At 42.3% G+C, this 121,896-nt stretch overlaps 1 protein-coding gene across 1 annotated transcript; it reads right to left on the reverse strand.

Annotated features, from left to right (window-relative positions):
- Positions 1–67,162: 67,162 nt before the first annotated feature.
- Positions 67,163–112,856, reverse strand: DEPDC1B (DEP domain containing 1B). The gene is made up of 11 exons (XM_034774823.1): positions 112,743–112,856; positions 110,630–110,895; positions 95,590–95,725; positions 90,335–90,462; positions 88,806–88,936; positions 87,576–87,623; positions 80,926–81,066; positions 77,231–77,397; positions 75,146–75,322; positions 68,890–69,075; positions 67,163–68,216 (listed from the first exon to the last, which is right to left on the reverse strand). The coding sequence occupies exons 1-11, from the start codon at positions 112,788–112,790 to the stop codon at positions 68,055–68,057; spliced, it is 1,590 nt and encodes a 529-aa protein (XP_034630714.1). The 5' UTR covers positions 112,791–112,856; the 3' UTR covers positions 67,163–68,054.
- Positions 112,857–121,896: the final 9,040 nt, after the last annotated feature.

Consider the following 121,896-nt stretch of genomic DNA (forward strand, 5'->3'; position numbering starts at 1 on the left):
AAATAAATAAATAAAAAGCAAATGCAATTTTAGGTTGCACTAACAGAGACATAAGCATGCACCTCACAGGAGGTGATAGTACCCCAGTCTACGTGGCTCTGATTAGGCCTCAGCTGGAGTACCATGTCCAATTTTGGTCACCAATGTATAGAAAGGATGTAGAGAAACTGGAAAGGATCCAGAGGCAAGCAACAAATATGATCAAAGGGATGGAATGAAAGTCATAGGAGCAAAGGCTGAAGGAACTGGAAAAGAGGAGATTAAGGGGGGATATGATAGTGGTCTTCAAATACTTGAAAGGTTGCCATAAAAAAAGGTGGAGAAAAGTTGTTCTCTCTTGCGACAAAGGGCAGGACAGGGGCAATGGTTCAAATTACATCATAGCATGTTTAGATTAAACCTCAGGAAAAACATCCTAAGTGTAAGAACAGTAGCACAATGGAACAGACTGCCTAGGGAGGTTGTGGAAGTTCCTTCACTGGAGGTTTTCAAAAGGAGGCAGGAGAGCCATCTGTCTTGGCTGGTTTTTAGACACAACAAATCCTGCATCTTGGCAAAGGGTTAGACTAGATGACCCTTGTGGTCCCTTCTAAACCTATGATTCTATGGCATTTTAAATAAATTTTTAGAAAACCTATTGCCTATTGTTTGAATGATTCAGCAAAATCTAATCAGTGGGCTTGTACCCCTGAAGTTCTGGGTTCCTGTCAACCTGAAAAACCAGGTTTCCACTTTTCCTAGCCCTGTTACACTCCACACAATTCAGCCACCTTCCAGGTCCCAAGACTTGTTCTATCCAAATACCTTCCCACAGCAGGCCATAGAACTGCCTCCTTCCCCACTCCAAATATCCAACTTACCTTCAGGTGGCCCCTAAACACACAGCACACACAAACAGAACCCCCACAGGGCTGCGGTGCCACTCAGGTTCGGCACAGGTATTGAGCAATGGTGTGATCCTGTGCGCCAGGTTGCAACACCACTCTCACTCAAACTAGTCCCTGCTGCTCCACCCCCAGCGTGCTGGAGGGGGAACCAGGCCAAAACTGAGTGGCACTGCAACCCCATGCACCAGGACCCAATACCTGGGGCAGAGAGCCAGGCCCAGCTCTAGGGACGGAATTGCCGTTGTGAGGCAAGTTATTGGGCAACCTGCTCTCCAATGCACATATATATATCATCTTAGGCATTTTGAAAAGTACTTTTGCATCTGTATTCTGTAACCCCTATTATCCTGCGATGAGACAAATTCAACTTCTCCCCCTCCACAGTCTTTTCTTGACTTATGTATTCTATGAATACTATACCTGAAGGAACAGACATACTCAATTTACTGCAGATTCCAAACATTTAGGGCACTCACAGATGAAACTTAGTAGCTTGTGCAAGACCCTTTAATGACAGTCACATGAAGAGTCAATGACTTACAGTATCAAGATGTGTGTGTATGTACATAGTCTGTCATATTTTTCCCTTAAGTCAATATTGCAGTTTTAATTTAAGAAGCTTATAGCTAAGCCAAAACACCTCCCATTTAAAAAAAAAAAAAAAAAAGAATAAGCGAAAGGATTTCTGACTGACCTGGACTTGTTTATCCAGTTCTCAAGCCCTGGGACATACGTTATACTGTTGGTGGATAATTTTGATGTGTAAATAGAGAACAAATTACAAGCAAGAAGAAAAACAAAGGAAGTACAGCACATTTAAGACTTAATGAAATTCCACTTTTCCTTTTGAACTTTAGAGTACCCATTATCAGCTATTAAAAGAATGTTTATATATTGCAATCTTTCATATATATAAGATGACGTAATGGGTTGGTCATATTGGTAGGTACTTCTGTCTCACCAGAGCATGTTTACACAGTATGATAAATGATGCTGTACCAGAGGATGTTTATTCATGCATCAGGGATTGTATATTATTTTACAGTCCCTTACTATCAACATTCAAATAATATTCCATGGCAACAGCAACAGAAGATGCTGTCAAATCCTCTACTCGCTATGCCCTGTATTTAATTCCCAGAGCTGATATGAATTGCTAGCAGAAGCAAAGACATGTAATAAATGCATTACTAAGCAGATAGTGTGTGCCTTTCCCTCAGCTGTTTGCCCGAAGGACCTTCCAAAAGGTACATATGTAAGGAAGCTGTGTGCAGTGAATGAGGTGGGTGTACTTCACAAAAGACAAACAAACCTGATTTCCTGACTTCTATATTTGTGGGGTGAACAGCAAAATTGGCATACGCTCATGCACACACCTCCCACACACACCAGAGGTATTTCTACTGGCTGCACAAATCTTACTGTAGCTGCCCATGAGAAGATTGTAACGGATAAAAGTAGGACACAGCTGTAGCCCATATTCTAGAGTATTGTAACATAAAATAGAGCTTTCTGTGATTAAAAATATTTACTTAAACTCTCCAAAACATGTTTCATAGTTTTGATATAAATTTTCTCAGTAGAACTGACAGTCCAGCTCACACAGGTAATTACTAGCATAGTGTCAGCCCCTAAAGTTTCACTCAAGGGAGAGCAATTTGGGTCCATTTTTTCAAATGTAAATAAATGCCTAAAGCTCTACGCACAAGTCAATACTGTATTTAAAAGATTTACTTATTTATACAACTTATTTATATCAAGACCAACTGTGGCATTATGCCCCATATTCTTCATAGTAACATTATAAGATATAATTATGGCATAACTATGATGTATTTTATGTAAGAGATCATTGAAAAAAAGTTATCATTCACTGAATATGATTATCCTATTTGTATGCATGTATTATTTTGGTATCCTGAAGTTAGGAATATTGTCTATGCATCTATTACTAATGTGTTTACACCTGGGGAATGCCCACTAGGCAAAATGCAATCGGACTAGATGGCTGGCTGGGAAGGGCCATTAGGGAGAACAATAGGTCTTGGAAGAAGCTAATCTCCCACCGGGGAGCCTTCCTGAGGATGCTACAAACAGCTGAGTTACAGCTGCTGTGATCCTACAGGGACATGTGACCAAATGACCTGGTACTGGACTCCATCTTGGAATATCAGTGTTTTTCCACTGAAAGGTGTGGGCACTAAGCCTGGAGACAAAGGGTTCCCGTCATATACAAAAGCTATTAAAGCAGGGGAGTGACATCAGGGTTCTTCACAGACTCCCCGCCCAAAGAGACTCCTGAGGAAGGAGGGCTGGACTGGGGGAGGAGAGCTTAACCCAGGCTAGAGGGATTTCTAGCTTATGAAAGGAATACCTGGGATTTTAAGCTGCAAGCAAGTGCAGCTTGCCCTCAAGAATCTCTGCAAAGTGCCTAAATCAACAATTAGAATGAGAATTTGCTACTCATATCCAATCTCTTTAGTATATTAAGCTTAGATTGCATTTTTGTTTATTTGCTAGGTAAGCTGCTTTGATCTGTTTGCTATCCTTTATAATCACTTAAAATCCATCTTTTGTATTTAATAAACTTGTTTTTGTTTTGTCTAAAACCAGTGTGGGGAAATCATAACGTGGGGCAGAAGGCTGTTGCATATCTCTCTCCACATTGAGGGAGAGGGCGAATTTTATGAGCTTACGCTGTACAGTTCTCTGTGCAATGCAAGATGGTATAATTTTGGGTTTGCCCTCCAGAAGGGGGGTTTGCCTGAGAAGCTGGTAAACGCCCGAGTTGTATAGCCTTCCCATGCAGGGGCTAGTCAGAAAGCCTGTCTGCATGTTACTACAGCTGGGTGTGTCCCTATCTGTGTGTATGCTGATTGAAAGAGCAAGCTTGGAGAGCTTAGCAACTTGTCACAGCAGCACAGTGTGAGAGGGAGCCCAGGCTGGTGGTTCAGGGGGGCTCAGTGGTACCCCACCAACACAAATGCATAAAATATCAAGTTAGCTAATAAGATTTGAAACTTCAGCAAGCCATCCCAGTCCTCTCAGCACTGCCTACCAAATCTTACCAAGAGCCTGGGAAAAATAGATAAATCTTTTGGAATGGCCTGAAGATAAATGAGTTCTTGGACTGTGAACTTTCTGGGGCAAGAACTGTTTTTGTGCTGGTTGCTTAGCTGCTGGAACTAGGGGTGCTGCTGTGCCCCCCGGCTTGAAGTGGTTTCCATTATATACACATTATATATTATTTACAGTTTGGTTCAATGTATATCAGCACCCGCACTATAAAAATTGTTTCAACAACTCTGGCTGGTTGTACAGTGCATAGCGCAAAGGAGACTGGATCCCTAATGGGCCCCTAGGTGCTGTTGCCAAAAAAAAAAAAAAAATAATAAATTTGGTCTTTAGTGGGTCAAAGAGATGAGTTCCAGGATAGGTCTTCACACAGATTTATCTCAAGTTGGTTGGAATGAGAGCGGCTACACTGTGAAGTAACACTTGAGCTGCTCTGTCCACACTAGCACTGCACTCGCTCATCTGTGCCACATCCCATTGTTCTTTGCACTTCAATAAGCTGAGCCACTTGACGAATTCTGTCCAAGTGAATTGTGGGAGAACTTGTCTGTCCTTTCTGGACATGTCGGGGGAATTTTGGGAACGCACTGGAGGACTAGCAATTAGTATTAGCATTAGAGGACTGAGTAATAACTGGCTAGGTAGCAGTACTGCTGAAAAGGATCTGGGGGTTATAGCAGATCACAAACAGAATATCAGTCAACAAAGTTGCAAAAAGGCAAATGTAATCCTGTGATGTAATAACAGTCATATGCAAGACACGAGAAGCAATTGTTCTGCTCTACTGAGCCTCAGCTGAAGTATTGTGTCCAGTTCTGGGTGCCACACTTTAGGAAAGATGTGGACAAATTGGAGAGAATCCAGAGGAGAGCAACAAAATTGATACAAGGTTTAGAAAACCTGACCTATGAGGAAAGGTTAAAAGAACTGTGCATGGTTAGTTTTGAGAAGAGAAGAGGGGGGACCTAGTAACAGTCTTCAAATATGTAAAAGATTATAAAGAGAACTGTGATCAATTGCTCTCCATATCAACTGAGGGTAGGACAGGAAGTAATTGGCTTAGTTTGCAGCAAGGGAGATTTAGGCTGGATATTAGGAAAAGCTTTCTAATGATCAAGGATAGTTAAGCACTGGAATGGGCTACCTAGGGAAATTGTAGAATCCTCATCCTTGGAAGTTTTAAGAACAAGTTAGAAAAACACCTGTCAGGGACGGTCTAGGTATACTAAATCCTGCTTCAGAGCAGGGGGGAATGGACAAAATGGACTCTCAAGGTCCTTCCAGCCCTACTTTTCTAGGATTCTAGATGCATTCAAGTGGAGCTAGCCTGTATCCACATTTCAAAGTGGTCATGTTAGTCTCTGATGAGATGAGCTAACTCAAACTTTAGCCTAAACCCCCCCAGGCCAGGGAACTCAAATTGAGGTTGTGTGAGTAGACAGGACATGAGTTAAGGGCATCACACAAGTTATAACGCCAGTTAACTCTATTGCTAAGATAAGCCTTCAGAACCTTGGATCCTTTACAAAAAATCCCCTGCCACCAACCCCATTATTTTTAAATTAAATTACAACTAGGGTGCTAGTTTAAGTACCTACACTGCTCACAGTATTTTAAATACTGGTTTTGTTTTTAAAGAGTTCTGCAAGGTCCAGCACAGGCTTTCTGAATGATTATTCCAGTATCTTACACTTAAGTATTGAAACATATTACTAGTCAGAAAAGTTTCCACAGAGGGAAGGTAGCATGATCTAAAAGATAGAAATTCCACTCCTAGCTGGGTTGCTGACCTGCTGTGACTTGCCCAAGGTTGCACGTCACTTTCTATGATATTCTGTTTTCCCTCCCAACCTTTGTCTATATTTGTTTATATATTATACTACATTTTCCCTGCAAGGCCTAAATGTGAATAATCCCAGACAAATTAATTATTTATACACACAGTTTACACATTGAACAACTGTAATACAATGCCTATTGGTAAGTCTGCTTACTATAAATGACCACTTAAGATGGAGCAGTTGCAAGTGGTTCATTCAAAGTTTACCTTGACTAAATAAAAGCCTTTTATGTCTGGTATCATGAAACTTCTAGTAGTATTAAGTTTGTTTACTAACAGTGATATGATGACCGATGTGTAACAGAAATACACTTCACAATATCACAGCAGTATTAAATTGCATTTTATAGTGCTCACTTGCACTTTATGTTTGCTTACAATGTGTCGCACATTGTACAATGTGTTACAGCAACAATATGGACACTTTATACCAGAATGTAGTACAGTATATGTTGAATTAGCTATTTGAGGAAATGCAGGAATACTTTCTGTATGTATTATAAAACATATCCAGTAAATATAAGGCCACTAGCATAAAAGAAACATTTCACCTCTTACTTCTATACTGAGCACGTAATAGAGCTAAAAATGCATTTTAAAAAGGAAGAGATTTAACCATAAAATTTTTTGGCAGAGCAAATTTTTCCTGTGACATATATAGCAACACATTTTAACTGTAGTCCTATTTTTATGTCATAAGTGAAGGCTACTTTAAAAAAAGATACAGAACATTAATCATGAGACTTATTTCCTAACAGAAATAATTAACAGAACTTTGACATCAAGACAAAACTTAATAGGTATTCAGACAACTATGTTCAGCACAGCCTAAAAAGCTTTACACCTTTCAAATGTACAGTACAAGTCAGCTGTCTGAAGAAAATATGCTATTGAAAAATTATTGCTTACTTACATTCATCTGTCAGAGAAGGTACAGCTGCAGAAAGAAAGTTAACAAGAAACAGCAAAGGCTTAAAATGGGTTAACAGAAATACTGTAATGCACATACTAACACAAGCAATTTACCCACAAATGCTAACTTTATTACACACTATAAAATGATGTTTCCAAAAAGCAAGCACTGAGGAAAGTTTACTTAGTGAACTCCTTTCATGAACTGATGGATTTGTAGCAATACATGTGACCACTCTGCATTTGCTATAGAGTTGTTGAACACCAGTTTGGTGGTTTTCTAGTCTCATTCTGCTGCTGTATTGTTTTAAACCTCAGCTGCAACAGAAGTAACACTCAACAATCTCAGGAAACCAATCAGGGAGTCACTGTGATAACTTCATCTGATTAAACTGCAAATCCCAAACAGCATTTCCCACTGGGTTTTTAATTCAGTGTTGAGTAGATTTGTTTTCTTTTTAATACCTAAACTCTAATTTAGCTTGCTATAAACATGACAATCGTAGATTATTCAAGTAAAACAGATTTTAAAAATAATTTGGAGTTCCTTGAACTTTACAGTATTTTAAAAAACTGTATGTGAGAACAGCATCTAAATTCTCTTTTTCTAAAAACAAAAAACAAAAACAAAAAAACCCAAAACTATATGCTGGCATGTGTGTGCATTCCTCCTAATAATTCATCATCCACAGCTAGCATACTATGTCCAACCCACATGAAGAGGTTTTTCTAATGAAAATATATCATATGCCTTTGATTTGACACTAATTAGGTGCAATGTCAGCATGAATAACCCACAAATACAGCATCCTCTTATTCTTATAGTAAAACACACAGAATACGGAGGGTCAAAGCATGGCACATTTCTGAAAAGAATTCATTCAAAATATAGCTGACAGGAATTTATAGCATGATGCTGTGTTAACCCTGTCAGGTTGATAGCCCCAAGGTTAATTGTATTCGATCTCATACAGTACAGTATCTCAAATGTTAATCAGCAGCTAATACAATACTTCCTAATTACAAGCATTCTTGTTTATAGTATGTAATTAACTTGAAAAGTCAAAATTACTCACAGACTCCTGAAGATGCAATAGCAAACTATTTAAGACAGGAAATTCCAAGCCAATGTTATAATACATATAGGAGCAAACATGCGTAAAGTCAGGAACTGACAGGCCTCTGGATTACTGCAACTGTAGCAATCATGCTCATATACGCTGGACTATAATTTATGAAACTGAGCTCAAGAACCAGCCAATCGGTTAGCTCCTCATAACAAGTCTAACTGGCTCTGAAGAGCTGAAAGTGCTGCAACAGAACAATAAAGATGAACTATCCCACACATTAATCTGCTTATCTGGGATTGCTTTCTGTCAGATAGGGAGAAAAATAAAAAGAGAAAAATCACAGCTTCATTGTTTAAACCGAAGAACAGGTGACTTGTATCAACCTAACAAGATACCTGGAGACAGATCTCTTACTATTTTTAGATCACACGGGATATATTCAAGTATGCCTGGGCTGTAAGAATCATAACATCTGTGACGTTGCAGTCTATATGATTTTATAAAAACATATAAATGAGTGAATACAATGTAACTGGAATATGCTTCATGCAAAAGGTCTCTTGTAAGGTATCATTACAAATCTTATAATCTACTGAGTGTGATCATCCTATTTGTATAAATGTACCACTCTTGTATCTGAAACTAGAAATATGTAATTATGCAAAGTATGGACCATTAATGGTGGTTTGGAATCTTGATGACTCCCATTACCCAGGACAATTGACTGCAGATGGCTGTGTTTTACCTGTAAGTCTTCCTGTATACCTGTGTGCTGGCAAGTGGGCAATGAACTCTTGCAGTGACATGTGATCATGTCACCTGAACTGGAATCCATCTTTAACCTGGTCTCTTTCCATTGAGAGGGAGGAGGCGGGAACCTAGAGAGGGACAAAGGATTCCCGCTTTATGCAAAAGATATATAAATGGGTGGGACAGAACAAGGAGGGAGGAGCCATCATGAAGAATCCCCTAGCTATCACCTGAGCTGGAACAAGAGCTGTACCAGGGGAAAGAATTGTGCCCAGGCCTGGAAGGTGTCCAGTCTGAGGAAAAAACTTGCTGAAGCATCTCTGAGGTTGAGATTATCTGTATTCAGTTTCATTAGACATAGATTTGCGTGTTTTACTTTATTTTGCTTGGTGACTTACTTTGTTCTGTCTGTTACTACTTGGAACCACTTAAATCCTACTTTCTGTATTTAATGAAATCACTTTTTACTTATTTATTGACCCAGAGTATATATTAATACCTGGGGGAGCAAACAGCTGTGCATATCTCTCTATCAGTGTTATAGAGGGTGAACAATGTATGAGTTTACCCTGCATAAGCATTATACAGAGTAAAACGGATTTATTTCGGTTTAGACCCCATTGGGAGTTGGGCATCTGAGTGTTAGAGACAAGCTAATTTCTGTTAGCTGCTTTCAGGTAAACCTGCAGCTTTGGGGCAAGTAATTCAGACTCTGGGTCTGTGTTGGAGAAGACGGGAGTGTCTGGCTCAGCAAGACAGGGTGCTGGGGTCCCGAGCTGGCAGGGAAAGCAGGGGCAGAGGTAGTGTTGGCACATCAGGTGGCAGCTCCCAAGGGGGGTTCTGTGATCCAACCCGTCACAACATCCATTTCCATTGGAATATTGTAAGAGCAAACAGAACCATCCTTCCCAGTAATAATCAATTATTGCTTCATTGCTCTCTTGCTGGTAACTTAAAATATAGTGTTCCTTATTAATGTGGTTTGAGCTTTCGCTAATCTATTTAGAGCAAGTTCTTGTTTACGCTGTAGGTGGCCATTCAGATTATCAAAATGCAGTGAAGAGCAAGCAGGAGTCTTACAGTCCTAATGTAAAGAAATATAGGATTTAAGATTTAAAAGGTCATGCTTTTCCATGGGAAAAAGAGGAGGATCCGGAGTGAGTTTTATCATTTTTAGGCACCCAGATTATAACTAACCCCACCGACCCCCCCGCAAAAACAAAACAAAACAAAAAAACAAAACAAAACACACCTCAGAACAGTTAAGGACAGATAAAGGTTAGAGACTGTATCTGTGTGGGAACTGGAATTTCCTTTTAATGGAAAATGTATTATTTCACCTTTTGTTTTCATTCCAATTTAGAAAGAATTTTGCAATTTCCTGAAAAATTATTGTTAATTCATTTTGAATCAACTGAAACATTGTTTTGATTTTGAATTTTTTTAATTGTATCAAATCAATTAAATTAAAAACAAACAAACAAAATCAAGAATTTCCAATAAGGGTTGAAACAGAACTTTAACCCTACTGTTTTGATTTTAACAAATATCAGCATTTTGATGGAAAATAATTGTGTTCACAAATTTTCAACCATTTTCAACTATTAGCTACATTTTGCATATAGTTAGAATGAAAAGAAATGGCTCGCTAAATGGCCCTTAAAGTGAGCAGTCACCCAATTTATGCATACAATCCTGGTAATTTTTCATAAAAACATAGATATGTAATTTCACACACTTTTTTGGGGTGTGCACTTAGGCCTCTATTTTTGCTTCAAAATATTGATTGGGTTTTTCTTAATACTATTCCTTCCTTCTGCCAATTCTTCTGTTGTCACTCATGTTTTAATCACTGCAGAAATCTCTCTGATGTGGTATATGCTATTTATCCCCCTCCACCTTTTGCAATCATGATACCCATACACACCAGTTTAGCTACATATTTTTCAGCTTTGGGTTGGTCTATAGCTGCATATGGACCATCTTGTCCTGCTGGACACCATTATTTGGTTTACAGAAATGTGAGGTTTCAGTCTTTGCAAACAAAAACTTATCATATAAAACTTACAAAATCCCTTTTTAGGTTCCCTGCCTTCCAGCCTCACTACTCCCATAGTCTGGCATATGTTATTTCTGCACTGCATCTTTTAAAATTTCTGTAACTTTTTATTAGATGCTGATGCCAAAAAGACAATGCACATTATCAAATAAAGTACCAATAATGCACTGAAAAGGTACAAAGTAATAATCTACATTGGATAGTCAAGATTTCCGGGTGTCCGATTTCAGTCTACTAGAAAATAAATAATGCTTTATATCCTATGGTAACTGACGTATTTCGTTTTCTCTAAACTAGAGCCAAACTAGAAGCCATTCATCTTCAAAGACTGCAGCATCCCACAGTCTGTACTAATAATAAACAGTCTTTAATTGAATCCACTCTTCTTGAGTTAGAAAATGCATCAGAATCCAATATTTGAATATTAGGATTGCAATTTTATTAGTCAAGCCAGCTGACAGAGATGAAGCTTGGAGTTCAAAGGGATAAGAACCCAAATACATTATTCTGTTCTCCACAGATATTTCGACCAAAATTGTGGGTCTGGGGACATTACTTTATAGAGTTGTAAAAGAGAGTGGTTGGCTACGTTTCTTACTAGTCCTGGAAAATATTTTCTACTCATTATTATAAACGTTTGGGGAAATAAGAGACCTATAATCTGTAGACATCTGTGCCCCTCTCAAGTCCCTGACTACCATAGAGTTATAACAAACTTTTAATGCACAGAACTCTCTTTCCTATGATATTACTGTTCCTCTATATATATATATAAATAAAATATGGCTTGAGATCTAATGAAAAATCAAAGCCCCAAACATTTCACCCCTATATTTAATGACAATTTCACTAATGACTGTATAGCTGTTGTCCTTTTGCCTGTATCATTCATTTTAGGAGTAAATTTTGCTCTACATGTAATGGAAGATGTGGTTATTCAGAATAGATTGCGTGTTTCAGTAAAGAAAAGGGTACTGGTTTTAACTAGGGTAGGTCTTTTCAATTATATATTCCTTTCTTGAACCACAAGTAAATTAACAGGCATTTTTCTAATAGAAAAGACAAATAACATGACAGGATTTTATGCCGTCTCTTAAGCCTACTCAACAGAAGATACAGCTGTACATAAATGAGGGCAATACCACTCTGAAAGGGGATCTAATACATTTTAACATATAGTAAGTTATCTGAGTGTCCCTACCATATTGCTTTTTCTGTGATAACATGCTGCAATGTATGCCCTACAGTTCATTCTACCACATATTCAACCTGCAAGGCCCAGAAGTATGCCCTGAGGTTAAGAAGATAAAAGACTTCACTTAAAGGTATGCATCCATAGTATCTTAAGGGGAACTTGGGACATGTTTGTAGGAGGTTGGGGTATATTTACAGATAGAGTATAAATGTGGAAGTATAATCAGTTTTATTAGGACAATTTTTTTTTTTTAAAAGTTGCTTGAATAAATCACCACCCACCCCAGGAGTTTGGGGGTCACCACCTCTCCAGCTTGATCCCAAGCGAAAAAATAAATATGTTCCATTTTCATTTTCCTCAGGCCAGGGTAGCAGGAAGCTAAAGCAATCGCCAGTTGGCTTCCTTCCACCTAACCCAAGGAAAAACCACCACCCAGGGCTATTTCCGTTTACCAAAGGTCCCAATGGAAACAAACACAAACAACACAACGCAAGTTCCTTCAGCCTAGGTCAAGTGAGATCCCAAGAAAACAGTCCTTACTATAGATGTAGTCTTTGGGAACAAACAGTTCTCCTGTGTCAGTCAAGAATTTAATTTTACCCTATTGCCAGTCCTGAGCTTGATTCAGCAGGTTCCTAGATTAGAAAAGAAGAAAAAAAAAAAAAAAAAAGCACCACTCAACACACCTCTGAAAGCCTCTGCTTCTTTTTATGGTTCCCCAATTAGCAGGTATGCTGCCAACTCCCTCTTCTAACACCCAAATGAGCCACTATTGTCAGCTCCTCCTTCCAAGACTGGCAGTCTTTGACAGTTCATTTTAATTTTCAGGCCAGTGAAGATGGTTAACCCCTTCTCAGTTTAACTAGGCATGGGGCACATACGTGAGCTTTGATCAAATGAGGATGCTTTGATTCCCAGACAAAATCCACCCCGGTACCATCTTAAATTGGGATCAGTCCATCCTCCCTGCATAACTCTGACATAGAAAAGGACTTCCAGTTTACTAAGGTTAAATTTAGGGCAGTAGTAGTAGTAGTAGTAATAGTTCTAGTAGGCATCCTTCAGTCTTGAGAGACCATGGATACACACCCCTGAGAGGTAAAGAAGTCACTCAGGGCGAAGTTGGAGGACTTCGCCAGGGCGCAAACCTGTACAGATGATATGGAGGCCGAGTTGCACATGCATCAGCCCCGCCCCCGGCATCATCAGTAAAATCCAGAGGAGAAAAAGAACCAATACTTCTGGTACCTGATCTGCTGCAGGAGTTGCCGGAAAGATACTAAAATGTTAGTACCTGACTGCCTTAGGGGCTAAACTCCAGATTTCTGTCTGAGTTTACTCTCCTAGCCTTACATTCTCCCAAATTCACCCACAAGGCAGTGGGGCTTTCTGTCAGGGGTTGCTCCCTTAGCCTTATGCCCTCCCGGCTACCCACAAGGCAGTGGGTTTGATGAGCTGCAGATAGTACCATCTACTCTCATTATGGTAGCAGGCATAGCCTGGCCTGACTACAAGGTTAAGTTTATAGCCAGATAATTTACCACAATCCTCAGTTAACACTAAGCATACAATCCTCAATTAAGAGAGCCTGAGTTGAGTTATTAGGACATGTACAGAAAACAAGGGTTTGGGACCCACAATACTGCCTCATGGTTGCTACCCAAATCAAATAATGGTCTATTCTTATGCATGTATTTTTGTCAAGTTATTCACCTCCATAACTTCACCCCAAAATGTGTGTGTGTGTGTGTGTGTGTGTGTAACTGAATATTCTTATCCCCAGGCTGCCTTTTGAAATTTTTTGATCATCAAGTTTTTGGTTTCACAGAATGGTGCTCCCTTAGTCAGCTAGTCTTATCAGTGATGCTAACAATACCTGTGATTCCTCTACCACACTTACATCTTTCTTTTAATAGCTTGAAAGAGAACAATGATTTGTGGGTAATGTTTTAAAGTACCTCTGCTGGATTAAGCTCTTTAACACACCAACAGCCATAGAACTTGCACAGGAAGACACACCAAGTACCAGCATCACCAACAATTTCAGCCTAGAAATTAGCCACAATTTTCATATGTGAAAACCTCTTCCCTCTTAAAGTAGAAGATTTCATTCTTTAGGTCAATTGATAGCACACTCTCCTGCAACGCAAGAGATGCCGGTTCTAGTCATATTAGTGACCTCTTTCTTCCCCTCCGCCTGGCCCCCACACCTAACAATTATGTTTTCAAGTGGGAAATATGCCTGTTCATTCAAAAGAATAGCACGTGAAATTAGGCTGTATTTCTGAAGCAGACCAGACCAGGCTGAAAAGCTTTTTGTGTAACAAGAGCACTATGTATTGTTTATTGCTTTTCTTCCATATTCTTTTTTTTTTTTTTAAAAGGTTGATATACCTGTGATTCCAAGTCAATGCCTTAGAGTTATTGTAACTCACACACCTCTTTGGGGTGGTGTTCTGTCCCATCTAGTGGCACTGAGACCACTTAAGATTAATGAATCTGCTCTACAGCCTTAGCTAAGGACCACGTGGCTTTTAGCTCATGCAGTAGAAGCTCATGCATTTAGCTCCCGAGGTCCCACGTTTGATCCCACCCGACGACGACCAGGGTCTGTCAGTGTTACATTATCATCAGACAAATATGAACTGAAAAATGCGCAAGGTTTAGGCCCTGATTTTGCAAAGACTTATTCACGTGCTTAGCTTTACGCATTGCAAGTAGTTGCAGTAAAGTCAATGGGACTAATCATAGTGCATGATGTTAAGCACATGAATAAGCCTTTGCAGAATCAGGCCCTTAATGAGTAATTTATGTGCATATGACTTCAATCTTTCTGTAGGTGTTAGTTTGTACACTGTTCAAAGACTCCCTTCACAAAAGCAGAAATATTGAAAATATGTATGATCTGTGAACACTTTAGTTGTGTCAAAAACAGAATCTTGACCAATATGCAAGATAAAAGCAACCTTCCAAAACAATAGCTAGCAGAAATTGAAACTGCAGCTTACAGTAAATATGGACAACCTCTAGATAAGGTCAAACTGTGCATGACTATGAAAGCCCACAGAAGGAAGACAAGGCATGTAGGGTAAAAAGTTTTCAAAACACCCAACTGCCTACATTTATTTAGGTACTTTAGAAAAATTTTACCCACTGTCTAGTTATCCTCCCTCCTATATTTAAGACAGTCATCACTATGAAACCTCTTATTACTTACTTTTTTTTTTTTTTTGGTGGATCATTAACTTAAACCAGCTACATACAACAGTGTGTATGCAACTAATTTCTACTCCTCCTCTGCATCAGCTAAATATTAATTACAACTGTTTATAACCTACCCTGCCCTCCCATTCTGCTTCCATGTTCCTGTAAACGCTTGACCCTTCTTCTAAAACAAACCAACCTTTATTAAGTTGAATACTTTATTCAAAAACAGAACAAAAGTTTATTTTCTATTATGTACGTAGCTCATGGAAGGACTCAAGTAAAATATTGCTTCAAAAAGTGACCCAATTGATTATTGTTTATTTGTATTTCAGTAAAGCACAGACACCCCAAACAAGATCAGGGCACTATTATATTAGAGCCATAGAGTTTAAGGCCAGAAAGGACATCAGATCATCTAGTCTGACTTCTTGTATATCACAGGCCACTAACATCACCCAACACTCACACACTAAACCAACAACTGAAATTAGACTAAAATACTACAGCCTTCAGGAGACTAGACTATGTGTGCCACAGGCAGAGAATAGCAAGAACCAAAGTGCACCAATGCCTGAGGCACATGCAACATCAGGGAAATTATTAAGTAAGATACACTCACATAATCCTGGCAGGTGTCCACACCCTCATGCTGCAGAGGAAGGCAAAAACATCCCCAAGGTCATGACCAATCTGAGCTGGGGGAAAATTCCTTCCCAATCCCATTTATGCCCATCAGTTAGACCCTGAGCACGTGACCAAGAGCCATCCAGCCAAGCACTTGAGAGAGAGAATGCTCAGTGCCACCTCAGAGCCCCGGCCCACCCCACCCAATGTCCCATCTCCAGCCTTGGCCATCCCAGATTCTTCAGAGGAAGGAAATTTTTAAAAATACCCAGGGGACAGGACCAGGGAATCCCTTTCTGACCCCAGCTGGTGACTGGGTGAAATCCTGAAGCATGTCTTATGTTCCTAAAAGCTGAAACTGAAAGTGAGCCCCAGGACTGTGTGCCCTGCTCCAAACATCACAAGCAACCCCATCATACAACTACATTCATAAATTTGTCCAGCTATCTTTTGCAACTAGTTAAGTTGTTTGCCCCCCACAACTCCTATTGGGAGGCTATTCTAGAACTTCAACCCTCTGAGAGTTAGAAACCTTCTTGTAATTTCTAGCCTGGATTTGTTTATAATCAGTTTATATCCATTTGTTCTTGGGAGCTCTTCACCCTCCCTGATATTTACCCCGACGTATTTAGAGAGTAATCATATCCTCTCTCAGCCTTATTTTAGCTAGACTAACCAAGCTAAACTCCTCCAGTCTCCTCTCATAAGACAGGCCCTCCATTCATCTGATCATCCTAGTAGCTCTTCTTTGCACCTGTTCCAGCTTAAATTCATCTGTCTTGAACATGGGTGACAGTATTGTACACAGTATGCCAAATGAGTTCTTACTGGTGCCTTGTACAATGACTCATTGTACAAGGATATTAATACTTTTCTCTTGCTACTGGAAATGTCTTGCCTGATGCTATCCTAGGATTACATTTGCCTTTTTCACAACCATGTCATATTAGTGATTTATAGGCATCTTGTGATGTCTCTCTCCCCTCCTCTGTCACTTCCAACTAATATGTCACACTCCTACTTTTTGTGCCAACCTTATTAATAAAAATATTGGAATAAGATTGATCCCAAGATCAATCCTAGAGGAATTTTTCTAATTACCAGTCCGATCATTTACCTTTCAGCAGAACCTGTTGCCTTCTCCCCTTTAGCTTGTTCTTTACCCACCTTATAATTCTTATGCTGATTCCCATCATCTCTAAATTGACTAATAGTTTCATATGCGGTACCAAGTCAAATGCTTTATTGAAGACCACGTATATTAGAACTACTGCACTTCCTTTACCTAAAAAAAAAAAAATCACTTACTTTCTCAAAAAAGAAAATCAGGTTAGTCTAGCATTACCTACCTTTTGTAAAACACATGTTGCCTTACATCCCCTTTATCATTTATCTCCATGAATTTAATTATTCTTTCCTTCACAATGTGTTCTAAAATCTTGCATACTACTGAGGGCAGACTAACAAGTCTGTAATTCCCTGCATCATCACTTTTCCCCTTTCTTAAATCTAGGTATGAAGTTAGCTATTCTCCAGTCATATTTACTACCCCCAAAGAGAGAGAGTGATTAAAAGTCTTTTCTATTGGACTAGCAGTTCTCTCAACATTCTGAGATGGAAATTATCCGGTCCTCCCACTTTGAATGCATTATACTCTACGTTTTTCTTTCCACTCAGATGTGATCATTTCCAATTCTAGACACTCATTTCCATGAGCCATATGGCCTTCATGCACATGTTCCTATCATCATCCTTAGTGAAAAATGAGGCAAAGTATTCATTTAGTTTTTGGTCCATACCTAGAATATCTTTAGTCTTCTTCCCATCCACATTGCATAGCAGCCTAACCTCATCCTTCCTTATTCTCTTTATTTATAACTAAAAACCTCTTATTATTTTCATTTTCTTGGCAAGAGCTAATTCAGCTTGACTTTTAGCAGTTCTAACTTTATTCCTACATTTTCTAACACCCATTATGTAGCTTTGTTTGTTGATCAACACCTTAGTCCATTCCCTATAGTCGCTCTGCTTTCTTCTATAATAAACTTTAAGAGGTTATTCATCTAGCTGGGTCTGGAGCCTTTCCCTACAATTGTTTTCCTTGCCTCGAATGCAAATTTCAGATAGGTTTTTTTTTTTTAATATAGCTGCATTTGAAGAAATTCCAAGCCTCCTCCACTTTTAACTCCCTAAGTCCTTCAGTACAGCTGATTTCCCTTCATTTCCGCCCTTTTGAAATCAAAAGCCATAGCTGATTACCTCATTCTGATTGTCCTTTCATTTAATGTAACTGAATCAATGCATGATTATTAGATAGAAAGTTATTTCTGACAACTAGTCCTTTTAGAATGTCCCTCACAACTTACTAAAAGCAAGTCTAAAACTGCATCACCTCTTGTGGTCCAGTGACAATTATTTGATGAAGAAAACTCATCTATCACATCCAGAAATAACTTGCCCTGGAGTATTAGTAATGTTAATTCTCATATCTATATCTGGAAGTTAAAGTCTCCCATTATGACAATTTCCAATAATATTTCTCTCTCTAACAATATTAGAGAGTTCTCTATCCATATCTGAGTCTGACCCTATGGGTCTATAGCAGACCCCTAACACTATCCTAACAGAACCTTGTGATGGGATGTCCACCCCACATGAGCCCTGAGAAGATTAATGTGGGTCAGAAGGGGCCAATTAACCTTACATGGTGCACCTGGAGGGGACCCAGGAATTCATATGGCCTAAATGCAGATAAAGCCCAGCTGAGTGAGGAGCTGGCATAGGAGTATAAAAGCCAGGAAGAAAGAGCAGGAAAAGGCAGCAATGAGGAGGTCTGCAGCCACTCCCTAGACAGAAAGGGAGTTGGCCAGAGACAAGGAGAAAATCCAGGGGGAGAGTAAGCTCTGGGTTCCTGTCCTGGACTAGAGAGTCTGTCAAGAAACTGAGAAGGGTGAAGTAGCCGTGGGGAGCAGAGAAAACCTCAGCAGTAAGCCAGAGATAGGCAAGAAGATAGGGAGATTTGGTACAAGGGAGCCTAGGGAAACAACAACAGGGTCTGAGGCTGAGCAGACCTAGATTGTTAGTCCCTGGGGTGGAACACAGAGTAGCAGGTGGGCCTGGGTTCACCTACCAGCCCCTGGGAAGTGGCACAGGACCCGGCAACATGGACCGGAAGACCGTCTGAGACAGTATCTGGAAAGCTTGTCCAATGGGATTTTGTTACCCTGGAAGTGTGGGGAAAGGAGGGTGGGGAAACATAGCAACCCACTGAAGGGCTGAGTCACAAAGAAGACATGGAGACATGGAGAGGGAGAGAAAAATAGGGACTACAATGCCAGCAACCAATGGAAGGGGTTGCCAGATAGACAAGAGCTAATTCCCAGATCTAGCAACAAGGAGGCACACTTTTGGTGTGTGGACCCATCACAAACCTCTTTTACAATCTTTCCCCAAAGTGATTTTGACCCAAACAGATTCTGTTTTGTTGATATTATCACATCTTATTTCTTTACACTTTACTGCTTCATTGATGTACAGAGCTACCCATCACCTTTATCTGTTGGTGCCAGGCACTATGCAAACACAGTAAGAGAAAGTCCCTGCCCCAGAGAGTTTATAATCTAAATAGACAAGTATATTATTCTCTCTGTTTTACAGATGGGGAACCGAAAAATTTAGTGATTTGCTCAAGCTCACAGAGGAAATCTGGAGCTGGAGTGTCAGAGCGGGAAATTGAATCCAGTGCTCCCAATTCTCACTACAGTACTTTAATATCAAGATCGTTCTTCCTCCCCGAATACATCATCCTTTCCATTTATGTACATTGCAAGGTCAGAAGGGACTGCTGTGATCATCTAGTCTGACCTCCTGTATAACACAGGCCATAGAACTTCCACCAAAATAATTCCTAGAGCATAGCTTTTAGAAAAACATCCAATCTTGATTTTAAAATTGCCAGTGATTGAAAATCCAGCATGATCCTTGGTAAATTGTTCCAATAAGTGCATACCGAAATGGAAAAAAAATAAATCCTACATTAAAATAACTTATTTAAGTTAGCATTTGAAAGTTCAGAAATGCCTGAGTTCCAATTGCCCAGACAAACTTAATTCTGCCCCCTTGTGCATCCAGCTGGTATACTGACTAAGGTATAAGTCCTGTGGAAAAAACAGTATGTGATCAGGTAATAAAGGACCATCAGAATGTCTGTGCACAAAGACAGAAGTAAGGCTGTATGGGCAACCATAAATCTGGCACTTCCTAACTTGAGCACTTGAATTTGCAACTTAAATACTTTTTTTCCTTTTACTGTTGTTTTGCTAAGTAAAATAAACCTAGGAAAATAAAGAAAAAAGTTAAACCAAATTCCATTACACGTAGCTGTAGCAGCCTACCTGTCCATCATGCATCAGGGTCTGTACACTGGATCTTCAGCGCTGCAGCACAGTTTGCGATCAGTTGAGCAATATTCACTGGCAGCAGCAGGTTACGATCCACGAGGGAAGATGGACCACAGGATCCAGGTGCTGTCTTTGAAGGGTGGTTGATGGGGAAAACCTAGTCCAGATCTCTTCCCTCACATCCTGCCTTGCTTGAGACCCATGTAGTGTCCCAAAGGGTATAGACCAGGGTCGGCAACCTTTGAAAAGTGGTATGTCAAGTCTTCATTAATTTAAGGTTGCGCATGCCAGTAATACATTTTAAATTTACAGAGGCCGTTCAGGTGGACAGAACCCCAGACCGGCAGCGTGAGCGGCAGATGGAACCCCAGACTGGCAGCAGGCGGAGCCATTCAGTCCGCTGCCGGTCTGGGGTTCCATCCGGCCCCTGCCAGGTGGGGTCCCAGCCACCAGCCCCGCTCAGCCCTCTGCCAGCCTGGGGTTCTGTTCATCCAGGCAGGCAGCAGGCTGGTGGCCAGGACCCCGGCTGGCAGCAGAGTGCCACTAAATATCAGCTCATGTTCCGCCTTTGGCACGCGTGCCGCTGGTTGCCGACCCCTAGTATAGACTATATGCTGGTTCAGGTGGCTGACTGGGAAAACCTAGCCATTCTCTCTCTCGCTCCCCTCCTCCCACCAGCTACATGGAGTGCCTTGGGGGAAATGGGCCCCAAGACCAGGTACTGGGTCTGGGAGAAAAGTCCTCCCCCACCTGGTTCCTGCTTTATATGGTGTCCCCAGAAAAGGGCAAGGACCACGTGTCAGATCCTTCCTCATGCTCTTCCTTTCCATCACCCAGCTGCTCTGATGTTCTTAATGCAGTGGGTGCTGTACTTTGGAGCATTCACATGTTGACTTAACTTGGGCATGTTATTAGAATTTCCCTGAGGAACACAAACAAGAGAAAGGAAATGGCAATTTTTAATGGTTTGTGTCTCAGCTAAATCCGAATGAAATTTTATGGGATAGAGAAAAGACATTTCCCTGGCTCACAGATGCTCCTGCTGCTAAATATCAAAGGCCTGCTGTAAACTAAAAAGGCATGAGAGCGTCAAGAAAAATAGGTCACCAGAATCCTTTATAATGGAAAGCGTTAGACAACCTTACTATAGGGGTGACTATGAGATTATGGCACAAGCTCTTGTTACTGCACAGTATAACCAATAAGAGACCTGTGAATCGGGGGGGAAGGGGCCAAACACATGGTCTTAAGATGTAGAAGGACTATATTAATTCCAGCAGAAGGTCACCTTGAATTACACTATTTGTTTCCTTGTTTAGATTATAGTTATTTGGTATACAGTCTCTTTAAATGTTACATCATTTGTTAATGTTTTGGCTGAGTATGATCTTGAAATGGGGTTATTAACCATTTTTTGTTGTGCAGCAATCGGGATTGTTTACTTTGGCAGGCTGGAAGAATTGTGTGTTCTTTTTAACAGTAGCCCATATTATACTATCCATTTTCCAGCAGAACTACCCACTGATTTGGTACAATACAGTCTAAGGTTATCATCAGAGTTCCAAAACAATGAGTTATTTATTTTCAGAGAAAGAGACCTTGCTAAAATGTGATGAACAGAAAGTGTTCTAGTCTTCTCTGAGCCACACTTAGATCACACTTGGAATTTAGAATTTATGAATCCCATTTATTTTTAGGGAGTAATAACTATTTTTTGTTTTATTAACATACACGCGGGTCTTCACCTTTGCATTCAACATGTCAAGTGAGGGAGATTATTCTTCCAGACATCTAAGCAATTAAGGCCCTAACAAAAATTCAAATTTTAACAGTAAGACAGTACATTGCCTGACTCTGGTGCTAGTTACCTAATGCATTTAGACATGAAATGAGGTTGGGAGGTATTTGGCAGAATAGGCAGCACCTAATATGACCTTTTGTGGGGCAGAATGAATTGTGAAATAACTAGATCCGACTCCATTGCTGGAATTTTAAGAAGAAATCATTTCTAGAAAGAGTGAATATGAATATCAATTCTGATTCATCTAAATTTGGTGTGAGGCCTTCAGTTCAATAAATCAGGGTTGGAATGAGGGGGGGGGGGAAGGTTTGGGCGTGGAGGGAGAAAAGAGAACCAAGTTTAACATCAGATATTTTTGGGCTGTACACGGTCATCCTAAGCAGTTTTTCTATTTTGACACAGTACAGGAGAGCCACACAGAACTCCATATCTGGTACTGTAACATCAGTGTTAGGCAAAGATTATCCAATTAAGGATATTGAAGGTTTCCCGTACACAACCTAATACATGCTGCCTGAGGTTGAGCTATAGCAGTCATACTGGCTACTTCTAGATCAAGAATCTAAATTCCCTTTGTTCAAGTGGAAGGGGAGTGGGATGTGGAATATCTCCATTCCCATATACTGTGTGTGAAAGCTGAAGACTTGGGACGCATATTGAATGGGTGGATTTGTTACTAGAGATTGGCCCACTGCTACTAAAAAAACATTCAACACCAATACATTTGAAAATGTTTCTTCTCATTTTCCATGGCCTGATTTCAGGCCAGTAGAAGCTCAGGGAAATGGTGGCTCCTCCAATTGTTTGAATACCTCAGAACCAGAGAAAGCTTTCAGCCTCCTATCAATGCCATGAAAGGCAGCCCTGACTAGAAGAGGAAAGTAACATAGGAATGTAGGAATTCCACCAGGCCTTAAGAATGTCTCAGATACTGGGAAAGCTTGTCTTGTAAAATTAGGCTACAGACAGTCACAAACAAATGATTAAAGAGAAATAAATAAAGTATATACGCACATATATTTTGCAACAGGAGATTGGCATTGCTTGCCAACACCAAGACTATGTCTACACTGGCAACTGAATGACAAAACTTTTGTCTTTCAGATGTGTTAAAAAACCACACACACCCCTCCCCCCGAAAGACAAAAGTTTTGCCAGTGACAAGCGCCAGTGTGAATAGCGCTTTGTCGACAGAAGGGCGCTCCTGCCAACAAATCTAACCCCACCCATTGTGGGTGGAAGTTTTTTGTTGTCAGGAGAGCCGACAAACAGCAGCTACATTGCACACCTTTTAGTGGCACAGCTGTAGCGACACAGCCATGTTGCTAAAAGCTGTGTAGTGTAGCCATAACCACTGAGACTGGCATCTTAGGCTAATCTGACACATGCTTTTATTACTGGAGCTTTCAAGTAACATTCTGAATTGCTGGACTGGATGCTGTAAGGATATGAGAATAGTCATACAGGCTGAGCCATAACAAAAAGCTTGTGTAGGGAATACGAGGTTTCTTGTTCTTTTTTTGCTGCTGCCGTTTTGTTTTTGTTTTTTTATTGCCATACACCTTCTGCTCTTTCCACCTATAAAATGTAATTTGATATGTTTAATCATGGAGAATAGACTGGAACGTAACTTTAAATTATACTTTTAATAAAAATATTTATTATGTCCCCTTGAATTAAAGCCATATATTATGGGTTTTCACATGCCTATGTTTACTAGGAGCATTCATACTGTTGCAAATGGAGAAAGTGAAGAAATCTTAATTGTCCTATCTTACTCTACCAGGGATTGGCAACCTTTGGCACGTGGCCCATCAGGGAAAGCTGCTGGCGGGCTGGGACGGTTTGTTTACCTGCAGCGTCCGCAGGTTCGGCGGATCGCAGCTCCCACTGGCCACGATTTGCCATTCCAGGGAAGTGACGGGGGCCAAGGGATGTGCTGGCCACTGCTTCCCACAGCCCCCATTGGACTGGAACAGCGAACCATGGCCAGTGGGAGCTGCAATTGGCCGAACCTGCAGAGGCTGCAGGTAAACAAACCATCCCGGCCCACCTGCGGATTTACCTGACAGGGCGCGTGCCAAAGGTTGCCGATCCCTGATCTAACCTAACACCAACTAATAATTTTTATCCTCTTGAAGTGGTACGTTGGTCTCTGCCCACACACTATATCCTGGGCAAGACAGCATCAATTAATATTTTATTGATAATACAACTGGCCAGGACACTATGTTGAAACTTCAGACCCAAACCAAATACTCAACGTCCAATGTGGTACCACAATGCTTTTCAGCAATCATATGTAGATATTAAGGTAAGCAATGTGAGAAATCCAACTGGTGATTGATCTAACATTTCAGCTATTTTTGATCTTCCAGCCTACACAAGAGGGCCTTCAGGCACTTGGGAGTTGTCTCAGGCAATGTTCCATCAAGTTATCTGCACACCAAGCAAAGCAGACTGATGATTTTGTTGTTGTTCTTATCCTGATCTGCCTTTTCCCTAACCCCTATGTCAACCATCATCCTTACTCATTGTGTTATGCCCAAATAGAGACTATTAAATTCTTGAGCACACCGTTTTTATTTGTCTGTAAGACAGCGTGCACACTCTGGCACTATATGAATATTAATAAGTAGTACTGTTAATTACAGCGCAATCTAAATAAAATTTCAGCTATGAAAAGATTAACGGAAAAGAGTTTGAGAGAGTACAATGGCAAAAGAAAACAAAAGAGTTTACATGCTCCCCTACAGAAGACTTCAATAAGTTGTATGCATCACTAAGACATGAATTAGCAGGCCATTTAAAGCTACTGAATCATATAAGTTACTACAAACCCTTCAGCCATACCAAATTAAATATTACCAATCTTGGATAGCTAAAATATATAAGTATGGCCCTAAAAAACAAATTTTTCTGCCAATTCACGCTGATCATTAGAACATACCTCATTGTTTATACAGGTGTACCTTTTAAGCCAATTTCTTTAACAATACAAGCTACTGAAAATCTGAATTGATATGTGCAATAAGAAACCCAACAAAAAAAATTGTTTTTAATTGAGGCCTTCACAATATTTTCTGATTAAAAGTCGAACATTAAATTTCAGAGCGTTACCTCAAATTCTGAGAAATTTCTCTTCACCTTGTATTTTCTGCTCAATACTCCAATACTTTTCCATTAAGATATACACATTTAAGGTATTATTTTAGTCCTGTTACTGTACAGGAGTACAAGCTTTCAAATGCTAGCACGTAAACACTGATGCAGAAATAACCAGGCTAAACACTAGCATAAATGAAAGTAGGTTTGACTCACCAAATTCTATGTTCCATTGAATACAAGCTTTAGAAATCGAAACAATTTAGAAACCAAAGTTGCACAGATCCTCTCATTTCTGAAAACCTCCAGTTTCACTGCATACATTTTACCAGCTTCACTTAGGCTCCATCAGAGAAACCCAGGCTACAAAGAAAGTAATTAGCAAACGACAGAATTCTTGGCTTCAATCAGACAGGCGTGCACACATATATGCTTTAAAAGACAAAAAACCCACCATAACTCAGAAGCCCAGCTGGGAGGTATTCAGTAATAGTAGTTTTCAAATGTGCTTTGGCTTCTTTTTTCTTTGCCTGAGCAGTTTTTTTCTTTTAGTCTTTTGTCACTTCAGTTAGGTCAGTAGCGACCAGCTGCTGGATCATCGGTGGGGGAGTTGGGGGAGTTGCTGTGAAAAAATGACATATTAAAATCAGATTATAAAACTGATCAATATCTGACATTTATAGGCTAGCCCAGCCAAAAAAAGATTCATATTTAGCATCAGTTTGTTTGAATACTTGACAAACAACAGCTCAGACAGTTCTGATAGAACAGTTTCCACTACATGATCTAACAGGAATAAAGCCTCAATCTGCTTTTGAAAAAAATCAATGGAGAATTTTTAGTGGTTTTTTTGTTTTGTTTTTTTAAGATTATAAAGTTCATGAAATGAAAACTGATTTAATATATTGGTGTTACTTAAGAAGCAAAGTCACCAGAGCTCCAAACTAGTGTAGTTATTTTGGAGAGACTGCAAGTTGGATTTTAGGGTTTTCTCATAGCTGGAATTCTTTTACAACTAATAGCCAATGGATTATTCATGAGTTTTAGAAATCTGCCCTTCCTCTAGACCAAGGATTTAGGTCTAGAGGAAGGGCACCTGCAATTCACTGTGATTATCCCGGCAGTCTGACTTAAGTACAGAACCTTAGGGACAATGACCCCTAAACCTGCCTTTAAGTACCCCACCCATTGGAACACTAACACTAGGACATGGAGTCCTACCCATAAAAATCCTAATCCTAGCTCAGGGACCCCAAACCATAGGAACCTCAAGCCAAGTGCAGAGAGCCCTATTCACAGAAACCCCAATCCCAGCTGCACCTACCCTACCCATAGGAACCACACCCCTAGCTCCAAGTTCCCTACCCATACAAAACCTGACCCTAGCCCCAAGAACCCTACCCATAGGAATCCTAATCATAGCTCCAAATATGCAACCCATGGGAACCCTAACCCTAGCTGCAAGTACTGCACTCACAGGAACCCTAACCAACAGCAGGGAGCCCTACCCATAGGAACCCTAACCCTATGGCGGGGAGCCCTACCCATAGGATACATAAATCTAGCTCCAACTATATATCCATATGAACCCTGACCCTACCTCCAAGTTCCCAATCTATAGGAATACTAACACTAGGGTGGAGAGCCCTACCCATAGGAACCCTAAACCTAGTTCCAACTATAGAAACCCTAACCCTAACTCCATGTCCTCTACTCATGGGAACCTTAACCCTAGGGTGGAAAGCCCCGCCCATAGGAATCCTAACCCGAGCTCCAAATACCCTGCCCATAGGAACCCTAATCCTATGGCGTGGAACCCTAACCACTGCAACCCTAACCCAAGGGCAGGGAGACTACCCATAGGATCCCTGACCCTATGGCTCACCACCTTTCCCTAGTCCCAAGTATCCACAGAAACCCTAAACCTTGGGTGGGGCCTCCCACTGATAGGAACCCTAACCCTCGCTCCACACCCCATCCCTATTGGAACTATAACCCTATGGCAGGGAGTCCTACCCAGAGGAACCCTAACTCTAGAGCAGGGAGCCCGACCCACAGGAACCCTAACCCTACCTCCAAATACGCTACCCATAGGAACCAACCCTACCTCTATGTACCCTACCCACAGGAACCCTCACCTTAGCACAGAGAGCCCCCGCCCCTAGAAACCTAACCCTACCTCCAAGTGCCCAGAAGAGCCCTAACCTAGGGCAGGGAGCCCAACCCAGAGGAGTCTTAACTCTCCCTTCAACTACTCTATCCATAGAAACTCTAACCCTAGGAAAGGAAACCTGACCCACAGGAGCTCCAACCCACGCTTGGGGATCCCAACTCAAAGCAGCCCCACCCCTAGCTCCAAGTACCCCACCCATAGGAACCCTCACCCTAGTTTCCTGCTCCACTATTTCCTAAAACTTCTTCCTCTGATAGCTGCCTCTAGTCAAGCTGTGGCCCTGGCCCTTTCACAACTAGTTTTCTGCCAACCCTTGAACAAACTTTGTGTTTTCCAGAAATTCACTGTAGCTCCTAGCTTGGCTCTGGTTGCCTCTTCACTCAGTGGTCCACTAACAGTTTCTTCTTTTCTCCAGCTGTCCCTTCACACTGAGCACAGGGAGCTGCAATATCATCCATCCACAACAGATTTTTTTACCTCTCAAACAGGTGCTCCTTCAAGGGTCACAAATGACCTAGATGTCTGGCTTTGACTGGGCTGAGATTGTCTAACAGAAGTACTAACCAGTCTGTACAGGCTAATATATCCTCTTACAATGTGATAAAATCTATTGCACACCTGAGCAAATAACACATGGCTATAGCCTCCACCTATACACAATATGTTATAACTGGCCCCACAGCATGGTGTTGCAGTAAGCATTGAGGTACACCAGTGTCCAGGTGTTTTGTGCATACCAAGTGGCGTAGGTTCTCCAGTCTTTAGTCCTCCACGCACATTTGAGATTCTGCACAGTTGTACAGACAACCGTCTTTGTCAATTATGGCTTTTAAAGAAGAGATAAAATGAGGTAGACCACCACTCAAAGTAACACAAATATTAGATATTATTTAGAGAGACATACAAACAGGTCAATGCTGGATGGAAGGGGCCAGAGACACACACTTCAATTCAGCCTCAAGAAATGTATGGGATCAAGAAGCTGAGAATTTACATCAGAATTTGGGACTGCAAAATTCAATTAGCCAAGTCTGAGGTGGTGGACATAGTAGTGCTGATGATAGCAATAACATGGCAATAGATACAGCCAATCTGTCTTCCACCATGACCCCACTGTGTAAAAATCAATCAATCAATCACTGATTCTATTGGCCTGAACACTGTGAATGCCAGGGCCAGAAAAATAAATGTGTGACCCCCTTACCTCACCTTGACCAAACCTCATAAAAATTTTGCAACTGGGGATATTCAAAAGGTTCACAATTTGGATACTTGTCCAAGACGTCGGAACTTCTGGAAGATCCCACCAGGCCACGTGGCCTCTAGCTCCTCAATACCACTTAAATCCTACTGGCTATTTGTTTTGTTGCATCCCACTTAGCGTCATTTTTCCTTAAAATCCTGGGTAGTTTGTGCTCATACATGTGTGTTTAGAAGGAAGGGAGATAAAGAACCCTCTCTTCCCTCAAATCAGTGAAGCTCTAGAGAAAAGCCAAAATGGTTTCTGCTAACCAGCCTAACCATGATGTTGTTTCTGGTTTCCTGATTGGTTGCACCTACAACATGTTATTTTGATCACTCAACCACTCATCTTAAAAATTAGAATTGGGATATCATCAAAATGGCTATAAGTGGTCCAAACCATATAGGGTTAGACTTTCTCCACACCATTCATATCCCCCATGATCATCTTTTTTCCAGGCTGAATAGTCCCCAGCCTTTTTCATCTCTCCTCATATGGGAGTTGTTCCATTCTCTTAATAATTTTTGTTGCCCTTCTCTGTATCTTTTCCATTTCTAATATATTCTTTTTGAGATAGGGCAACCAGAATTGTACACAGTATTCAAGGTATGGGCTTACCATGGATTTGTGTAGTGGCATTGATATTTACTGTTTTATCTGTCCCTTTCCTAATGCTGCCGAACATTCTCTTAGCTTTTTTGACTGAAACTGCTCACTGAGCAGATGTTTTCAGAGAACTCTCCACAATAACTCCAAGGTCTCTTTCCTGAGTGGTAACAGCAAACTTAGACCGGATCATTTTCTAAGTATAGTTGGCATTGTGTTTTCCAATGTGTGTTACACAACATTTCTGAACATTGAATTTCATCTTGTTGCCCCGTCCTTCAGTTTTGAGAGGTGTCCTTGTAACTCTTCACAATCAGCTTTGGACTTAACTACCTTGAGTAATTTTGTGTCTTCTGCAAACTTTGCCACCTCACTGTTCACCCATTTTTCCAATGTAATGAATACATTTCCTCAATGTGAATGAGTGGTCAAATATTAGAGAGAGTATTAGGTTCCATTAAGAAAAGAGAATAACAATGAAAATATTATAGCACCAGTATATAAATTGATGATGGACTCTCTCTTGTTCAGATCTGAGCACCCTATCTCAAGGAGGATAAAGCAGAAAAATAGTTCCAGAGAAGGGCTACAATCTGCCTGAGAACAGCTTACTTCTCTCTAAATAAAACTGTTTTGTTAATGATATTAAAGTTATATAGCGTAACAATGAGAATAGAGAAGGCTGATAGAGACTTCTATTTGCTTTTTCCTCTAACCCAAGAAAAATGGGACACCCAATGAAATTTAAAAAGGCAACATTTTAAGTTGACAAAAAGGAAAAACAGTTTTTAAAAGTTACAGCACAATTAACCTTTGAAACTCACTGCTATCAAGTATTTACAGAAGGAGAACTCAATGTCAAAGAATTAGACATTTATATTGGGAATATTATCCACTTATACTACCCTGTAGCTAGAAGAAAGATGTACATAGGATTTCAGCTTTCATATTTTGGACAGTATGCTACCTTGTATATGTATATGTATATGTATATTATTGTATAATGTTCACCTTGGGAATTCCTCTATGTAACGATGCTGCCTTTGGTGGGGCACTTCTGAAAGTACCAGTTCAGGACAAATTGCTTAGAGCAGGGCAGTTACAGCTCAAGGCTGGGGTTTCTTTGCACACCAAGGCAAACCAAACCAGCCAAACAGAGAAGACTCTGGTTTTACCCCACTGGCTAACCATTCAAGCAATTCCCTTAGGCACTCCAGTTTCCCACCAGTGCCACTCGTTATGGGGATGAATGGTTATGAAAAACAATACCCCAGTAAAAGAAAAAAGGTTCTCCCGATCCCAAAGGGCCAAGCCCCAGACCCAGGTCAATATACAAATTAGATCTTACCCACAAATCACGCTGTTGCCAATCCTTTAGAATCTAAAATCTAAAGGTTTATTCACAAAAAGAAAAAGATACAGATGAGAGCTAACATTGGTTAAATGGAATCAATTACATACAGTAATGGCAAAGTTTTTGGTTCATGCTTGTAGCAGTGATAGAATAAACTGCAGGTTCAAATCAAGTCTCTGGAGTACATCCACAGCTGGGATGGGTCATTCAGTCCTTTGTTCAGAGTTTCAGTTTGTAGCAAGGTTTCTCCAGAAGTAAGAAGCAGGATTGAAGATAAAATGGAGATAAGGCAGCTGCCTTTTATAGTCTCTTCCAGGTGGAAGGACCCGTCTTTGTTCTTACTGTGGAAAATTACAGCAGCAAGATGGAGCTTGGAGTCACATGGGCAAGTCACATGTCCATGCATGACTCAATTTGTAGGCCGACGCCATTATTTACATGTTAGTTTGAATGTTCTCAGGAAAGCTCAGATGTGGATTGGCATCTCCCGAAGTCCATTGTCAGTTAAGTGTTTCTTGATTGGGCACTTACTGAGAATAGCTTCTTCTCAAGAAGCTGACTAAATGCTTCACCAAGGCTACTTAGAATCAAATCACATTGATATACAAGTACATAGCCAATATTCATAACTTCAGCTACAAAAATCACACATACAGATTGCATAATCATAACCAACAAATCATAACCTTTCCATAGACACCTTACACGACAACCTTTGTACAATATTTGCTGCAAATATATAACAGTGGTTGCAACAATGATCTATATGGTCACAGTTTATGTCAATAATGTCACACTCTAAAACATCCTTTACTGTCCATGGATGCTGAAACAATACCAGACAAAATACACCAGTCAGATGTGGGACGGTATTCCCTATACTCCTTTAAAATAGAAAAAAAAGTCTCTAATAGTTCATTTATTTTCCATGCTTCTGGCTATTTTAGGAGCTAGATACTGGACTCTTTTTATGTGTTGCAATAGAATGGTATTTGTTCTTTTCATTTAAACACAATTGTTCAGTTAAGTTTCTTGACAATGGTGACATTATACTGCATGTATTTTAGTCAGATGACCTTTAAAATGTATTTTGTTTGACTCTACTAAGCACTTTTTAATAAGCATAAATCTGGCACTAGATAAACTCTTGCGTCATTTTTGTTTTCATAATATACACGCCTGAGCTCAATGAGTGACTATTTAAAAAAAAAAAAATCAAAAAGAGTGGCTTTATTGTCAACAGAACTATTATTCAGTTTCCCTTCTCCAACACTAACTCAAACAAAACACAGGTAACAAAGGAAGTCCTCACCTTCCCAGGGTAGTAAGTAGAGTGCTCAGAGAGGTGGGAATGAGTCCCAATTTCTTTAACCTACTACATACTCCAGGATGCCTTTTTCCTGGATAATTTATTCCTATGTTATAGATGGCTAAATATTACATCTGCATTACCCTTTGAAATGTTGTCACTACTTGGGATCTGTCCTTCTATTTGGGCACTTTGACCTACTTTCAGGAGGCAATCTCATTTTCCTATGTATCACAAAACACCTTCTTACAACATGGAGGCAGCTCTTGGATAATGTGTGTTCCCATACATTTAAGACATATTTCTTACTTTATACTGAAAGTATACGAATACGAATGTTTAGCATATCTGGCACGTAAGTACCTTGCAATGCCACACAAAAGTGCCATGCGAACGTCTGTTCTCACTTTCAGGTGACATTGTAAATAAGAAGCAGGCAGCATTATCTCCCGTAAATGTAAAGAAACTTGTTTGTCTTAGTGATTGGCTGAACAAGAAATCAGACTGAGTAGACCTATAGGCTCTGAAGTTTTACATTGTTTTGTTTTTGAGTGCAATGATGTAACAAAATAAAATCTACATTTGTAACTTGCGCTTTCACGATAAAGAGATTGCATTACGGTATTGTATGAGGTGAATTGAAAAATACTATTTCTTTTATCATTTTTACAGTGCAAATATTTGTAATAAAAATAATATAGTGAGTACTGTACACTTTGTATTCTGTGTTATATTTGAAAATACAGAAAAACATCCAAAATATTTAATACATTTCAATTGGTACTCTATCGTTTAACAGTGCAATTAATACTGTGATTAATTTTTTGAGTTAATCACGTGAATTAACTACAATTAATTGACAGCCCTACTTCTTATAAATATCTTTCAGAAATAAACACTGCGAATACCCTTTGCACAGTTATCCTTACACAGTTAAACTTAAGATAGTAAAGTTAACAGTATCTGAATGACCCTTTCACTCAATCCTATGTCCTCCTGCTTCAACAACAGGGTCTCCAGTACTCAAGCCCTCCAGCCCCACTGTTCAAGTCCTCCTATTTACCACTCTGGCCCTCCAGCTCTTAGGCACCTGCTATCCATCCTTTCCTCCACAGCCAGCTCCCAAGCTGCTACCTTTGGCCTACTACTCCTGCTCCCGTGCAGCCTCTCTCTGCCCCCTAAGACAGGCATCAGGCAATATTACCCTTGCCTGTGCTGGCTGGATGTTGGATGCAGAGGTTAACACAGCAAGATTCATTACAATATATGCAGTCACTATTGACAACTCTCGCTACTTTATGGTCAGCCTTCTGATATTTGGTGGTTTCTTCATTTTCTTATAGCCCCAGCTCTTGAATCATGTACATAAAAACCTCAGCTTTCATAAAAAAACAGTTTCTTGCCCTTGTTTACCTCCACAGTTGTGGAGAAAAGCTTGAAAGTGTAACCTAAGTTCGTCCTAAAAGCTCAGAAATGGGAAGGTAAAGAAGATTGTTGGGTTTTTTAAATCCATGCCTTTTTCATGATTTTGGGGGTCCTGTCTCACGATTCTTGAATGCTTAGGGTTCGCAATATTGCTGAATTAGAAACTAGTACTCACCATTTTGCAGTCCTCAAAATTTGTTTTTCTGCATAATATAAAATTTTCACAGATCAGTTTACAAAAATGCTTGTTTGAAGTTTCACAACTTTATACTGATCATTGCATTATTATAGTCACTCTGGCTTCCATACATTTTCAGTATTTGACTAAATATTTTGGTGTCCACCTACAGAGTCTATGGGCTTAGCTACATAGGAGAGGCTTTTGTTTATTAACTTTAGTGAGTTCAGAATAAACTGCCTTTATCCCCACGTAAGTTTTTTTTTCCAAATAATCTGGTGTGTCATTCTGCTTTAGTTAATTCACATTGGAAGTGGAGTAGCTCTAAATTGCAATGAATTATCCCTCTGAAGCCTCGCAAACACTGAGCAAGATGGGTCACTGTGGAGCTTTGAAGAACTCTGAGACAGACACACTGCATAACACATGAGCAGTCACCCATACAAAGCACTGGGATCACAGAAGAAAGAAAGGAGCCATTGAAAAGTGACTGCAGCCATTTCCACCAGGTCCACAGACAAGTGAAAACCTCATGGTTAAAAGATATTAGAGCAGGGGTCTCAAACTCAATTTACCGTAGGGCCAGTGCCAGTCATCAAATCCTCCCAGAGGGCCAATAATGTCACTGAAGATGGTGTTCAGAAAATAAAATAAAATATACAATATAAACATTTCAAATTTCTTAGAAATAATAAAACTGTCATACAACTTTATACAATTCTTTGCCTGCCTGAGAGTTTTTAGTGTTTGCCAGATACCTGGCAACGCTTCAGTTCTGTCAGTTTGTTGATGTTTGGCCTCAGGGACTGAGCAGTTGAAACCTCAGGATTGCAGCAAGGTGTGCATCAGATAGTTGTGTTTGATATTTTGACTTGTTTATATTCATTGTGGAAAGAAGTGACACTGCCTCCATGGCTGACTCTGCCTGGCAACTAATGCTGCTGCCTCCATGGCTGACTCTGCATGGCGACTGATGATGGTATCTCTGTCCCTTTCCCCCAGCCAATGAGAGCTGCGGGGCTGGGGGGCAGCGCCTGCAGCAGACGGAGCTGGCAACGTGGCTGCATGTGTCTCTCCTCAGCGGGCCGCAGTGGGAAGGTTCTCAGGCCGCGGATGGCCTGTGGGCCGGGACTTTGAGACCCCTGTATTACAGGCTAATGACAGATCTAGAATAGTTGGACACTTGTTCTTTGTCTTTCACTAGATCATCATCCTACAAGACCAGTGTTGTCTTTGCTCTACATCCAGACAAATCAGGAGGTGAAATTAGAAAAGGAACTCAGGACTCCCAATCTCACCACAGCTGCTCAGCCACAAACCCTTTCCAAAAGAGAGGGGTCAGGATAGGAGATCCCTGGATAGACGGTCATCCTCAGAAGATTGTTTCTTGAGACAATGCCCAATAGTTGCTAATGTAAAGGAAGCTCTCTCATTACCCTCCTGTACGAAGTTAACTCTTCAACAATGAATCCAATTCTCTGTGTATTCAGAAAGCTGAGCAACTTTGTTTTCACAGGCTGGGGGAAGGGAAGAGGGGGAGGGGCTTTATGTATCCTGCTAAATGTGTCAGATAACACACAATGTTTTAAAATCACACTATTAAACTGCTAAAATCTATAAATAGCAAATACAACTCCTATCAGACAATCAATGCACTGTCGCAGACCAATGCTAAGAATATTCTTACTATAGATTATGACAAGTACAGTCATCTACCAAAGAGAACCTTAGGCTGAGAAAAAGGCAAATGTCCTAAGTTCTCATTATGCTCACACTCTGCAGAAAATTTATTTTTAGTAGAAAAAGCAAAAACTTTATCCTATTCCCAAAAGCCGAACTCTCTGTTCTAGGCTGGACCGTTGGGAAGATATACACCACATGCACAGTGAACAAGGGGAATGCAGCACAAGTGAAACATTCAGACCACAGAACAACTGCATCATTTAACACATTCTTTTGGGGATGAAAGCACTATGGTACCTACCAGAACATTGTGACTAAAAATTATCTCCCCATGTAAATAAGATATTTATGAAAAGCCGCCATGTATCAGAGCTGGAAAGAATTACATTACACAGTCTAGATCCCTAGCTGTTACAAAGCATTGTGCTTGAAGATTTTTCCTAAAATGTGGCAATTAGAATCTGGGCTGACATATTTTGTATAACATTACGCCCCAATACCTATTAAGACAGTAGGTCCGAAAATCTAAAGATTTCAAACAAACACACACAATGCCCTAATTTGTGTAGTTCATGGATCTTCGGCTACCCCTTGATACGAGGATGATGTCTGAGTTTTTAAGTGCCTGAGGAGCCCAATTCTTGCCCTGCAGATTTTCCCACAGAAGTGACAGGTGTAATCTTGGAAGAGATATAGTTCTTGGCTAGAGTGTTGTGCCCTTTCTTTCCTCCTTTGTCACTTCAAGTACATAAAAAGTTGTTATAAGAAAGAGGGAGAAAAATTGTTCTTCTTAACCTCTGAGGATAGGACAAGAAGCAATGGGCTTAAATTGCAGCAAGGGCGGTTTAGGTTGGACATTAGGAAAAAATTCCTAACTGTCAGAGTGGTTAAGCACTGGAATAAATTGCCTTGTGGAATCTCCATCATTGGGGATTTTTAAGAGAAGGTTGGACAATCACCTGTCAGGGATGGTCTAGATAATACTTAGTCCTGCCTTGAGTGCAGGGGACTGGCCTAGATAACCTCTGGAGGTTCCTTCCAGTTCTCTGATTCGCTGTCTCATGAGCATTTCTGTTCTCCGCAAAATGAGCTGTGGCTTGGTGTATGGTGTGGTGCCACTGTGTTCTGTTCCGCACCAAGTCCTCCCACTTTTGTTGGGTTGATGCCTCCCTTTTTAAGATGTACTTTCAGGATGTTTTTGTAACGCTTCCGCTGCCCTCCGCAAGCCCTTCTTCTCTGACTTAACTCAGAAATGAATACTTGCTTCGGGAGTCGAGTGTCAGGCATACATACACAGTGGCCAGCCCAGCGGAGATGGTATTTCTTGACCTGCGCTTCTATACTGCTGATGTTGGCTGCAGAGAGAATGCTAATGTTAGTGCGTCAGTCTTCCGCGCTGATCCTGAGAATCCTCCTGAAGCAGCGCTGCTGGAACCACTCCAGCTGCTTGAGATGACATCTGTAGGTTACCCAGGTCTCATACCCATAGAGGAGAGTAGAGATGACAACTGCCTTGTAAACCAGGGATCTACAAACAGGTACCAAGATCTTATCATTGAAGACTCGTTTGAGTAGTTTTCCAAAAGGTGTGCTGGCACAGCAGATCCCTGTATTCAATTTCTGTGTCAATGCTGGCTTTTGGAAGAGATGGCTGCCAAGGTATGGCAAATGGTCCACATTTTCCAGGGATTCTCTGCTGATGGTGAGTTGTAGAGTACGAAGAGTAGTTTGTGCAGGTGAGGGCTGGTAGAGAACCTTGGTTTTCCCAATGTTGAGAGAGACACCCAGGCTGTGATAGGCATCTGCAAAAAGATTTAGGGTGCTTTGCAGGTCGCCTCTGTGTGTGCAAGAATGACAGTCGTCTGCATACTGAAGGTCAGTGATGCCAATTCTCGTGATCTTAGATTTTGTTTGGAGATGTCAAAGATTGAGGAATTGGCCATCCATACGATACTCAATCCCAATTCTGTCAGGAAGGCGGTCGCGAATGAGAATCAGGATCACAGCAAGGTTAATGGAGAAGAGTGTTGGAGCAATGGCACAGCCCTGCTTGACACCGGTGCGAATGGTGAATGGTTCAGTCTCTGAGCTGTAGCACAAAATGGTGGCAGTTATCCCATCATGGAGTAGTCTGATGATGGAAATGAATTTCTGTGGTCAGCCAAATCTACACAGCACCTTCCATAGGACATTACGATTGTTAGAGTCAAAGGCCTTGGTTAGGTCAATGAATGCCATAAACAGTTCTAGGTGGTGTTCTTTGCAGTTTTCCTGAATCTATTGTGCCACGAAGATCATGTCAGTTGTGCCTCAGGATGCCCTGAAGCCAAACTGTGATTCGGGGAGTAGTTCCTTGGCAAAGGGTGGAGGCAGCATGACAGAGCTCCTTCTCTGCCTCGCTGGGTTCTGTGCTTCAATTTAGCAGTGGGCCGGGGTATTCCTCTTTACCTCAGAATTTCCCCATGCTCCTGGGCTTGCTGTCCATACCTTGTCTGAGCAGGGTTCCTCCTGGCTTCCCTGATTGGGGAGGGAAGTCTTTTAGTCTCTGGTAGCCCCTCCAGGCATGGTGGCAACAAACCAGGCACCCTGTTCAGCCTCTCCCCTCCGGCAAGGTGTCTTCCCTCAGACCTCTGGGGCCCAGAAGGACTGTTCACCCTGTTGGGTAAGTTTTCCCTTCTGGTGCTTGTCAAAGTCTGCACTGCCCAGCTCTTTAGTAGTACGCTTTCCTCCCACTACCCCTATTGCGCGCCCCTATCTGGCTGGAGGGGAGTCTTTTAGCAGGTTCTGACAGTCTCTTGATTAGTCCCAGGTGTCCTAATTAACCTAAAGTAACCTCTGTTCCGTTACCAAGGGAAAAGGGACCTGCTTATCCTGAGGCTAAATATACCTGCCTGCCAGCACTCTCCTGTAGCCATCTGGCCTAACCCTGTCACAGCAGTTTAGTAGGATCCAGGCAAGAATCTTCCCTGCGATGGAAAGGATAGCAATACCTCTGTAGTTCCCACACAAAAGATTTCTCCCCTTTCTTGAATATTGTAACAATGTTGGCGTTCTTAAAGTCAGGTGGAATTTCTTCGCAGGTCCAGTTTTTGTTGAGGAGTTGGCAAAGTTTGTGCTGGAGCATTGTTCCACCAGCTTTTAAAACCTCAGCTAGGATTCTGTCTGGGTCTGGTGACTTGTGATTTTTTTGTCTGAGTGATGGCACGCCAGACTTCCTCAAAAGATGGGGAACCAGCAAGGTATTCCATTGCTGAGCATTGTGGAATAAACTTGATGGTGTCTTCAGATACCATGGATTTGTGGTTTAGGAGGCTCTCAAAGTGCTCCTTCCAGTGTTGTTTAATGGCTGCATTGTCCCTGAAGAGGGTGGAGCCATCCTGGGAAGGGGGGGTTGGGCCTTTGGAGCTTGGCCCATATATAGCTTTTGTTGCTTGAAAGAAGCTTCTCATGTCATCCTGGTCTACCAAACCCTGATCTCAGAGGCCTTCTCTTGCCACCATTTGTTTTTGATGTCACGTAGCCTCCTTTGGACTTTGGCTTTAAGCAGGTGATAGGCGTCATGTTTTCATTTGTTAGAGGAATCATTTTGCCAGTTACAAAATGCATTTTTTTTCTGTTGAATTAATGCTAGGATTTCCTCATTTTCATCAAACCAGTCTTGGTGCCAATGAATGGAATATCCTATGTTTCAGCACATGAATTGTGAATGGTGTTTTTAAGTTGATCTCAGTGCTCTTGAATGTCAGTGATGTTGTCAAGCAGGTTAGAGTGTTTCTCAGATAGATGTTGTTCAAACATCTCACAGCTGGCTTGGTCTTGAAATGCTTTGATGGTGTAGCGCTTTCGCTTAGTCTTTGGGTGTTTGCGGTATGGTGAAGAGAGCTGCAGGTGCATGACTGATCTTACTAATTGATGGCCATAAAAAATAAGATCACCAGTGAGCTTTTGGAGCTTCCCATGGGGATCAGTGAGCGTCGCATGACTATTCGGCTCAAGCTTAGCAACAACCAATATGCCACGGTCATCAGCGCATATACCCCAACACTTGATGATGAGGAAAACAATAATGAGCCGTTTTATAGAACTCTTGATGCAGTCCGCACAGCCACATCTAAGGCAGACAAACTCATCCTCCTGGGAGATTTCAATGCCGGAGTTGGACAGGACTCCCAACTCTGGAAAGGTACAACAGGCAAAGAAGGGGTGGGAAATGTAAACCCCAATGGTATTCTCCTCCTCAGCAAAATGTGTGCAACATGACCTGTTCATCACAAATACCATCTTTAAGCAGAGTAAAATTTAAAACCACCTGGAAACATCCTCGGTCCAAACACTGGCACCTCCTTGACAATGTTATAGTCAGAACCTGAGACTATACCGACATCTATATAACATGAGCTATGAGAGATACCGATCACTATTGGACAGTTCATGAATATGTGTTGCTGCATTTACATAACAGAATATTTACCATCCTCCCTTTTTTCAGTACAAATACTAATGAGCGAGTAAAACAAAACAAAACTGATCATGAATAGATTCTCATAAAGCTCAAAGGACTTCCAGCCTAGCACCATGGTTCTCTCTATATCATTCAGCAAATAGTGACTCTAAATCTAATCTGAACATGCTTCAGTCTGAAACACTGACGTCTAAACCAACACTACTTCAACATGGAATTAGGGCTTACACTTGTTACATTGAGCAGCCTAGGGAAGAGCCAGCTTGTGTCTCCTTAGAGTGTCTTGCTCACCACAGATATCCCATAAGAGCTCAGCACACCTCCAGGCATTCGGAAGGAGGTGGGGTGAGAGAGAGAGAGAGATGCTCGCCAAAGGGACAATGTAAAGCATCAAAGTGGGTGTGGTAATATTTTTTATTGGACCAACTATTTGCATATGAATCAGCAGGGGGATGGGAAGTCCATGGGAAGGGAAGAATAGCAGGAAGACTTCCTAGCTCTTGAAACAAAGCAAGTGAATTTTGAGGTGATATGAGGCAAGCAAAAAGACATTTGAATGATCTATCACTTGGGGGAATTCAAAGGGCCGGAGCTCCTGAAATCACAGAACATTGGGTCCGTCAACCAAGGGGGTTGACATCTCTGGGAACTAATTTTAGGTAAGAAACTTACTTAGGCAAAAATTGTAACTTGTTGAAAATTAAGTTTTAGACTTAGACGTGTATTTTCACTTTTGTTTGTTTGTAACCCTTTCTGTCTTTATTCCTTACAGTTGGTATCTCTTAACCTATGACTTCTTGTTAATCAACTTGGTTTTACTGTTACACTATATACATCAGTGCTGTGATTGAAATAAAAGTGTTTGTCAAACATCAGTTAAATTAATGAACTGTCACTTACTTACTCTTTAACGGAGAAACTAACTTAACTTCTGTGAATATTCCAGGAGGAGGCTGAGCACTCTAGAGGCAGATAGACAAATTTGGGTAATTTGGGATCGGGTGTTGGGGTGACTGTCCAAAAAAGTAACAGGGCAGTAGAAGCCAGGGTGTGACCTGCATGCTTGAAAAGGTGGCTGTTGGTGTCAGAGCTGTGAGCCACAGCAGCATAGCTTTGAAGGCACCCACAGTTGTAAGGCAGTTGGTTTCACAAGCCCTCACTGGTCTGGGTTGAGCTCCAAAGTGTCAAACCACATTCTGCATTATTTTCACTGCTGCAGTTTCCTTGGTTTAAGTATAAAGCAGCATGTGGCAATATTAATTAAATTCTATAATAATACCAGAGAGATTAAACATGGCTGTATAATTGTTACTGGCACCAACTAATGTAGGCTAATGTAGTGCCCATCTTTAAAAAAGGGAAGAAGGAGGATCCGGGGAACTACAGGCCAGTCAGCCTCACCTCAGTCCCTGGAAAAATCATGGAGCAGGTCCTCAAGGAATCAATTATGAAACACTTAGAGGAGAGGAAAGTGATCAGGAACAGTCAGCATGGATTCACCAAGGGGAAGTCGTGCCTGACTAACCTAATTGCCTTCTATGATGAGATAACTGGCTCTGTGGATGAGGGGAAAGCAGTGGATGTGATATATCTTGACTTTAGCAAAGCTTTTGATACGGTCTCCCGCAGTATTCTTGCCGCCAAGTTAAAGAAGTACGGGCTAGATGAATGGACTGTACGGTGGATAGAAAGCTGGCTAGATCGTCGGGCTCAACGGGTAGTAATCAATGGCTCCATGTCTAGTTGGCAGCCGGTTTCAAGCGGAGTGCCCCAAGGGTCGGTCCTGGGGCCGGTTTTGTTTAATATCTTTATTAATGATCTGGAGGATGGTGTGGACTGCACTCTCAGCAAGTTTGCAGATGACACTAAAACTAGGAGGTGTGGTAGATACACTAGAGGATAGGGATCGGATACAGAGGGACCTAAACAAATTAGAGGATTGGGCCAAAAAAAAAAAAAAAACCTGATAAGGTTCAACAAGGACAAGTGCAGAGTCCTGCACTTAGGATGGAAGAATCCCATGCACTGCTACAGACTAGGGACCGAATGGTTAGGTAGCATTTCTGCAGAAAAGGACCTAGGGGTCACAGTGAACGAGAAGCTGGATATGAGTCAACAGTGTGCTCTTGTTGCCAAGAAGGCTAATGGCATTTTGGGCTGTATAAGTAGGGGCATTGCCAGCAGATCGAGGAACGTGATCGTTCCCCTTTATTCGACATTGGTGAGGCCTCATCTAGAATACTGTGTCCAGTTTTGGGCCCCACACTACAAGAAGGATGTGGAAAAATTGGAAAGAGTCCAGCGGAGGGCAACAAAAATGATTAGGGGTCTGAAGCACATGACTTATGAGGAGAGGCTGAGGGAACTGGGATTGTTTAGTCTCCAGAAGAGAAGAATGAGGGGGGATTTGATAGCAGCCTTCAACTACCTGAACGGGGGTTCCAAAGAGGATGGAGCTCGGCTGTTCTCAGTGGTGGCAGATGACAGAACAAGGAGCAATGGTCTCAAGTTGCAGTGGGGGAGGTCCAGGTTGGATATTAGGAAACACTATTTCACTAGGAGGGTGGTGAAGCACTGGAATGCGTTACCTAGGGAGGTGGTGGAGTCTCCTTCCTTGGAGATTTTTAAGGCCTGGCTTGACAAAGCCCTGGCTGGGATGATTTAGTTGGGAATTGGTCCTGCTTTGAGCAGGGGGTTGGACTAGATGACCTCTTGAGGTCCCTTCCAACCCTGATATTCTATGATTCAACTAAAAGTGTTTTTTTGTTTCTCTGATATCAACACTATGAAGATTTTGTTTAACCTGTTATATCTCCTGGCTTATGCTCTGCAGCATACTCTGCTACATTCAGATCACTTACACCTTCATTACTTTTGGCAAAATTATAGTACAGTTTTGTAAGAGATGTTTTCAATTTTTTTGCCTCAATCATTTCCACTGTATTTGTTGTCTTGCACTATTATCAACTGACTTTTTGGTCAAATTTAAACTGGATCTTCCTATAGGCAATGTATGTGCCAACTAAAACAAGACGGGTCACAGCTTCACTTGCATGGTAGTTTAAAGAATCAAGTGAAATCTCACACAGAGTGTCAACAGAAGACTATAGTCATGCAGGTCATCACTAGAATACACACACAAACAGCAACTCTGAATAGGCATTCAATACTTTGACACTTATTATAAAGAAAATGTAAGGTCTCATTAATTTGAAAAGGAAATAATACAATACCATAGGCTTCAGGCTATTTTGATCACCCCATAGATAGTGAATGTCTTCACTGCCACATGATTTATTTTTTTAAAGGAAAACACCTAGAAACTGTTATTGGAAACTTCGTTTAAAAATAAACTCATAACATGTTTCAGCAGCTGACTTTAAGAAAAATAAATATTGTAATAAGCAAAAAAAATCACAACATTTTGGCATTATTACAGCTTGTGCCAACTTGGTACAATTACAACTAATGATAGTATGGAGGACACCCTGGTGTGCCCTCTTTCAGTCAAGCATGTGTTGCAGGTGAGCTCTGCCTCACCTCATTTGGGTTACAATGAAGTCCAGACAGATCCTTTTATGAAAGATCATCTAGTCTGGCCTCCTGTAACATGGGTATAACCCTAAGACCCCTTTATGTCAACTGGCAAAGGCACACCCAACATACTGTTGCCAGAATATGTAGCCAAACAATGTCTTGTAAGGTATCATATAAAAACTGGTGACACACTGGTCGTTAATATTATTGCATGATGTGTGTAGTTAGCAGGTATAAAATTGTGTGTGGGCTGGAAATGTTACTAAACTATGTTAGACCAAGCAATCTGAGTTGAGTGATTAAACAAGTTTGTTGTTGACAAAGGGAAGTTGTTCTGCCTTTTTCTCCAATATAAATTGAGCAAGGTGAGACCAGAGATAATGGAAGTACATTTACATCTAACAAACAAAATTATTAAGGCAATAGAGAAAGCAAATTGACCAGAGGATGAAGAAGATAGCATGGTGTCTACGACCCAACAGGAGAAAGGAACTTTGTCTGGGTTTACTGGACTATAAAAAACAAGCAGCAAGAATGCCTTAACTACCCATCACTTAGGGGATTGTCTAGGAAATTCTCAGGATTCTCACTAGCATCTCAACTGGCCCCTCCAATGCAACAATCTTTTCTTCTAGCACAGCCACCAACTTGCCGTTCATGCACATCAAATCCCTTCTGTCTTCAGGCTGGAAAAGAACGTGGCACATCCATTGCAGGTCACCACCACCGTTCTATTGCTCGCTGTCTTGTGTTGTGGGTTAGCCAACTGCAGGGCCTTTACCAGCTTCTCCCTGAGCTGGGTCCTTTTCCTTAGTCAGTCATCAGGCTTCAGAGTGCTCAGCAAGCCAACCCTTCCCTGCTGATACCTCCTGGTGTCCGCCCTGCTATGCAGGTGGAGGCAACCTTTATGCTGGCTCCCTTCTCCAGTTGGCTGGGGGAGAGAGTCTTGCCCCACCCTCTCTACAAGGTTTCTGGCCCTAAGCCCTTAAACAATAACAGGATCTCCTCCCAAACACTTCTTATTCTCAGGATTACTTCCTCCCTCCCAATATCTTCCAGGTCCGTGTATATATAATTGGACTCTTCAAACTTTTAAAGGACCCTGCCACATGATGGGGGTGGGCTGACCATTAGGCCCCACTATCCTTAAGGGGCAGACTACCCCCATCATGTACCGCAAGCTGTTACTTTGTACCAACAACTTCCATTAAAAGGTATGTCTACACAGCCCACAGGAGCAAGCCTCCCAGCCCAGGTCAACAGATTCAGGCTAGTGGAGCTCGCACTAACTTTCGAACATAGTTGTATTGAAAAAGCTCTGAAATTGCAGCCCAGGCTGGAGCTTGGGCTCTGACCGCTCCGGCCCTCCCTAGGCTTCAGAGTCGGAGCTCCATCCCAAGCCACACCTTCAAAGAGCCGTCTACACAGCTATTTCTAGAGCGTTAGCATGAACCTGAGTCTATCAGGCTACACATTGACCTACATGGGTGAACCTCTGTGTCTACACCAAGACCCACGGATTTCACAGATCAGCTTGCAAAATTAGACTTTAATCCCATGTGTCTGACGAAGTGGGTATTCGCCCATGAAAGCTTATGCTCCAATACATCTGTTAGTCTTAAAGATGCCACAGGACTCTCTGTTGCTTTTTACAGATCCAGACTAACACGGCTACCCCTCTGATGCTATAATCTTTATTTGTCCATTCCACGACTTACTCCATTTCATGCTAACAGAATGTTTAGATCCCTCTATTATGAATAAAACAGTATTTTGTAACTACGCGAAGGTTACCACCTCCTCCCCAGTACCCCAAACAGAGGGGAAAGGAGAATAGGTTTTAGGACTGTATATGCTCAATGATTTTTATATTTAGTGTAATAGAGGAATTATTTTGTGCTTATAGCTATTTATAATGCCCAGGCTATATAGGCAGACCACTGTGCAGCTTGCTAACCAGATTCTTTGCAGATTCTATACAAGTAGTGTAATACCCTGCACCTTAAAGAAAATCATACAGGTGACTTCTAGGAACTGTCATTGAACCTGATTGACAACAAGTAGGGTTCCTGGCAGGGCAGCACTCCATCTGCACACCTCTTAGTGCAGTGGCAGAATCTTAGTGAGAGAGAAAACCTGGCTCTGTCCCAGAATTTGTCTGTCTGCAGTCCAGAGGTGGCAGTGTTCTGCCAAATGTACCCAGAATGCCAATGAATTACCCCAACATGCGCCAACAGTGAAAGTAAATGACACAAGCTAATGTACTGAGCTTTTGTATTCCATCTACTAACCAATGGTATCGAAATTTTAAGATGGAATAATTTATGTACCAGAGATGCAAGTTGTGAATTTTACAAGTGAATACAAGAATTAAAAACCCTTCTTGGCATCTTAAGCATTCAAGTCAGATCATATACCCAATACCAAATGATTTATGTAATTAATCCACATGAATTACAAACAGTGAATATAAACAAACAGTCTGTGAGCCAGATGCAGACAAAGAATTATTAGCTAAAGAAATTCATGAATAAAGAAGAGTGTCACCATCAGCTCATGCAACATTCCCTGCAGCTGTTGAATAAATGTATTCACTCAGCCCATTCTTTCCAGATACGTCATACTGTCACTTTTCTAAAAAAAGGGTTGTTCTGATGGAAATAAAACTCAGAGTCACTATGGTGTGGAGAGAGAATGGGGAGTTTTTCCGAAAGACTTATTTTCAAATGGGTTTGTCCTATATGGAGGGGACTGGTTCCCTGGGGCCCAAAGTAAAGTTTTCCTACCTCTCTTATGAGATATATCCGGGAGGCATAGCTGACCCCCCCAAAACAGAGGTCAAATAGATTTGCCCCTCACTCCGCAAATGCTTCTTCCTACAAAGGAGTCAGACTCTATTGGTGAAGCCTCCACAAGGAACTTTGGGTAAAAATTTTGTGGGCCCCTTTCCCACTCTCCATCAATGGATCCTAGCTGAATCTAATCCTTGGAAAGCTCTATACAAGTAGTGTAATTTTGAGCTATAATTTGTGAGAGACTGGTGCTTTATCAGTTCCTCATGAATTTAATTCCCTTGCCCTGCCAGGACGACAAAGCTTTTTTATCATTTCACTGTCTTCCCAGGACAATTTAGCCCAGTCTTGGGAATTTGACCTCCAGTTTCTCTCATGAGTAATACGCCAAAGCATTCATTCAGTCCTAAGAGTATCAAACTGACCTGTCACTAAACTTTTAGCCCTGCTTAATTGCCCTACTGCTTCCTTGATTACCTGGATGCTTGTTACTCAAATATTTAAAGCATTTCTCATTGCGTTCACCTTTATTAATATTTGCACTGGTAGTTCTTGCCAAAGTAAAACCTACCAAATTGATCCTCAGGCCCAGTGCAAGTTATTTTCCCTTAATTATTTTCAAAATTTCTTCGTCCACATACATGATAATAGGCATCACAGAAATTTGATGGAACAATGATAATCAATGAAACACAGTAATACCAGGGTACAAAATATACAGGAAAGACAGAATAGATCATGGTGGTGGGAGAGTGGCAGTATAGAGTCAAATATATTAAAAATCTTAAATGAATCAAAATGTCACAGAATCTCTATAGACAGAAATTCCATGCTTGGATAATAAGAGTAACACAGTAGAAATATAGCACCAGTCACCTGACCAGGATAGCAATGGCGACTGTGAAATGCTCAGGGAGATTAGAGAGCCTACAAAAACAAAACCCAACGTTGACTGGCCACCTGAGGATGGGATGCAGAGATAATGTTTCTCGACTCCATTAATGAATGTTTCTTGGAGCAGCTAGTCCTGGAAACCATAACAGGAGAGGCAATTCTTGATTTAATCCCAAGTGCAGCAGAGGATCTAGTCTAAGAGGTGAATATAGCTGAACCGCTCGGTAATAGTGACCATAATGTAAATAAATTCAACATCCTTTATGGGGTGGGAGGAGAAATACCAAAGAAACCTACTACAGTAGCATTTAACTTCATAAAGAGGAACTATACAAAAAAAGTGTACAAGCTAGTTAAATGGAAATTAGAAGGAAAAGTCAGAAGAAGTGATATGCCAGCAAGCTGCATGGAAACATAAAAGGCTCAAACTAAATATATACTCCAAATTAAAAAATAGTAAGATGACGAAAAATATGTCACCATGGCTAAACAGCAGAGTTACAGAGTCAGTTAGAAGCAAAACATCATCCTTTAAAAATTGGAAGTCAAATTTTACTGAGAAAAATAGAAGAGAACAAACTCTGGCAAGCAAATATAAAAATATAATTAGGCAGGCCAAAAAAGATTTTGAAGATCAACTAGCAAAAGATAAAAACTAAACAGCAAAAAAGTTTTTTAAATATGTTAGAAGCAGGAAGCCTGCCAAATAATCAGTGAGGCTAAGATACTGAAGGAACACTCAGGGAAGACAGGACCATCGCAAAAAATTCATTTAGCTTCTCTGCATTTGTCTTCAGTGCACAGGGTGAAAGAGAGAGATATCCTCAGATCGGCCGCCTTAAAAGAATGTTCAGGTATGGGGAACTGTTCCAGTCTGAGGTTTCAGTTAAGGAGGTTCTGGAACAAACTGATAAATTAAACAGTAAGAAGTCACCAGGACTAGATGGTATTCACCCACGAGTTCTGAAGGAATTCAAATATGAAATTGCACAACTATTAACTGTGGTATGTAACCAATCGCTTAAATCAGCCTGTATGCCAAGTGACTGGTGGATAGCTAATGTAATTTTTTTTTTAAAAGGCTCCAGTGGTGATCCTGATGAGTCTAACTCCAGTAACAGGCAAAGCGGCTGAAATGATAGTCACGAATGTAATATTAAACACATAGATGAACACAATATATTGGAGAAGTATTGGGAATTCATGCTTTGATGTATTAAAATTCTTTGAGGGGGTCAACAAGCATGTGGACATGCATGATCCAGTGGATATAGTGTACTTGGGACTTTCAGAAAGCCTTTGACAAGCTCCCACAGCAAAGGCTCTTAAGCAAAATAAGCTGTCATGGGATAAGAGGGAAGGTCCTCACACAGATCAATAGCTGGTTAAAGGAAAGGACATAAAAGGTAGGAATAAATTATCAGTTTTCACATTGAAGAGAGAGGTAAATAGCAGGGTCACCCAAGGATCTGTACTGGGACTTGGGCTTTTCAATTCATGGATTATGTCTAAAGGAAATAAACAGTGATGATACAAAATTACTCAAAACAGTTAAGTCTGAAGTTGACTGGGAAGAGTTACAAACGGATCTCACAAAACTGGATGACTGGACAACAAAATGGCAGATGAAATTCAATGTTAATAAGTGCAAAGTAATGCACATTGGAAAACATAATCCCAACTCTACATACAAAACAGTGAGGTCTTGTGATGAGGGCCACTCAACTCCGGAGTGCCTCCTGCTGCTGTGAGCAGTTCTGCAGTACTTTTCACACTCCTGGCACCCCCTGTAGGTTGTCAATCTCACTTGGCGGGTCTTCAGTGGCACAGCCCACCAGTTCGGTCACACAACCAAAATGATAGCCTTCCAGGGAATCAGAAAGTCCAACAGAAACTGTTTATCTGCCCTCTCCAGGGTCTTCAGCCACAGCTCTGGGCCTTTTAAAATTCAGCCCTTTGCTTGCACTTCCAAACAAGCCTCGTCTCTGCTTCCACACCTTGGGGTTTACACGACTTCACCAGTGGTGAATAACACTTCCTTATTTACTTTCTCCATACCATTTTATAGACCTCAATCATATCCCCCCCTTAGTCGTCTCTTTTCCAAGATGAAAAGTCCCAGTCTTATTAATCTATCCTCATACGGAAGCTGTTCCATACCCCTAATCATGTTTGTTGCCCTTTTCTGAACCTTTTCCAGTTCCAATATATCTTTTTTGAGATGGGGTGACCACATCTGCACTCAGTATTCAAGAATTGGGTGTACCATGGATTCAGATAGAGACAATATGATATTTTCTGTCTTATTATCTATCCATTTCTTAATGATTCCCAACATTCTGTTTGCTCTTTTGATTGCCGCTGCACATTGAGTGGATGATTTCAAAGAACTATCCACAATGACTCCGAGATTTTGTTCTTGAGTGGTAACAGCTAATTTAGACTCAATTATTTTATATGTATAGTTGGGATTATGTTTTCCAATGTGCATTACTTTGCATTTACCAACATTGAATTTCATCTGCCATTTTGTTGCCCAGTCACCCAGTTTTGAGAGATCCTTTAGCAGCTCTTCGCGGTCTGCCTGGGTGTAGCGGGGCGGCCTGGCTTCCAGGCGCCCCAGGAAGCGATGAGCCAGAAAAGCCGCCAGAGTGGGTGGAGCCACCGCGGCCTGTCCCCGCCCCCCGGAAGTCAAGGAGCGGGACAGGAAGTATAAAGGCCAGGCCCCAGCGCTCAGTAGCTGGCCGGCAGCGGGAGAGGACAGACGCTGGNGCCACTGACTGACTACTGGTGTGCAGCCCCGCCCTGACCCAGGGCCGAAGCTGTTAATTGTGTGCTCAGCCCCTGCACAAGGGGCCTGAGCTCAGAACTGTTAATTGTGTGCTCAGCCCCTGCACAAGGGGCCTGAGCTCAGAACTATCAATTGTGTGCTTAGCCCCTACCCAAAGGTCTGGGCTTAACTGTTATTAGCTTTGTAGCGGGGCGGCCTGGCTTTCAGGCGCCCCAGGAAGGGACGAGCCCCACCCCGGAACTACTACACTGGGATTTAACTATCTTGAGTAGTTTTGTTTCATCTGCAAATTTTGCCACCTCACTATTTACCCCTTTTTCCAGATCATTTATGAATATGTTAAATAGGACTGGTCCCAGTAGAGACCCCTGGGGAACACCACTATTTACCTCTCTCCATTCTGAGAGCTGTCCATTTATTCCTACCGTTTGTTTCCTATCTTTTAACCAGTTACCAGTCCATGAGAGGACCTTCTCACTTATCCCATGACTACTTACTTTGCCTAAGAGCCTTTGGTGAGGGACCTTGTCAAAAGCTTTCTGAAAATCTAAGTATACTATATCCACTTGATCCCCCTTATCCACATGCTTGTTGACCACCTCAAAGAATTCTAGTAGATTGGTGATTCTGTTGCTGCTGTAACACTTGTCCTCCAACCCATGGTTCATTGTCATTCCTGTCTGTGTTATGTGCTATTTAGCCCATGGTCCTGCCTTATTTAGGCCAGGAGGATTCCTCTGCCTGTATACTGTCAGGACTGAGGGATTGAGGCTCTAGTCTAAAAAGCTTCAAGGCATTTTGTTTTGGGTACAAAATGTCAGGCAAAGCCATGGTGCTATACACAAAGCTATATTATTGTATTATATTAAAAACCAAAATAAATACAATGTTATGGTTGGACAGTAAAGCACTCAAAAGTTAGCAAATGCCCAAAATAAGTTTCCCTGAGAAACCTTAATTTGGCCCCCTTATGTATATGCATTATGACACAGTCTTTAATTATATGACAATACTACTTTTTCCTACATGACCTCCGCCTCATTCAGAGCACAAGATGGATGGTGGTCAGGGAGAGAATCAGAAGTGTGCAGCTGTTGTCTGGAGGACCCCCTGCTTCATTTTTTGCAGAAGCTGGAAAGTATGTGCCTATTGTGGGTACCAGGAGATGGTGGGCCCAGGCCTGCCTGTAGCTAAAGGCCCTCCCCTTTAGCCAGGCAGGAGGGGCTAGTGGACCTAGCTACCCTTCACAGCTAAATTACACTCAGGGCTGCTTTGGCCCTGGATATAGGCAGCTAAGGTGACTTGATTCTCCTCAGCTGTGAGTTCTGTGTTGCAGCTCTGCAAAGCACAGCACAATATCTGGCCAATTATCTTTATAATTATATGGAAGAATGTGTAATATGTCTAATCTGCATTTAAGAAGCTAAATGCTGGGGTTAAGTTGCTAGATATTAAAAATGTCTCCAAGTAGTCTCTGTTTCAATCATTTTCCTGAGAGATACAGAGACATTCTCCAGTAATGAATGGGGGAAAGATTTTTCTAAATTAAATCCAGACCCCATATCTTACCATCTTATACAATTTTAAAAGCATATAGGAAAGATTATGGAGGATCCCTTTTATAGTGAACTCATCTTCCCTCAAACAGTTTCTATCTAATTGACTGCTGGGTGGGGAGGGGGCAAGATGTGACTCTCAGACCTTTTTCAGTGCTATGGTATTTCAGATATCATTCACACGAGTAAAATTAGGACACTGTCTTAAAACAAAGCTCCTAGAACATGCAATTTATTAAGGGCCCAGTTGAGAAACAATCTTAACCACATGCTTAAGTCTATACCTATGCAGGACAGCACTTAAGAATGGGTTTGCCTCCTCTTAAGTGCTGGATGCTTCTCCTTATATTCCATCTCCTTTCTTTGTGGGAAAGAGTCAGTATGGAAAGGTTACTCACCTTGTGCAGTAACGGGAGTTCGAGATGTGTGTGCCTGTGGATGCTCCACTTTAGGTGGCGATGTGTCCCGGCGCCAATCAGAGATTTATGGTAGCAGTGTCCACATAGATCATGCGTGCACCAGTAGGCATCTAATGGTGCCATTGGTACCGCATGTAGCATGCACACAAAATGAGCCCTCCAGTACCTTCTCTAGCGCACATCCTCACTGTGAACTCTGAAGTAAAGGGGAGGAGGGCGGGTAGTGGAGCACCCACAGGGGGACATATCTCAAAGAACTCCAGTTACTGCACAAGGTGAGTAACCTTTTCTTCTTCTTCAAGTAGTGTCCCTGGGGGTGCTCCACTTTAGGTGACTGTAGAGCAGTGCTCCTCTGAGGGATGGGGAGGCTTTGGGTTAGTTTGAGACACTGAGGTAAGTACTGTGAGGCCCACTATGGTATCAGCCCTGTGGTTCTGTGTGACTGCATAGTGCTTTGCAAATGTGCAGACGGAGGCCCAAGTGGCCACCTTACAGATCTCTAGTATTGGAATGTTATTGAGGAACGCTACTGAGTTTGAAATGGACCTAGTAGAATGTGCTCTAACATGCTCTGGTGGTTCTGTATTCCAGATATGGTAGCACGTTTGAATGCATGTGGAAATCCATTTGGATAATCTCTCCGTGGATATAGCCTCTCCTTTCAGTAGTAGAGATAAAAAATCCAGGGAATTTCCTGAAAGGTTTGGTTCTTTCAAGGTAGAACGCTAGTGCCCTTCTAACATCTAGGGTGTGTACAGTAGCTTCTGATGGAGTACCATGAAGCTTAGGGTAGAATGTTGATAGGTGAATAGATTGGTTCATGTGAAGTGCTGTGGTTACTTTCGGTAAAAGTTTAGGGTGTGGACATAGCATGACTTTGTCCTTGAAGAATGTTGTGTATGGAGGATCTGCCATGAGCACCCCTATCTCGCTCACCCTTCTGGCTGAGGTAATGGCGACCAAGAAGGCTACTTTCATTGATAAGTGGAGTAATGAGCGGGTGGCTAATGGTTCGAAAGGTGGTCTGGTGAGGCATTTCAGTACCAGGTTGAGATCCCATATTAGTGTAGGTTTTCACATGTCTGGGTAAACATTTATGAGACCCGTCAGGAAGTGTTTTGTAGTTGGATGTGCGAATGTCGAAGTTCCATCAATCTCTTGTGGAATGCTGAAATGGCCACAAGATGGACTCTGATCGAGCTCATCATTAAGCCAGTGCTTTTAAACTCCAATAGGTATTCTAATATTAATAGTAATGGTGCTGAATCACTCGTCAAGTGTCTTCCTTAACACCAGGGAGAGAACCTCTTCCATTTTTGAAGGTAGGTATTTCTCAGTCAGTTTCCTGCTGTTTAATAACATGTTTAACTTGTTCCTAGTAGGTTATTTCAACATGGTGGAACCATTCAGGAGCCATGCCTGTACATAGAGTAACTCCAGGTTCAGGTAGAAAGTGTGACCGTTGTGTTGAGACAGCAGATCTGGTCAGCAAGGGAGAGCTTGCGGGGCACATATCGCCATGTGTAGCAGGCAAGGATATTATGCCGTGTCATAAGTATAGAGGGAAGGGTAGCAACCTTTATGTATGTAGTAGCATAAAATCCCTCCTTGGCAACTGTACTGAATTGCCTTACCTGTAAGAGGTTAAACAGTTCAAATAACCTAGTTGGCACTGGACCAGAAGGACCAATGAGGAAAGAAGATCCTTTCCCCCCAGATTTGAAAGTATTTGTTTGTTGTTCTCTTTTGTTGTCCCCTCTCCGGATGGAAGGAGAAGCCAAGCAGGTACATCATCTCCTGAAAATATACCTGGAATAATCCATCTAAAAACCACAGAAATTGAAGGTAGGGCAAGAAAATGTGTTAGGTTATCTTTTGTTTTGGCTTGTGTGAATTTTCCTATGCTACAGAGGTAGTTTTATTCCTGTTTTCATAACTGTGAAGCTGAGCCCAGAGGGGAATCCTCAGTGTTTTAAATCTTTTTATTACCCTGTAAAGTTACCTTCCATCCTGATTTTGCAGGTGTGATTCTTTTACTTTTTTCTTTATAATAAAGTGCTTCTTTTAAGAAGGAGATTGATTTCAGTGTCTGAAGACAAAAGGGTCTGGTCTGTGCCCTCATTGCTATGGCAATTGGTTGGTATATTATTCTCAAGCCTCCCCAGGAAAAGGGGTGAAGGGGTTTGGTGGGGTTAGGGATTCCAAGTGACCCTTCCGTGAATATTTTGTGTAAATTACTTAGTGGTGGCAGCAATACCGTCCAAGGACAAGGAAAGAAATCTGTGCCTTGGGGAAGTTTTAACCTAAGCTGGTAGAAAATAAGCTTAGGGGGTCTTTCATGCCGGTCCCCACATCTGTACCCCAGAGTTCAGAGTCGGGGGGGAGGGAACCCTGACAGCCTGTCTGGGCCATGCTGGGACTAGAAGGATAACGTTGGCCCCGTCTGCTCGTATCTTGTGTATCACACATGATATCGTTGGTGGTGGTGGAAACGCATACATGAGTTGTGCCTTCCATTTGATGAGGAAGGCATTCCCTCATGACAGTAGTCCCAGTCCTTCTCCTGAGCAGATCATGCATTTATGATTCATTGGGGATGCGAACAGGTCGATGGTGGGAGTGCCCCCCCATTTGAAGATTGAACTCAGGACCTCTCCGTTCATCTCCCATTTGTGATCCTGAGAGAAATACCAGCTGAGCATGTCTGCTGTCGCATGCTGACAGCCTGGCAAGTAACACACTGAGATGGAAGTGATGCCCAACCACTATGAAATGCAGGAACTATCTGCATCCCGGGAATATAGAGACATGGAAGTTAGCATCCTTTAAGTCCCAGATCCAGGGAGGGGATAATGGAAACCAGGGAGACTATGCGGAACTTCAATTTCTTGAGAGACTTGTTGAGGCCAGGTAGGTCCAGGATGGGTCTGAAGCCCCCCATTGGTCTTCGGGATTAGGAAGTAACAGGAGTAGAATCCTCTGCCTTCCATGTCCCGTGGAATTGCATCCACGGCCCCCAACTGCAGGAGCTTGTCGACGTCCTGAACCAGGACTTGCTCGTGAGAGGGGTCCCTGAAGAGGGAAGCAGGGGGGCAGGAAGCGGGGATATCCACAAACTGCAGGGTATAGCCCCGAGCTACTATGTCCAGGACCCAGCGGTCTGAGGTAACCAATGACCAGGCCACGTGGTAAGGAGAAAGGTGGTTGAGGAAGAGATGGGCAGGATCCGGCAGGCTGACTGGGGTGTTGCTCTCAAACACATCCGCAAAATGATCACTCCTGGCCCCCTGGGTGCTCAGCGGGTCCAGGCTGAGCTGGCGAGCAAGAGGAGGAAGGGCAGCAATGGCTAAACTCAGTGTCCCTTTGCCTCGTAGATCCCTGCTGGGCTCGCCAAGGCCTCGATGGCAGTGGAGGCTGGAATGGCTTTCTGGAAGACTGTGGGGTATGCATGCCCAATGAGCGAAGGGTAGCTTTCGTGTCCTTCAACCCATGTAGCCTGGCATCCATTTGATTGGAGAAGAGTCCAACTCCATCAAAGGGGAGGTCCTGAACTGAGGCCTGCATCTCCTGGGAAAGGCCCACTGTTTGGAGCAAGGAGCTGCGTCACATAACCACTGCCAATGCGACCACCCTGGCTGCTGAGTCCGCTGCGTTCCATGCCATTTGCAGGGAGCATCTGGCTGCTGCGGTCCCTTCCTCTACCAGAGTACCGAGCTCCTGAGCTTGACCCTGAGGAAGGGAGTCCCGGAACTCCTGGAGGCTGTCCCAGAGGTTAAAATTGTATCCACTCAGCAGGGCCTGATGGTTCACCACCCAGAATTGTAGGCTGGCAGTTGAATAAATTTTTCTGCTAAATAAGTCATGTTTCTTATCCTCTTTGCTCTTTGGAGCAGAGGCTGTGGGGACCTGCTTGTCCTTCTCATTGGAGACTGACACCACCAGCGAGCGTGGGAGCGGGAGGGTATACAAGTACTCAAAACCTTTGGCTGGCACAAAGTACTTTTTCTTGGCCCATTTTGAGGTGTGTGGGATGGGAACTGCCACGGAGTCTTAGCAATCTTGAGGACCCCCATCATGTATGGTTAGGGCAATCCGGGCGGGCGTGGAGGCTGAGAGGACATTGAAAAGGGTGTCCTCCTACTTTGCCATCTCCTGCACTTTCAGCCCCAAGTTCTTGGCCACCCACCTGAGAAGGCCTTGGTGTTCTTTAAAGTCATCTGGGGGGCTGGCTGGCCGGCCGTGGAAGGTCGCACAACCACCTCATCTGGGTAAGAGGTGGTGGCCCTGGCCACTGGTGGAGGCGCTGAGGGCTCGGCAGCTACTGGAGACGAAGGTTTGGCAGTGGGCACTGGATCCTCCACCCCGACCTCAAAGGCAAATGTCTCTCTCCTTCTGGGCGCGAGGCTGAAAGTTCTTGAAGATCTAGCAATGCTCCTCAACGTTTGATTCCCCCAAGCACTTAAAGCAGCTGTCATGGGGATCACTTACAGGCATAGACCTGCCACAGACCAAGCAGGGCTTAAACCAGGAGCTCGGGGCATGCCCTGCTTGGGGCGAAGTCCTTGTTGGGACCTTAACTATCAACTAACCATGCACTTAACACTAACTACAATAGAACAAAGGCCCAAAGTCTAATGGAAGAAAACCGCTAGCTCTTGAAAAGCAAGAGAGGCGCTCTGACTGACCACCACAGGCGGTAAGAAGGAACTGAGAGGACGTTGGCCAGAAGCGCCTGATATACCGCAGCGTGAGCGCGGCACTCGAGAGGGCGCTACAGCCAGCCCTAAGGGTACTGCTAAGGCAAAAATCTCCGACGGCCGTGCACATGGGCGTGCGCACACCTAAAATGGAATCAACATGAGCAAGCACACAAAGTAGATGAATTATGTACAGGAGATGGGTCATGGTCTGTGCCCGTCTGTGGGTCCTCTCCCACTTCCTGTGTCTCCAATAGCTATGGTGTGGGAGACACTGAGTTAGAGCGCAGTTCACGTCTATGCACTGTGGACGGTCTAGAATGCTGACCCCATATGAGCTCGATGGTTCCCAATGCGCCTATTGCTTTGGGAAAGCCATAGGAGGTTACATCCATGCGGTCCACACCATGGTTGGTTCATCTGGTGACTTGGACCCATGTGGTTCCATGTTGGTTGATGGGCCTTAGGTGAGGAGTGACGTGGAAATAATGGGTATTGTCCCTGCATCTTCTCCTCATCATCATCAGTGGAGAACCGTGCCATCTCTTGTGGGCTGTGATCTCCTCTGGAGCCTTTGGGGGAGCCCTCAGCACTGAGTATCGGTGAATGTGGTGCCAATGAGATTTCTAAATCTCTGGTGCAGCAAAGACTGTGTCGGTGCCAATTTCTGAGTTGTTGGTGCTGTGGGTGCCTTCCTTTTCATTGGAGTCAGTGCCAACCACTCTTTTTGTTTGGCCAGTGTCGATTTTGTGTTGTCTGCCAGTGCCGACTGAGTTGTCGGTGTTGGGGGGTGGAAGCATGGTGCCCGAGACACTCAGTGCCGAGTCCAGTACCAGTGACCTCGGTGCTGTAGAGGAGGCATGTTTTTGTCACAGCCTCAACTCCGATTCTTTTGCTCAGACCTCAGCGGTGCCAGAGGTGCCTGGAGCATCATAGTTGCTCACCCAACAGTAAGTTGGCATCGGGGGTAGCGAACTTTGTAATGAAGCGGTTCTGGCGGGACCCAACTGAGAGTGCCAATTCAGGACAAATTGCTAAAACAGGGCAGTTACAGCCCAAGGCTGAGGTTTTTCCACCTCTAAGGCAAACCAAACCAGCCAGACAGGGAAGACTTTGGTCTCACCCCACTGGCTAACCACAAGTCACACAAGCAATTCCCTTAGACACCACCAGTGCCACTGGTTATAGGGACAAATAGTTATGAAAACCAATACCCCAATAAAAGAAAAAAGATTCTCTCGATCCCAAAGGGCCAAACCCCAGATCAATATACAAATCAGATCTTACCCACAAATCACACTGTTGCCAATCCTTTAGAATCTAAAATCTAAAGGTTTATTCATAAAAGGACAAAGATATGGATGAGAGCTAGAACTGGTTAAATGGAATTGATTACATACTGTAATGGCAAAGTTCTTGGTTCAAGCTTGTAGTAGTGATGAGATAAACTACAGGTTCAAAATCAAGTCTCTGGAATACATCCCCAGCTGGGATGGGTCATCAGTCCTTTGTTCAAAGCTTCAGTTTGTAGCAAAGTTCCTCCAGAGGTATGAAGCAGGATTGAAGACAAGATGGAGGAGAGGCATTAGCCTTTTATAGTCCTTTCCAGGTGTAAGAACACCTCTTTGTCCTTACTGTGGAAAATTACAGCAAAATGGAGTCTGGAGTCACACGGGCCAGTTCCTGCATACTTTGCTGAGTTGCAAGGTGTATCTGCCTTCTCTCCATGGGTCAATTGTATAGCTGATGGTCCTTAATGGGCCATCAAGCAGGCTAGGCAGAGCTAACACCAACTTGTCTGGGATGTCTCTCAGAAGCATAGCATAAGTTTGAAATACAGATAGTTTAGAGCCAATATTTATAACTTCAACTACAAAACTGATACACACATATAGACAGCATAATTATAACCAGTAAACCATAACTGTGTCTTAGACACCTCATTTGACCCCCTTTATACAAGATTTGGTGCCACTACAGGGCTTTGGTTGCAACCATGTTCTATATGGTCCCAGATTATATCAATAATGTCACAACCTTGCAGGAGACTGCCTCTATTTTCGCAGACCTCTCTGCAGAGACGTTTGAGCCCTCTTTTTAGGTTTTAGTGCCCGGAGAGGCTGTTTGCTTGTCTGCCTCAGGCTGGATCATTTTAAGTTGAAGATCCCTGTCCCATCGGGCTCTGGCTTTCAGATTGCTGCAGTGGGGGGCATTTGTGGGGAATGTGCCCCTCACCCAGGCAGTGTACACATAAAGAGTGTCCGTCTGAAATGGGCATGGCATTGCGGCAGGTGCTGCATCATTTGAAGCCTAGAGACCCCGGCATTTTAACTAGTAACCATCCCTTAAGGGAGAGTTGTCTAACAAACTAACAAGAAAAAAAAGTATTTGGGGTTTTTTTTTTTCCCTTTAAAAAACAAAAAGGAAACACTGACACTAAATATTTATCTAAAAGCTATTTCTTAACGGGTTTAGAGAGATGTGCTAACACAGCCCCTTTCCTCCATCTTCAGCCGAGGACAGTTGAGAAGGATCTGGAGGGTTTGGGTTGCGTGCACACTATACGCGGCACCAACGGCACCGCGAGACACCTACTGTGCATGTATGACCCGCACGGACACTGCTATCCTAAATCTCCGATTGACAGCACCAGGACGTACCACCACCTAAAGTGGATCACCCACAGGGACACTACTCAAAGAAGAAGGGAAAGCTTCAGTGGGCCATGTTATTTGTTCTGAGTACAGTCAGACACCGGATAAAATTGAATTCTTACATTTTGCAAGAAGTTCACTGCCAGGGTCCTGCCAATCAAAGTCCCATTAGTGACCTTGTACATTGACTAGAATCAAATTTTCAAACGTGTGTACCTAAAGTTAGGCACCTCTATCCATATTTAGGCACCTATATAAAAGTAGGGTGACCAGGAAGACAGGCCCGATATCTGGGGCTTTTTCTTATATAGGCTCCTATTACCCACCCCACCCCCGTCTGGATTTTTCACACTTGCTGTCTGGTCGTCCTACATAAAAGGAACCTGATTTCCAGAAGTGCTGAGCACCCACAGGCACAGACTTCATTACGGTCCTTAAATGAAGAGCATGTCTGCAAGGTGAAGTTTACTGGCATAGCTATAACAGACTACACTATTCTGCTATAGCTATGCAGTTAACTTCCCCTTGTAGATAAGCCCTAAGAGGAAAGGGCAGTTTCCTTAATAGCAGCAGATGGAACAGTATCCATCTGTTGCAATCCAAAATATGCGAGGAGCCTAGATTTAGTTTTAGGATTTAGTACCACACTGAGTCTCTGTGGTCAGATGCCCTCACTCACTGATGAAGTTATAATATTGAGAATTTCCTTGAAGTGTCTCCCTCTCACATCACCATCTGAAACAGCCCGTTTCTGATTCCCAGTCCCATACTCTAGCCACTAGACCACAACCACTTTCCCTGAAGTAGACTCCACTAGCTGGGATTATGGCTAGGTCTTCCTGCAGAGTTAAATCAAATTGTCTACATTTGAATTAACTCCTCCTGAGTTTGCAAAAATCACACTATGAAATAACACTCAAGCTGAGCAGAGTGATATTAGCATCTGATCAGTTGTACAAATCAAGCTATAGTTGATACCTATCTGATGGGTCAGCCAGCTGGAATTAAAAGCACCACCAAACAGTTGAGTTAAGGGGTTGTTGGTGTGGTATAGGATAACTTATAGTTTACAATACAATAAAAAGTATACAATAGTATAACTTGAGTTATAACTTAACACTGCAGTGATGACAAGCAAATCACTAGTAATTATGTATTACTGATACAGGCCTATCAATGACAATGTTTATGGGACACTGCACTGTCAGTGTTTTACATTCTTGTATAACTTCTTGTGCTACTGAGCTGCTGTGTGGGGGAGTGGGGGAATTCTACCATCATCACAAACAAAACCCCATGTTTTTGCAGAAAGTCTAATAAAAGTGTCATGATTATGTTGTGTCTCTGAAAGTGACTCTACAATTAACACTCAATATTCCCAAAGTTTTATTGAACTTATTAGTGATGCTAGGGCACAAACCAGGAAAATAAAACAAATACGTTAATTAAATGTGTCATTATAAACATGGGAGTGCAGCACTATGTTTTGATAAGGTAGAAATGTTTTAAGAAGGTATTTCAAAGAACCAAAAAACCCTACTTAAACAAACAGCTTATTTTTTAGTATTCACTCTTGATTTTGTTTTTAAATTTAGCTTCACAGCCAATTCTGTAACACTGGCAATACAGTCCTGTTCTGTTCAACCAAATCAGCAGCTGAAAGAACTATTACAAGCTCCTTTGGACAAGGATAAATGAAACAACAGAAACCACCGTGCCACGGTACTGGCCACCATGGCAAAGCATGAGCTATGTGGGTGAGGTGTTTCTGTGGGGACTGATTTCAAGTGCGGGGGCTGTGGCATTGATTGGTTGCAACTGTGTGTATGTCAGAAGAAGAAAATCCACAGACAGCAAGAGGCGTGAATAGTGTTTATTATGCTGATAGGCAGGACATTGAGAGATACAGTTTATGTTTTTGTTTAAACAAGCAATAGGCATTTCTGTGCTATGTAATGAGAGTTTATTTGGGGGGGGAGGGGGAGAGAGTTGAAGATATACTGTAACCTTAAAGCAGTAGTATCAGACCAATTATGATATGGCAAAGAATGTGGAATTTCAGTTTCATTTTTATAAAGTAAGATCTATACAGAGTGCACTACAAGTAACTACCCAACTCTGTTTCCATTCTTTTCCTTCAGTTATAGAGGTAGAATAATGTCACAAGGCTGACCTCTACTGGAAAGATTTTGACCTCTAGCTGAATCATGAATTATTGAACAACAGAACTCTTAAAACAGTGGCCAAACAAAAACATACACACACACCCCTCTTGTGTATTGCCAGGGTGTGGGGGGGGGGAGGAATGGGGGGAAAGGATCCTTTCAAATCCCAGATATTTAATGTAGGTTCCATCACCAAGGCTGTTTACTATCCCTTTGGCAATAGGAAAGCTGACACTACAAACACATATTCATCAGAGAATGAACTATCTAGCAACTCACTCTCCCTCCACAATTTAAACGTAAAGATAGAACATAAGATGCTTTTAATAATGTTTGCTCTAAGCATGAGCATAATATTTAAACATTAAAATTGCATAATAAATCTTGATAACAGGAGGCAAAGGCCAGGTAGAACACACACACAGTTGCTTTTTTAATTAATCTTTCCAGCCTCCTAATGCAGGGGCTAAACAGTCCCCTGCCAAAAATTAAAGAGTGTCAGGAAGTGCAACTGAATTACAGGAAGCTTCTCTCAGTATAAACTAATCCTAAAATTCTAGAGAGTCATGTGATAGATCTAAGTATCATTATCATACAGGAAAAAAAACATAGCAATGAGAAAGGAAGCATAGGAGGCCCAAGGCTCATACTGGTACAAGAGACAATTCATCATATCACTTTTGATGTCTAAGTGAAACTGATGGCTGGAATAGAAAATTTACTCAGAGCAGTTACACATAACCCCAGATAAACACTAAATAAGTTCTTAGCCCCTGAACCACACTTTCCAAGTGTCAATCAAGTTCATAACCAATGCAAAACAAAGAAAACATTAATAAGCATACTTAGCATTTAGGAGCCAGTCAGCAGAATATACTTCAATGTCTCTATCCTTCCTTTGCCATCTCAGTATAGACCCCTTGCATTAGAACAAACAGACTTAGCTGCTAGCCTGACTACAGTCCTGGGAAGAACACAGCTGCCTTCCATTACCGCACAATTAGAGTAGGTAGGGAAGCCCCTGTGCCTTGTTAACTGTAGCTGATGGCCTGTCTTTTCCTATACCTGCATGGGTGTTATTGTTTTAATCTGTAGAACATAAGCTAGGTACTTCTGGCCTATGAGGATTTCCCTGCTCAGTCCCAAAGGATCTGTGAGCTTTGTTACAGGACAGGAGAGCAAGCCAAACTTTTAATGACGTATTTTGTTAGACTTAAATTCCTGTAAGTGAAACTAATTAGTTAGAACAGAGTTATGTTCCTCATGTGAGGAGATTCATGGTTTAAGGCCAGAGGGACCATTAGATCATTTTTTTAGTCTGACTTCTTATATATCACAATCCATTAAATTTCACCCATTTTTGTGGCTCTTTCCTGCACTCTCCAATTTTTCAACGTCCTTTTAAAAATGTTGACACCATTTATGCAGTATTCCAGTATGAGTCTCATCAGTACCCTATACAGAGGTAAAATCACCATCCTCCCCCTACTCACTACTTCTGTTTATACATACGATTGTATTAGACCTTTTTGCAACAGCATCATACTGGGAACTCATGCTGAGTTGCTGGTCCACTATGACCCCTAAATCCTTTCCAGCATCACAGCTTTCCAGAATACAGCCCCACATTCTGTAGTTATGGCCTGGATTCCTTGTCCCTAGCTGTATAACTTTGTACTTGGCTGTATTAAAATGCATTGTATTTGAACAGACCCAGGTTAACCAGCAATCTCAATCGCTCTGTATGCCTGCCCTGTCCTCATCATTTACAGATTCACCAATCTTTATGTCATTCACAAATTTTATCAGCAGATATATAATATTTCTTTCCTGATCATGGATGAAAATGTTGAATAGTATCCAGCCAAGTACAGATCGCTGCAAAACTCTAGAAACACTTACTGTGTTTTCCCACTGATGACTTTTTGAGAGTTAGCCACTTCTTAATCAATGTGTGTGTACTTTATTGATATTGTATTGTGCTAATTTTTAATCAATGTCATGCAGTAGTAAGTCAAAAGCTTTACAAAAGTCCTAGTAGATTACATCTCTACAGTCACCTTTATCAGTTTTATGGTTTTGCATAAAGCCATCTTGACTGGCATTAATTATATTCTTATCCTTTAATTCATTCCCATATCAGGTTTTTCATTATTTTGCCCAGGATTGATGTCAGGGATCTGGTTCATCCCCCTTTGCCCATTTTGAATATTGGCATAACGTTAGAGCTCTTCTAGTCTTCTGGACTTCCTCTAAAATTCCAAAATGTATTAAAAGTTAACATTAGCAAGCCAGAGGACTCCAGTCAGCTCCTTTAAGACTCTTGGGTGCAAGTTATCCAGGCCTGCTCTTTTTAAACGTTTGTTTATCCCTAGTAGACATTTAACATGGAATGGAAAATACTTCATCATCCTCGGGTGATACAAGCACATGATCCTGCTCCTTTCCCATGACCGGGGGGGGGGGGGGGGGGCTTGTCTGTGTTATTTAATTTTCACAACAAAGCTTTATTTTGAATAGAAACTCACTTCTTTTGTCAGAATCAAAAAAGCAGCAAGAGTTCATTTTAAAAATTCATGTGAATTAAGTGAATGGCAAGTACTTGTGCATGAGGTTCAGAAGCAGGTTCCCCAGGATTCTCATCCCATCTCCACCACTTTGCATTGTGGAAATTGCACACTTCTGCTTCACCATCCCCATATCCAAATTGACAGATACTAACATACTGGTATATTGCAAGGACTTTAAAGCACGTTAGCTGTTCAGTGCAAAATATATTAATTTGGCAAATGCATGTGCATTCACACTCCTGGAGGGGTTGCCTGTGGGGATTAAAGTAACCATCTAAAAGCATAATCTATACTTGAGTTGAAGGACCAGCTCCATAAACTTGGAGGCAGTAGCAGATAAATCTCTGATCTACTCACTAGTAGGGAGAATGAGCCCAGTGTGTTAGCAGGGATTACAGAAAGGAAAAAAAGAAGACCTGTAATAAAAAGGAGTTTATACTTTATGGTAAAATTGATCTTTAGAAGAAAGATCAAGACCACTGCCGATCTATCTCAGCAACAATTTCATTTTTAAAAAATGGCCAGTTAGGCAGTTGACACACCCTTCCTTAAGATGGAAAAAGAGAGAAGCCAGTAAAACCTGGGAAAGGGGTGAGAAGTAGTGCTTTGCCCAAGCCTTGTTCTTAAAACTATTGAGAGATTAAAAAGCAAAATTACTTGGGAAAATTGTTTCTGAAACAAGTTTCTGAAAACAAAGTCCTAAGTGTCTCAGTAATTGAACCTCTGACTGATTTGTGGTTTCCTTGGGGGTCCTCACATCTCAGACCTTGAGTGGTCACCCTCCTTGGGATGGGATCATACAATCCACTCCTACCTGACCAGGGATTTAGGGTATGGATACACTTGCAGATGTAAAGCGCTTTGAGTTAAACCAGCCTTCGTAGAGCATAGTAGGGAAAGCGCTGCAATCTGTCCACACTGACAGCTGCAAGCACACTGGTGTGGCCACATTAGCAGCTCTTGCAACGGCCACAGAGAGCAGTGCATTGTGGTAGCTATCCCAGCATGCAAGTGGCTGCAACATGCTTTTAAAATGAGGGGGGTGGGGTGGAGTGTGTTGTGTGTATGTGGGGGGAGAGATAGTGCGCTTTGGGGGACCCGAGAGCATGTCAGCATGCGGTCTTCTAAGTTCAGACAGCAACAGACCTCTCTCTCTCTCTCTCTCACACACACACGATTCGACAGTAATGGTTGCTTTGTCTCAGAGCAGATAAGTATGCTGGCTGTCAGAAATGGAGCTTTCAAAGGGCATATGGACCTGCAGTGATTCCAAAACAATGACAAGCGTGGCCACTTGATTTAAGGGGATTATGGGACGTTTCTGGAGGCTGATCAGAGCGCAGTAATGCAACACCTCATTCACACTGACACCTGAGTGTTTCAGCCAATGTGCACTAAGTGTTAATCTTCTCACCGAGGTGGAGTGCCAGGAGTCCTCTAGCCCTGGAGTTAGAACGCTCTACGTGCCTTGCCAGTGTGGATGGGTAGTGAGCTACGGGGAATGGGGTTACTTTAATGTGCTCTAACTCGCAAGTGTAGCCAAACCCTTAGGCTGCAGGCTCCTACAATTCAGAGGGAACACCTTCAGTTTTGATTATAGTTCACCAGCTACAGCTCTGCTCTCTCAGGGGCAATGACAAGATTAGCCAGTGACCAGCCAGCCTTCGTAAGGCAAAGTACTATTTATTCAAAACAAAAGCATTACAGAGAAAATATTTCTTGAAACCAGCTTATATGCAGGTCTTACTTAAGAGGCAGTCATCATCTTTCACAGGGATAGAGAGGCAGGCTTAAAAGTATTTCAGGTTGTCTTGCAGGTTAAGTCCCTCTGGATCACAGTCTCATGTCAGTTCATGAATTAGGTGAGAGTAACCTCCCTTCCTCTGGCAGGCTGGTCATGTCATACAATTCTTAGTTCTTTGATTGCTATGCTTTTTTAAAACACATCATACCTCTCTGTGCAATTTTCCCCAAGGGGAGAGGCTTCTCCAGGCTTGCTACCAGCCTACAGATTTGCATTAATTGCCTCCAGTGATTTTAGTTCCTGCAGGAAACCCATACAGCTTTCCTGTGAAACCATAACACAATCCCTTAGCCCATAAAGATGCATATAACATTTACAAAGTAGATGAAATTGTCTTTGAATATTCTCTGTGTCCATCATACCTCTCAAATAGTAGCACTCTGCATTCAGGATAAATGAAAGAACTATTACAAGCTCCTTTGGACAAGGATAAATGAAACAGAAACCACCATGCCATGGTACTGGCCACCATTGCAAAGCATGAGCTGAAGTTTGAGCTATGTGGGTGAGGTGTTTCTGTGCGGGGGCTGTGGCTGATTTCAAGTGCGGGGGCTGTGGCATTGATTGGTTGCAACTGGGTATGTCAGAAGAAGAAAATCCACAAACAGCAAGAGGAGTGAATAGTATGGACCTGAGAGGGAGAGGAGACAGAGTTCCTTGGGACACAGGACTGGCTGGAGATTCAGGCTTGGAATTACGAGCCAGGAACCTGCTTGGTGGTGTTGGTTTTTACTGTATTTAGGGAAAAAGGACTTAATGTACATTCTTTTCAATTGAAAAGACTGCGCCAATCACATTCTTCTCTTATCCTGGCCTGTAGCCTCATTTTCTCTTTCTAATGGAAACAACCTGACAGGCCCTGAGTATTGGCTGACTGCTCATGCCAAGGGGAAAATCAGGAGCAATACACAGCTCTATAAGAAAACCCATAGGACAATGGCACAGAGCTATCCCTGCTGCCAAGGGAATACGGTCTCTACATTAGCAGAGCAGAAATCACTCTGAATGTAAAGTTACCCTCAAACCCTTCGAATGTGTTTCTACTATCCCTGAAAAGTATTCTGTCCAACCCGATAAGTGGAATAATCACCTGGGCTTGGGGCCTTATACTTAGTAGATTACTCAGTATTTGAAGAGGGAAGAATAGACCAATGGAAATTTTATAAAAGACTGTAGTCATATCTGCCAAGTTCATCATGTGCATGTAAGCTTTAGGGACTATGGCAAATTAAAAATGTTACATGTTAATCTGTCCAAGTTTATGGGGAAGGAGAAAAAATGAATCCAAGATGCTTGAATAGTAAAACGAGATTAACTACAGCTAAAACTGATACATTTTTGCTTGGGACAGGGAAAGTCCACTCTCTAAGTCACCGTGATTGATCGGGCCTTCAGCCCTCATATAGATTGTGCCAATCATAACAGGTCTTCCATTCTTCTCTTATCCTGGCCTTTCTCCTCCATGTGTGACCATGCCTTTTCATGATAAAAATCTTCCTATCTCTTTGGAGGTTGGCCGAGGGGTTCTTTCAGTTCCTGTCCAAGAATGATTAATGCAAGAGACAAAGGAGAAGGGAAAGAGCAAGTTTGTGGGATCACCTACTGTTGAAGCAAAAAAACAAAGCCAGAAAAAAAAATATTTGACTCTGTTAAACCAATAACCTTTCAATGCAGATCCTGGTATGAATTTGATTAATTAGCGCATTTGCAAAGCAAGAGTGTTGTGAAGGTTAGGTTACAGCCAACCACTTTATATTCCTTGCAACTTCAAAGTGGGAAGATGATCAAGGTTTTTAAACCACCCTCAAACCTGCAATAGAGTCCACTGTGGAGACTCAGACGCAACTCTTTCACTCTGAAATGTTTCAGAACTGTGGCTCATTACAGATATGAAGACTATGATGAAACCCACTGCCTCCAGAGAATTACCTTAAAAACTTTTGTTTTAATAACTGAAAAAAATTAGAAGTGCTGCAGTTCAAGTACAACCAAAATGTATACAGAAGAACAATAGAATTCATTATGGAGAACAAATGCATCCTCATTAAAAATAAAATCCATAGTTATTTAATTTTTGACCTTGCCATGAATACCTCCCTTTTCACAGAAAATATAAGGCATTTGATTTTCATATAAAAATGTGCAACTTCCATCCAGTTAGTAACTAATTTTGTACAGCAATACTTAGCAAGATCATGTGAGTTTTCAAAGGCCTGGCCATGCACCAATGAAGTCAATGAAACTTCAATCGGAGCTGGATCAGGCCCCAATGCAGCATATGAATGAGGAAACAAAGGGCACTGCTGAAATCAGCATTATAAAATATATCAAGGCTATTACCTGAGGCACAGTCAGCAGTGCAGTACAAGATCCAGTGTTTCAAGTTCACTCAAGTATGTACAATGTTTTAATCCCTCAGGCGTGCCAGCTATAAACAAATATAATACAGTCTTCTTTTCAGGAAAAATGCTGTTGACCAGTGACAAACAAGACAGTGAAATATACACATAAAATACATCTAAGACTCAAAATGACAACTAGAAGTATAAAAGCAAAGAATTTTTTTTCCATATCATTCATAATGATTACCCATCTTGTACTTAAAAATAACAAATCATTAAAAATAGCCAGTGACAAAAATACTGATAATGGTTCAATATAACATCCCCTCCAAATCGTTTTGCCATTACAACCTTTTCCCACTGTTTCAGTAGTTAAAGTTTTTCCAGTAATTAAATGCTGTTTAGGTTCCATTTGCACAAAATCTATCCTATCACTAATATACTGAGATACAGTTCACTAATGACCCTGAAAACGTTACATTCGAAAGCTTCTGGTTCTTTGAAATGGTTGAAAAGGCTTTTTCAATGCCCACATCAGCAGTTGTGGTTTCTGTTTATTCTTTTCTGGAAACAGCACTGCCTCACTTTCAGGAGTAGGAAATCGTTCTTTATAAACTTCAGGGTAGGATTTCTGAAACTAAAAAAGTAGTACAGTTTAAACAAAGCTTCACAGCAAAAGCTGGACATTACTAATTCAACTACTTAAAAAAGAAACAAACAAAGCAAATCTCAGCTACACCGGTCAGTAAAAATGCGCTTTCCTGTGCCACGCAGTCTAGAACTACGCATTTAAAACGTGGTAGTCTTCTCCAATAGGATTTGTTTTACTGCAAAGCCCCTACTGTGAGAAATTAAAGTAAAAATAAATTACAGTTATTCAATCTACAAGAGAGTGTCTACAGTTTAAGTCTGAATGCCAGACACCTTTTCCTTTTGAGAACCGGAAGCTTACAATTTGATCCAGACTTTTTTATGAAAACGCCTCAAAATCTCCAAGTACACAGAAAAACACTTCCATCTTTTAACTTCATTAATCTAAAGCCATGTCTACACAGGGACACTCAGGAAAGTAAGAGGAAATCAACCGAAAGTGCAAAGTCAATTTGCATACATAAAAGTATGTTGACACCCTTTCCTCCCCTCCTCCCCCCCCCCCCCACGTTCACTGTGACTTAATCCTCAAGGATTAAACAACTATGAAACTGGTCTTTATACAGATGTAAAAGATGAGAAGCAAATCTATCAAATCCTTCACATACACACAGGTTGAAAAGAAAACACAAGAAATGATTTTTGAGAATTTTCTTTACCTGCTTCAGCTTCTTCTTTTTCTCTTTGACAGATATTTCTTTATTCATTGTAATTTCTTCCAACAGAGCTGCCAGTGGTTCTTGAGAGCCATTTGCTCTTTGGTATTCAAATTCATCTGTACTGATTTGGCGACAAAACGACGGAGCAGGAAGAGTTGTATCAGTATCAGCGTCTGCATATTTTATCTGAAGGAGAAGGGGGGGGGGAAGGATTGTAATTTCAAGAATAAATTTGGAAAAATTGGCTTGATTAAAGAGAGGTCCTGTGTGATTCACTGACCACTGTGTGACCTTGATCAAATCAAGAAACATGTTGATGCTTCAGTTCACCCAGGCCATTTCTTGTAGAAATACAGAATCACTAAAGCACTTCATCATAAGTTAAGGAGAGGAGGAGGAGGAGAGAAAACCCTGGCACCTGTGGAAAGAAGATAAATAAACAGAGGTATTAGGAAACAGACAGTGTGGAGGAGAGGCAGGGAGAGTGCAGTGATAGGGTCTGGGTAAGTGAGGATAGCACCAAGAAGCAGCTAGCTAGCAGAAGGAGAGTGACCAGCTATTATGTGGCTTCTCCCCTCCCCCCTGTCCCCCGCATACTGCCCCAGAGATACAAGATCACCCTCCAAGGAGAAATTGCAGAGTCTGCCAAAAGGGCAGTCTGTGTGTGCATGCACAGAGGGATTTGGCAGTCTCAGAAATCCACAACCCTTTGATTGGTCCTCTACTGTTTCCACCACCACTTTATTGGCAGGGAGGGGTGGATTATATTTCCCCAAATCCCTGTAAAGCAAAGATTAGAAAGTTGACTGAGATCCTTGGTTGAAAGATGTCAGAGAGGGACAGAGTACTATTATGACCACCAAAAAAAACCTTGAAACCATGCAAAACATGTCCCAGAATCTTAACATGGATGGTTTCATATCTAGGTCACCCTGCAATCTTAACTCAGTTGCAGAACACCACAATAGAATTTGCTGTGCAGATTTAGATAAATAAGCATTTACTCCAAATTAATGAATTTAATCTTACACTTTTTCCTTGTTACTCAGTTCTACATTATTACATAGTAATTGGGAGCAAGATGACAACCTTCACGTGGTGCTTCTGTTAAGTGCTAGTGTTTTTTGTGCTCTGTTTTGTGCAAATCCACCAACTCACCAATGTCATCAATTGGCCACTGGACATTGTTTTACCGACCTCCCAGTGAACGTAGCAATGATTATACTTCACCAAATCACCCTTTCCAGGACCAATAAAGAACAGTTGGGCCAGTCCTCCGAATATACCAATTTAATGTAGAAGGGATGTCCAGGGGAAACGTGGATTACCTCTAGAGGACTGTCAAAGACCATCACATTGAAATTGTGGCCCTCCAAGAAAAACACATGTGAAAGATGATGATAAAGCTGCCAGACATAAAATCTATGGCTACACCAAAATTGCTACCATCAACCATCCAAAACATGGGCTAGCAGTGTATATGTGAAATGGATTAGAGAATGTGGAAGTTTGGAAGAATTATTAACCAGTGAAAGAGAGATCAATATGGTTAGAATCAGGGACTTTGTTATAGTAAACATATACAAGCCACCCGACATCATGTGGCCTGATTCCATCTTACCTTACCTTCCTCATCCGGCCATTTACATAGGTAACTTTAACAGCCAACACGAAGACTGGGGATACTGCTCAAATGACACAGCCGGGGAGCAGATCACAGAATGGGCCACCCTTGAAGACCTCCACCTGCTCTATGATCCGAAGCAACCTGGATCTTTTTGGTCTGTGAGGTGGACAACGGATCACAACCCACAGGTCACAACAAGAACCATCCTGAGTCACTTCCTGCATAGCCAACATTGCCCAATCATCCTCCAGATTGGCCTGGAAGTGCCTCTTCTGCAGTCTGTGCCAAAGCAGCGTTGGAATTTCCGCAAGGGTGACTGGCCCACCTACACTTTAGAAATAGAATCTGGGATCCCACGGCTTGAACCAATACCTAGAAACTTCGGTCATTTTATAAACATCCTAAAATCGGCCCCCAAGAAGTACATCCCGTGTGGTCACTGCAAGGCTTTCACCCCCTGCTGGACAAAAGAATCTGAGTCTCTCCTGGGGGAATATGAAAAGAGCGGCAACCCAGATAAAGCCACTGCACTGCTTGAGTCCTTGAATTTGGCGCGCCTGGAAAGTGACCATTGAAAGCCTTGACTTCACCCATTCAAGCCATAAGGCATGAGCTCTTTCAGCAACTTGGAGGATCCCAGCCAAAACACAACGCTTAGCAAAGGTGACCGCAAATGCTGTTGCCTCATCTTCTTTCTAACAGCAAGACTCTGACAGACAAGATTACACGCCAGGAGGTGCAGCAGGAACTCCGCAGAAACCTTCAACAATACCCAGAGGAATCCCCACTCTCTTCCCCATATTCTGTCAAGGAGATCAATGTTGCGCTGTTGGAAACGAAAAGCCGGAAAGCTGCACGGGTTGATGGCATTACTCCAGAGTTTCTCAAGAATCTGGGAAGACGGGGACGGGAATGGCTGGTGGAGCTTTTTACTGTCATGCATAGAACCGGAGAAGTGTCAACAAGCTGGTGACAGGCAACAGTGTTTGCCCTACTGAAGCCTGGGAAACCCCCAGAGGACGCAACTGGCTACCGCCCCATCTCTCTCCTCTCAACCACCAGCAAACTCGTGGAATAAGTGCTGCTCCACCATTTGGCTGATATTATTGAAGACATCTTCCCAGCAGAGAAGGCAGAATTTCACCTGAAGAGGAGCTGCTGTGACCAAGTAGCTTCACTTATCAGACACATTGAGGCAGGAGACCAAGAACTCTTAACTCGGGCAGCCCTCAGGGCTCTGTCCTGGCCCCAATATTTTTTAATCTATACACCGCGGATATACCAGATACGGAGTCAGGGAAATTCATGTATGCGGATGACATTGCCCTAGCTGTTCAGCATACAAGCCTCCATACCATCAGCTGCACCCTAACCCGATATCGTAGCACAATGGTTGATTATTTCCAATGCTGGAAACTTAAGCCTAATGCGAAAAAAAAAAAAAACCCATGGTAACTGCTTTTCATCTGAACAATAAAATGGCTAATACCAAACTTGATGTGCAGTTCTGCAGTGAGAGCATCAGCCACGAAGCTAATCCAAAGTATCTTGGTGTTACAATGGACCAGAGTTTGACCTTTCGACAACATCTTGAGAACCCCAACGATAAGGTCAGGTCCTGTGTTGTGCTTATCAGAAAATTGGCTGGAACATCCTGGGGCTCCAGTCCAGGGACCTTACAAACAGCAACAATTGCTTTGGTATATTCTGCAGCTGAATATTGTGCACCAGTGTGGTCTCACAGCATTCACACTAAACTCCTTGACACTCAACTCAATAATGCTATGCACATAGTGTCGGGGATGCTCAAATCTACTCCAGTTGACTGGCCCCGATCCTATTGCACATCCAGCCTCCACAGATTAGAAGAGCTGCTCAGACATCTCGCTTTCTTAATCATGTCAATGCAAATACGAGGATCCCACTGCACCATGACTTACAGAACCCACCAAAGACTAGATTAAAATTCCGCAACCCTCTATGGAACCATATCAAGATCCTTACACCCAACTTTGATGCTGAGGCTTAATGGAGAGTCACATGAAGCACTTTTACCGCTCAGAACAAACAGCTTGTCGTTGATCCTGTTGAGGAACCACCAGGTTTTGATTTATGTCAGAAAGACTGGTGCAGATTGAATCGCATCAGGACATCTCATGGGAGATGTGGACAAACCCTCTTTATATGGAAAATATGGCAAACACCTGTATGTGACTGCAATCAACAGGCACAAACGATAGAGCACATCATATGAATGTCTCCATTCTTTTGCTGGGGGCCTGAAGGACGTTCACCAGCTCACTGCTGCGGCAACGTGCTGGCTATCAAACTTAGATATAAATTTGTAGTTGTTGCTACCTACCCAAGCCATTCGAAAGAAAAAGAAGACGACATAGTAATTGATTAATCAAACAATCTAAGGCACTATAGGCATAGTAAACACACCTAACTGTATTGGTATGGGGGAGGGAGGAAGATTTGCATGTAGTCCAAATGACTGACAATAAAACATTCAACCACTCATTTATGAAACAGAGTAAACAAAACCATAATCCAAATTAATCTAACAGCAGCCGGCATGTTACAGTGTTATACAATAGCAAGCCTCACAGCTCTTCAGGGACACCAAAGCTTTGAAAGACCGAGCAGAAAAGTATTAGAAAGTGTGACACTCGGCTGCAGTTCTACGTGTGTGTTACTGTGAAGATTTTACAAGATAAAGCTATCTCTGGCTAAATCAGTCACAAAAAGGTCTCAAACTTTGAAGTCATGATTTTAAATTTAGTCGCAAAATCAGTCTGAAAAAAATAAGTAAAGTAGAGTGGACTACATTAAACTCCCTCCTATCCTACCTTCAAATAATCAGTGAATGACTTGGGTAAAACAAACAAACAAAACTCAAACAGTTGAGAGGTTCTGCTAAGTCAGAGAAACACAGTGTCAGTTAATAGTGTGTAAAACAGCCCAGTAAGGAGTTGACCTTGCTTCTCCCCATTGTTCTAGCCTTCTGATCCTTTATGTACTTTATGTATGAATAAATTGTACTGATGGTTTTGGGGCAAATGACTCACAAAGGTTTGCCTAACTGAACATGCCCCTACAGATATTCTCAGAAGGGAGTTATCAGGGGAACTAAATCCTCTCTCACAAAGACTAATGAAGGATCATGCAGGATTGGAAGAGGGCAAAGAGGATATTGTCCACCGGCCATACTTGGGGAGGGCTGGGGTAAAGGGTGAGGTTTGGGAACATGGCAGAATGGGTAATGCAAGTCCTTTAATACAAGGGGCATGGTTATTAAGGGAAGGTGGAGGTCTTGAGACAAAGAATCTCATTTTTCTATAAAGCAAAAAGAAATTTTCCTGAGTTGCAGGAAACACCAATAACCAGGACTGATGGGAAAATGAAATTAGGATTATGAAGAACTATCGAGCATAGAAAGGTTGAGTGGAGCTAAGCCATGTGAAGCTTGACTTCCCTTAACAGATTTACCAAAAAGAGTCAAACACCTTCTCTCTGGGAGGGACTAAAAAAGAATTAAAAATAAATTCCTCCACAAGACTACAAGGGTGGCACTGTGATTATGGCATCTAATATCCAGATTTTTTAAATATAAATATACCGGCAGACATGTTAGAAGAGAAGACATCCCTTCAAATTCCACAAGGATTCCCTTCCATATGACATTTTAAGCCCATACTTCTGAAGCAGAACCAGCCGAGGAGGAGAAAAAGTAAAGAATTAAGTTTCCTCTTTAAGTTTCAAAATTTGTGAGCCAGCTAATTTAGATCATCTGCTGGAGTTGCTGAATGAGGATCTGTGTTGACCTCTGTCCTGCCAAACTGGAAAAAATACTTCCTGGCTCTAGATGAACAAGATAGCAATTAGTATTGCAGGTTAGGTATGACTGAATACATTCTCAGAGTTAACCTGCAGTAAGTGGATAGGGATTTTAATCCCTGACAGAAGAAGCAGTTAAGAATTCATTTAAATTTGACTGAGTGCCTTCTCAAGAAGGTTCATCTTAGTACAACTGAAAATAGCTTACATGCTATCTATAATTAGGATTCTTATTTCTCTTAGATTTTTTACTTTGTTTTCCTCTTCATCCTTTTAGAATTGGAATCTCCATGGAGATCAAGAAGAAAAAAATGTTCTCCCTCAAGTCATGAATCACTAGCTCAGCCACTGCTACAACCTCAAGCCTTCCCCATGTGCAGGTTGGTGTTTTGTCACTGAATTAAATTTTAGATAAAACTTTCATAAATGCAACTGGGATTTAAAAATTCAAGTCAGTTAGGAGCTTTTGAAAATGTTACCTTAAGTCAGGTCGCAAACCCCTGCCCCCACCAGATTTCATTAGTAAGCCACAAAAAAGGAATGCTTCATGACATGTAGTGGGTACAGTCTCCCCCTGCACTATTACTTTGACTTAACTACCCGAGATCTACTTTGTGTTTCTATAAATATACAATGTATATAATGTGTTGCTGACAACAGCAATTCATACATGCTATATGCAATGCCTAAAATAGAGAGACAGCAAAAGCTGTAAGACTTGTCTTGTTTTTAGGAACAGAAGGGAGAAATTTCATGTGATGACAGGAGAAACACTTCTGTTAGCCCCACCTGGACTCTTCGGAGATGTACTACATGCTCCTCTATGACCCTCTGTAAGGAGGAGGGAACATTCAAGATCTCTTGGCAATTGTCCATCAGGAACGTTACTAGTTTAGCAGCGAGCAGTTCATCCAAATCCACTTCATCTCTAGAGCAGAGGATGCAATGAGAAAACGCTTGAACCATCTGAAATAAAAATCAAGAAATGACATTGTATATATTTTTCCCTGTTTGCAGGAAAAATTGTAAATGGTGTCCAAGTGCAGACTTCAACAGCAGCAATATGTTTCCATGTTCCATGTTTACACAATACTTCTTTAAATATTGGTGTAAGTGAAACTGTTAAACCAGACTGATGAATGTATTGTTTGCACTATATGTTAAGATTGTTCCAGTGGTGCAGTTACGTAGTCTAGCCTTTATGTCAGACCTAGACTACTGGAAATAAACTCTGTTATTGTTAAGACTTGAAAAGATAGCCATTTCACATGGGATATCAAACCCAATAGAAAATAAGAGTAGTACTTCATTATAATAAATCATGGACTGTTATGTACTGGAAAGTCACAAGGTTATCTGGATTTCCTTATTATTAAACAAAGAAAATGTTTCCATAATTCTAACTAAATTCCAGAAAGCTGTCCAGCTCATTTTCATGCAGCTCTGAACCCAAACTACTGCAGCTGGTTAAACACAGGTGTAAGCTACAACATTAGTTGTAATAATTGTAATAATTAATTGCAATCATCTTGTCTCTTTTCCAGTCACTACTTGCCATTGTTAGCACAGCAGACAAATGGAGTTCTACTTCTCTGCCACATGCAACAGACTAACTTTTCAACTGCTACATTAAAACACTGTATAGAGTACACACATGGGATAGATTAGACTGCTAAAAATAATGGCACTTAGGAGGTTTTAATCAAGTTATCACGTATAGTTAATTAAAATCTTAATGGCTAAAAAATAAATATAGGTGCATACACTCTGGTTTCCTTTTACAGTGAAAGGGACATGATTAATTTTCTTTTGTGCTTTTATTTGCAATATACTCTTAAAGGCAAGAAAGCCACATTTTCACTATTCCCTTGGTTCTCTGTCATATGGAATCTTTGCCATTTATGTCTAATGGAACAAATGAGAATGTGACTTTGCACTGCTTACTGTACTTCCTTGTTTACGCTCTACTGTCATTGGTGTTAGCAGCAACTCAACATGGGAAACAAGGTTGGAGAGAGGATCTGAGCATAAACCATGGCTTTGTCAAAAACTAATAAAAATGGCATTTAAAGCCAACATTTTTATAGCAGAGTGGTGAACAAAAATATTGAGTCTGGAAGACATTTTCCAATGGATGAGCACTAAGTAAATCAAATTCTGGGCTCGGTATATACAACAATCTCTTTAACCTTTAATCTATGCCTGAAAAAGGCAGTGCCTGCAGTCCACCTGAAGCATCTCCCATCACACACCATCCCTTCCCCACACACTACCTCCTTCTACAGTAGCCCATTCGAAATCCTGCTATCTGGGGGAGTGGGAAACTAGCCATCCCTTCCCTTCCCTGAAGAACTCTGCTACAGTAAAGCCTCATGGCCAAAACCATCTTCTATGTATTTGATACTCCATATTAAAACCATAATAATCTTTAAATGGCCCCTAATTGTTCTTTCAAACAACGGTAACATAGCCATGGAGTTTTTCCTCAACCTCTCGAACATATTAAAAAAAAAATGAAATATGATCTCACTGGAATCTTTACAAATAAATTGTTTGACAAAGTTTCACCCTGAAGGCACCAAAGGTTCTCAAAGTACAGCAGCCTATTCAGTTTAAACAAATTTGATACTATGGGAGACCAAGTATTTAGGCTACAACTCATGACTGTTATCCATTTCTATGAAAACAGGGAGAACTTAAAACTTCTAAATGGTGCTCTCAATCGCTATCTATAGGGTTGAAATCAACTGAACTTTGTTTGCTATCAACTCCAAAGTATACTGTATTTTGTATGTATTAACAAGAATCTTTCATCTATGCTGTTTCAAGGTTTCATAAGCCTTGCTAGGTTTTTCACATTAGAAATATGCATACTAGTGTTCTGGTCCCAGCTGTGTCACAAAGAGGTGGCAGATCTTTGTTGAGGCTGATCCTTGCCATCATCTTCATCAGTAGTTGCAGCTTTTTCCGATTTTCTGGTGGCAGCAGAAGACAGGAAATCCGAAGTGCTTCAATGGCCTTTTTGTTTTTCTGCAGCAGACCTGGTATAAACAAGATTCGAAAGATTTATTTAAATTAATTACCTTTCCTAGTTACAGTTTTCCCCAAAAAAATCTTCACACACATCTAAAACATTTTTTCCGAATTTTCCTACCTATTCCTCTGACCTCCTAGCAGAATTCCATCACAGAAAGTTGAGCAATAATACAATTTGAACTTATATATTTCTCCCTTGTGTACTAGTTCAGGAATTCAAGTAACTTCCTTCCAGTAAATTTGAAAATGAAAAATGTAAACATTACCACCATCACAGCCTGGTGATGTGAGAGAGGGGAAAAGTCACTTTATGGTATTTGTGGCTATGAAAAGAGCAGTCACAGTACATTTAATACTTTGCCTCTTCATAGTCATCAGCCCCAGGCACGTTTGCGATTTAACAACAGCAGACATCAAATGAAAAAGTGAAGATAGGTTTTCCAGATATTGCTCCAAACCAAAAACAGCATGCCCAAATCAATTGATAACAGCTATAAGAGTCAGCACTGGAACATGGATTATACCCTCTAAAACTAGACAAACCGATTTAAGGTCAGTCCAGACAGAGTAAAAAACTCCTGAAAGACAAGGAGTGCAAGGATAAAACATTCATTATTGAGCCAACTTGGTGAGAAATATTTTGGGAAAAGCCATTCGTAGGGTATGTCTACACTTCAACTGCTGCAGTTATGCCGCTGTAGTGCTGCAGCTGCACTGCTTCAGTGTAGACACTACCTATGCAGACAGGAGAAGTTCTCCCACTGGCATTGGTAATCCACTTCCCAAGAGGCAGTAGCTAGGTCAACAGAAGACTTTCTGTCAACCTAGTGCTGCCTACACTGGGGGTCAGGTTGGCATAACTACATCTCTTGGGGTGTGAATTTTTCACATCCCTGAGAGCCATAGCTAAGGTCATGTAAGTTCCCAGAGTAGACCAGCCCTGACTCACATGTCAACAATTTTAGATATTTTGAATAAACGGCCACTTAGCATGGGGAACATTAGGCTACATATTGTTTTTATGTCAGGTATGAGCTATGTGGGAGGTGAAATATGTGGGTGGAAGTGAGTTAGTGATTTGAAACCTTAGGACTCTGTGAGGGCCCACTGGATTGCTAGAAGCCACCCTGGAATGCTTATTTGAAAGCCAGCAATCGGAGGGGGACCACTGAGGCAGAAGTGTGGAGAGTGGCCAGCTGGAGGTGGTTTGGTGCAGGCTTGCTGAAATTGCAGGGTCTGGCCAGGAGCTAGAATGAGGGAGGGGGCTCAGAGTTGGGGCAGGAGGTTTGGGTGTGGAGCGCTTACGAGGGACAGCTCCCATTTGGTGCAGTGGGAATGTGGGGGGGGGTGTGCAGGAGCTCCCGTTTGATGCTCAGGGTGCAGGTGGGGATGGAGGGGGTGAAAGAGTCAGGGCATGGGGTGTGGGATGGCTGGGAATGTGGGGGTGGTGTGCAGAGGGCTGGGTGTGTGTGGAGGGGGTGCAGGGGTCAGGGCAGAGGGCTGGGGTACTCGGCTCGTGGGGGTGCTCCCAGCCCCCTGCCATGAGCAACTCACAGCAGGGGGCTGGAGGGGATACGCCCCGATTCCCCCCCTTTCCCCAAGGCCCCATCCCCGCCTCTTCTCTGCCTCCTCCCTGGAGTAGCAAGCACGCTGCGGCTCCGCTCCTCCCCCTCCCCGTCGCAAGGGCAATCACCTGATCAGCGCAGGGAAGGAGGAGGAGGGGGGGCAGGAAAGCAGCATGCTGGGGGAAGAGTGGGGGAGGGGGGAGCTTGGCTGCCAGCAGGACCAAGCTTCTGCCTCCTGCCCCTGCAGGAGAGAGCTGTGGGCGGCGGCGGGGGGGGAGGGGAGCGGGCCTGAGTTGGCTCACGTGTCGCAGGTTGCCGACCCCTGCTCTAGATGGTAACAGTACTGTACAGGGCTCCAGTACTGAATGAGAGCTCAAGGCAGCATGCTTCCTTCTGTTCACCCTCACCACTGGTGCCGACTCTTGCACTGCCGGTGATGGTGGTACCAAAAGTGCCAGTAAGTCCTTGACCACAACGAATGCCTCCATGGTGGATGGCACCACGATCCTGCTGGTGCCACGATGTTCCCCAGTGCCAACAGCTGGTCCCACAGCAGATTCAATGGAGCCTGCCAACAGGGCGGAGTCGATGGTGCAATCTGCGGAGCGGGGCAGAGGAGTAGCCAGACACAGGTTGCACTCCACTCCACGTGCTTGTCCTCTCTTAGATCCAGGGAATGCCCTCTTTTGCACCGCTGCTTCTTATGCTTCTTTCTCAGCACCGGTGATGGGGCGTGGTGCCAAGAGTCCCATGCAGCAAGAGGAACACTCTGTATCGATACCAAGGTACTGTGCCAAGTCCGACCGGCTTAGCTCCGAAGCCAGTCTGAGCACCGCTTCCATCAGGAGGGAGTTGAAACTGGCCTCCCAGTCCTCCTTCGTATGCAGCTTGAACTGGCGGCAGATCTGATAGTGATCTCATATGCAAGTCCCACCCAAGCATTTTAGACAGCTGGAGTGCAGGTCACTCACAGGCATGAGCTTTCCGCAGGACGCATAGGGTTTGAAGCCTATTTATTCAGATACCCTTAGTAACAACAAGCTTTAAGATTAGCTCCAGTACTATTATGTGTAGAAAACAATATTCCTAAAACTTTTAAAAACCCACACTATAAATTTCTGCCACAAGACAGCATTTTTCTTATGCTACACAACCATTGTATTTTACTACAGATCAGGTTCTCTTTAGAAGATGGAAATGAAACCTCCTCAATGTTACATATAGAACGCAGATTCACCAAAGGCCAGCTACTAGTGTTTATGTTCTTGGAGTAAAAATTTTCAGTTCTGCCTAAATCCTATTTTCAAAAGTGCATAAGCCACTTTTAACTGAAAGTGTGCAAAACTTTTTTCATTTCCACATAAACATTGCTATAGGTGGTGAAGTGGGGTTTTTTGTTCTATTTGTGCAGATTACTGCAGCTGTGAAATAAAACCCCGTTAATGCTGTGTGAAGTGAAATACAATGTACGATGGAAAGTAACACACAATGAAAAGTGTGTGAAGGAACAGGAAAAGATTTTAATTGAATAGGATTTTTTAAACAGATAATTTAATACTAGCTAGTAAAAGCATGCAAGAATAAAATGTATACAGAGTGCACAGAGAGAAAGTCAATAATAGAACTTAAGAGCTGAGTCCCTTTTGAAAATAAGATTTAGCTATCTAAGTCATTCAGGCCTTGCAATGCTGCCTGGAGCCACACCTCAATACCTTTAAAAACCTGGTCCAAGACCTTCAGCCTCATAACACAACTTAAGGTATGCAACAATAGCACTGTGTTGTCTTAGTTATCAAAATATATTTACGTATTAGAATATTCTATTTATAGTTACAGTGGAAGAAACAGGTAAAAAAAATTGAGAGACTTGTTAAATCCTTATAAAAGTTAAGATAATTTGTGGCAATGTGGGGGAAGAGTCACAATAGTTCACAACTCTTCTATGTATTATATTACAAGCCAACTTACCTAACACACTGACGAAAACATCAAAAAGATGAAATGTGAGCAGAGGTTCCTTCATCTGGCCATAGTAGTCTGCTATCGTTTTGAAGACATCTCTTTCAAATCCTATGTATGTAGGTTGCTTCAAATCTGAACAACTGGGCCCTAAGAGAAGAAATGAAATCACAAACAGGGTTATCTATTTTCATTTCTAGCCAATACAAGGAAAGTTTCAAAAGGGAAAAATGTAAACTAAATTATTCAAAGTAGTAGTTACACACATTGCAACTAATCTAGTGAAAACAAACATAATACATGAAAAAATACCCACCCATAATGTCCTTAAAATGAGTCCACTCCTTGCTATTTACTGCTCTACACCAGGCGTTCTCAACATTTTTCCAACACGCTATAAAAAATTCCACAGCCCACCTGTGCCACAACTAGTTTTCTGCATATAAAAGCCACTGCCAGCATTAGGGGGTAGTAAGCAGTGCAATTGCCTGGGGGCCCCAGGAAGCTAAGTTGCTCTGGCTTCAACTTCAGTCCTAGGTGGAAGGGCTCAAGGCCCCGGGCTTCAGCCCCATGCAGTGGGACTTTGGCTTTCTGCACTGGGCCCCAGTGAGTTTAACACCGGCCCTGCTGGTGGACCCCCTGAAACCTGCTCGCGGCCCCCCAGCGGGCCTCGGACCCCTGGTTGAGAACCACTGCTCTACACAATACCTTCTTTTAATCAAAATATTACTCTCAAGTTTTACATCCCTTGTTTGAAATGCAATAGTACTAGAATGCTATGCGATGAGAGATGAATGTTTGAAGTTATTCCTTAGGGTAGGTCTACACTTACCTCCGGGTCCGGCGGTAAGCAATTGATCTTCTGGGATCGCGATAAATCAATCCTGGAAGTGCTCGCCGTCTACGCCGGTACTCCGGCTCGGCGAGAGGAGTACGCAGCATCGACGGGGGAGCCTGTCTGCCGCGTCTGGACCCGCGGTAAGTTCGAACTAAGGTACTTCGAATTCAGCTATGTTATTATTGTAGCTGAATTTGCGTACCTTAGTTCGAAGTGGGGGGTTAGTGTGGACCAGGCCTATATTAGGTTTCAGATAGTATAAGCATTTATCTCCAAATACTATGTGTTCATAGGAATACTAACTATGGCCAATGCAGCTGTGCCCCTGTAAAATCTCCCATGTAACTGCTCTATGCCATCAAGAGAGAGCTCTCCCGTTGACATAACTAAACCACCTCCAACAAGCAGCGGTAGCTATGTTGGCAGGAGACACTCTCCTGTCGACATAGCACTGTCTAAATCAGTGTGTTCTTCAGTGTAACTTATATCGCTCGGGGTGTGTTTTTTTCACACCTCTGACGATGTAAGTTTTACCAACAAAAGTGCTAGTGTAGACATAGCTTACTAAGATCATTCTGGAATTGAAGGAAAGAGCAAGACATTAGTCAGTATCCTCTAACTGCAACTGATATGATTTTTATTTTCAAAATAAATTCATTAATAGCTGTTACCTATGTAAATGCACTCAGTTTCACACACAAAAGTTAAAGCACAGTTAATATTTGTACCTCGGCTGTGGTCTCCTCTCCCAGGCTTTTGCTGATGACATATGCCATTTCTGTTTGAACTTTCAGGTACTACTACAGCCAATTAACCGAAATGAAGGGGAAAAAATTATCTGAAACAGAAAACAAAAAGTTGATATTTTCTTCACTAAATTTAGTTGGCTGTAGTAGTGCTTCTTGAACATGCGAACAGGGAACTGCTTACGATAGACATCTGCAAAAATATGGGATTCAAAATGGCTTCTTAGTCTTTGCTAGGAAAAGGAACCACATCAGAGGTAAAAATACCAATTCTGCTTTTAAAGTTTTTTTATGAAGGTACTGAAACATCTAGATGGGTAATATTCAAACACATAGCAAAAATATTTAAATACATAAGGTAACATTCCCTGCTTTAAGAGTCAATGTTTTGTTACTCTCCGTGGCTAGAAACACTTTAGCAATCAGTACACACACATTCAAAGCAGCAGACTTTTCTAAGCCTTAGTTCTCAAACAGTGAATTGACAGACATTTAATTGATCCTTGATAGGTTACAATGACAATGTAATTACCACAGCTGTCACTAAATTTGACCCTCAGACATATGTCATCCATACAAACTGTCAGCATCCTACATACTATTCATTTCAAAGCGCCACTTTCAAAACAAGGTATTCTGCTTTCAAAAAAAATATATAAATAAAAAAAAGATGGTCATCAAACCTCATGTATATATTATAGACAGAGCTATAAAGCCATCCTGTAGCTCAGCTTGCCTAACACTTATCATAATTAAGCATCTACCAAATTCGTGGTCATGAAAATCACATTGCTGACCATGAAATTTGGTCTCCCCTGTGAAATCCCAGCTCTGAAGGCAGAGCGTAGAGCGGCGGCTGCTGGCCAGGTGCCCAGCTCTGAAGGTAGCACTGCCACCACCTGCAGCATAGAAGTAAGGGTGGCAATATCATACTATGCCACCCTTACCTCTGCACTGCTGCGGGCGGCAGCACTGCCTTAGGAGCTGGGCACCTAGCCAGCAGCCACTGCTCTCCCACTGTCCAACTTCAGGCAGCGCTGCCAACAGCAGCAGCACAGAAGGGTGGCATGGTATGGTATTGCCACCCTTACTTCCGTGCTGCTGCTGGAGGTAGTGCTGCCTTCAGAGCTGGGCACCTAGCCAGCAGCTGCCGCTCTCCAACTGCCCAGCTCTGAAGGCAGCCCAGAAGTATGGGTGGCAATACCTCAAACCTGCCACGATAAGCTTGCAACCCCCTTTTGAATTACGACCCCCCGGTTTGAGAAATGCTGCTAAGAAATCACACATTTTTCATGGGTTGGTCATGGCATAACACATGTGCAAATTTTGCTATTTATGTGGTGACCAAACCGTGAAAAATGTGATTTCTTTGCACTTTAAGTACACTCCTAATCATAATCCCCTCATTTTCTGTTGCTTATAACTTTACCAAACTAAGGCCATGTCTACACTATAAAGTTCTGTTGACACAAGTTACATCAGCATATGCCACCAACCTTTGTGCAAGTACCAACTTGGCTGCTTGCACTGGCACTTGTGAATACTCACCCCGAATGGTTGCACTGATGTAAAATGCAGCACAACCTAGTGTGCCCTCCCATGTGCTGCCATCTAGCTCTATGTCTTGCAGGACATTTTCACAGTATTTTGTGGGATACCAGCAATTTCTGGCAGCTAGGGATCAAGTTTCCATCTATGCCACTTTCTCCATCCCATCACTTATCCACCCTTTTTAAAAAAAACTTCCACAGTCCTACACACCGCTTTTTGGTTTCTGCCATCTCTCTGGAAGAAGCATGGATCCTGCAGAGCTCAGTGCAGTTATAATGACCTTTGCTAATACAGGACACGTGATTCTCCTGAATTTGCAGAACTTAAATGAGTACTACTACAACTGAGTATGCAATGAGGAAAATATGGAGATGTTCAAGCACAACAACAACTGGATGCTGATGGACACAGCAAATAAAATGCCAGGTTGTTGACAGCATTCATGGAACAGCTCCTCACAGTGAATCACTGCTTCTGAGCCCAAGAAACAAGCACTGATTAGTGGAATCACATTGTAAAGCAGATTTGGGATGTGACGAAGTCCACATTCCTGGATCTGCATGCAAAGCTCACTCCAGATCTCCACCGCAGGGACACCAAATGAGAGCTGAGTTGACAGTGGAGAAGCAAAAGGTGATCACGTTCCAGAAGCCTGCAATGCCAGATTGCTATCAGTCACTAGCCAATCAGTTTGGAGTTGGAAAATCCACATTGGAGGCTGTTGTCATCCAAGCGTATAGGGCTATGAAGTGTACGCTGCTGCACAGGACACTGACTCTCACAAATGAGCAGGAAATGGTAGATAAGATTTGCAGCCGTGGGGTTCCAAACTGCAATGGGACAATAGATGGCAAGCACAGCCCTATTCTGGCACGAGCCCACTTTGCCAGTGAGCATATCAAGAGAAAGGGATCCTTTTCTGTGGTTGTACAAACACAAGTGGATGACCATGGACACTTCCCTGATATCAGTGAGCGCTGTCAGGGAAGGCACATGATGCTCACATCGCTAAGAACACAGAACTTTTCCAAAAGCTGCAAGCAGAGACATTCTTCCCTAGCAAGCACATTCACCTTAGTGATGTTGAAAAGCCAATAGTGATTCTGGGGGACCCAGCCTACTCCTTGCTCCCCTGTCTCATGAAGCCATACAAAGAATACCTTGATACACAGAGAAAGATTCAACTACCTGCTAAGCTAATGCAGAATGGCTATTGAATGTGCCTTTGGTAGACTGAAGGGTCAGTGACACTTTTTACTCACTAGACTGGATCTCAGCAGTATAGCTGCATGTTAAATATGCTGTGAAGTGAAGGGGGAAAAGCTACCACAAGGATGGAGGGGCAAGGTGGACAGCTTCTGCTGAATTTAAATAGACAGACGTAAGGGCTATTAGAAGAGCCAACAGCTATACATCTGAGGGAGCTCTTAAAAAAACATTTTGTCAGCCAAGGAAAAGCTGTGTGACACTTTTATGAAATAATCTGTCTTGTAACAAAGCTTAAATACTGGTCAGTTATTGCTTCCCATTATCAAATTCTGTAATGCGTCTATAATGCTTGATATAAGCGAATATACAGTAAGTTTCCAAAAAACAAAAAACCTTTATTGTGTGCAGAAAACAGGCAACAGAATTGAAGTGCAAACATATAAGGTACAAACCTTTAAGCAATGCTAACAGGATGAACCAACCTTTAAAACCCCCAGTAAAAAAAAAAAAAAAAAAAAAAAACCACACAAGTAAACAATGAACATTTATGTTCATATACATAAAAATTATTTCAGCATAAAACACTGTGGCTGATCCTGGGATTTTCACAGTTGGTGTATAGCTATGGTTCTCCTTGTTGTCTGCTGGCATGGAGTAATGGGGTAAGGAAGTACACCATGCTATCATCTTTTATGCTGGGTGTGTAGGGAGCACGAACCATGATTTTGGAAAGGCTACTGAATCATGAATCTTTGGGCACTAAGGTCAATAATGCTTTGCAACATCTGAGTTTATTACCTGAACAAACCCATGATGTCCTGGTGCATTTCCAAATGCACCTCTCAGTCCTTTTTCCTCTCCTGCAACAACTGCTCTCTCCATTCTCAGTCCTTTTCCATTGTCAGGTCATAAGGCTCCTCCAAGCCATGTTCACAGTCACAGTCAGAAGCCACAGAGGAAGGGAGGATCTCACAGCACATATCCTTTCTTCTCTGTCTTCCTGATACAGCTCAGATGTTCAGCCAGCATAAATGGGGTAGATGCAGTGAAGACTGATGCAAAGAATTCATTTAGCTTCTTTGCAATGGCCTTGTCTTCCTTGATCATCCAGTGGCTGTTTCGACTGTTTGGCAGGCTTCGGCTTCCGATGTCCTTAAAACATTTTTTTGCCGTTCGCTTTTTGCCAGTTGCTCTTCAAATTCTTTTTTGGCCTGCCTAATTATACTTTTACACTTTACTTGCCAGAGTTTGTGCTATTTTCCTTAGTAAGATTTGACTTCCAATTTTTAAAGGTTGCCTTTTTGTCTCGGCCCACTCTTTCTCTATTGTTTAGACATGGCTCTTTTTTTCTTTTTGGTCCTCTTATTGTTTATGTAATTATTTAGTTATTTTGATTTGGGGCATACATTTTCTTTTAGCCTCTTTTATGGTGTTTTTAAATAATTTCCATGCAGTTTACAGGATTTCCTTTTGTGACTGTTCTCCTTAATTTCCAATTAACTAGCTTCCTCATTTTTGTGTAGTTCCCTTTTTGAAGTTCAATGCTAGAGTCCTGGATTTCTTTGGTATTTTCCACCCTACAAGTATGTTAAATTTAATTGCATTATGGTCTCTATTACTGAGCGGTTCCACTACATTCACCTCTTGGACCAGATGCTGTGCTCCACTTAGGACCAAAACAAGAATTGCCTCTTCCCTTGTGGGTTCTAGGACTAGCTGCTCCAAGAAGCAGTCATTAACAGTGTCTAGAAATTTTATCTCTGCATCCCATCCTGATGTGATATATATTCAGCCAATATAGGGAGAGCGGAAATCCCCCATTATTATTGCGATTTCTGTTTTCGTAGCCTCCCTGCTCTCCCTGAGCATTTAACAATCACCATCACCATCTTGGTCAGTTTTGTTTGTTTGGAGTTTTTTTTTGTAACTTGATTTATTTTCACTCCAACTGCTGCTTTAATTTACTAGGGGCTGAGTCATCCATGAATAACATGGTTCCTGAATCTCAATATGCATAAACACCTGCTTTAACAAAATTATATATTAGCCACATGTCTACAAAAAGGTCATTGGACCATTTTACAGAGATTTATCACAAATAAAAGCTAAATAGTTAAAAGCAAAACAGCTTCATATACTCCAGGAAACATGTTGCATTGGCAAGAGTATTTACCAGATGATCCTAAAGATCTTTTCCATCTCTGCTTTCTAGGATATGAATCAGAGGACATAATTCTGACCCTTTAAATAAAATGAATTTGAAGTGAGACAGGAGTTACTTCAATTTTGTTTTTATTAGAATTTGATATACTTACAATTTGCTAGACACTTCATTGCTGACAGTACCCAATGAGGTAGCTCTTCTGCTTAGAAGGGGGGTTGTGGAGAAGAGATGAGAATTTAAAACAGTTAATACATTAACAGTCTGGCATAATACAAGAGAAGTTTAAACCACATTTACTGAAAGACTTTGGATTACAGTTCTCCAACATCTTAAAATACTGTTGATTGGTTTACTCCAAGGACACACTATCTTAGATGCCATTGACCAAATTTTATACCAGTTATACTACTCCAATCTTATGGAGAAACATAGCAATAAAGTAGTTTATGAGTCAGTGGCAAACATATCTAAATTTCAACTGAGACATTTCCCCCAGTACATCAAAATATATATTTTAACAGTAATTTTAAAATATAAGGTTTGGCTGGAGGTTTCAGTCGAAAACAGGGAAATTGTGGAAGATTTAAGAATATACTGTCTTGATGCTCCAGAGACATTATAAGAACGTAACGGCCATACTGGGTCAGACCAAAGGTCCATCTAGCCCAGTATCTTGTCTTCCAACAGTGGCCAATGCCAGGTGCTTCAGAGGGAAGCCCAAGTACTGTAGGGGACTGATGTGACAGTAGGAAAGGGCATAAACTCCTCTGACACCTAGAGTGAAGGGAAAAGAAGGATGAGGGAGCCCTGACCTTGATGAATGAAAATGGGCTAGGGAGAAAATTTTCCACCTTTACTCTCAAGTACCTTTGCATCTTGAAACCTTGAACTGCCTGTGGGTAGATCAGGGCAAAAAACAAAGACTGATTCACACTGGTAGGGCTCTTCAAAAGCTGACTTAATCCTGGTCAACACTAGAAAAGATATACCAGTATAAAGACGCTGGTTAGGGTTGTCTTTTTAACCAATATATTTATACTGGTATAAGCCCTAGTGTGGATGCAGTTACACTGATATAAAAGGTGCCTTATATCAACATAGCCTATTACGCTTCCTGAACTGGAATAATCAATACTAGTATAAGCACTTTCCTACAGGTATAAATGTGTCCACACTAGGGGAGGGATTTCCACTTTAAATAATACAGGTGTAGTTAAAGAAAAAAAAAAAAAAAAAAAAAAAAAAAAAAAAACTTTCTAGTGTAGACAAGCCTTAAAAGACCCCAAGACAGCTAACAATACAGCCTTAAAAGAAAAAAAATCACTTAGAAGAGCTACAATCAACATAGAAAGGCTTAAAAAGCCATCTCCAGCCCACTCACTTGTTTTGTCTTCCAAAATGACGATGCCCTGTTTATTGACATTGTACACATTGTGGATGATATGCTTTGGGTTCACAAGTTTTGTATCCAATACTTCATCCAGAGAATCCAGGCCCAAAACTTTTTGCAAACTGTTAAAATAAATAGTTTACATCATCTGATTTTTGTATATATTAAAAAACAAACCAATATGGGGAACGATTCACTTGGTCAAATTAATTCCTTTCTGTTTGTTTTTGTCGTCTTTGGGGTATGGAGGCTTCAGGCAGTTTCAAGTACATTATTTGATCATTAATATTTTCATTCTGCACATTTCATTGATGCAGATCCAGTTCATTTTATACAAACAACATGCCATTTTAACAGTTTACACTGTAAACATTATCAGTTAGGTTCCACCTGCATTGTCAAACAGCAAGTGTTTTTTTTAATCAGAGGGGGAAAATTATATATAAATATAAATATAAATATAAAAAAAAATTCACACACACATACAAAATAGATACCCCCCTACATCATGCAGGATATTAATGTTGGATTACTTATCATAAAAGAATATTGATTAATAGATTCCAAGGTCAGAAGGGACTACTGTGATCATCTAGTCTGAACTCCTAACAAACACAGGCCATAGAATATCTCCAGAATAATTCCTTTTGAACTAGAACAGAGGTCCCCAAACTGTGGGGTGCACACCCTCTAGGGGGTGCTGAGGAAAGTTTGGGGGCACAGCTGGGGCCTGGGCCAGCCCCCATGGAGGGCAGGGAGGGAGCGCCATTCAGCTTTGCTCCTGGCCCTGCACCCGGGGCCCAACCCCCAGCCCCAGCTGTGGCCCCAGCCTCAGCCCCCATACCTCTGTCTAACCCAGCTGTCCCCCCACCCTCGGCCCTGGCTCCTGTGGGGCGCAGGGCAGAGACAGGTGTAAGGGGGGCACAAGGTAAAAAGTTTGGAGACTACTGAACTAGAGCATATCATTTTAAAAGGAAAAATCCAATACTGATATTAACATTGCCAGTGATGGAGAATCCACCACAACCCTTGATAAACTGTTCCAATGGTTAATTGCCCTCACTGTTAAAATTTTACAGCTTATTTCCATATATAGGAAGCTTGTAGAATTTTTTTCACCCAGCTGATCAGATCTTCCATTTCCTGTGTCCTCAAACTAAATACTTCACTTTTTATTAAGATTTTTAGGACTTCATTGTCCCAGAAGAGCTGTTTGAATTTTAGCATTGTGGAAAGAGAAGGGAGGAAAAAGATTTCACCACACTACACAATAAAAACCCATATAGAAAAATTAGCTATATAGTGTCATAGAAAGAGGAATTGTTAAAGCTGCTAAATATAAAAGATTATTCACAAATCACAGGATGATAGTCAAATAATAAGCAAGTCTAATTAGTCTAGCAAGCATAGGCCTAACGGCAGTAAAGAATGGGTGAAATTATGAGAAGCAGCAGAGAAGGTGAGACTATTACCCAGTATACACATTAGCCTAAAGGTGGAGGACTCACAAATACACTTACTGTGATAGCGTCATGGATTTCCATATCTCTTCTATATCTGCCTGTGTTAACTCTTGGCGGTGCACAAGTCTGCAAGCTGGTACTTCTCCTATTGCTATACTGTGACGTTTGAACCACATTTCAGAATTCTGGATTACAAAAGAAAAAAAAGCACATTCCTTTACCTACCAATTTTTTCAATGATAAAATAGTATAGCACTTACACAGTGTAGCATGCTTCCTCTTCCAATCACTTTATGAACATTAACAAATGCTCATAAAATCTATGAGCAGTAACTATTTAAGTATTATTTAGATTTTATAGATGGGAAGCATCTTTGCCTCAGTTAAGTGATTTGTCCAAAGCTGCAGAAGGAGCCAATGTCAGAGCAGTGCTTGCAGTTCAGGAGTCATTAATCCCCATCCCTATGTGCATGTTGTTAAACAGCACCTCTCTGCGGTTCTAAAACCAGTACAAATATACTTTGCGACATACTCGGGTACAAGCCAGACCAATGACTATCTGTGTCACCCCTACTCTGTAAAGGGCACCCCAGGTTACAATCCCTTGCTGCTATAGCCTCCAACCTGGACTGCCCACAAACAGCCTCTAGCACAGGGGTGAGCAAACTATAGCCCACGGGCCACATCTGGCCCACCAGTCATTTTAAGCTGGCCCTCGAGCTCCCGCTGGGGAGCAGGATCTGTGGCATGCCCCACCCCGTGGCTCCTAGGTGCTCCAATGGCTCCCTCCAGCACTCCAAGGGGAGCTGCATGGGCAGTGCTTGTGGACAGGGCAGCGTGCAGAGCCGCCTGGCCATGCCTCCGCATAGGAGCTGGAGAAGGGACATGCCGCTGCTTCCAGAAGCCGCTTGAGGTAAGTGCTGCCCGGAACCTGCCCCCCTGAGCCTCTCCCCATACCCTAACCCCTTGCCCCAGCCCTGATCCTGCTTGGAGCACCCTCCTGCACCCCAAACCCCTCATCACCAGCCCCACCCCAGAGCCCTCACCCCCACACCTCACTCCCCCACCCCAGCCTGGAGCCTCCTCCTGCACCCTGAACCCCTCATTTCTGGCCCCACCCCAGAGCCCGTTTACTACAGAGGGATAGATTTTAAGTAAGTACAAGTAATGAGGCATAAAACGTCAGAAATGGTTACAAGATAAAACGCCTACTGATGCCTAACAAACTAAATTAGATTCAAAGCAAAGTTCTCTCACCAGATGCCTTCATCAGTCTTACTGACCAAACTCTTTAGGACAGGATCCCTCCCCCCAGAGTCCAATGGCTGCTTCCTCTCTCTCTTCAGGTGCAGTGAATGTGATGGGTAGAGGGGGTGGGGGGGCATGTGTCTGTCCCTTTTTATAGTTTCAGTCCACCAAATGAAAACATTTCCAGCTGAGACCAAGGAGACAAAGACTCTAAGGGGAATGATATTACCTGCTGGTTTTTTTCACCTGTTTGAACATCCTTTGTTTTCCCTCCCTGCTTGATGACACTGTTTACTGCTTAAATGCAAATTAAGGCAGGCACAAATTCCTTCCTTTGTTTAGGACAGACCTGACTTCTGCCTAGGAAGGGCTGCAGGGTTTGGAACTTGTGTTATTAACATCATACTGGGGAATCTTATAATTTCATATACAATGTGGCCACACATTTTACCAGAACAATACTGACCAGCAAATTCCGAGTTTTCAAATGATACCTTACAAGGCATACTTTGTACAAAAGGTTATTACAATAGTGTGTAAGGTGTATTCTGTCACACATTTGCATTTAACAATAGCCTTGTAAGAATTCCCACAGAACATTCTTAGGCCTCGTGTACACGGAACTGACAAAGCACACTAGAGGGGTGTGACTTGTGAAGCACTCTAACGTGTTTCAAACAGGACTATGTTAATGCAAACTTGGTACCTTTTAGAGCAGGCCAGCAGGTCTACATGGGGCAGCCCCTCTGATGCATTTTGCCATGCTGTGTAGACCAGATCATGGTCTTCATCTTGCTTGGCTCTATGCATGCTGATGGGATTTAAGTAGCAACTCCTAGCAGGTGTAATGCAGACAGAAAAGGAAAGCAAATAGGTACAACCTAGGAGACCCAACAAAAGCTCGTTCTTCTCAAAAACTGGGATGCCAATAGTCATTTCTATCCTGACTGAAAGGATAGAACTGAAGGAGCAGTGAATGAAAGATTGTGTGACCACTACACAGAGGTCTCCCTTTGAACCCAAGTGAAACAGTATGCACTCGTGAGAGTGTCAGGATACTGTATATTAATAACCAAAGATAGCATGAAGGGACCAAATAGCAACTTTTCTTAATTACTATGAGTTTTTCCCTTTTAGCCTAAAAGATGACAACAGCTTTGTATGGCGTGATCCTTATTTTCACAGGTTTGGGAGGATGATTGAGCTCACATACTTCAGCAACGAATGAGTTTATCAGTTTAGGTAGATCAGAAGGTGATGCTGCAGGCACTGACCTTGCTAATCTGCCACTCTCCCTCCTTCACAATACATCTCCCACCCACTACAGAAATTCCAAATGGATGTGCCTTTTCCTCTTTGATAGCCTCAAGATTTTTTTTGGCAGTTCTTTAAAAAGGAATTAAACTGAAGATGCTCTTGAATGCAGTGACAGGATGAAAGCAACTGGCATCCCTGTCCTGTCTTTCTTTAAGAAACAGGCTGATATATCTTGTTTCATTGATATTAGCATGTTTGATTGACTGCTGACATTTGAAGGGGAATAAAGAAGGAGCAGAACTTGAAAAGTTGGCAGTCCTACTCTGCCATGTTACTTTTCACATAAATCCAAAACTTGTAACCAAGTTAAGACATGTTACTGACTAACAGCAGAGGGAACTCCATCTAGCCCCTGATTAGAAAAATGGTGAGTATAAAACATGACCTCAACAGCATAGGTTGTGGTAGTATTTCCTAAAGTGAAACGTGCACCCCCATGGAAGAAAGACAGTAAGTAAGGCGGAGGGAGCAGGGTCGGCAGCTTGTGCATAGACCTCTCAATGGCTCTTCAAAGTCTTAAAATTTAATTTTTTTTTATATATTGTATGTATGTATATACACACACACCTTCATATCTCCAACCCTCCTCTGGGCTAATCCTGTGTGTTTGCTAAAGCATACACTCCCCATGCACACTTTGGAAATAGGTGTAGATTTTGATAATATGATGATGTCTTTCTTACGTGCTTTGATCAGAGATTTTATATATATATATATATATATATAAATAAATAAAGGTCTGAACTGTGCCATTAATTTCAAGGGATGATAATTTAGATGCTAACGATAGTTGAAATATCAACAGTGTTAACAATTTCACTGATCAAAGCACATAAGAAAGACATCATCATATTATCAAAATCTACACCTATTTCCAAAGTGTGCTTGGGGAGTGTGTGCTTTAGCAAACACACAGGATTAGCCCAGAGGAGGGTTGGAGATATGAAGATGTATAAATTAAAATGCTCAGGCCTTTAAACAACATATGTCAGAAATGCAGGCGGGAGCACAACTGGTTTCATGTTTATGATGTGGGGGTGGGGAAGGCAGTTTGGGAAATGCTGGGATCAGGTAAGAATTAAAACAGAGATCCTCCAAGTTCACACAGCAAAACAATCCAACACAACCTCTCTCTAAGGCTGCAGCACATTTTACTCCTGGGGGAATTCTGTGCATAAAAATTCTGCGCATAATATTTTAAAATTCTGGAAAATTCTGCATATTTTATTTGTCAAAACAACACAATATAATCACTCCAGTTTGAATTATTTTGGTAATTTATTTCAAGATACCGGTCAACAAGTATGTCAATAATACAGACAACAGCAACAGAGTTTCCCCCAGGAGTAGAGAGTTAAAGAAACCCCTACAACAACCCAGTTCCAGTTGGGAGGTGCTGGAGGGGGCTGTGTGGGGCCTCCAGAGCCCAGACACCTGCACTCCCATCCACCCCAGAGCCCAGCTGCAGGGCAGCCCCTGGCCCAGACAGCAGGACCCCCAGAGCCTTTATTCCCCAGCAACTTCTTTACTGTCCCGCCAGGGGACATGGTGTGGTGCAGCCCTGCCCTTCCTTTGCCAGAGCTGGCTGGGTCTCCCAGGTCCTCTCCCGTCCCTGGGAGAATAAGGATCAAAGAGCGTACAAAGCCTCCAGCCCATCCAGTCTGGGTGCTCCACTCACTGCGAGCTGGGATCTGCAGAGTCCAGTGGCCCCTAATGGTGGCCAGAAATTCTTCGGGGAAAACAAAGAATTCTGCAAAATTCTGCATTTCACAGTGGTGCAGAATTCCCCCAGGAGTAACATTTATTGTGAGCAAGTATGTGGAAGCCATAAAAACTGTAGCTTTATAAGAGTTAAAAAAAATGGTAGGGACCACCTGCAACATTCAAGTGAAACAATCATGCAATACAATTCCAATAAAATTACCATTTTATCCTGGAATGAAGTAAATTTGTTCTTATTTTACAATACATTGGTATGTAAGTTAAATGTCAAATATATAGATTCATACATTCCAAAGCCAGAAGGGACTATTGTGTCCTGTATAACACAGGCCATAGAACTTCCACAAAATAATTCCTAGCATATCATTTAGAAAAACATCCACTCTTTATTTTAAAATTGTCAGTGATAGAGAATCCACCACGACCCTTGGTAAATTGTTACAATGGTTAATTACTCTCGCCATTAAAAATGTATGCCACATTTCCAGTCTGAATTTGTCTAGCTTCAACTTCCAGCCATTGGATTGTGTTATACCTTTCTCTGCTAGACTGAAGAGCCCATTATTAACTATTTGTTTCCGATGTAGATACTTATGGACTCACCTGTCTTTTTAAGCTAGAAAGACTGAGCTCTTTAAGTCTATCACTATAAGGCACGTTTTCTACTCCTTTAATCATTCTTGTAGCTCTTCTCTGAACCCTCTCAAATTCATGAATTTATCCTTTACAGAATTTACCAAGTAAATTTAATGTAATGTGTGAACATAAAAATAATCAAACGAGAAAAGTAACCCATTTGAGAGAGAAAATCAAAACAACCAATGAACTATAATTAATAATGAAAGAACAATGGCTTCCTCTACGCAAAAACTCAACACACAAAAATCTATTTTTTTTTTATTTTTCTACAGCCAAACACTATATATCAAAAAAGAAGAGATCGTTAGTTTATTTTATCCCTTCCCATTACGAATTTTCCTTTCAGAATATCAAATATTTTAGAAACTGGAAACAAGAAATCTTACCATCATGAGAGGCTTCACTGGGATGTGTTCTTGGGAAGTGCCTGCTTCAGGAACATTCCAGTCTGGAAATTTAATTACTTCCTTTCTATATGGAAGCCTTGTTGGATATGGTTTCAGTGGTGAGGAAGGAGGAAATCTAAATAACATTAAAGATAACACTTCAAACAAACAAACAAACAAACAAACAAACAAACAAACAAACAAACAAACAAACAAACAAACAAACAGCTTCTAAATACTGTGCAATTTTATATTTACTATTTTCAACCTGTGTCTTTCTATATTACTTAATATGTGGGTACACATATATAAATCTAGTATGCCTGAATACTTCTCCACATTAGGAGATGTTGATCCTGCTAGGAAAGGTTTAAGTGGATTCTGCTTTCTCACTGAATCAGGTGGGTTGTCACTCATTTGGACCTCTTAGATTACATTTTCACTGAAGAGATCATTTGGGCTCCTTCTTGGATGTTATCCCTCAGATCTTTCTCATTCACATACAAAACTCTCTCTCTCTAGGTTAGTGGTGCTTTCATCACTAGCTAGCTGGCTATCTGGAGCTATAGCAGGGGTTCAGGACCCCTCAGGCGGTCACATGGTTCTTACATCGGTGGTCACGAGCTGTTAGCCTTCACCTCAAACCCCGCTTTGCCTCCAGCATTTATAATGGTGTTAAATATATAAAAAAGCATTTTTAATTGATGGAAGGGTCACACTCAGAGGCTTGCTATGTGAAAGGGGTCACCAGTAAAAAAGTTTGAGAATCACTGGGCTATCGTCTAAAACTCCAAGTAAGGATTTCACATGAGCTGGTAACCCACTCCCTTTGCAGTGAGGACACAAGGCAAGTCATTTGAATGCTGACAGTCCTCCAATTATTTCCCAAATCCCTCTCAGTGTTCCCAGAAGGAAAGACAAGCTTTCCCACAATTCACTGGAAAACACAATCAGAGCAGCTCATCATACAGCAGTACAAAGAACCATGGATTATGTTCCCAGTGGTCCTAGTGATACACACAGATCAATGAAGAGTCAGTCAGAACACAGTAACTCAAGTGTGACCTTGCAGTGGCTGCTCACACCTGAGCTAGGGTAACCCAAGTGCTCAGACACAGCTGCTGATCACCTAGGTTCCTGCGCAGCAGGCATTCAGGGCTGCAGCGGAGAGAGATGCCTCTCCCCTAGTCCTGGACCTGCCACGGTGGGGAGAGGCGCCCCTCCCCAGTCCCCAATCCAGCCTGAACAGTACCGTGTTTATAATGGTGACAGGCCCACGCTCGGCAAGGGCCCTGCCGGCCCTTCAATTCACTTGTACTGTGGCCCTGCGGACAATGGGAGCTGAAGGGGCGGTGCCTGCAGATGGGGCAGCGTGCAGAGCCTCCTGGCTGCGCCTCCACGTAGGAGCCGGAGAAGGGACATGCTGCTGCTTCCGGGAGCTGCTTGAGAAAGTGCTGCCTGGAGCCTGCACCCCCAGCCGGAGCCCTCAGCCCCTCCCACACCCCAACCCCTAATTTCATGAGCACTCATGGCCCGCCATACAATTTCCATACCCAGATGTGGCCCTCAGGCCAAAAAGTTTGCCCACCCCTGCTATAGTGTATGCACTTTGTTTTACGGAGTTTGGGAAAGGTGCCTGCTTGTCCAGTCTGGATGTGTTTTACTTTCAAAAACCAAATAAAGATTAAAGAAAAAATAATAAATTAAGTCAACTGTATGATTTACCGCTTGTGTCGCAAGCATGCAACTAAACAATGAACTGTTCATAACATCTGGAAATCTGAATTTAAAAAAGGCTTGTTACAGTAATGATAAAATAAATCAAATCTTAAAACATGAAACCCATGTAAAAAGGAAGAGAAGAGCCTAAGAGGTAAGACTAGTTCTCTGTGGAGGACTTTCTCCTGACGGTAGAAGAGCTGGAGAAACTTGAAGCATTTAGGAAGAAAGTCTAGATTCCAATTCCTTCTGGGTAAAAAGAAGGAAAGCTGTAGCCAATACAAAAAAGCGATCCAATAATTGTGAACTGTGATGCAGTATAACAAATCCCACTCTGGGCAACACAGGTTTAATGAGCTAATATGGGTTTCGGGGGGGGGGGGGGGGATAGCGCAGGGGTTTGAGCATTGGCCTGGTAAACCCAGGGTTGAAAGTTCAATCCTTGAGGGGGCCAAAAACAAAACACAAAAAAAAACAAAAAAAAACTGCCAAGGATAGTAGTTGGTCCTGCTAGTGAAGGCAGGGGCCTGGATTCAATGACCTTTCAAGATCCCTTCCAGTTCTATGAGATAGGTATATCTCCATTTTTATTATATGCTATCCCACCACACCTGTAAGAAATGTCAGATTTGGAGGAACTTAAAAAGGAAAGACACAGTATTGTTGATGGCAGACCAGAACTCCAGTCTCCAGCTCCTGGAGAAAGGGTTGGCTGAAGGCAACAGCTTTTCAGATGACCACTGCCCAGCAGCACCTCTCTAGAGGAAGAGAGGGCTTGATGCTGATCCATCTATTTGAGGGGACTATTTTCCCTATATTAATCTATGGGACCATAGCTTAACAGGAACATGTTTGGTACAGTACTCTTTCTTCAGACTGTGGGACTATTCATTTGTGTTTCTTTTTTGTGTTCATTGACAACCCCAGAAGGGGCAGACTGTCCAGGGCTCAGCCAGAGGCCAAGTCCCTTACAACTAGACTAGTGTGATGGAATGCCCAGCTCTGCAGAGCAGAGGCCTTGGTGAGTGCAGCGGCCTAGTCCAGAGGGCACTCTGGGGAAGGAACCTGGTGACAATGTGATGAAGAATAAGGACATTGTCTTCTCACTCCTGGGGGAGGCTTGAGTGACCGGGACTGCCAAATACAGTAGGCCTAAAGATGTAACATGACATGGATCTGGAACATCTTCTAAAGTGGATGACCAAGAACCATCAACAGTGGGCCCAGCAGAAGCAGCTTCTGCAACAGATGGCTGCCCCTCAGCAACAGCTAATCCAGAACTTAGGGGCACAACAGCAGCAGCAGTTGGTCCAACAGATAGTGGCTCTGATGTAGCCTCTAGGGCCTGACTGACAGCCCCTGGAGGTGTGGCTGTGCCAATGAGACTCGCAATAACTTGGACGTACTCCTGGGGACATTCAAGAAACAGGCAATGGCAGCCAAGTGGCCACCTGAGCAGTGGGCCATCTTGTTAGCGCCTTACTGACCAGGCCAGCACAGGTTATGTACCATGGGCTAAACTCAGCAGCAGCACAAGACTACACCCAGAAGAAAGCAGCTATATTGGACTACCTTGATATCACAGTGGGACCTTTTAACTGTGGTTCTGTGAGGACAATACCTGCAGGGAGCCAGGCTCCAAGTAGTGGTCCAGAGATTGAGACACTTTTGTTGGCAATGGTTGAACCCAGAGACTTAGAGTCCAAATTGCTGAGCTCATCTTGGTGGTACAATTCACCCATATACTCCTGCCTCGGGGCTCAGGATTAGGTACTTAAACCATAGCCAATGCAGTCCAGCTTATGGAGTACCATCTGACTGCAGAAGCTTCAGCAATGTCACATGAGGGCCACCTAAGATAAAAGGCAGCTCTCGAGTTGAAAGAGAACCTAACTGGAAGGATCAAAAGCCTGACGGCCTGGTTCAGGACCTGAGGCACCAGCCTCTAAGGGCCCCAGGTTGGTCCCCATTGGAAAATCCAGACACTCTAGGCCCAGACTCAGATAAACCTGAAGTCCCCTTGCCAGGAAAACCACAGAGTAGGAGCTGGTGAACTGCACAGGGAGAGCCTACCTCGAGCATTAGGCCACGGGCTAGCTGTGGGAGTCTGCTTTTCACATGGGCAGCGACGACACCTGTATCATGAATGCCCCTATAGTGGAAAGCCAAGCCCATAAGCTAACGCCAGCTAAACCAACTGTCCCTATCAGTGTAAATGGGACAGAGGTGATGAGCCTGGTGGATTTCGGGTGAGGTCCCGAACCTTGAGAGAAACTATTTTCTTACAACGTATTTGTGAAGGTGTTAAGCACTATGTTAGTGCACATGCACAATTAACTGTAGGGGAATACACAACACTGGGTACTGAGCAACAAAATGGCAGCTGAAGTTCAATGTTGATAAATGTAAAGTAATGCACATTGGAAAACATAATTCCACCTATACATATAAAATGATGGGGTCTAAATTAGCTGTTACCACACAAGAGAGAGATCTTGGAGTCATTGTGGATAATTCTCTGAAAACATCCATTCAATGTGCAGTGGCAGTCAAAAAAGCAAACAGAAGGTTGGGATTCATTAAGAAAGGGATAGATAATAAGACAGAAAATATCATATTGCCTCTATATAAATCCATGGTACGCCCTCATCTTGAATACTGCGTGCAGAGGTGATCACCCCATCTCAAAAAAGAGATATTGGAATTGGAAAAGGTTCCGAAAAGAGCAACAAAAGTGATTAGGGGTATGGAACGGCTGCTATATGAGGAAAAATTAGTAAGACTGGGACTTCTCGGCTTGGAAAAGAGACGACTAAGGGGGGATATGATAGAGGCCTATAAAATCATGACTGGTGTGGAGAAAGTAAATAAGGAAGTGTTATTTACTCCTGATAGCACAAGGACTAAGGGTCACCAAATAAAATTAATAGGCAGCAGGTTTAAAAACAAACAAAAGGAAGTATTTCTTCACACAATGCACAGTCAACCTGTGGAACTCCTTGCCAGAGGATGTTGTGAAGACTATAACAAGGTTCAAAAAAGAACTAGATAAATTCATGGAGGATAGGTCCATCAATGGCTATTCACCAGGATGGGCAGGGGTGATGTTCGTAGCCTCTGTTTGCCAGAAGCTGGGAATGGGGGACAGGGGATGGATCACTTGATGATTACCTGTTCTGTTCATTCCCTCTGAGGCACCTGGCATTGGCCACTGTCAGAGGACAGGATACTGGGCTTGATGGACCTTTGGTCTGACCCAGTATGGCCATTCTTATGATCCTTGTAGTGGGACTGGTCTCAACACTGGCTTATCCCATTATCTTGGGACAGAATTGGGAGTACTCTAAGAAATAGGAGGTGGAGTTAATATGGGCCTAGAACCCCCAGAAGGGCTAACTCAAGAGTCCCTAGGAAGAAGGGACTCAATTCCCCGGCCAGCGTAGTTGAGGAACTGGACCCTAGAAGGATGTGTCCAGCTAATGTGAGGGATCACGGGCTTGAACCCAGGCCTACGGGTCCCCAGGCAGTGTTCAGCACATGGCCACCACCCAGCAGCTCACCTGAACAACTAGAGAAGGGAGCCAACTAGCTCATAAAGGTTCCCACCCTCAAAGTTCCTTACTGGGAGAAGCATCCAGCACCACCAATTAGCTAGAAAGCTCTATTTAAACCAAAAAGAGTCACAGGAAGTTGTCCAAGCAACTAAAGGAATCCCTGGCTGGCTGCTACTCTTCCTATTTACATGATTCCTGAGCCCTGCTTTGCTGCCTCCCTGGCTGTTCTCGGTTCTTGTCCTCCTTAACCCAGATTCCCATCTATTCCTGGTACCTGCCTCACTCCAGATCCTGCTCCTACACCCTACCCAACACTTCGACCCCTGGTTTGACATCCGACTCTCTTTCTCACCTTTGGCTTGGAACCTGACTAACCATTAAGCCTGACCGCCCATGCACAGTCCCTACAACCAAGGGGAAGCTCCCACAGAAGTGCCAGCTAACAAGGAACTTAGGCCTGCCCCCTACAGGAAGGAGACATTTTAACTCGAGGGACTGAGAAATTTTCCCCAAAATTCACTACCCTCTCCTCCAACTGATCAAACATTTTCATTGATTTTCAAAGGGATTTGCTCTCTCTCTCACACACACACACACACACACACACACACACACACTTCCCTTGAGCTTTGAAGAAAGCCTTGTCAACAAAACTGAACTAGCTAGTGCAAGTGACTCCACCCATGCTGAGTAGATTGCAGGTTCTCTGTACCTGCATCTGGGGGTTGAAGAGCAGTATGCAAGATAAAAGTCCTTTCAGGGTACAGATTATCCTACATGGGAAAGCATTTTTGAACAAACAAATGAACAAGCACACCCCACTCCCAAACCACCACTGTAACGGGTTGGATCCCCCTCAACCAGCCAGGGTTCTCTCTCCCTGTGTTGCCAAATTAGACTCTCCAGCCGCGCGTGCACATGCACACACACCCCACTGTAGTCACAGACTGAAGTCACTTCTGTGTAAGAGGACTCGCCCAGCACTCACGTGCACACCCCTTTTGGGAGATAAACCCAAAATAATACTGTCTTGCACTGTATAGAAAAATCTGCACAGCACAAGCTCATAAAAATACCTCTTCCTCAATGTGAAGAGAGATGTGCACGACTTCTTGCCCTCCCAGTTAGAAATTACATAAAATTGGGTTTTATTATAAACAAGAAATAAGTTTAGTAACTACAAAAGGTGAATTTTAAGTGGTTAAAGAGATGGCAAAAAGAACAAAGCAGATTACCTTCATCAATAAACAAAAGCCGCAGACTGAGCTTAACACATTACATAGGAAAGATACAAATTAATAAATTCTCACCCTGAGTGATAAACGGGCTTGCAGATTCTCAAGGCACAAGTTGCCTTGGCTTTCCCAGGTTTTCATACATAGGCTAAAGATCTTAGTCTGGGACCATCACTTCTCACCGTTCTATCTTTTTCCCTCAGGTATTTCAGCTGTGGTGTTGTAGGGAGAGTAAGGACTCTTCATGTTGTCATTGTCCCTCTTTTATATCTTCCCACTACCTGCGGGAAAAATTTTTTGCTGGGACCTCTGTCAAACATTCCCATTGTATAGAGCTATCTCAGAGGTTTCTATTGCACACAGTTCCTGGGATAATCCTTATGCTTGTGTGCATTTATTTAAAAAGCCACTAACATTGTTTGGCCTCATCCAATGTAGCACATTTGAAATACAGAGACATGGTCAATATTCCCAGCTTCAGATACAAAAATGATAAATGCATACAAATTGGATAAACACATTCAGTAAATTATAACCTTTCCAATGATACCTTATATGAGCCATCTTGCATAAAGTATCTTAGTCATACCATATTCATATCACAACCATATTTCCATGAAGAATATGGGGTTTAACGTCATACCCACCATCACCAGAATCCCTCTTCAAAAGAATCTTTATGATCCAGAGACATGGCAAAGCCTTGGCAGGGATGGTTTAGCAGTATCGGAAGAAGGGCACGAACTCTCACTACCAACAACAAAAGCCTCCTCCACACAAATTTCACAACTCTAGTTGTATGACTTTTAAGCAATATAGTTAATACCCTCACTACTAATGTAACATTTTGGTATTTCAACTACTACATCATTTTTAGAGTTTTAAAATTACCATGTCTGTGGTGCTTTCCTTACTGTATCTTTGTCTATAATTCTCTCCCTCCTTTCTTCCAAGCAACCTCCATTTCATCTCCATTGTTTCAACATTCCCACTTCTGCCCTCCCTATAGTCCCTGCTTCCCTCCCTGCTGAACCCATAGATTCAGGAAGAGTGATCAACAGGCAGAAGCACTGGCTATGAGGAAATGAAAATGATAGAGCCAACTCCTGGCAGTCTATGAATAAACAACAGTACCAGCATTTTGTACCGTGAGGGAAGATTGTCACACCCCAGCTCTACTCTCTTCCCCACTAGAAGGAGGGTAAAATAGGCTATCATACCTCTCTCAGAGTAAGAGGTACTAGTGGGCTTGTTCACTTCCTCCTGATTGCCTAAAGCTGATCTCAGTGCTAAGTCACTGGGGTCGTGGCGCCAAGGGACGGACTACCTCAGGCTTTGAGATGGTTAAGGCTAATCCGATTAATTATTCATAGCAAGCACCCTAGATACAGCAAACCAAGGCTGACCTTTGGGGCTAGTGAAGCCTTCAGCTGAGAATACTGGAGGGGGGAGGGGGTGGGAAAGAGGGAGACAGCACCCCAGAGCAGTTTATGGCTGAAGTGATGACTGGGGACAGTGCCACCCACACTGCCACCAGTAGTGAAAGAGCTGCCACAATCCTCCCAGATGCCAGCCAGCCATCTGAGGTGCTGGTCTTTTTTCTGAGCAGCTTTAAATGCAACTGCTCAGATTCCAGAAACTGCAAAACCTACAGGTGTCAATGCTTTTACACACCACACTGAAATATAACACCCAACACCACTGAAGCCTCAAATTGTGCCAATCAGTGAGGACATACTGATGTATAAACCATAGGGTATTTGCCATTATAGAATAAGTATTCTCTTGCATTAGGTTGTACTTAATATTTTCATATTTTTGGTGGCTTAATTTCATGAGCAATTTAGGCATTTGACCATGTGCCTGGAAGTTTTAGTCAGAGTTTACTCACTTATTTTCTCCACTCCTATAAAACAGAAATGGAAGACTACCCTTTACATCTTTCCATAATGGTCTTACGTACTGTATCATTGAAAGTCACCATAAAAAGGATCAATTTAACAGTTTATATAAAAAGTATAAAGGTGACTACTGCCCCCAAAATTTGTGTAGTATTTGTTAATTCAATTAAAAAAAAGGAACATACCTACATCCATCTCTTTCACCCCTACCTACACCATTATAACTGAAGATCTATAGTTGCAAAGCAGCATTAAGACAAGTCCACCAGAGGGAGCTCCCAGGATATTAAATATACTGAAAAATAAAGATGGAAAGCTAAAGTTGGTTTAGTGCATATTGAGCATGGTTGGGTACTCGAAATCCAAACTCCACATCATAAATGGCTTAAACAAGTAAAAAAATACATCAAGCATATTTGAAGAAAGATTGTGTTTATTCAAGAAGAAATCATGCAAAATTCTTGATTTCACTCAAAAAATTGCCTAGCTAATTTTCTGTCTCTGCAAATATTAAGCAGAAAACACAAAATATACTGGGTATTTAAGGGTAAGAACCAAATACCCACTAGAGCCAAGAGATTGTGAAATATTGGTGGCAGATTTTAAGGCCAGAAGGGACCACTAGTTTAACTAGGCTGACCTACCACGTATCACAAGCCATCACATTTCACCCAAATACCCCTATACTGAGCCCAAAGACTTTTGTTAGAGCAAAGCATTTCAGTCCTCGGGAGACTAAGCCCAGGTCTACACTGGGGGGAGGGGGGAAAGAGGAGGTCGACCTAAGATACGCTGACTTCAGAAGTTGCGTATCTTAGGTCAACTTACCTGGCCGTGAGGACAGCTGCCGCTCCCCCGTCGACTCTGCTTCTGCCTCTCGCGAGCTGGAGTTGATGGGGAGCGCAATCGGGGATCGATTTTATCGCGTCTACACTAGACGCAATAAATTGACCCCCGATAGATTGATCACTACGCGGCAGATCTGCCCTGAGTTGTTGTGTATCACAAGCAGAAAACAGAACAGACTAAGTTGCCGTCAATCATGAGGCCTTCACAATGGCACAGAATTGATTAGCTGAGATATGACCAGATGACCACTGCACAAGGGTAATCAATTTTTTTTTTTTTTTTTTTTTTTTTAAAAAGGTCCAGATTTCTTGGTCAAGGTATAGTCAAGGTCCAGAGAAAATAATAAGTAGTACATAAAAAGATTTGGGGATCAATTCAAAAACATCTGGCAGACCAGATTTGGCCTGCATTCCACCTATTGACTACCCCTACCCAAGCCAGGTGATCCATGGCCCATGCTACAGGGGAAGGTGGAAAAAAATCCAAGGTCCCTGCCAATCTGACCTGGGAAAAATTTCTCCCCAACCCCAAATCTGATGAATACATCTGGTCAATTGCAGAAAATAAAACTCCTTCCTACCCACTGCAGGTGGCCAGTTGAAGCCCTGAAGCATAAAACTTGATGACAGTCATGGTCTTTAATGAAGAGATGCAAGGGTTATGAGCATGCTGAAGGCAGTGCAAGCATTCTTGTTCTCCCCATGAAGAGGGGGCTCAGCAAGGAAGGAGATGAACTGGGGGAATAGAGTTAAAGATTCCAAGGCCAGAGGAGACCATCATGACTATCTGGCTCAACTGCTTGCGCACACAGGCTGAGGAGTTTCCCCTAAAAAATGCATTAGAGTTTATCTTTTTAAAAGATTCCTAATCTTGTCTAAGGGTATGTCTACAATTAAACACACCCAGCTGGCCCAGGTCAGCTGACTCTGGCTTGGGCTATGGGGCTGTAAAATTGCAGTGTAGAATTTCAGGCTACAGCTGGAGTCCAGGTTCTGGGACCCTCCACCCTTGCGGGGTCCCAGAGCTTGGGCTCCAGCCTTAACATCTACACCACAATTTTACAGCCCTGTAGCCTGAGCCCCGCAAGCCCAAATCAGCTGACAAGTATTTAATTGCAGTGTAGACATGCCGCCCCGCCCCGCCAAAAAAAGACTCCAAATGATGTTAACTACTTCCACCGGTAAGGTCTTCCAATGTCTGGTTGCCCTAGTAGTTAGGAAATTGCATCTTATTTCAAGACTAAATTTGTTCAGCATCCAGACATTAATTTTTCTTATGCCTCTGTCAGCAAGATTTAAAACCCCTCAATACCAAATGTTTTCCATGTGTAAGTACTGAAAACATAGCAATGAGGTAATTTCTCAATTTTTTTTTTTCCCCAATAAGCTGAATAAGTTGAACTCCTTAAGACTCAAATAATATGTTTTCCAGCTCTAGGATCATTTTTGTGGCCCCTCCTTTGAACTCACTCCAGCATTTCCACATCCTTCTTGAAGCCCAGAAACCAGAACAGGACATAGTATCCTAGCAGCAATCTTACCAATGCTGCATACAGAGACAAAATATCACTTCCCTTCTTCTACTTGATACTCCCCTCTATACACGCAAGGATCAGATTAGCCCTTTTTGTCATGACACCACACTGGGAACTCATGCTGAGGCAATTTTCTACAATGACCCCTAAGTTTTTCTCTGAGGCTTTGTCTACACTACTGCTTAAGTCGACGTAAGTTACATCACTCGGGGTGTAAAAAAACCCATCCCGCTGAGCAATGAAACTTACATTGACTTAGCTCAGTGTAGACACTGTGTTATGTCAGCTGGAGACGCTCTCCTGTCAACTTATAGCATCTTCACCAGATCTACTAAATCGATGCCGCTGCATCAATCCAGCAGTACCGATTTAGTGCTGTAGTGAAGACAGGCCATGAGTCACTGCTTTTTAATACAGTGTCTTGCACCCTTTAAGCATAACCTGCATTCTTGGATCCCAGATATATTACCTTGCATTTATCTGTTCTAAAAATGCATTTTGTTATATTGTAACCATTTTACCAGGTGATTCAGATCACTCTGCTACAGTAATCTGTCCTCCTTTACTATCCCACTAATCGGTGTCATGCGCGCACTTTGTCAGCAAAGATTTTATACCATCATCTAGACAGTTGATTAAAAAAAAATTAAAGTGTTGGACCAAGAAGAAAGCCTTCTAGAAATGGCCCCTCATTGACACAGATTTGCCAGCAAGCCAGTTTTTAATCCCTCTAATGTGTCCACTATTAAATCCATATAATGCAAGATTGTTTTTAATCGGAATGCCATGATGTATCAAGTCAAATGCCTTGGAGAAATCCAAGTATACTATATCAACAGAATTGCATTTATCAAGGAGACCTATAATCTTGTTTAAAAAAAAAAATCCAACCACAGACAGAATCAAAACTACTTTAAGATATTTGAAAAGAGGACATGAATGTGAAAGGACATTTTCAGCACTCAAAAGAAAGTCTTTTCAACAGGGAAAAAATCCTTAGGTCACAAAATGTCACAAGATAAATTACATTTAATTAAGAAATGTGTTGAGTGGAGATTCGCTCGTTCCAAAAGTAACATGTGACAGAAGTATAAACAAACAAAATGATTATAGTATAACGAGAGCCCTGCAAATGCACGGATATCCACTTTAGATCCACGGACCATTTTTGCATATCACGGACCGGACACAAATACAAATTTTGTATCTATGGAGCGTTCTAAATATAGGGTCTCAAAAGGCAGTGAAACAACTGTCTGCATCTCAGACTATGAGGCTGCTTTCCCACCTTTCAGATCCCATATTCCCTCACCCTCCATATATAGAGAAAGGGGAGGTGATAGATCAAGACAGACAGTAAAATCACACATGCTCCTATTACCGCAGTTTAAGCAGCCAAGCAATTTAGAAAACCTCTTCCAACTTCATTGTCATATCAGGTCAGAGAGGGAAGCTATACTGACTTACTTTGCAGAAACAGCTGCCTCCCTCTTCAAATGACCTGATACGGCACAAATTAAGCACTGTTTGGGCAGCCAGAGACCCCCGTCCTGTTCCGCTACGCCCCCTCCCCCTCCTGTGCCCCCTTCACTCCTAAACCTTGCACACATACCCCTGCACCTACATGGGAAAACTGTCATGGAATCACAGAGTGCTTGTCATTGCTCCTCACAACCCCTCTAAGGTGAAGTTACAATAAAACATTAAGTAATAAATAAAGTATGATGTAATATGTTAATCAGGATCAGGTTAATATTCAAAAGTACCTAGCTAGCAATTCTGGCTTGGTGGCTGAGGAGTCCTCCTCCTCAGAGTACGCTAAAAAAGGTGACCAAATTTCTAAATAACTTTTGGGGACGCTTCTCTTGCGTATGTACTGGGCATGAAAATTGCTCCATTACAAGGACAGTCCATATTTTACCTCCACAGAAGTCACATTTTTCCAATAACATGCAATACAAAGTCTTGCTGCTAACAATAAAAAAGAAATTAATGTGTCATTTCTGTTTAAAATGTAGAACCTTATTGGAGCATTAAGGAAACTGGCCAGGGGGATCTCTCAGAAGCTGGCATTTTGCTATAAGATGAATCTCTTTAATAATTTCCTCCCCAAGCCATCTAATTCCTAGACACAACCACCACATGTGCAAGTATGTTCCCCTTTCCCTGCAATCCCTCAAACAGAGTGCATCCCTAGTAGCAAAAATATGATGCATCTTAACTGGAGTAAAATGCCATCTACACAGTAATTTATAAAAATTTCATTTGTGAGCTAAACTAATTGAAGATGTATATCCCCTTTGCCATACAGAGACCCGCACATCTAGATCAATTTGTCCAAATCCCTCTCCCATCTTTTCATCTAGGTTATTGTCCTATCAACCAAAATTATAGACGTCTTAAAAATTAAATATTTTGTCATCTTCCAGTTTGCTCTGGATCGCCTCAAATGTAGTTAAAGGTCAAGATAGAGCAGTCTTATATCCAAATTTCACAATAAAATATTTTATTTGTAAACAATGAAAATATGGGATCTGTATATTGTAGGTCTCTTGGTACGATTTCAAACCAGGACCAAGGAACAGCTGTCCACATTGAGTAATCTCAGCCCTTCCACACAATAGACATTTTGATATTTCCTAGAGATAAATCCCTGGTTATTAATTCAAGTAGCTAAGGAAGTGGGCCTCAATGACAGGAATTTTAAAAAAAAGTTGTCCCACCCTCCTAAAACGGACTCAAGGAAAGGGTGATTTTTAATTTTTGGTGACCTAAATTTCTTTTTAGCCCAACAATAAATAATCTCCAGGCTTGTTTGACTTTTACCCAGTGTTTGGACGGTCGTAGCTCTTCTAAGCCAGAGTTCTACTAACATGCAATCAGGGACTGCAAGTCTGTCCAGCATAGCAAAGACGACAAAGTTACTAATCCATTATGAAAAAACAAGTGTAATAAGAACTCTAGAAACTCCCACTCAAGCATTACTTTAGAAGGCAAAGGAATACAAGAAGTGAATTAATTCATACACCTTGGCACGAACGTGGAAGTCAATGGGGGTTGTCCAGACGGAATTAATATCATGATGAGCAAGCTTGCAGCTGCATTTTCCAGTTTAAACAAGAATTGGTCATCGAAAATCTACAATTTACACCCCAAACTACAAACCTTCAATTCCAATGTTATTTCCATCTTAACACATGAATGTGAAAGCTGGAAGCCCATGAAAGGTACAGACGGACATCTAAATGCCTTAGAAAAATACAAGGTAATAAATGGAATTAATTTGTAACAAATGCTGAAAATCATCAGATTTCATCAACCCTTTATGTCTAAAGTTATCCAAAAAAAGACAATCAAAATATTTGGTACATGGCTTAGGAATGAAGCCAGAACTACCACCAGGGCTGGTATGCTATTGGGCAGCTGGAGGAACACATAAATGGACCAACTGAAAGAATCCCTCCATTGAACACTACTCAGAAAGGGAAAACTTATGGGACTTAATAAAGAGGCCACACAAAGAGCAGTTCAGGATAAACAGGAATGGTGGAGTCTTGTTCACATGCTAAGCTATATCTAACAGCGCAGGAAGGATTCAGATTCAGAAAGCACCTGTTTCTTCTCTCCCTCAGGTGCTGGAAAAAATGGCCCCTGCAGAAGCTCCTGAACATCAGAGCAGAGTAAGGAATTTAGGGGGCTGAAGGCCAAGAGGTAGAAAGAAAACAGGAGGAAGAGACCCAGAAGAAACTCAATGGAGTTACCTCTGGAGTTGATTTTCCCAGATGCTCATGACAAATGAGGACCAAAATTTCCTAGAAGTGTAGTCAGGAGTCCACCAGGGGAAGTACTCAAGCATGTGATTAATTATGCATGCATAAGTGTTAGTCGGTTGGGGACTTTAGTGTACGTTTTGATTTATTTAGTAAAAATATTGGTCACAGGAAGCAAAAACCAGGTTTGTATACTACAGATTATTTGGGAGTGACTAGAAACTGTTTATATATGTTGCTCAAAAAATAAAACTTGAGATACAAGGGTGCTTCAAGTAACATTCCCAATATTAGAACAACATAGTATCTCTGGGTCTACTTAAGAGAAGGACTGTAATAAAAGATAACAGGTGAGCATGCTTAGAGATAAGTAGATGCACAAAGTAAGTGGGTTTGCAAAACCCCTAACTAATGTCATTAATCACTTACTTTCACAAGAACTAAACATTCACCCAGGATACATCATAAAATGATTTACCTATATAAATGACTGTCGTCCTCAAAGTCTTCCTTGCCCCATCTTCCTTTGATATCTTCAACAACATGATTCTTCAGAAATTTTTTAAGTAGCTGAATTGTTTGATTACGTGTCACTTCTGGGCCAAAGTTTTGGTTACATCTGAGCAGTTCATGTAACCAGTCTACTGCCTCTGAGGCTTTGAAGCAACACTCATAGTTTTTGAAAAGACTACGATGCCTCCTTAATGGCATCCCTTCACGAAAGAGTTCAATGGTCTCATTCCACTGGAAAAGAAGGGGGAGGGGGGAAGAAAGATACAATTACAGGGGCTCTAAAAATAATCTTTAAGGGTGAAACAATGTTGTATGTGAAATCAATGCCAATACAGTTAGAGCATTTTGCAGGCATTCATTTTAATGGATACAATATAAAACTGCAAATATTCAGATACCAGAGTTATCAATCATGTTACAACTATTGCCAAAGTTTTGCCGTTATCCTGAGGACTAAAACCACTAGACAGAATGAAAAATACCTACACTGCTATGTCTCCAATGCCATGCCCCAAGCAAATTAAATAAATCTGCTGAACATAGTTTACTCCATGCTCTATTTAACAAATATTCTCTATCAACTCCTCATTTAATACATTCTGAAAGTTATACCTTAGGGTACATCTACATGAGAAAGCTACACCAGCTTAACTTAAAATCAGTTAAAAAACCCATGTAGTAAAACCAACGTAAAAGCCTATGAAGGCACTCAGTTTCAGAGTAACTTATTCCAGGCTGGTTTAAACTAAAATCCAATATAAACAGCCCTTAAACTGAAATAGGAGCAGAGGCATTTGCACTGGTTTAAGTAAATCAGTTTAAAACAACACACACACATATTTTTAGGCCTGGTCTACACTTAAAACTTTGGGTGACGTAGCTATGACACTCGGATCATCAAAAGTCCTGAGCATCACAGCTATGCCCACCTAAACCCCCCAACATAGACCTTCTTCTATCATCCTAGATGCTATATCCTGGGAGAGGTGAGCTACTACAGTGATAGACTCTGTGCTCTTTCAATTGCTGTAGTGTACACTAGCCCTAAGGCCAGGTCTACACTAAAAAGTTAGGTTGACCAAGTTATGCCACACAGGGGTGTGAAAAATTCACACGCCTGTGTAACAGTTAAACTGATCTAACCCCCAGCATAGACTCCGCAAGGTTGGAAGAACTCCATCGACCTAGCTACCACCGCTCAGGGAGGTGGATTAACTAAAGTGACTCCAATCACTGTAGTGAGTGTCTACACTGAAGCACTACAGCAGCATAGCTGCAGCACTGCAGTTGTGTTGCTGTAGACACAGCCTTAGTTAAACTGGTGTAAGTTTGTGCGTAAGGAAGAGCTCACTATGTCACGTCTCTTTTATAAAACCTTGAACATCCTTCTTCGTGTCACTCTTCCTTTTCTCTCCTGTAAGAGCTCACAGTCCAACAGACCCCGTTGAAGAGGAATGGGTATGGGCAGTGATGTAGGCAGCAAAGCAGGGTGTGAGTGTACAAGTGTATGTTAGTATTTTGGGGCAAGGTGCCAGGAGGTAAAGCTACTGGGCTATGATCCAGCTAGCCATGAGTTGCCATTTGGGGGCTGGGCTAGCAGGTGCAGAAATAAGGCTCCAGGTAGAGGAAAGGACCAAATCGCAGCCCTGGGGAGGGTGGCAGAAGCGGGGCAACTGGCGGGGGAAAGAAGCAGCTGGGGGGGCTAGAGAGGGCTTCGGGGGCCAGAACGAAGAACCGGGGGGGGGGGGCTCCCTCAGGAGGTCTCTACAACTGCGGACCGCTGGGGGGGGGGCTCCGGGAACCCCTTGGGGGGTCAGACAGCGGGATTCCGGGGACCGCAAGGGGGCTGAGAGAGTCCGGGGAGCGCAAGTACGAAGGGCCAGTCTCCGGGGACCGCTCGGGGGGGGGGGGAGACGCGCGGCCGAGGAGCGCGAGGACTGGGGGCCAGTCTCCGGGGACCGCTCGGGGGTCGAGGCCGAGGGGGGCTCCGGGGACTGCTCGGAGGCCGGGGAGGGGGGCTGTGCCGAGCTCGATGCCCTGGCACGACCAGACGCTGCGGGACCCGGCCGGGGACTTACCAGCCGGGTTGCCCGGTAGGGCCCGGGGCCCACCAGTCGCGGCTCCATGGCCCGGTAGGCCCCGCTGTCTCCACGGAAACCCGACAATACACAGGAGAAGGCGGAGCCGAAGAAGAGTTTGAATTAGGGCCCCCAGGGTGCTGCCCTCTCATTGGGCTGAAGAGTGAGCACGTGACACCTCATCGCTCCCTGATTGGAGGGGCAAGGGCAGGACGTAGAGGCCGATACATCGCCTTGGCTCCCAGCACAACACCTGTGCAGCCGGGGGGTGTTGGAGGGGGCACTGGGAGGGGACATGGGGGGGGGGAGTCCTTGGAAGGGACTTTGGGAGGGTGCCCTGTGGAAGTTGGCATAATAGGGGAGTTATGGAACAACAAATCACATGTAACAGTGTACTATCATAAGTATAAATGGAGCCTGAGGTTAGCAGCTCGAGTCCAAGGCATGGCAGAGCATGAGTTTGAACTCAAGCTGCGTTAGAAGCCCACTTGCTGAGTCTTCTGGTAAAGGTATTTTAATTTAACCTGTGTTAAAAGCACTCCCCCTGCCCTCCCAAATGACATACCCTCAGGTTGTCTCACACAGGTTAGAAAGGTGCTAACAGCTGCTCACACATTGCTTGGTCTATGTTATATCAGACACTGACAAAATCTAACATGTGCTGGGCTGTTCCTGGTAAAGCCTGGGTTTGTTATAATTGGGCCTACAGATTTACCCCACTTATGAGCATAACTGTGGGAAAGTGGACAAAAGTTTGTAAAGTTTTACAATAAAAACTTAAAACAAATGAGGCTGAAGTTGGTTCCTTATACCCAGTACATTATTCATGGTGCCAGCTCCTTATTGATTGTTCCCAGCTCCTTATTCAATGGCCAAAATTATTTATACACATCAGTGTAAGATTAATTTGATGACATTTCAAAAAAAAAGTAATGTGATCAAATTTAAATTACTTATTTCTTTATGATTAATGAAACAAACACAGAGCTGGGTTTTGACTGGTTGTATATGACAAAGTCAGTCTTAGGTCTCCCCTTACAAGTAGGGGGCTAAATTTCTCAACTAGAGAGATTAGCTGGAGCAGCTAGAAGGGTATTAAATTACCACTACATTGGGAGTGTGTTAAGGAGGCAAAACGTAAACTCAAAGCATCAAAAGAACAAATTGTATTGGTATGGCAAAGAATGCCAAGAGGAGAAATTTTTCAATTGCTTATATCAATGCTAGCAGTCTGGGTAACAAGAGGAATTGTAGATTCTCCTTGATGAGGGAAAAAATATATATAACGGCCATACTGGATAAGACCAGAGGTCCATCCACCGAGTATCCTGTCCTCTGACAGTGGCCAATGGCAGGTGCCCCAAAGGGAATGAACAGACAGGTTATCATCAAGTGATCTATGCCTTGTCACCCAATCCCTGCTTCTGGCAAACAGAGGCTAGGGACACCATTCCTGCCCATCCTGGCTAATAGATTCATGCAAGATAGCCATTGATGGACCTATCTAGCTCCCTTTTGAACCCCATTATAGTATTGGCCTTCACAACACCTCTGGCAAGGAGTTCCAGAGGCTGACAGAACATTGTGTGAAAAAAAAAATTGTGCTACCTATTAATTTCACTTGGTGGCCCCTTGTTCTTGTATTGTGAGTAAATAACACTTCCTTATTTACTTTCCCTATGCCACTCATGATTTTATAGACCTCTATCCCCCCAGTCACCTCTTTTCCAAGCGGATATATACTTGGCATGACAAACCATTCACTATAACCTCTTCAGGAAAAATAGAGTGGGTAGAAGAGGTGTGGGAGGTGGCATGCCCACAGCATGAGTTACTCATTACATACAGATGCTTAAGGTGTTAAAAGAAATGGTGATGTTATGGGGGAAGATGGATTTGGGAGACATGCTAGAGGGCTCACACTGCCAATAACAAAATTTCAGTCCAGTTACTACTAAAAAAAATTCTCTTTTAAAAATATGTATGATTTTCTAGAACATTTTCATCCAACATTAGGGAATGCTATTCTCACCAGCAACCACGCACCGCACCATAACAACTCTAACTCAGGAACCAACCCATGCAACAAACCTCGATGCCAACTCTGCCCACATATCTATACCAGCAACACCATCACTGGACCTAACCAGATCAGCTACAACATCACCGGCTCATTCACCTGCACGTCCACTAATGTTATATATGCCATCATATGCCAGCAATGCCCCTCTGCTATGTACATTGGCCAAACTGGACAGTCACTACGCAAGAGGATAAATGGACACAAGTCAGATATCAGGAATGGCAATATACAAAAACCTGTAGGAGAACACTTCAACCTCCCTGGCCACACAATAGCAGATGTAAAGGTTGCCATCTTACAGCAAAAAAACTTCAGGACCAGACTCCAAAGAGAAACTGCTGAGCTCCAGTTCATTTGCAAATTTGACACCATCAGATCAGGATTAAACAAAGACTGTGAATGGCTATCCAACTACAGAAACAGTTTCTCCTCCCTTGGTGTTCACACCTCAACTGCTAGCAGAGCACCTCACCCTCCCTGATTGAACTAACCTCGTTATCTCCACACTGATATATACCTGCCTCTAGAGATTTCCATTACTTGCATCTGAAGAAGTGAGGTTCTTACCCACGAAAGCTTATGCTCCCAATACTTCTGTTAGTCTCAAAGGTGCCACAGGACCCTCTGTTGCTTTTTACATTTCAAGGTATGACCATGATTCCCATCCCACTATAACAAAATATACAGGGGAGAGAAGCACTGAGGAATTACATAGCAACTGTGTGGCCTAGTGGAAAGATCACTGGACTGGGACTATTCCTATCTCTACCACTGGCTTGCTGGGTGACCTTGGGCAAATCACGTTACCGCTCTGTGCCTCAGTTTCCCCATCTGTAAAATGGGGATAATGTGTAAAGGTGTTTGAGATCTACAGATGAAAAGCATTACGGTAGCATATCAACTGGCAACTTAAGTGAGAGCTACAACTGTCTAAATGGCCACTAACTCCTACCAACAAACATTTCTCTTTGTTTAAAAACCTAGGAAATTAAATGGCAACAATTTCTGTCCCTCTTCCTGGTGTCCTAATTCTCCCCTCCTCATCACCTGTATCCACAACCCTTTCCCACTATTCTCCCCTACTCTTGCACCGCAATCATCCTCTCCCAGCAAGTGTTTGCTTTTCAGATTATAATTTCCCAAAATAAAAAAAAAGAAAGAACTTTGACAGAGACAGACTGAAGCAGATATCTGTCCTGGGTTGGAGTCAAGCACACAGAGCTCAGGATGGTATCAGACTCAGTGACAGTAACATACCATTGGAGCTACACGAGTTTTTACATAGGGCTAGTTTTCCAGATAGTTAGTCTTTCTTTCAGCTCTTGAGCAGTGTAATCCATTAAGAGTATCCAGGTAAGCTTGCCTTTGCTGTAGGTGGTCCCTTACACACACAAAATATTCAGGTTACTCCCAATCCCAAAGTACCATCACTTACCCCAGGTAAATTGCACCTTTGATCTCACACCAAAGACAACACCTGTAGCCAATCCTGTAATAAACTATCTGAAGATTTATTAACTAGGAAAAGGAAATAAGAGTTTACAAGGTTCCCAGCTGGAGGTGGGTAGTGGGACAAAGAAGGTAATACACACACAAAATGTTACAGTTACAGTCTTTGGTTCCAAAAGATTAGAGGCTGCTGTAATATGCAAGCTCTAAGTCCTTTAGGCCTAACCCACACTAAGTAACTGTGGATCCCTTGCTTATTCTTAGAAATCTTGCCATGTCTAAGTCCTTCTTTTGTTGGACAGGCGATAACACTTCCTGTGGCAAACAAGCATTACCAAGTGTGAAATACCCTACTCTCCTGACCGAGGGAGTACAGTTTCAGGGCAAACACTTAAATATTACCTTATAACACGGGATACGACTATTATAAGTGAGATTACTGCTTGCAGCAGCTTACAAGCATTTCATAAAGTCTGAACATTAAAAACATTTTCATAAACTTAATACCTATTTTAACAATGCTAACACACAGGTCAGCCAGATTGCTTTCCAGCTATTCATCTATCAGTGTTCAGTGAGGCCTAGGGGCCTTGGCATGAGCTGGAATCTAGTCTGCCAGCATTACAATATCTAAAAGATTTCCTACGTAACTGAACAAAGATCATGTTCAGCAGCTCCGCTCCTCAGGCACAACAGAGCAACTCTCTACAATAAGGATGAAGCTGGTCTGTGCAGTAGACAGAACTTTGAGGGGCTGTGACTGAACGCCCCCAAGAACTAAGGATCCATATAAACCTCACCACCTTCTGCTCCAAGTGCAAGGCCTCTGTCTTTGACCTATGTATCCTCAAATATAAACACATAGCAACATGTATATTCAAATAATTTTAAAAGTCCTAAAACACAGCCAGAACTAGACACTCCACTGCTCACTCTTCAATCCTTGTGGAGAGGATGAAAGAACAAACACCATGTGACAGATGTATAGTCACTTTGCTTAATGCACTATTGGAAGGCACTCAGATACTGCAGTGATCAGTTTTGTGACGTTGTGCAGTCTATATGGTTTTATAAAAATATAAGTGAATATAATGTAACTGAGATATTCTTCACACAGAAGGTCTCTTGTAAGGTATCATTACAAAGCTCATAATCTACTGAGTGTGATCATCCTATTTGTAGAAATGTACCACTCTTGTATCTAAAACTAGAAATATAAAACATAACTCTGAGGTCCTATTGTAATTATGTAAAGTGTGGGCCATTAAGGATAGTTTGGAATCTTGATGACTCCCATTGTCTGCAGATGGCTGTATTTACCTGCGAGTCTTCCTGTATATGTGTGTGCTGGCAAGTGAGTAATGAAGTCTTGCAGTGACATGTGATCATGTCACCTGAACTGGAATCCATCTTTAACCTGGTGCTTTTCCAGTGAGGGGGCGTGGAAACCCAGAGGGACAAAGGGTTCCCGCCTTATGCAAAAGATATATAAAGGGGTGGAAGAGAACAAAGGGGAGAGGAGCCATCATGAAGAATCCCCTAGCTATCACCTGAGCTGCAACAAAAGCTCTACCAGGGGAAATAATTGTGCCCAAGCCTGGAAGGTGTCCAGTCTGAGAAAAAAACTTACCGAAGCATCTCTGAGGGTGAGATTATCTGTATTCAGTTTGATTAGGCATAGATTTGCGCATTTTATTTTATTTTGCTTGGTGACTTACTTTGTTCTGTCTGTTACTACTTTGAACCACTTAAATCCTACTGTCTGTATTTAATAAAATCACTTTTTATTTAGTAATTTACTCAGAGTATGTATTAATACCTGAGGGAGCAAACAACTGTGCATATCTCTCTATCAGTGTTATAGAGGGCAAACAATTTATGAGTTTGCCCTGCATAAGCTTTATGCAGGGTAAAACGGATTTATCTGGATTTAGACCCCATTGGGAGTTGGGCATCTGAGTGCTAAAGACAAGCACACTACTGTGAGCTGTTTTCAGGTAAACTTGCAGCTTTGGGACAAGTGATTCAGACCCTGGGTCTGTGTCTGGAGCCAGACGGGAGTGTCTGGCTCAGCAAGACAGGGTGCTGGAGTCCTGAGCTGGCAGGGAAAACAGGAGCAGGGGTAGTCTTTGCACATTGGGTGGCAGCTCCCAAGGGGGTTTCTGTGATCCAACCCATCACAAGTTTGATATAGGACTATATAATAGATGTAGTATATTTAGACTACTGTGAGGCATTTGACAGTACCATGTGACATTCTGATTGAAACATGACCACTCTATATGTCATTATTAAAGTACACATTAAAAAGTTTAAGAAATAGCTAATTAGCAATGTAGTTTTCAATGGGAAGTCATCACCGAATGGAGGTCTTTCTAGTGGGGGTTCTGCAGGGATCGGTACTAGGTCCAACACTATTTAACATTTTCACCAATGACTGGATAGTAAATATAAACTCACAGTTGATAAAATTTGTGGATCACCCAGTGCTTGGCGGAGTGGTAAATAATGATGAGAGGAGAGCAGTCTTAGGTCTACACTACCCACCTGAATCGGCGGGTAGAAATCGATCTCTCGGGGATCGAATTATCGCGTCTCGTCGGGACGTGACAATCGATCCCCGAATCGACGCTCTTACTCCACCAGCGGAGGTGGGAGTAAGCGCTGTCGACGGGGAGCCGCAGAGGTCGATTTTGCCGCTGTCCTCACAGTGGGGTAAGTCAGCTCCAATAGGTCGAATTCAGCTACGCTATTCGTGTAGCTGAATTTGCGTATCTTAAATCGACCCACCCCACCCCCCTCCCATAGAGAAGACCTGCCCTTACAGAGAGATCTGGATTCAAACAAAACATGTTTAGGAACAAGGAATCCAGGCCATACCTACCAAATGGGAGATTGGAAAACAGTGACTCTGAAAAGGATTTAGGGGTCTGACTTACTGTTGTGCTGTGTAGCACGTAGGTCACAGGGTCCCAGCTCTCCCCTGTCTCACGTATCCCTTGCCAGCACTCACTCCAACTCTGTGGCAGTCCCTCTTCCAATAGGTAATAACTTGGCCCTACAGCTAGGTCACCAATTGAGTCGACTCTCTTCCAGAATAACAGAATCCAACGAAAAAATAACAGGAGTACTTGTGGCACCTTAGAGACTAACAAATTTATTAGAGCATAAGCTTTCATGGACTACAGCTTTCGTGGATGCATATGCATCCGAAGAAGTGGGCTGTAGTCCACGAAAGCTTATGCTCTAATAAATTTGTTAGTCTCTAAGGTGCCACAAGTACTCCTGTTCTTTTTGCGGATACAGACTAACACGGCTGCTACTCAGAATCCAACGAGATATAGCTGGCCAATGTCCCCACAAAACAAAGAGCCTTCAGCCCACCTCCAGGTTCCTGTGGGCTGCGTGCCCTTGCCTCAGATCTCATAACATCTGTATTCCCCTGTAGTCTGGAGAAGGGTTTGTTCTTGTTTCATGAGAGATGTTTGGCAGAGGAACCTGGGTCCTCCCTCTCCACTAGGCGCTGACCAAGGGCTCTACAAGTGGCAGCAATATCAAGCACCCAGGGTGCTCCAAGACTGTCTCACGGGACACTTCCTACTACTTACTTTCCCAGGGCATGATCGCAGTACCAAACAATCCAAGTGAAGGCTTCCTTAATCCTTAGGGATAAATTAATCCCTGCTCTGGGATCTGGGGTAACTGCTGCTTGTGGACCCACCTTCTGCTGTACACTTGCACATGAACTGTTGGGCTATTCCACTAGCCTCTGTGCTATTTCCTCCCCTAACTGAGCTACCTGGCTCTCTTTTAAACTCCTCTTCTAGGTAGTGCAGGCTTTGCAGTAGTGTGGGAGTCCAAAAGTGCTTAACCCAGTTCTATCCCAATGTGGAGTATATACACCCCAATATGGAGTATATACACCCCAATATAGGAGCATAGAAGGATAGAAATATAGGGCTGGAAAGGTCTAGCTCCCTCCTGCTAACGCAGAAGCAAGTACACCTAGACCCTCCCTGACAGTGGTTTGTCCAACCTGTTCTTAAAAACCTCCAATGATGGGGATTCCACAACTTCTCTTAGTAACCTACTCTAGTATTTAACTATCCTGATAGAAAGTATTTTCTAATAGCTAACAGTCACAGGGTAACTGCTCTCTGGGGATAGACTGAGCCTAGCGCCTCTGCACTGGAATAGCTGACTCTAATCCAACTAATTAAAGAGGGCTGGGGAGCAAAGTCATGTTGGACTAGAGCTAATGCTGGCGGTGGGTCCCTGGAGCAAGGTGGCCAGGAGCTCAAGGAAACAATCCAGTGGCTGCAGCTCCAAGAGAGGAGCTGAGCTGCACTGACAGAGGTGAGGAAGCTGCCAGCAGCTAGAGTACCAGAGTCCCCTGGGAGGGGTGGCCCTGAAGCCTGGGTAATGAGTTAAGACTGCCTTCTGTTTGTTTTGTTATCCTTTGTTATAAAACAATTAAATAAACCTCCAGACTGAATGTGGCAGCATGTGCTTAGAGCCAGGGAGTAGTGGTGGCTTACATGGGGACACTAACCTAAATCTCCCTTGCCGTAGATTAAACCCATTATTTCTTGACCTACCTTCAGTGGACATGGAGTACAACTGAACACTATCCTCTTTGTAGCAGCCCTTAACATATTTGAAGGCTGTTATAAGATTCCACCCCGCACCTCTCTCCAGTTTGTCCATATCTTATCTAAAGTGTGGCACCTAGAATTGAACCCCTTACTCCAGCTGAGGCCTCACCAGTGCCCAGTAGAATGGGCCAATACCTCCCATAGCTTATATATGATACTCTTGTTAATACACCCCAGAAGAATATTTGTCTTTTTTTCCATTGCATCACATTGTTAGCTCATTCAGTTTGTGATCCATTATTATCCCCAGATCCTTTTCTGCAGTAGTACTGTCTAGCCAGTTATTCCCCATTTTGTAGTTGGGCATTTGATTTTTCCTTCCTAAGTGTAGTACTTTGCACTGGTCTTTACTGATTTTCATCTTGATTGCAGATGAATTCTCCAATTTATCAAGGCCCTTTTGAATTCTAATCCTGTCTTCCAATGTGCTTGCAACCTCCCCCAGTTTGGTGTCATCCACAAATTGTATAAGCATACTCCCCATCTTCCTCTCTGGTATCCAAGTCATTAATGAAGTGGACAAGTAACTGAACACAAGCTCCCAGTGCAATGCAGGGGCAAAAAAAGGGGGCTAATGTGATTGTTGGATATATAAACAGGAAAAATGAGTAAGAGCATGGAGGTGATTTTACCTCTATTTATGGTAGTGGTGAGACCAATATGAAATACTGCATCCAGTTCTGGTGTCCACATTTTGTAAAGGATTATCAAAAATTGGAGAGGGCACAGATCCAAGGGCTTGAGAACATGCCTTACAGTGAGCGAGTTCAAGAGTGCTATCTGTTTAGTTATCAAAAAGAAGACTGAGATTTGACTTGATTAGGATGTGTGAGCACCTTCACGAGGCCAAAATACTAGGCATTAAAGGGATCTTTAATCTAGCAGAAAAAGGTGAAACAAGAATCAATGTCTGGAAGCTGAATCCAGACAAATTTAAATTAAAAATTTGTGCCTAATTTCTAATGAG

Source organism: Trachemys scripta, chromosome 6, assembly GCF_013100865.1.
Source record: "Trachemys scripta elegans isolate TJP31775 chromosome 6, CAS_Tse_1.0, whole genome shotgun sequence".
In the NCBI taxonomy this organism is placed as follows: domain Eukaryota; kingdom Metazoa; phylum Chordata; order Testudines; family Emydidae; genus Trachemys; species Trachemys scripta.

What these genes read in the sequence shown, in the direction of transcription:
- DEPDC1B (XM_034774823.1), bottom strand. Translation starts at nt 112,790, where the DNA reads ATGGAGCCGCGACTGGTGGGCCCCGGGCCCTACCGGGCAACCCGGCTG. An exon ending in CAGTGAAGCCTCTCATGATG is followed by an intron (nt 90,463 to 95,589) that starts GTAAGATTTCTT and finishes TTTGTAATCCAG; the next exon opens with AATTCTGAAATGTGGTTCAA. An exon ending in TACATCTCCGAAGAGTCCAG is followed by an intron (nt 69,076 to 75,145) that starts GTGGGGCTAACA and finishes CTTCTCCTTCAG; the next exon opens with ATAAAATATGCAGACGCTGA.